This window comes from Coenobita brevimanus, chromosome 27 (assembly GCF_032717465.1).
Source record: "Coenobita brevimanus isolate Jiangsu-jjx chromosome 27, ASM3271746v2, whole genome shotgun sequence".
NCBI classification, from domain to species: Eukaryota; Metazoa; Arthropoda; class Malacostraca; order Decapoda; family Coenobitidae; genus Coenobita; species Coenobita brevimanus.
The window spans coordinates 4,340,952-4,485,130 of NC_136980.1; the positions used below are offsets into that span (position 1 = coordinate 4,340,952).

The following is a 144,179-nucleotide window of genomic DNA, read 5'->3' on the forward strand; positions in this document are numbered from 1 at the left end:
GCCCCTACCATACCTAGCGCCCTTAACAAATATTCGAGCATAATTACCACATACCTTCATCTAATTCCTACATACCTCGACCCAGCTCCCACATTCCTCGGTGTAACTCCAGTCCATACCTCTATATTTTTATTTATTCTTTTTGTTTTTTTTTTTTTAACGAGAAATAACCAGACAAAATATGTGTATGGTGTACTGCATAATTATGTGGAATTATAAGTCTCTCTCTCTCTCTCTCTCTCTCTCTCTCTCTCTCTCTCTCTCTCTCTCTCTCTCTCTCTCTCTCTCTCTCTCTCCGTCTCACACACACACACACACACACACACCTGTCGTTTCAAGATAACTGACTTCATTAACACAGAACAGGTGCGAGCTAAAAGTAGTACCGGTAATATAAGTAATAAAGGTGGCGGCGGCGGGGGCGTTGGTGGTAGCGGTGGTTGTTATGGTTACCTCCCAGCGAAGTTGGAGGAGGTTATGTATTCCTTGTTTGTTTGTGCGCAAGATATCTGAAATAGTTATCGTCGGATTTCAATAAAATTTTGTGGATTTGTGGGTCATGGGCCATGGAAAATTAGCTTAAGTTTTGGTGGCGATCGGAGTTGTCTGGTATGGGAGTTGACAAAGGTATGCGCTCTCTGATGGCGCTTAACTTGCTCTTATTTTTATTGTTGTTCTCACTCTCTCTCTCTGTCTTCCTCTCCCTCCATCTCTCTCCCTCTTCTCTCTACCTCTGTCTTTCCCATGCACAGTAGGCTTCTTCCCTCCCTTCATCGTATAATCCTTTGCACACCTTCCTGTTTTTCTCCCTCACCCTCCCCTCTTCTCTTTTTGTGTTTCTTTTCAGACTTAATCCTCCCTTCCTGTTTCCCCATCCCTTCCTCCTTCCAACTCTCCCTCCATTCTCTCTTCCTGTTTCCAAATCCCTTCCTCCCTTCCTCGTTCTAACTCTCCCACCGAATCTCCGTCTCTCCTTCCCTCCCTTCCTTCCTCGCATGTTCTTTCACACGCCTTGCTCCCAGCTCTATTACTGTCACTCAGAAATGAAAAACTGAATTGTTCACACACACACACAAAAAAAAAAATATGCAACACATTTATTTTTTATTTCCATGGTGAAAAGAATTTACCTATCAATCTAACAAGACCTTGGATAGACTCAAGAGATGGATGGAAGTTTCGTGTGTGTGTGTGTGTGTGTGTGAGAGAGAGAGAGAGAGAGAGAGAGAGAGAGAGAGAGAGAGCAATGACTCCTCCCTATCTGCAGCTTCCTTTCTTATTCATATCCTCCCATCTTATCTAGTGGTGAGAAATATTCCAAGCCAGGATTTCACGTCGGAAGGCATATCGTCCCCTTTCCAGCCAATCCTCGTGGGTCCGGGCGTTCACTTCCCATAGACTTTTTCATATTTATTATTCATACAGTTTCCTCTCATCTTTTTATCATTCATACGTTATAAAACAACACGTATTTTCCCGTCAGATATTTTCCCCAGGGTTTTTTTATATGCATTTAGATAACATTTATTTATTTCTATGTTTATTTATAGTTTTTCACGTTTCTCTTGTCAGATATGCAGTGATTATACTTCACATTTGTCTTTAATACTATTCAGGCTCCTATGACTCACTCTAAGCAGAATCAGAGCGTCTGTAGTTGAGTTATCCCGACCTTGTGAGGGCTAATGCTTTTATTTGCATTTAAATATGATACCATTTTTTTCTCTTCTATTTTCCCTTCAAATAAATATAACCGAGCTTTTATTTCCATTTTGAAATATGTAAATCTCTCTCTCTCTCTCTCTCTCTCTCTCTCTCTCTCTCTCTCTCTCTCTCTCTCTCTCTCTCTCTCTCCAGATTCGCTGTAATTTAATTTTGCGTTCATATATCATGTACGGTCATAGAAACAACTCTCGCCCCATTTCCGTCTGAAGAAAATTGACAGTGGGCGAAACTCAGCGAGAATCCTTTTATCCCTACTAAGACCTGTTTCAAATGGTTCGATTTTTCCCATGTGTTAAGCCTTGGGAAGATTCGGGTTTCGTTTCTCATCGCTCAGTTTCACATTTTATCGCTGAAATAAAATGTGGTTTTATTGTCATTCAGATAAATCAACTTTTTTTCTTTTAAGGATTTTTCCCTCTCGAATTCACCTCGGCTTTTTGCATTTTTTTTTTTTTCCTTTCTCTTGTTAGTTTTATTTTTCGGTCTTATTTTCTGGTCATATTCTTTTCTCTATGATGTCATTTTTGTCAATGTGTGTGTGTGTGTGTGTGTGTGTGTGTGTGTGTGTGTGTGTGTGTGTGTGTGTGTGTGTGTGTGTGGTGTGTGTTTTAACAATATATCGTAAATACCTGATCCAGTCTGTGTGTAGATTTGAGGAGAAATGATTCAGGTGTGGGTCAGATCGAGGACAGGTGAAAGGTCACGGGTCAGATTTGAGAGTGCAGCGTAATTAGATGTATGCCTGACCCCAGACGAATTAAAATTGAGCCATGCGTTGTGCTTGGCCTGGGTAAATGGTGATTCGATTTTTGGTGTACAGCGGTCAAAGATCAGGCTCAGAGGTGGTGGGGTTGTGGTAGTGATGGTAGTTGTGGTGGCTGCGGCAATGGTGGTAGTAGTTTGGGGGATGGTTTTGGAAGCAGTGACAGTTGTGTTAGGGGTGACGGTGTTTGTGGTTGTGGTTGTGGTGGTCATTTGTGGTAGTAGTAGTAGTATGGTGGCTGTGGTAGTGGGAGCGGCTGTGGTGGTGTAATGGTTCTGGTATCATGGTGTTTGTGGTAGTGTAATGGTCTAGTATTGTGATGGTTGTGGGAGTGGTGGTCATTGGTAGTTGTGGTAGGGGAAGTCATTGTGGTACGGTAGTGATTCGAGGTCGGTGTACAGCCATCAGAGGTCAGGGTCAGGAGTCAAGGTCAATGTCGATCGCTGTGTCACTGTCTTCTCTGTGCCCCTCACGAGTTGTATTAGCACTTTTTTCCGTTTTCATTTTTCTCTTTTTATTTTCTTTGCCAGAGTTTATAGTTTTACTTGCATCTTAATATGATATACAATTTTCTCTTATTTTCGTGTTAAATTTACTGTGTTTTTATGTTGCGTTCAGATATGCTGTTGACATTTCTTCCTGGCTAATTTATGGTAGTTTGTGTGGAGATTTCTTCCCCCCCCCCCCTCTCTCTCTCTCTCTCTCTCTCTCTCTCTCTCTCTCTCTCTCTCTCTCTCTTATATTTCTCTTCCCCTCCCCTCCCTCCCTTGGAGCATACTAGGTTATGTTAGCATATCACGCTTCCCTCCCGCTCCCCCTTCCACATCCCCCTCCCCTCTTTTTTTTCTCTCTCTCCCCCTTCCCCTCTCTTCTCTCCCCTCTTTTCTCTCTCTCCCCCTTCCCCTCTCTTCCCTCCCCTCTTTTCTCTCTCTCTCTCTCTCTCTCTCTCTCTTCCCTTCCCCTCTCTTCTCTCCCCTCTTTTCTCTCTCTCCCCCTTCCCTCCCCTCCCCTCCCCTCCCCTTCCCTCCCCTCCCCTCCCTGCCCCTCCTCCTTCTTCCCTCCAGTTCGTTCCTCTTGCCAGCTTTTTTCTCTTCCGTTTCCTTTTATATTTTAACATCTCAATACCATTTTCCCTCCCCTCCCCTCCCCTCCCCTGCCCTCCCCTCCCCTCCCCTCCCACCTTCTAAGAACACTACCTCTTAAAGTAAGTGGAAGAGACTACCATTTTACTGGAGAACTGTGGCTGTCGTGGTAGTTGTGGTGGTATTGTGGTACTGGTGATGGCTGTGATAGCGATGGTGGTTGTGGTAGTAGTGGTGGTGGTTGTGGTAGTGGTTATGGTGTTGGCTTTGGAAGTAGTAACTGTTGTGGTAGTAATGGTAGTCGTGAGAGGTATGACAGAGGTGATTGTTGTGGTATTGGTGGGATGGCTTGGGTAGTGTGGTAGTTTCAATGGTAGTAGTGGTGGTTGTGGTAGGTGCAGAGTGCATGGTGGTAGTTGTGGTGATGATGGTGGTAGTTGTGATGGTAATGATGACAGAATGGATGGTGGTAGCTTTTGTGATGATGGTGATAGAATGGATGGTGGTAGTTGTGGTGATGATGGTGGTAGTTGTGGTGATGATGGTGGTAGTTGTGGTGATGATGGTAATAGAATGGATGGTGGTAGTTGTGGTGATGATGGTGGTAGGTGAAGGAAATGGTGTTCTTAACAATTATTTATTTGAAAATTTCTCAGTGACTTCGCTCACCATCCACTCACTCAATGTAGTGCTGCTCTTGGGTGTCTGCCCTGTCCTCTTCTCCATCCTTCTTTCCTTCCATCTTCTTCTGTCTTTCTTTCCCTCATTCTTTCCCTGTCTTTCTGCCTACGGGTAACTTTAACTCCCTCTTCTGTCTTTCATTCCTTCATTCTTTCCTCTTCCTTCTGCCCGTGGGTGACTCTACACTGAGTGACAAGCCAAATGGTTTCCTGTACACCAGGGTGGTAACCATATAACCAAATTTTGACGCCTGGTGGTTTAGTGGGTAATTGTTGTGCTCCAATCGGATTGAGCCGGTGAAGGTTTATATCCAAGGGATGGTTGGTGTTTACTGATTACGTAATGCCACTCAGGGATGAGTGAGGCTGGTCACTCTCATCTTAAATGTCAGGACCAACTGCCTAGCCCCGGGCTCCTACGCTCCTCATGGGGCAACGTAGGATTGGATGATGGATGGATGGATGGACTTCCCTTCAGATTTAATGTTCGTGAGTAGTCTGTGGCAATGTTGGTTGGTGATATTGGTTGGTTTGTGATGCTGGTAATGTTGGTTGCTAATACTGGTTGGTTGGTGATGCTGGTAATGTTGATTGGTGATGTGGGTGATGTTGGTTGGTGATGCTGCTAATGTTGGTTGGTGATATTGGTTGGTTGGTGATGCTGGTTGATTGGTGATGCTGGTGATGTTCGTTGATGATGATGCTAATGTTGAATGGTTGATAATGTGTTGATGTTGGTTGGTCATGTTGGTAATGTTGATAGGCAATGGTGGTTGTGAATGGTGGTACCTGCGGAGAGGGTGAGAAGTTATCCTCTTTAATGTGTTCCTCAAAGGTCACCTCTCTCTCTCTCTCTCTCTCTCTCTCTCTCTCTCTCTCTCTCTCTCTCTCTCTCTCTCTCTCTCTCTCTCTCTCTCTCTCTCAAATAAACCAAGTACGTCATAGAACCGTACAAGCTAATACTGCATTCCCTAACCTGGTTGCAATATTCCGCGGCAAAGCAACATTAAGTCACAGTGGTCGGTGGGTGTATTTCATTTTGTATAACGGCATATTGTAATTGGAATGTGTGTGTGTGTGTGTGTGTGTGTGTGTGTGTGTGTGTGTGTGTGTGTGTGTGTGTGTGTGTGTGTGTGTGTGTGTGTGTGTGTGTGTGAATTAATTTAGTTTTTTTGTTTTGGTCATTTGCAACTCCAGAACACCAATTCTACGTGAAAATAGATGAAGTTGTTGTCAGACATGAATTCATATGCGGGTAAAAATGTGTTTGTCTCTTTTCCTTTTCCTCGTTCTGTTATATCTCGTCCATCATCATCTTTTTCATTTTCCTCCTCTTCCTTCTCCCCTTCCTTTTTATCATTATCATCATCATCATCATCATCATCATCATCATCATAACTTCTTCTTCTTCAAATGCATACATTCTCTTTCATTAAGTCAACATCATTTCTGTATGGAGGTCGTTGTGGTGATGGTGGTAGTTGTGGTAGTGTCAGTGTTGGTAGCTAAGGTAATGATGGTAGCTGTGACGGTCGTTTCCATAGGGCTTGGTGGTGTTAGTTATGGTAGTGGTGATGGTAATGGTAGGACTTAAATGTTGGTGGTAGATGTGATGATAGTTGTTGGGGTAGCTGTGGTAGTGATGCTGGTTTTCGGGATGGTGGTCTTTGTAGTTATGGTGGGCTATTTGTGTTGATAATACGTGTTGCTGTGGTAGCTATGGTGATCGTGGTAGGTGTTACCGAAGTTTTGAAATTAAACACACATACAAATTTCTACATACATGCCTTATTTCACATACACACGCATTGCTATACAGTAAAGTACACACACACACACACACACACACACACACACACACACACACACACACACACACACACACACACACACACACACACACACATTTACCTACCTACCTATCTGTCTATCCATCTGTCTATCTAATTATCAATATATTCATCCATTTATGTAGCTATCTATCTACACACACACACACACACACACACAGATAGATAGATAGATAGATATAGATATAGATAGATAGATAGATACGAGTACACGTTTCCTCTCTCTCTCTCTCTCTCTCTCTCTCTCTCTCTCTCTCTCTCTCTCTCTCTCTCTCTCTCTCTCTCTCTCTCTCTCTCTCTCTCCATTTAAACACTGAACAGCAAGAAGAGTGTTATTGGCAGCCTTTATGTGTGTGTGTGTGTGTGTGTGTGTGTGTGTGTGTGTGTGTGTGTGTGTGTGTGTGTGTGTGTGTGTGTGTGTGTGTGTGTGTGTGTCTATGCAAATACATGAATGTATGTTTGTCAGTTGGTATGTATGTGTGTGTATAGAAGGTAAAGCCAAGTGTGCAGTGATGTGTGTGTGTGTGTGTGTGTGTGTGTGTGTGTGTGTGTGTGTGTGTGTGTGTGTGTGTGTGTGAGAGAGAGAGAGAGAGAGAGAGAGAGAGACTATCTCATAGTGAACAAAGAGCTGCCATCACATAACAGTGGCGTCCACAACTACTTATTTATTTTACGTCCTCTCCCGCTATCGGCATGTGAGGGAGTGAGTTAGTGAGTGAGAGGCAAGGTTGCAGTTCAGTCAGGGAAGGGACTGAGTGTTTGAGGTAATGTTTACGAGGGTGTTTGCTCGCCGTTGCTCAGGTCCACAGGGTTTGGTAACTGTATTAACACACTCAGGCTCCAATGCTCACTCTCAGCTCAATAGAAATGGTATATTATATGTGGTGTGGTGTTAGCTGGAATAAAATACAGCACCGGATGAGACCGTGAGAGGGTTAACTTTATCCAGGCGCTCATTCATAGCCATACATACAGTACTTCACTGTAGCTTCAACCTCTTCACGTGGCTAATATATTTCTCACGATCTTATTCAGGATGCCTTTGGACTTTTTGGAACATCTTTTCGTTTGTGATTTATTCTGCCCACTGCAACTCAGTATCCTCATTTTTATTTTTTTCTGTGTGTCCGACTTCGGGGATTGGCCTCACAGCCCGTTCCCAGAGGCCTAGCAGTCCTCCTACGTACAGTACTATATATACCCGCACAAGACACCACTTCGGCGCTGACAACCGCCGTCCATATTGAGTACATGGACTGTCGTACGGTACTGGTGCATTGGTAGTAACGAGCGTAGTTTTACATGTAGGCGGGTCTTAGGGTGTGCTTTTAACGAAATTCAAATCCTTACACTGTTCCCTGCCCTAGCCAGGATTCGAACCTGGATCTAGGCCAGGCCACCTAATACCTGGTCCTAACACTTCTTACGTAGCGATTTCATCTGCGCATTACACCCCAGTATCCACTTATATATTACTGATGCAAACTGCGTCGATAATAATACGATATACATAACGTACAAGACAATGTTAAGCTGCACTGTGAAATATAAATCGCTGAGGAACATATGTCACGAAGTCTGTAACATTTAAAATATGAGTCTTATGGTTTTGTGTGGAGCGTTGCCTGTGCCTGTAATTCTGTTACTGAAGGGAATATTGTCATCATTTTATAAATCTTCACTTCTTGACTCCGTGGATGTCCTTCTTGCTCCTTCTTGCTATTACCACGTGACATTACCTGGCTTCAGATTAAGAACTGGTGGAGATGGATAGAGCCTTCAGTAGCCCTTTCAGTGTGAAAGGCCATTTCATTTTTTTTTTTTTATGCAAGGAAAAAGGAAGGAGCCTGCTAATTGTTGCTTCCAAGAAAAAGTAAATAAATACAGAGAGCCAAATTAAAGATCCTTTCATTTCGAGACGCCTGGACACACTGCGTTTGAAAGACGGGGGATCATAGGCAGTAGGAAATACAGACATGGGGAGGCCGTTCCAGAGTTGAATATTTCGTCTGAAAGTCGGGAGAGTTGAATATTATCTCCTGAAGTAGGCAGAATAGTAGACATCAGATAGTCTGGTTCTGAAGACTTTTGAGACAAACCTGTACTTGCATAAGGAGATAGTCAGTTGTGGAGAAATGTACCAAGCGTTTTAATGGGACCATGAACTAGAATTGTTGCTTGGAAGAAAATCTGATATGATAAATTGCATCTAAATGTTTACTGTGATTTAAGGTTCTGTTGTAGGGAGGATAAACGTTGACCAAAAATCCCCCTTTCATTTTTTTTTTTTTTTTTTTACAGTTATACTTGAGGAAAAAATTTATCGTTGGGTAGTGTGTGGTAAAATGACACCATATTTTCCCTTCTATTTTTTTTTTTTCCGACAGACGTATACTTAGAAAATTGTAAGCTCTAGGGAAATTATAATGTAAAATGTGTTGTTTGTTTCATCTTGGTTTGAAATGGTAGACGGAGTGACCATCTGTCAATAAATTCGTCTGAGTTACCAATTTAATACCCCTAAAGTCACTTCCGACAAACGAAAAGCCAGTCTACTCATAAACTTGTTGTTTGTAGGGAAAGTGTCAAAAAGGTGTCCAAGACTTCGATTTGATACTTTGCTGTTGCTACTGTTGTTGTTGTAGCTCAGTCCTAGTCTGTCAGACCAAGCAGATCCGTCGACCACAGGTAAGCAGCTGCTTCTCTGGGGTAGTCCTACAGTATGTACACCATGCAGGGAACAGGCACTTCCTTGTGATGGACGGTGCCCAGCCAGGGATGGACGTGGGTCCTTCCCCACTGCGATGTGCAGGGAAATATTAGGTGGTTTGGCTCTTGGATGGACGCCGCAGGTGCTTAGCTTCACCCAGGCAGCACAGTGCCACCACGTGTAGGCTCCTCGTCAGCGCAGTTTTTGTGTTGGCGGAATAAGCGTTTACCGATATTTGCCTTGTGTGATATCTTGCCAGAAAAATATGCTTGGCTGTTAGTAGGTATACAGTAAGATAAATTTAACACAAACACTTCCCTCTCAGAACCTTTTTGAGATGGACTGGTACTGGAAAAAATACTGTAGAGAATTTATTTGGAATAATGGCGTCCAAAGCGTAGACCTGATTGCATACTGTGTTGGAGGTGGGATAATTGTTTACCGATACTTCCCTTTAGGCCTACTCAGACGGTCCTATGGACTTAGAAAATAGCTGGTTGTAAGGAAAATATACAGGAAAATTGCACCAATATATCCTTCTCAGAACTTCAGATGGACTTGTGCTGGATTAAGGATTTAGCTTATAAGAAAATTGTTTCATGTCATCGAAAATGTTGACGTGATTTGAGGTTGTAAAATAGATATGCATTTACCAAGACATCACAGTAAAACATCTCTTCAAGGAAAGGATCAAAGGAAATGATGTCAAAAGGCTGAGAAGGCTTTTATGTGAGTTTAGAAGAGAGAGAAATTTATAAGTGACAGGAGTTACCGACATACGTAAATTGGCTGGAAAAAATGGAAGAGTACAATCTGATTTCAAACACCAGGGAAGACCAACGAAGAAACAAACAAACAAAAAGAGTAAATGGAGCAGAAGAATTTTGAATATAACTTAAAAAGAGAGAGAAGGGGGGGGGAAGCGTGAAAGTAAAAGAAAATCATAGGAGACATGGAAGAGGAAACTAGAAATTTAATCTGCTATGTGAAGAGTAGAAGACGAAAAATACTTGGGAGTAAGGAAAGGAAAAACAATGAAAATAAGTTACTGATTTTTTAAAATGGAAGCTTGGGGATGGGAGAGAACAAATAGTAGAAATAAAGTGTAAAAATGGAAGAGGAGACTAAATTATTCAGTTTTCTTGAGAGACTAACCAAAAAATGGAAACCGCCCTGGAAAAGAAACAGAAAAATGGTGAAAATAATTTACGGGAAATAGTGACGCAGGTTTGATAATGGCGAGAATATAAGACAAAATGGGACCTGATTATGTAAAACACGGAAACGGTAAATGGCTTACAGGAGAACGCAGAATAGTGCTCAAAATAGCGTCGAGAGAGTGATTGGAACATTCGAAGAAAGCTAACGAAAAAATAGAACCTTGGAACAAATAGAAAAATGACCCAAAATGACTTTTATAACAGTAAAGAATCTTGAAAATAAAGTATAGAATAAAACTCGAGACAATGGGGGTGAAAGGAGTGACCAGACTTAAAATTTTGAACCCCCAATGAACACATGGAAAAAACTGGAAATTTAACCCGGAAATTGTCCAGCATAACGTGAACCAACAGTAATGGAAGTTTGGGCATGGGGTAACTTGGATGATGATAGAACATGGGGGTGGAAGGAGCGATGAGGAACAAACTGAACAGAATATGTGCACTCAGTGACGTCACAGACGGCCTGCCTCCCCACCCTCCTCCCTCCACTTCCACCGTTCTCTCCCTCACCCCTAACCCCGCCTGGCCCCCTCTCCCCCCTACACCCCACTCCAGACGTCTGCACCCACTCGGTAGGCAACCCATATTGGAACCTATTCAGTGAGTATTGGAATAATGATAAGTGTTTTGAAAAGTTTTCTTTTAAATAAACATTTGTCTTTTGAAGGGCAGTGTTTTTGAAATTATAGGTAAATTGAACATCAGTCTTTTTCAAGTTAATTTTTAAAGGTCTAGACGCTTAGTTACATTTTTTTTAAAGATGTATATATTCGTATACTTACATTCATACAGACATACATCCCCCCACGCTCGGCATCCCATACTGGAACCTATACAGTGAGTGTTGGGATACTGAGTGTCTTGAAAGTGATAAGCGTCAATTTACATACTAGTCTGTTAAAAGATGTAATGTATATAATCACATATCCATGCTGTGAAAGAAATTTAAACTTACCTACATCTTCAAAGGTATGTACGAAGTATACTTCTTTTATTTACATATATATCGTACGCACAAGTGTTGAAAGGTGGTATTCTTATGAGAAGCGCACGTACCTATATACATACGTACACCCCCACCTTGGCTATAATGTGGGTATTGGAATGATGATAAATCACTGGGAAGAAATAGATCTCATCTGTACAGGTACAGTCATGGACAGAGAAACCTGGACAGGTGAGGCGAGGCAAATGTCATATTTTCTCTTTTCCCCCGGCTTGTCCGTCACTCTTCGTTCACGACTCCTTTCCCCCATCCCCCCTTCCCTGCCCCCATACACGCCAGTTCGCTAATCCGCCTACCTTCAACTGTGTGTGTGTGTGTGTGTGTGTGTGTGTGTGTGTGTGTGTGTGTGTGTGTTTGTGTGTGCGTGCATCCTTGACACAAGCAACTCCCTACATTTTTCCGATCACAACCCATCCCTCCCTCTTCCCTACGGCTACTCTGCTAACACACACACACACACACACACACACACACACACACATGAGAGGCTCATCTTCATTCTTCGTAAACGCAGCTGCTCTCTCTCTCTCTCTCTCTCTCTCTCTCTCTCTCTCTCTCTCTCTCTCTCTCTCTCTCTCTCTCTCTCTCTCTCTGTCTTTCAAGATTTTGTAGGAGTGAATAGTAATGTCAATGCAAAGTATACCTTTATTATTGTGATATAAGTATTATAAAATAAAACTTAGGAATATATTTCAAGTAAACAACTGCAGTAGGCTGGTTGGCCCATGCGAGGCATCTCCTGATTTTGGATCTGCATACGAGAGAGAGAGAGAGAAGTGAAGAGTGACCACTTGTCCCTCCATCTCTCTCTCTCTCTTTCTCTCTCTCTCTCAATAATCTGTAGGAGTGAATAATAATGTCAGTGCAAAGTATGCCTTTACTGTGATATAAGCATTACAAATTAAAACATTGGAACATATTTAGTGGAAACAACTGCAGGAAATCCTCTCGAGACGTCAGCATATGGAACTGTCATTATCCTTCATACTTGCCTACTCCCTTCTGCCACCATTTTCGCCAGTTCTCCTCATCTTTACTTTCCAATTCAGAGCATGCCATTCGTTATGATGATAATTGCACACACACATACACACACACACACATACACACACACACACACACACACATATATATATATATATATATATATATATATATATATATATATATATATATATACATATATATATATATATATATATATATATATATATATATATATATATATATATATATATATATATATATAAGACAGACAGAGACAGAGAGATGGAAGATGGGGGAGGGAGGAGGGGAAGAAGAAAGGATGGAAGCAAGTGTTTAGTTTGAGAGAGAGAGAGAGAGAGAGGCCACCATTTTCGCCAAAGACTCCACTATATTTCTCCTCATCTTTTGTTTCCGATTCAGATCATGCCAGTAGTCATGAAAGTCATGATAATAATTGCACACACACATAGATATATCTATCTATCTATCTATCTATCTATCTATATATATATATATATATATATATATATATATATATATATATATATATATATAGGGATTGAGAGAGAGAGAGAGAGAGAGGTGAGAAGTGTCCACGTGTCCCCTGGGAATGGCCAGCCTCCCCGGGTCATATGGGTAGGACGGAGAGGAGGTGAGGGAAGGAAGGGAATGGGGGGGTACGGCTCATATGGACGAAGATTTACTGGAGAAATCGAAAAGGAAAAAGAAACTATCAGCTCAGCCCCTAAGTGTCCAGGAGATACAGTGGACATCATCATGCCCTATAGTTACCTCGCCACACCTACCTCTGAGCCCTACCTCGTGTCTTGAGTATTCTTAGTATTTTTCAGTGGTGGTGGTTCTAAGTAGGCAGGAGCATGTGTGTACTTGTTTATAAGATTATAACCTAGACTTTAAGAACATATAATTTAATGTAATTAGCTGTTATATTACCTTTTTTTTATGCATGCAATAACGGGAGTTAAGGGGACGAGTTGTGCTTTTACTTGGTATATAGGTGGCAGTCGGCAGGAAAGAAAAAAGACTCGTTGCCCCCCCCCCTTCCTGCTCGTTACACATTGCCGATAAAGATGGTAATTACAGCCCTCGACCTCTTCATATATCATCAAGTTTCTTAATAAACACCCAAAAGTCGGCACTTGTCCACGTTACTCCCTTGCCACATGTACAGTACAATAAGTGGAGAGGAAAGGGAGATGGAGAGAAATGGAAGAAAATATCTCCCTTTGGACGCGGTTTGGCTCTTTCGGTTTTGTGTGGGCCAGCTGAAGGTATTGAACACAAGTAGGGTCACGTGGGGCTGTGGGGATGTAGCAGGGTGGAGAGAGAGAGAGAGAGAGAGAGAGAGAGAGAGAGAGAGAGAGAAATATTACTCGTCCCTTGCAGCAAACACACATACATTATACACAGTCCGCTCTGTTTGTGTGTGTGTGTGTGTGTGTGTGTGTGTGTGTGTGTGTGTGTGTGTGTGTGTGTGTGTGTGTGTGTGTGTGTGGAGTCAGTAACCCCCAGAGCAAAGTGAGAGAAAATGTTATGCAAGAGTGAAGCAAAGAAAATGTATGTATGAGAGAAGAGGGAAGAGGGGGAAATGCATAATCAGACATCAAAAGAAAACCATCATCATCATCAACATCATCATCATCAAAACCGAGTACAACAGCAAGAACACCAAATCCAAGCACATCATCATCGTCATCATTATCACCATCAAAACCCAGTGAGTACAACAACAACAACAAGGACTCTCAAACTTCTCGGTGTATACTTAGAGGGAATGGAAAGTTTAACAAGACGGGAACTTTCCATAACTTGGCTCTGTAAAGGCTTTGTAATAGTAACTCATATGAATAACGATCCGACCTCCTTCTGGTTTCTGCGATACTCTTTTCATCTTAACATGGCCCAGATTTTCACCCTATGCAAGCTTATTTCATGTAGCTCAGTGGCAGAAAAGTACAAAGCTACAGCTCTACATCCTTTCCGTAGCACTTCTTTGTGACTGACAATGTATTCAAGCGTTATTCTATTGTCACAACTCAGCATTCAAGATAGACAGATGGCAGAGATAGGCCAAGGTTGAGTAAAATTAGGATGGACGTAATTGCAATCTCTCCAGCCTGACTTTTGAGCTGTAAGAATAAATGTCACAGTAATAGGTACCCTTCCAGCACTTTCCATAAGAGTAGTACTGTCGGCCCCAAAACCATTTTTCTTAATCCGGTTGTTAGGCAACAATTTCTTTTGCAGCCTCCTCCTCCTCCCTTTTCTCCTCCTCCTCCTCCTCCACCACCTTCTCCTCCTCTTCATCATCATCATTATCATCATCATCATCATCATCATCAGCGCCTTGCTTCGTGTTTGAAGAGCAAAGCCACCGCTGGATTCAATGGGTTAAGCTGACTGAACTGTATATATTTATTTTGGATATCATAATATTAGCAAGTTTTTTCCTCTTGCTTGTTTAATTTTTTCATATAAGTTGGTAGACACCGAACTGAAGGAGAGAGATCATTTTTCCTTTTCTGTTACCGTCATTTTGAATTCTAGGAAGAGAGAGCTGAAATATAAGGCACCTGAAGTTTAAGCCTTTAGTCCGAAGATGTGTGTGTGTGTGTGTGTGTGTGTGTGTGTGTGTGTGTGTGTGTGTGTGTGTGTGTTGCAGGGTTGTTGCAAGACCAGGCGGCTGGCACAGCTGGGATAACATTGCACACATCCTTGGCAACACTCTCTCTCTCTCTCTCTCTCTCTCTCTCTCTCTCTCTCTCTCTCTCACACACACACACACACACACACACACACTTTTATCCTTAGTATTGACATAATATTCATACGTGACATACAAAGGCGTATTTACAGTATGTCCGACTCTCTGTCACCTCCTTAGCAATGTATTTTTGGATATGGCTAGTTAATGTCATGTGCATGTTATTTAAGTAGAGTATGGCGACATTAGAAGGATTTATATAGCACAGAAGGGGACAGTAAGATGTTGTAAGCTAAATAAGTAACAACCGATCTTGATTAATTTAAAGAGGCATGTCTTGCTGAATGTTGCTGCCGAAGTTGTGATTCAAGCAGTATTTTAGAGAATTTATCAGTATTTTCGAAAAAATCTGGAAGTTTGGACACCATCTGGCTATTTCAGTGACATTTTTGTGTTTTCCTAGTCAAATGGTAGCTCCTCCTGATTTGACACTTCCATTAATAAAGCAAAAATAAAGTGTCCATTGACCTCGTTTAGTTATGCTCACTTTCTCTGGTATAATTTTTCCAGTCCTTCCTGTCCCGGTTTTTCTTCCAGTTCCCGCCCCTATTGCACCATCCCTTTCCAGGCTCAGGATAAAGGTCTCAACAGTAACCAGATTTTACGATAAGCGGTCCTCCGTAAGCCAGTGCCTTCACTTCGATGACATTTTAACTTGAATGACACTTTAACTCTCTCTCTCTCTCTCTCTCTCTCTCTCTCTCTCTCTCTCTCTCTCTCTCTCTCTCTCTCTCTCTCTCAGTAACTCTTAAGGCTTTAATATTCATATCTTACCTTGATATCTGACTGAGACTTATCAGAAAACAGACACCTTCTCTATAAATGATGATGAGATAACCGCTCGTATTATCAGGAGAGAGAGAGAGAGAGAGAGAGATTAATGTGATCACTGGGTGTGGGATAAGGAGAGAGAGAGAGAGAGAAATCTGTGGTCAGTGGGTGGGGGATACGGCTCTTTGGGGTGAGAGGAGGGAAGCGGGGCAAATCCAATAATGGTATATGGATTGACGCTCACATTGGTTAACTATGGCCTGATATTCCCTCGCCTATTCAGGAAGCGACAGACGTAACGGTGATGTTTTACAAGAAGGGCAAGGTGGGTGCAATATTCCCATGTCTCGTCTCTTAATAGTTTTTCCTGTATTCTTTTGAAATATAGTTACGATGGGAAAATTATCAAGAGCTGCATTTTATCTTTGCGGGGAGAAGGTATCACCATCCCATGGCTCTTTTTCCATGTGTAGCTTATCTTGCATCCTGTTAGTGCAAATAGGTCTTTTATTCGGGTTAACTCCAGCTAATTTCGCTGCAGTGAAAGCATGACACTTAAAGGCTTACTACACTGTCCTTAAAAACTCCATGCAATTCTGTGAAAGTGATACGAAGTGATGTGAGACATGAAGACGTGCGAGGTGGGGAGACTGAAAGAGAGGAGCAAACAGGACGAGAGTAACAAGAAATGGCAGAGGGAAGGTTATTATGAACAAAGGAAATGAGCCGAACTGTGTATCATGTTTAGTCCAGAGAAATCCTAGTTATGGATTGCATACTTAACAGCAGCAGCTAGATCACATCATTAAATTCAGAAGCAGAAAAGCGACCGAAGCAAGTGGTAAACATACATATTTCATGCTTCTGCTGTAGTTTTTTTTTTTTTTTTTAAGCAAGTGCGCAAGCTGTTTCATTGATTAATGTATCTATTCACTTTTGATTATCTACATTAACCTTTCATAATTAATGCAAATACAGAGAAAAAGGAAATGCAATAAGATGACGCACATTTTGAAGGTGATCACATTTCTTTTTTAAGAACCCGGTGATAACAAAGGCATGGGTGCCAAAGCGTTATGCAATGCCCGTGAACTGTAATCTACTATCGGAATATGCTGCTCATATTTTATTTACCCAATAGAGAAAACTAATTTTGTGGTGTATTATAAAAGTAATGAATTACACTAAGAAAACTTTGGTGTAATGTTATGGAGAGTGGTGGTACTGCTAACACTTGGCAACATGGCCGTATGATTTGTTGTGATCACGGTCGAGTAAATCATCAGACCCAGTTATTTGCGAATATGGCGCAGTTTCCTCTCTCCTGTTTCCGTGACTGAGCTGCTGGACGACGTAACAATACCCGAGGCTTTAGGGACATGGAGGAAGAGGACCCGGAGTGAGTAAATAAGGGAGATATGAGAAGAAATGTGACAGCTACAGGGGGGGTCCTACCTGGAAAAAGTGATGAGCTACTGACGTGATTTAAATAGAACGTGTTTATTTGTTAGAGATGTTATTTTTATTTACTTGACACCAAAAGATGGTGAATTAAATGTAACATGAGAACCTTTCATTTCTGTGAACCTGATATTAAGCACCAGTAAAGGAAAAGCCTTGAATATGATATGACTTACCAATAAATATGAGAAGTATTCCAGTGACAAAATCAGAGGCTACGGCATTCATGTTAATTAACAAATGGAATTCTATGTTAATTATTCCCCGTAGAAATGGCAGCTGTGAATTAACTGCACTGCAAGATATAACAGACTAAAGAAAAAAAGTAAAATGATCCTTTCAGCCAAAAACAGAATTATGAGATTTTGATCCTCTTTTTTTTTTTCGTTATTTTATACAGTTCCAAGACACTCAGCTAAAGACTCAAGCCATGTGCATTGTTTCCCGTTCAAATACACTGCATCTTCCATTTGAAAGGACAATTTTGCAAACCGTCCACCTCCAGTTTTTCCTTTTTGTTTAAAATAAATTCTATTTGACTTGTTTTAATAAGCCTTCATAGTTTTAGCCATATTTATTACCGTACCTTTGGTAGCTTTAAGTTTTTGGAATTTGGGTATCAAACAGGGAACATTGGTTGTGGAGCCTCATCATTATTGCAGGGAATTAAGTGACTAAGTGTATTAGAGGTTTGGTATCGGTATCAGTTTGTCGTACTGTACTGAAATTACATACTCTACGCACTCTACACAGCATACTGTATGTACCATTACCTGCTGTCCACGCTATCATTCTATGTATTTTATATTTGAATCTGTTTTATGTATGGTATTTAGGGTACATTACTTTCAAGTACTGTACTGTAACATAAATGCAGTTTGAACTAGTTTTTTTTTTCTTTCTTTCTTTCAAGTTGTACTGTAACCTGTATATAATTTAAGCAATGGTTATCAGTAGTACCGCATTATTAGTTCTCTCAAACAGGTACCGGTACCATATTAAACAAGTTTATTTTGTCCCTGCAGGAGGATAGTGGGTGGTTCTCGCACAGAGGGTCAGCGAACAGCCAGTGCCCCCGCATCCACCTTGGGTCCCTCCTTGGCCCCTGTCACCCGTCAACATGCCCAACCTCAGTCCCACCCCCACCCTGGCCATCCACAGCATCCGTACGCCCAGGCCCCCGTCCCACACAGCCAGTGTGTGGTGTCATCACCTGCCCCCGTTGTTGCCCCCACCCAGGCATCCACCACTGCCAAGCCCCGTGGCCCATCCACCACCATGACACGCAAGGAGCAGGTCAAAGCGTGAGTATACCCACACATCTCAACTTCAGTACTGTACCAAGTAGAACACTGTAGAGTGCACTCGCTAGTTTCACGCATAATGGACTTTTTTTTTTTTTTTTTTTTTTTTTTTAAGGTAAGCAATTTATTTGGGTGATAAATGTGCTGAATTATCCTATGATACAGTTAATTAGACAAATCAGAGTAAAAATTTGGAGATATAAGCCTTCAAAGTTGCACATAAAGAAGTTGATGGCAGCACAAGCCTGGAGTGACTGTGACATCATTGGCCACCAAGCCTGGGGATAAAACACAACTGTGATTGCCAGCTGTGTGCTTGTAGTTATGCTGATTAGCCAAGCTTTGCTTCGTCATGGCCAAGTTAGCAAATAACCACCATTGGTGCTTTGTTCCACTGTGCAAAAGCACAAGTAGAATCACACGAGATAAAAGATTCATCACTGTTTCAAGAGAAAAACACCAGGCAGCTGTGGTAGCAAACAGTGCTTTGAGAGTACACCATCACACCTGACAACTGCTACTGTTGCGAAGCGGTGTGAAGAAATACCAAAGTGGTGGTCATTTACCAAATCGGCACTTTTAAATGAAAAAAATAATAATTTATCTTTTCTGTCAGCAGTGGATGGGGGTGCCCATCATCCATTCACTCAGTGTAGGGATGTCTTATGGTAACCATGTAACTGGGGGTTTTGGCAGGGTTAAGTGTCCCCTAGATTCCCCTATCTAAAATCAGTCATGGGAGATATTTCGGGGTACCTCAGAGGGCCCAATACCTACCCAGGGTCCCAACGAAATGGGCAGATTCGCATGTCCATGTGGAATGTGAGAGGAGTGAATGAGGAGAGCAAGAAAATGGAAGTGGTTAATATGCTGCGAGGGCATTTGTGTGAAACAAGGATGAAAGGGTGTGAAGCGGAGGAGTGGGAGGGTGCGAAATGTGTAAGATTGGGTATGAATGGGTAAGGAAGATGCAAGGAAGGAGTTGTTTTGTTGATGAATGAGGTGTGGCAGAGTGAAATGAGAGATTACAGGTGTGCCAGCTTGAGATGTATGTATGTCAAGTTCAAGATTGAGAAGGTGAAAGTGGCTGTGATCATAGCGTATGCACTGTCTGATGGCAGGAGTGAGAGAGAGAAAGACAGGTTTTGGGATGAGCTGGATGAAGCAGTGGGAGAAATCCCCAGGAGCTATAAAGTGATCCTAATGGGCAATATGAATGGAAAAGTAGGCACGGGGGTCATGGGGATAACATAATGGGTTGTAATGGAGTACCAGGAGAGAATGATAATGGGAAGTGACTGAAGGATATGGCAGGAAAGGAAGTTGTGCATGTGTAACTCGTATTTCAAACAAAGATGCACAGAAATATACATGGTATAGAGGGAACAGGGATCATGTTGAAAGGAGCCTGATTGATTACATACTTGTAGAGAGGTCGATGCTGTGAAAGGTTGCCGATATGAGGGCAGTGTAGTATTGTGGTACAGTAGTTGGACTATCTATGCAAGTTGTGGAATGCAGTATTTTATGTTTAATGTACGTGCAGCTGTTCTGTACTGTTTGCTTTGCTATTCTCTAATATGAAGTATTTACTGTAATGTAACAGTTACTGTATAGTGTGAATTTTCTTTATCCACATTTTCCTCGTAAATACCGAATGACAAACGAACATAGAGTTATTCAAGGCCTACTTGGAGTCTTTATTTGCAGTGCAGTTTCTTCCTGAAAGGTAAGAATAAACACATTACTTAGTAAATAGTGCATTTATTGAGAAAAGGAGCCATTGAGACCTACCTGTATTGTTTGTGTATGAGCTTACAGCCAAACGATGCACTATATGTAACACTCTTCATTCAGTAAAAGCCTGGATACCTGGTAATTTACCAAACAGTGTGGTGTCCGGCTTTAACGTCAAGGGGCTGGTACCAATTAGTTCATTATGTCGAGGGTTTTCTAAAGATGTTATCATCATCATCATCCGGACCTCCTCTCCCACCCTAGGGCAGGGTGATGAGTAACAGTGTCCAGACAACCAATGTTTGCCCAGTACAATGGGCCATGCTTCCATTCACTTATCATTCAAGCCCTTGAAATCCTGGCTCCATCTGATAGGCCAAAAAAAGATTTTACCACATTGTGTAGCTTCACATATACCTATCAGAAAGAACCAATCTGAATGCTGTCACTCTAAAAAGGGGTGCCAAATCTCTGGTCATGCACTTCTCCACACACAGTTCATCAAGCCAGCTCGATCTCTTGTCAGTCCCTTAGCCTCACCAACTTCCATACCTCTCTTCTTCACACACTCATCCACCATATCCCTCCACCTTCTTCTTGGCCAACCTTGACTCCTCCCTACTTCAGATTCGCACAGATATACCTTTTTCACCACTCTATTGTCATCCGTTGTCTCCACATGACCATACCATCTCAGTACTCTTTCTTTGCTTCTGGTATCCACAGACTTCCTCACTCCACATCTTTCAGGAATCACATTGTTCCATATTCCATCCACTCTCTGCATTCCACATACATTCCTCAGCAGTCCCATCTCCATTGTTCTTACTCCTAATTTTTCATTTCTATGCCACATCATAGTCTTTCATCTATATGTTAAAGTTGGCACTAACACTCCTCCATATATATATATATATATATATATATATATATATATATATATATATATATATATATATATATATATATATATATACAGTATATATATATATATATATATATATATATATATATATATATATATATATACAGTATATATACATAATATATATATATATATATATATATATATATATATATACACACACGCACACAATCGCCCACATTTGTATTCCAGCTTTCAGTCTTACCCATACAATCCTTGACCCAACTGATCCATACTCTCTTATGTTCTCTTTCCATCTTTTACTCACAACTATACATATTCCTTCTTTTGCCCTCTCATTCTCACCTACTTCTGCACATATACCCCATCCATACTCCCATTCTCTCACACTCTCACCTCACCATTTAGTTTCAGTTACTCCACATACATCATCTTTCACATACCTGGACAATCTCTCTCTCTTTCACCTCATCATTCGCATGTCTTACATTCCATGTTGCAATTACCATGTCCTTTGTCCGGTCCTGGGTCGTCATCTTTTGGTCAGTCTTTGTCTGAGGCTTCTTGTTTGTCTTTTTAGTTAGTCGTTTTCCGGGGAGAGGCACTAACTCTCCGCCAACCCTTTTAGTCGCCTTGTACGACAAGCAGGGATATATATATATATATCTTAAATGTCAGGACCAACTGCCTAGCCCTGGACTTCTACGCTCCTCATTGGGCACTGTAGGATTGGATGATGGAGATTATATATATATATATATATATATATATATATATATGCCATCAAGGGGAGTAGGCTGGGCATCTACCCTTAATGTACTGGACTCCAGTAGCCTAGACTTAGGCCTGAACCCCTTGAAGGGGGATAAAATGGGATTCGTCTGTTACTATCACCATTGAACTCGTGCATCCTCCTCCAGTCTGAACCTTCGCAATGGATGACCATCTCTGGATGGGAAAAGAGGTTGGAATGATGATGATCACGATGAATTGATATGATGATGATGATGATGATGATACATCCCAATACAAAGGTGGATTTCGTTTCCCAGTTTTCCAAATGGAGCTTAGTTAAAGTTAGTTTAAGTTTGTTTAGTATTTGTGACCAGAGTCACATCCTTCCCAACAGGTATGTGAAGAAAGAGACGCATGAGTTCTTTGGCTTGTGCGAAATATCAGAGGAGGACCAGCGACAGCGGTGGCAAAGCAAGCGCAAGCGGCTGGCCTCTCGCAAGTATGGGCAGCTCAAGGACCTCCCCGCCGCCACCACTACCCACCACACACAGTCTTTCACCAGTGACTTCCATGCCTTATCAGAGGTTAGTGTGCAACAGTTTCATTCATTTTGTTTTTGAAGGCTCCCACTTGCTTGTAATTGTCAGCCTTGGTCACCTAATGGCAGCTCTTCATGCAGCTCGATCTCTGGCAGCCTCCCTGTTCAGTTCCTTAACCCTGAGGTCACACCTACTGACCTCGTCTCTGGTCTTTCTTGGTCTACCCCTTGCAACCCCACCCGTAATATTAATGTTTCTCACTTGCTGCACCCAGTTATCATCCACTATCCTCTCCACATGTCCAAACCATCTCAATCTACCTCTCCTCATCACAATACCAATACACTCCAGTCCCATCCTACCTCTCAACTCTTCCATTGTAAATCCAGCCCCCCCAACCCTTGCACGCAGGGACGCACTACACTTCCACCTAATCATTGTCTTTTCTGTACGTCTGAGCTGACGAATATCCTCCTCCTTTACTGTCCAGGTCTCGCTACCATACAGCATTACATTCCTAACACATGCTGCATACAAAGACCCCTTAACACATAGGGAGAGTCCTCTCAATGTCAGGAGAGGCAACAGCTCCCTGAACTTCTTCCAACCACTTCTCACCCTAGCCACAGAGCTAGCTCCAGCCCCACCTCCAGCACACAACATGTCTCCCAAATAACAAAACTCTTCCACACACTCAAGAGATTCACCAGCAAGTTCAATCCTTTCACACCTGAGAATCTCCACCTGCTCTCCCCGACACGCCGTACACATAAAATCAGCATTATCTCGCAGTCTACCTCTGATACCACTACATCTCTTGTGCACCCATTTATCACAAACACCGCACAAGATGGAATTAATCCCAAACCCTTGTGGCATTATTATCCAGACCTCTTTTTCCCACCAAAAGATGAAGTGAGGCAGCATCCAGAAAGCAAGAAAAGAGAAAAAAAGAGCAAAAACAAATTAACATGTCCAGTGAAGTTTGCTACCTCCTCATTCACTTACCATTCAAGCTCCCAGAATCCTGACTGCACCTCATAGGTATAAGAATCAGCTTCACGTAATTGTCCTACATGCTCAGTCTTTAACCCGCCACAACCTACTGACACACATCACTCTCCTACAGCTTCAGGATGTGTCGGGGTGGGTGTCAAGTGATGGTGTGGATGGGGACACATGGCCACAGCCACCCCACCGAGGCAAGGACTCTGTTGCAAAGATGACCTGGGATGGACTCTCCTTCGTCGTTGCGGTCAGTACACAAGTGAATGATTTGGCATTTGTGCTTGATTGGTAGTTTTGTTTTGGTACAGCCATGAGTAAAAGTCTTGACACTTCTCTTCCAGCTGTTACAGTAGAAGGTGTTAAATGAACTGTTTTTACTTAATAACAATATGAAGCACACAGCAAAAAGTATGCAAAGGAAGGATACTGGCTGTCATTTAGGGAGGAATGAGAAAATCAGGAAAACAGGATGCAACAACAGCAGAGGAATGTCAATCTTTAGCTCATGACTGTAAGTGAAAATGGTTATTATTGATGTATAGCCAGGGACAGTTCACCTCCTATTCCACTGGTACTGCATCACATATTGGGTATGTCTTTCTCTTTTACTCCAAGATGCATTGTGTCAAAGAGTATTATCTATGGGCAGAGAGAAATACCAAGCCTCCATCAGCTTATAAATGGTAGCCAGCAGAGGAAAGAGAGTATGGGTAGTAGATGTGAAATATCAGATGAACTTTTGTCCCCAGTTGTATATGTAGGTGGGAGTGACTATATTATCATTTTTTTTTTAGAAGCCACCTGGATGAATTATATGTATGGATGATTTTCAACCATTAGACATGAAACCTTTACAGGATAGATAATAATGGATACTACTGTAAGGACTTCTGGAGCTGTACCATTATAACAGCTTTTAAATCTCCTCATATTTTGTTTATCAGTTTATTATTAATATTGTAATGATTATCTTTTTTTTTTTTTTTTTTTTACAGTCCCCCACTGAGTTCTGTTCAAGTCCAACCTGTTTTCTGAATTCTGTTCTTTGTTCACCATAGGTGGCAGGTACTATCATCTTTTTGAAGCCTATTTCTTGTACCTCTGTGGCAGAGTAAGATAATACTGTACTGTACATGGTTTCCCTAGCATCTGTTTGTGAATAGCAACATATTCCATTTTTAATGTCGTATAACAGTTCACCATTTAAAATGGAGAGGTGGTAGTTTTAGGTCAAGTTAAAGTGGTGGGAATGTAGTTAAGGCTGTTGGTCTCAAACCAGACCTAACATAACATTTGTTCCCCATCGTACCAAACATAACCTGTCCTATGATCTCCCTCAAACCAGTTCTGACGATGTATGTTTATAACTCTCCAGTATAAGGACAAAGCTTAAAATTGCTGCATGATTATTAACATGATTTTATCTGCATCATTGCGTGTATTCTAACTGAACCTATTTTCCTCCTAACGGCAGACTGTGGCTAAAAGACGAGCTAAGAGCCAGATCTCTGGGACAGCAGGAGGGCGGTCAAAGAGCCGCAGTTATGCCCCGGCTTCCATGTCAGCGGCAGACAATGTGTTCGATGAGCCTGATGTCTCCCCTACCACTACCACCACCACAACCACCACCACCACCACCACCACTGCGCTCAGGCCCACACCTCCCGCTGACCACTACGCAATGGAGTCTCTCTCAGATGAGGTATGTGTCTTGCTGAGGGGTTGTGTTGTTTAGCCCTTCATTAGCTTTGTGTTGCATCACTCCCCCCCCCCTCCTCCACCACTCACAAAGAAACAAAACGGACAACTCGGCACTGATTAGTATGTCTCATTAATATTCCCCTGCCTCCCTAAATACTGCACTTCACAAACATATACACAAATGCATAGCCACCATAGCCATATAAAACCTACAGCCAAACAGCATCCTTTGTGATCTTCCACTAGACATTCATTCCCCATAAATTACTCCTCCCAGAAAGACATGAATTCACCTCACTAGACTGTGATTTAGCCACCACCAAAACAAAACACTGCTTACAAAAATTTTTTTATGTCTTATTGTAAATACACCCCCTCACACCACAACAAACTTACCATATGCACCTCACTTTCATATCACAGATGATCTTTCAACCTAACCTCTTAACTTCAACAAAAGATCTCTGGTAGTGTACAGCTGAAGTTGTTGGTTTCCTGCAGTCCAATGGATTTATGTCCTTATGAGCTTGGGGTCACAATAACAGCAGCTTGATCAGTACGTATGGTACCTTTTGGGGTAGTTCCTAATTATTTCTCTCTTGAACAGAATCATATGGAGCTGGCCGAAATTAAATATTCTAGTGTATTTGCAGCAATGAAAGAGTTCATAAAGATTATAACATTGGACAGCAAGGGTATATTTTGGCTGGGGGAGTGTGGGGTGACAGAAATTAGCTGTCAAGTACAATACCTGATTGTGTCCATAGCAATTGAAGGTTGGAATCATAGTTTAGCATTAACATTCACCATTTATTGAAGGCAGTAAATGAAAATGCTTACACATGCTAGTATTATCAGTGGTTTAAGCATAAACATAAGTACACTTGTTGATGGATCATTTGTTTTGTTTTTCAAGGCTCCAACATGCTTGCATACATCAGCCATGGTAACCAAATGGCGGCTCTCCATGCTGCTCAGTCTTTGGCAGCTTCCCTACTCAGACTCTCATCCCTGAGGTCACACTCAATGACCTCGTTCCAGGTCTTTTTCGGTCTGGCTTTTGCAGTCCTACCCCCAGCGTTAATACTTTTCACATTCTGCACCCAGTTATCATCCCCCATCCTCTCCACATGCCCAAACCATGTCAAAATACCTTTCCTCACCTGGTGGTTTAGTGGGTAATAAAGGCTTGCCATTCAGATTGAGCCTGTGCAGGTTTAAATCCAAGGGATGGTTGGGGTTTATGGCTCATGTAATGCCACTCAGGGATGAGCAAGGCTGGTCACTCTCATCTTAAATGTCAGGACCAACTTGTTCTAGACCGGGGCTCCTACACTCCCTGTGGGGCAACACAGGATTAGATGATAATGATGATGATGATTATATCTTTATAGTTGAAAAGTCTATCCTAAGCTGAATAAAAGTGTCAGGAGATGACAAGAAAAAGTCATGATGTGCACAATGGTTAATTACTTTTCCCTGGTCCGTCTGGTCAAGCAGACTCATCAACCACACCCAAGCAGCCACCTTCCTGTGGCAGACAGTGCCTCACCATGGTTAGAACCAAGTCCTTCCACATGGTGAGATGCAGAGAAAAGGGAGGAGGCATAGCCCCCAAGAGGATGAGTTGTGTATAGGAGATGTGTATGAGTAGTAGTCTCTGTGTGGACTTTGACTACTTCATGATTTTTTTTTTTTTTTTTTTTCCCTCCAGTATTTTGTTGGGCAGGTAATTAGGTTGTAGGCTTAGTTGTCAGTGAATGTTGTTTAGAGGTTATATAATACTGTCAGTGATTTCTTTAGATGCCAAGTTTTTTATTTATTTTTCTGCAGGTATTCTTCGACAGCAAAGTGACATCCAGCCCAGAGACAGGGACTGGCACCACTAGTTATGACACCAGTAAAGATGTAAGTTGTCTATCTCCATGTAATAAAATCAAATAAAATCATACGTTGCTTTTATTTTTTTATTTATTTTTTATTTTTTTATGCGAGGAAGAAGGAACCAAAGGCCATGAGCCCTCAGTAACAGTTCCCTCCAAGAGAAAAACAAAATACAATAGAGAGCCAAATTCAAGATCCGATCATTTTGAGATGCCTGGACACACTGCGTTTGAAAGACTGGAGATCATAGGCAGCAGGAAATACAGATAAAGGGAGACAGTTCCAGAGCTGACCTGTTGCATAAATGAAAGACTGGGAGTAATGGTTAACTCTTGCATTAGAGAGTTGGACAGAAAAGGGATGAGAGTTTGCTGCCAGACAGGTGCTACGTGCCCGTCGTAGAGGTGGAGGAATGCAAGCAGACAGTTCAGAGGAGCAGTGACCATTAAAGTAGCGATAGAAAAGAGATAAAGATGCAACAGTGCGGTGAAGAGACAGAGGTTGAAGGGAGTCAGTAAGAGGAGGATAGTTAATGAGACGAAAAGCCTTTGACTCCACCCTATTGAGAAGAGCTGTATGTGGGGAGCCTCCCCACACATGAGAGTTGTACTCCACACAGGGGCGGATAAAACCCCTGTATAGAGTCAACAATTGTGCAGGGGTAAAGAAAGAGCGGAGTCGGCTTAGCACACCCAATCTCTTGAAAGCAGATTTTACAAGAGATGTAATATGACCTTTCCAAGATAAGTCCCGAGTAAATGAAACCCCAAGCATGTTCAAGGATGATGCAGGATTAAGCTGAATATTATAAAACATTAATGGGTATACCTGTGGAAGATTTTGTTGGGTTGATAGGTGTAAGAACTGAGTCTTAGATGCATTAAAGACAACCATATTATTTTTACCCCAGTCAGAGATACGAGCCAAGTCAGACATTAGGTGTGTCATAGCCTCATCCCTTGTTTCTTGAAGTAACTGTTGAGATGGGTGTTGTGGGAACCGAATGGAAAGGTGAAGGGTGGAGTTATCAGCGTATGAGTGGATAGGGTTAGATGCACAGCTTAGAAGATCATTGATGAATAAAAGGAAGAGAGTTGGTGATAGGACAGAGCCCTGAGCAACACCACTGTTGATAGATCTAGGAGAAGAACGATGGCCGTCTACAACAGCGGCTATAGAACGACCAGAAAGGAAGCTAGCGATGACGGCACAGATAGAAGGATAGAAACCGTAGGAGGGCAGTTTGGAAATTAAAGATTTATGCCAGACTCGATCGAAAGCCTTTGAGATGTCAAGTGCAATGGCAAAGCTTTCGCCAAAGTCCCGAAAGGAGGATGACCAGGAGTCTGAAAGGTAGGTGAGAAGATCGCCAGTGGAGCGTCCCTGACGGAACCCATACTGACGATCGGAAAGAAGGTTGTGATAGGAAAGATGCCTTAAAATTTTTCTATTAAGAATTGACTCGAAAACTTTTGAAATACAGGACGTTAAAGCAATTGGACGATAGTTGGAGGGTTGGGAGTGGTCACCCTTCTTTGGGACTGGCTGAATGAGAGCAAACTTCCAGCAAGAAGGAAAGGTACAAGTTGACAGACAAAGGCGAAAGAGTTTGCCTAGGCAGGGTGTAAGCACAGAAGCACAGTTCTTGAGAACAACAGGAGGGACCCCATCAGGCCCATATGCCTTGTTAGTACTGAGGCCAGTGATGGCAGAAAATACATCAACTGAAGAAATTTTAATGTCAGCCATGAGGAAGTCAGAGGAGAGAAGTGATGGAGGAACAGCACCGGAATTGTGTAAGGTGGAATTGGAGGAGAAAGTCTGTGCGAAGAGATCTGCTTTATCAGTAGAAGAAATAGCTACAGAACCATCAGAGTAGAAAAGAGGAGGGAAGGATGATGAGGTAAAGTTGTTAGAAAGATTTTTGGCAAGGTGCCAGAAGGAGCGGGAAGAATTCGAGTTGGAGAGTTGAGAGCATTTAGTATGGATGAAATTATTTTTAGGGATGTGCCAATAGTATCGGTATCGGTATCAGTATCAGCAATATCGGCCTTTTTTTTTGCAGTATTGGTATCAGTATTGGCAAGGTAAAAATATGCCAATACTCTGATACTTTTCTGATTTATTATGTGATTCACTACACTCATGTTTCATGACACTGATAAACAGATGGTTATGATATTACAGGATATTACATTGCATTATAATTACATGTATGATGTAACATTATCATATATTAACACTTTAAGGAATTGTTGAACATAGAGGATGGAAGTAATACGAGTATAAGTGGCTAGGGAATGGCTGGGAGGAGGAGGGAGGTGAGAAGACAGGAAGAAATCAGTTGGATAGAAGTTGTGGAAGCAATGAAGAAAGTTAAATTGGGGAAAGCCCCAGGAATTGATGGAGTGTGTGGTGAAATGCTGAAGTATGGGGAAGAGATAGTAGTAGAATGGATGTGGAAAATGTGCAGATTGGCCTGGGAGGAAGGTAGAGTCCCGGAAGATTGGAAGTCAGGTATAATTATTCCCTTGTACAAAGGAAAAGGGGAAAAAGAAGTGTGTGGTAATCATAGGGGCATCTGTCTTCTTAGCATAATAGGAAAAGTGTATGGTAGGATACTTATTGACAGAGTTAGAGAAAGAACAGAGGAATTAGTTGGAGAAGACCAGGGAGGCTTTAGGAAGGGAAGAGGTTGTGTAGATCAGATATTCATTCTTAGATCTTTAGTGGAAAAGTTTCTAGAGAAGGGAAAGAAGTTGTATACGGCTTTCATGGATTTGGAGAAAGCATATGACAGCGTGGATAGACAAGGATTGTGGAAAGTATTAAGAATATATGGAGTAGATGGGAAGTTGTTGAATGCTGTGAAGAGTATGTATGGTGGTGCTAAGGCTCTAGTGCATGTGGATGGTGAACTGAGTGAATTTTTCTCTTTGAAGGTTGGGTTGAAACAAGGATGTGTCATGTCTCCATGGTTGTTCAATCTGTACATGGATGGGGTAATAAAAGAGGTACAAGGTAGGGTAGTGGATGTTGGAGTGGCCCTAGTGAGAGAGGGTAGTGTTTGGAAACTCCCTGTACTGTTGTTTGCAGATGATACTGTGTTGTTGAGTGAAGACGAAGGAGAGCTGCAAGTCTTGTATTAGTGTCAGTATGCGAGCATGGTGATGTTACCACAACTCTGATACCCTCTCCAAAGCATTTATTTCAAGCAGGTTCCTAGACAAATATATGTTAGTTATGATACATTATCTGTATTAGTTGTATGTGGTCCTTCTGTTTATTTTTTACTATTTCCCATGTTACGGAACAGATAGACAAATACTGACAATAAAAGAACCAAGCTTTTCATCTTGTTATGGTTCTTCATAAGGATCAATACATTTTCTGTACAGTACCATTTCTAGTAGCATCTAGGATCACCACAAGAACAAGAAGTGGCAAATTCTAACAAATTACAACCAGGATGCACAGAACGAGATGTTGCACAAAGCAAAACTAGACAACTGAAGAGTGGCTAATGACCAAAACTGTATGCCCTCCATACAGGAAATGGCAATTGGGCAGTAAACAGAGTTGAATATAACATCAGGGTGATGTCTTTAACTTTGTGCTACGAGTAATTTCTTGGAGATTAATCCCATTTAAAATTTCTCGGTAATATGCCGATTATTGACTACCGGTTAATCAGTAATCAGCAAAATTGCTTATCGGCCCAACTCCATTGGTTGCCCGTCTTCACGTGGGATGGGTGGGGGTCCAAAGCAGTACTGTTGGAAGTCAGTAGGGTTTATTCATTTATTCATTCATCATCTCATCCAGTGTTGTCCCATGAGGTGCATAGGAGCCCAGGTTAGGCAAGATGGTCTTGAAATTTAAGATGAGAATGACCAGCCTCACTCCTCCCTGAGTGGCATTATGTGAGCATTAAATCCCCGCCACCCCTTGGATATAAATCCTTGAGAGGAGCATGTGGAGTGACATGGAGGGACAGGTTGACGAATGAAGAAGTGGAGGAACGTTGTGGGGTGGATGTGGATGTGGTTTGAGAAGATTAGGAGAAATACACTGAGGTGGTTTGGACATGTGGAGAGAATGGAGAATGAAAGACTGAATAAGAGGGTGTATGTGGGTGAGGTGGAGGGAGGGAGAGGGAGGGGTAGACCGAGGATGAGGTGGAGGGATGGAGTTGAGAGGTATATGAGGGAGGGGGGAGTGAGTTGGGGGGAGGGTAGTCAAAAGGTGGGTGACAGAGCTACATGGAGGCCACCCTTTGCGGGATTAAGGCGTCAGGCTATAGATAGATAGATAGGTTAAATCACAGCCTTTTTCCACTCTGCTGGCACAGTTTCACTCATCCATGCGTTCTTGCATATCTCCAACAAGCACTTCATTCCGGTCTCTCCACTACACTTAATCATCTCTGCAAACACCTCATCAACCCCAGCAGCTTTCCCATTTTTCAGTCGCTTCACAGCATTCTTCACCTGTGCGAGTGGGGATGCACTGGAGAGGAGGATCAGCTAGGATGTATAATGATTAGAAAAATAGATAACCAGCAAGTGATAATGGATAGGTAGGGCAGATGGGTTTAGGGGAGTTAGAGTCTTGTTGGCTGAAGAGTGGATTAAAATTGTGATTAATGTGACTAGGATTAATGACAGTACTGGTTCTGAACTTATAGTTGGTTGTAGAATTGAAATTTGCATATGCCCCACAGGTTAAACCAGATAATGTGATGTTAGTTATTTTTTTTATTTATTTATTTATTTTTTGTAATGACATAATGCCTGTTGGAGGAAAGTGTGTTGGAGAGATTGTGATACTGGTGGTGACTTAAATGAACATATGGGTACACATGATTTGGGGTACAAAGGGGTACATGGAGATGGAGGGGATATTGGAGATTTAAGTGTGGATGTTGAAGATGAAATAGTACTTGAGTTTGGGAGCGGTACAGAATGTGACACTGGACTCAAGTGGGTGATAACATTATCCAGATCAGTGGTAACATAATATGTGAGTAATAGTATATTCAAGTGCTTTATACAGTGCTCTTTTCACTTCAACTTTGCTTGTACAGCAATTGCCATCGCTCTGTGTTGAATGATGGGTTGCAACAGTAGATGAACACTAGAATATGTAGTAGTCAAGAAATGCTATAGAAAGGATGTAGAGCTGTAGCAGTGTCTTATTCTGTTACAAAGCTATGCAAAAAAAAAAAAAAAAAAAAAAGCCTGGGACAGTTTATGACTGGTCAGTACATGGGTGATACCTTCTTATTTGTCAGGTTGGTGGTGGTCGGTATCACCCCAGCGTGCAGGAGTGGCAGCGGCCGGCGGTGCAGGTCAGTGATGCGGTGGATGCCAGTGGACGCTCCTCTGCTCATATTGGCCGCTCACGCATTTGGAGCCGCATTCTAGACTCATGTTTTGACAACTCAGATCGGCGGCAATATGGACGTGGCTTGACTGGCAAGCTTTTCAAGCGCTCGTTCAGGGAGACTGTCAGAAGGGAGAAGGATGTAAGTACAGTATTTGATCTGGTATTAGGGGCTGTATTTTAAGTGGCAGAGGGGACTTTGTACTGCCTCATCGTCAACAGTTTATGGCATTTTTGCATAGTGCACATTTTTACCACTTTATGTTACAGGGACATACTGTGTTGATAGTGAAAATATATAAATACAATAATTCCTCTATTACCCGATGTAATAGAGCCAAAGGTATGTCTGGAAAGTGGGCCCCTGGCTCCTGGACTGGTACTTAAGGACCCTAACCCAGCCTAACTTTGAAAGCCACCTAAATAACTCGCTACCGGACATGCATAGCACCTATTTAAACCTATTTAAGACCCTAAAGACCAATAATGGACATAAAGCATGAAATAAATGAAAAGGAACCAAAGAATAAGGTATTAGAAGTGACTGTACCTAAGCCAGGGTACATACAGCACTTCTGTGGCCGCCATTTCTAAGGATTTGGTGGTGGTGAAAATTGCTCTTGAAGCACTTACAGTACTCCAGTGTTGTGCTGCACTTCATCCTTTTCACTGTGAATTATAATTGTTTAACATTGCACATTCTGTTCTTACTTGCGCCACACCAGTTGCAACATGCCAGTGTTGCACTTTGCACTTAATCCTTTGCATTCTGAATTCTAATTTCTTGACACTACACAACACTGTAAATTCTCATGTGGTCTAGTGGCAAAGTATTGCAGTTTATTCACCGTTTATTCACAAAAATGAGCACGTGGCACAGCCATGGCGACGTATGTGCACTCACGATGGTAGGTGGGCGGGACCTGGGGAGGATGAAGGGTCCCTTTAGTGGACGTCGGAGGAACTATGTGCCAAAACACAACTGTTTGTCACTGCACGGCAGATTTAAAGTAGGGATGAACACATCAGCTTTTTGGGGGGGCAGGAGGGGGGGGGGCCAAGGACCCTAGCCCAAAATGTCTGAGACTTGGGGTGTCTGGGTCTTAAAGGAATTACTGTACTCACTCATGGTTGGACGCAGCGTGCATCGATTGGTAACAAGAGGGTTAAATGAAAACAAACCCAATTTAGTTACTAGAAACTCAGCAGCTATTGTAGATTTTTTTTTTTTTTTTCCTAATATCCACAATGAAACTCTGGTAAATGGTTTACTGTATACTGACATATCTGATCATTTCCCCATATTTTGTAGAAATGTCCATAATATAGTAGAAAAGAACCAGGGTGTTAAATTAACTTGAATATTTTGTAAAAGAAATATGGAAAACGTTCTCTCACTGTTGCAAAATGTAAACTGGGCAGAGGTTTTAACTATAAATGATTGTCAGGAAGCTCTTACAAAGTTTCACAAATCATCTAAAGAGAGAAATTTTCCTCTTGTGAAGGTAAAATCTAACTACAAAAACCGAGAACCATGGCTGTTAAAGGGATTGAAGCATTCTATAAAAACTAAAATAAATCATTTGTAACTTCTATTAAAAGATCATTTGTTAACATCATTAATAGATACTCTAGTTATAAAAGGATTTTACTGAAGCTGTTAGGTCAAGCAGAGGTCAAACACTGTGAAAATATATTTAAAGTAAACACCAAAAATTTAAAGAAATGCTGGGAAACTATTAGAGAGATCATAAATAAGAAGACAGTAAGTACGAATGATGTGTTTAATATAAACCATCCATCCATCCATCATCCAATCCTGTGTTGCCCCATCAGGAGTGTAGGAGTCCAGGACTAGGCAAGTTGGTCCTGACATTTAAGATGAGAGTGACCAGCCTCACTCATCCCCAAGTGGCATTACATGGACAATAATCCGCAACCACCCCTTGGATATAAATCTGCACCGTCTCAATCCGATCGGAGTGCTTTAATTACCTAAACTACCAGGCACCATAGTTTTGTTATATGGTTCCCCCCAGCATAGTAAATGGTTCTTGGTGCACAGGAAACCGTTTGGCATGTCACTCAGTGTAGAGTCACCCATAGGCAGTAGGAAGAGGAAAGAATGAAGAAAAGACAGAAGAGTGGGTGTAAAGTTACCCTTAGGCAGAAGGAAGAGGAAAGAATGAAGGAAAGAAAGAAAGAAGAGGAAGGAAGGAAAAGAGGAAAGGGCAGACACCCAAAGCAGCACTACATCGAGTGAGTTTAATATTACTTAGAGAAGTAAGTGATAGTAATATTATAGGAGAGCACTTTATTTCTTTGTAAACAGGTGCAAAAATTTGTAGAACAATGCCCTCAAGTAAGAGAAACTTTAAAAGATATTTACCAGCTCCTAATGTCAGCTCACTGTATTTATCGCCAGTGTCACAAGATGAAATTTTTGGGGTAATCTTTCCTTCATTCTTTCCTGTTCCTTCTGTTTACGGGTGACTCAACACTGAGTGACAAGCCGAATGGTTTCCTGTACTATACACCAGGAAACCATTTATTAAGGTGGGTGGTAACCATATAACCAAATTATGGTGCCTGGTGGTTTAGTGTGCAATTGAGGCGCTCTAATCGTGTTGAGCTGATGAAGGTTTATGTCCAAGGGGTGGTTCGGGTTATTGCTCACGTAATGCCACTCAGGGATGAGTGAGGCTGGTCACTCTCATCTTAAATGTCAGGACCAACTTGCCTAGCCCTGGGCTCCTACACTCCTCATGGGGCAATGCAGGATTGGATGATGGATGGATGGATGGATTAGTAACTTAGAATATAAAAGTCCTGAGTACGATAAAATCATTGCCAAAGTTGTTAAATATTCATGTGAAATTATTTGTGAACCACATACTCATATATTAGATCTTTCATTCACCCAAGATAAATAGAAATAAAATTAGCAAAGGTCATGCCCATACAAAAGGGAGGAGATAAAACATTAATCAATAACTATATGCCGAAATCTCTCTTATAATTTTTTTCCAAAGTCTTTGAAAAAGTAATGTATAATAGAGTTACCCAGACCATGAGAGGGTTACTGGCATCAGTAACAGTATTCAGGCTCTAATGACTCACTCAGAGCTGAATAAAATTGTCTGTCATTAACTGGAATAAATACAAGAGATGCTGTGATCATTGGAGAGTTAAACTTGCTGGGTGTTCAGTGAGGAGGACTATAGTACATTTGTTCTATAGTGGTCTGGTGAAGATCTCTAACCCTTTGTAGCTCAGTTGATTGCTACATGTTGGCATACTAGATTATCAGTGACTAGTAACCAAGGAGACTCATTCATATCTTATAACCACAGTTATTAAATTTCATGTAACCATGACTTAGTAGTCATACTGTGGGAGTGAGCTAGTTCTGTTAGTTGAAAACAAGCACTCATTCTCATCTTAAATGTCAGGACTAACTTGCCTAGCTCCAGGCTCCTACACTTCCCATGGGGCAAAGTAGGATTGGATGATGGATGGATGGATGGAAAACAAGCATACAGTGTAGTCACGGGGCGCGACTCTCAGGTTGTTATTATCGTGCCCTGGCAACCCATCATTCAGAAGTGCGTCTGATTTTGTGTATAATATGAGACGCATGTGATTCATGTATTATATGGTCGTGTATAATAATATTCGTGTATAATATATTTGTGCTTAATAATATGATTCGTGTATACTGTGATATGAAATCGGACGCACTTTTGAATGGTAGGTTGCCAGGGTACGATAATGACAACTTCAGAGTCGTACTATATTGGTGCTGAGTTTTGACAGAATGACAATGAAGTTTGGGGTCTGGTGTGATCCAGTGTGTTGAAATTCATGTTCATGTCATTTTACCCATACACTACAATGATATCTTCTTTGATGTTTTTGCTACCACCAGATAGCTTTACTGTCTGTTAGCTTCGGAGAGACTTTTGAACATAGAGTGATTCACTGTAGTCGTCATTAACCTTTACTACATGGGTGATCTGCTAAAAGAGAGAGAGCATATATATTGTTACAGTATTTATTTTGCAACTCTTTATTGTCTTAAACAAAAGTGTAGGAGCCTGGGGCAAGGCAGCTCAGTCCCAATATTCAAGGTGAGGGTGAAGTTGTTTTACCCAGATGGGCTTTATGTGAGCAATAAACTCCAAGTGCCACTTGGATGTAGACCCATTTGGGCCACATTCAGGTAAAGCACCTTAACTTCCTCAGACTACCATTTCAAACTACCAGCAGATATTTCAGCACAACAATGAACATACCAGTACTTAAGTGTGACAGTTAATAAGTTGACAGATCATACTGAGTAAACTAGTCATTAAAAATGTTGTGCTTACAGGTGAGGAAACAGCTGGACGAGATGAATGACTACCGGCCGTACTTCACGTGGTGGGTGACAACAGTTCAGGTGTTCATTCTCCTCCTCTCCATCATGTGCTACGGCCTTGCTCCACGTGGCTTCACACTCAAACAGCAATCAGGCCAGGTAAATAGAATTGACCATGAACAAAATTTTGATCTGCAAGAGTGAGAATGTATTCATATTATGTTTTTCTTCATTCACCATGCAGAAAACTAGTCATAGTTTCAGCTTCCCAATCCACTCACTCGATGTAGTGCTGCTTTGGGTGTCTGCCCCTTCCTCTCTTCCTTCCTTCCTCTTCTGTCTTTCTTTCCTTCATTCTTTCCTCTTCCCTCTGCCTACAGGTGACTTTGCACACCCTCATCTGTCTTCCTTTCCTTCATTGTTTCCCTTCTTTCTGCCTATGGGTGACCTTACAGTGTGACTAGCCAAATGGTTTCCTGTACACCAGGAAACCATTTATTATGCTGGGTGGTAACCATATAACTAAATTATGGAACCTGGTTGCTTAGCGAGTAATTAAGGCACTCCAATCGAATTTAGCTGATGCAGGTTTATATCCAAGGGGTGGTTATGGTTTATTGCTCATGTTATTTCACTCAGGGATGAGTGAGGTTGGCTATTCTCATCATAAATGTCAGGACCAACTTGCCCAGCCCCGGACTCCAATGCTTCTCATGAGGCAACATAGGTTTGGATGATGGTTGGATGGATGGACACAGACAAGACATTTAGAGAGACGGTGATATATTGTGTATGTCAGTAAAAACATATGTTGAGGAGTGAAATCAGCTAAGAACTGTTCACCAGGCAGTGTAATAGTAGTAGTTGTAGTAGTAGAAGCCCTGGCCAAGAAGAATCATCAATCACAGGCATGCAACAACCCCTGCTTGGCCATCCTGTGCATTGAATCAGTCTTCCTTTGCAGTAAACAGCATCTTGCCACAGTGAGATGCAGGGAAGTGTGCTGAGGTTTAGTTCTTGGATGAACAGCACACTTGTGTATCTCCACCAAGTTAACAGGAGCACCATAGTAGGCTTCACATCACTCCTGTTATTTAGTTATATGGTTACCCCCCAGTGTTGTAAATGATTTCGTGATTTACAAGAAGCTATCAGGTCTGTCACTAAGTGTTGTCTCCTAAATGCATCACTACAAGTGAGTGAATGATGTGTGTCCCCACCTACCTTTACCAGCTGGTGTAAACATGTATGTATTTCCCTCACGAAATAATTACAGGGATGAATATGAAAGTGTTAATTGGAATGCTCACCATAAACTCGCTTGATATAGTACTACATTCAGATGACTTTCTACAAAACAATAATCCATGGGGTCCGTGTGATGCGGGAACGGAATTGGACGAGAAGGTTTCAGTAGCTCCTAAGTTGGGTAGTAATTATATAAGTTAACCATTAAATGGACATAGGGAAGTATAGTGGGTTAAGGCATTCCAATTCCAACTCTATGTGAACCATAATGGTTCATATTATAAGGGTAATTAGGATACTTGCTTAACCCTTTTGTGCCGGGGATGGCATAGGCTGCTGCAATAGAGGTGGACAGAGAGCGCTGGGCGACAGGTTGAGCCACAAATGCAGTCCCACCACAGTTTGAACTGGCTGTTATTTGATCTGGTCACCAGAGGGTAGGGAGAAGTTCCTGCTACGTGACGCAAATGTACCTCTGTCTTCTCTGTGACTTAGCCAGGTACTGAACGTCGTTTTTTGAAACCTTTTTGTCCGATTCCCTTCCACCCTCATACAAACCCCTTGTCTTATCCACCTGTCAAGCCTCTGCCCATGGGTACTGGGAAATAGCTCAGGGCTCAGTGATAGTGCCATAGGGCGTGCCTTGGACACCACTATGTGTAGTGTATCTAGTAGTGGAGAAGTTATCACATTGAGAGCGAAGCCAAAGTCTGGGCCGCACACACACACATCAAGACATCCTGCTTCATGCGCAAACAGTTACAGATTATCTTCATATCCTTACTCATTGACGGGACCACCTGCAGACCTGGGAATGCTTTCATTCACAAGAAGAATTGGTGAGTAATATGTTCTTTAATATCTTTCTCTAACTACTATACTTTTCTAGATATGAAGGTTTGAAAAAAGACTATTTTGGGAAATATTGCTGTAGGGAGAGGGCGGCCACGCCCAAAACATTCCTGGCGTCTAGGGGTTAAATAAGGCTACTCAGGGGATGTGACTGTACCCATTTTACTTTAACTTGGTTTAAAATTGTCCTATTATATTCAGTACTAAGTTGTATCAAGAGATTATCACCAAAACTTGATGCTAGTCAGGAAGCAGTGGTATAGATAGGATGTACAGCCATAGAATTGTGTTATTCTCTCACTGAGCTATGTAAAATTAGCTGCAACGGGACAAAAATCTGGGCTGAGATAAGGTAAAAAGACTATAGTCACCAAAGCCTTGTTTGAACTCTGTAGCCTAGCCCTAAACTCTTGCAGTCTAATGGAGCAAGATGGCCCCCTACATTTTCACAAATCACATTGTTTCTTATCTGAGCCACAGTAACACACACGCACAGATTCCTTACCAGTCTCATTTACACTGCTGTCTGACTTTTGCACTCGTACCATACCAGGTTCTTGACCTCCATACATTAGTTTAGGCACTAACTTACCTATGTGCAGTCCTCCTGCAGTTTCCTGACTCGTACCTCTCATTTATAACATAACTTCTTAGCACCAGCCAACAGCAACAGTGACAACAGCAACAGGAAAAATGACACTAACAATGGATGCTATATTAAGGTGCTTTGTTGAGTTTGACATTAGGCTACATATTTTTATTTTATTTATTTATTTATTTTTTTGTAAAGAAGAAGGAACCAAAGGCCTGGAACCCACAAATTGTTCTCTCCAAGAAAAAACAAAAACAAGATAACAGGGAGCCAAATTCAAGATCCGTTGCAAATGAGGAAGTGAAGGAGCATTGTGGTGTTGATGTAGATGTGATAGTGTTAGGAGAAATACATTGAGGTGGTTTGGCCTTGTGGAGAGGATGAAGAGTGAGAGACTAATGAAGAGAGTGTATGTGAATGAGGTGGAAGGGGGGAGAGGGAGGGGAAGGCCAAGAATGAGATGGAGGGATGGAGTGGAATATGAGAGAGGGGGTGTGGGCTGGGGGGAGTGCAGTGAAATAATGAAAGACAGGGTGACACGGAGGCGATTTGTTTGTAGCCACCCCTCACGGGTTTAAGGTGTCTGGCAGTAGATAGATAGATAGATGTTGGAGTCAAAGTATTAATCATATTTTTCTCGCCATTTACAGGTGTTGATGGCCAGCCTGTCTATCCAGACTGTGGACTACTGGGAGCCCTCAAACTTCTGGATAGGTCCGAGAGCGGTAAGTGGTTGAGAAGAAAAATTAATACCTGTAGACTGCACAAGGGTCATCAACACAGTCATTATTTTCCCCAAGTCCCAGTCTTCACTGAGAATAAGACCTGCTGCAATTAACCTGCTGCATTGTGGCCAATTTTTCATCAATGACCCCCCACCACCACCACCACCACCACCACCACCACCACCACCATCTCGGCTCTTTTTTTTTTTTTTTAGACCTCCGCATTTTATGAGAAACATTGGAAAATACTTTAAAAAAGTGCTCACCTGAGCTTATAAGTGTGCTATACAGGTGTCCCTTCAAACACCTGGTACCGTCTTCTCTGGGCATGTGCTGCTGCTGTCACGTTTTCTATGGTAAGGGTAACAATTGCAAACCACTCAGAATAGGTAGATATTTGTTCATTTGGTACAAAGTTATATGTAGGACAAGAATATATTGGTTTTCACACAGTATTATAGGCAATATAAACATTGTTTCACTCACTGAACACATCAACATACCGCACCTTCCTTGACGACATTACCTCCTCATCACTTTTGCTCGTTTCTTCCTCTTGCACCACATAATCATTGTCCTCCACTTCGTCATCGATTGGGGAATCACTCGCCTGTGAAGGCATCAAGGGTGACATGAATTTCATCGTCAGAGATACCATGGCGCAACATGGTGGGGTCCTGCGGGGTCGGGGAGTCTTGTCGCCTGGCGGCGGGTAGAGGAAGGTGTCCCGCATGTGCCTACCAAAAATCACCTGCGAAACTTGAAAAATGTGCAAATGACAGACCTCGCAATTGCAGAACGTACCGGTATGTCGTCGGGTCTTGTGAAAAAAAGTTGTGGCATACCCATACATCGACGGGACGCGGCGGGTTAACTAGACATGTGGTCAGGTGTAAGGTCGAGGTGATATGGTGGTATTGGTTGTGATGTGCCAAAGTGATGATGCTGTGTGATGGTATTTGTGCTGGTGTGAGGTGGTGGTGTGGTGGTGGTAGTGGTACTGGTGTGATATGGTGGTGATAATGATACTGGCATGAGGTAGTGGTGTGATGGTAGTGGTGTGAGGTGGTGGTAGTGGTGTGAGGTAGTGGTGATGTGAGATATTGGTATAGTAGTGCTGCTTGTGTGAGGTGTTGATGTGGTAGAGATGTTTGTGTGCAATGCTGAAGTGGCAGTTGTGTTGGCATCAAGTATTTGTGGAAGTAGTGCTGTTCATTTGTGGTGTCTCTTGATGTGTGGTAGTGACATTGTGGTACTAGGGTCAAGCGATGTAAGATAGAGGGTACTATTTGAGGGGGTATCTGTGGTCTGGAGGAAGAGTGTTGAACAGTACAAATGGGGAGAGGAGGAGGGGGGGTGGAGGAAGCAGTGTGCTGTAATTGAAAGTGTGAGAGAAATATGTATCCTGGAGACAGTTCTGCCATGGTTATCCTCTGCTAGGGGGTTCTCAGGAGGGAGCAGGGCATTGAAAATTATACATGGTAATGATATATTACCAAGTAGTTAGGATGCTGAGGTATGAGGTATCTCCCTACTTATTTAGTATAGTATTACATCACCCCATCATTAGGTGGAGAAAATAAAAATCATGATGATGATGATGATACCGTTAACTTATTTTCTCCTTCAGGCTGACCTCATTCACCTTGGAGCAAAGTTCGCACCGTGCATGCGAAAGGATGAGAAGATCTACCGGCACGTGGAGGAGCAGAGACGGGCAGAACGTGAAACGGGCTGCTGCATACGAAATGACGACTCTGGCTGTGTGCAGTCCTCGCGGAGGGAGTGCTCGGTAAGGGAAGAACACTCTTAACCTTGTGGATCCAATAGCTTATATTCATATTAATCTTGCCGTCCTATGACAGTTGAACTTAATATAGGAAAGACATTCCAAACTAGATGAGTTAGATATAGCCTTTGCCAACCCCTTCATTACAAGAAGTCTCCCCTAAACAGTAGCAAATTATCTGTTCTATAATGTGAAAAAAAAAAAAAAAAAAAAAAAAAGTGAAAAGGTTAACCTTATGACTCTGGGGGTATCCGTTTTATCTTATTCTTGCTGTTACCACATTATTTTAAAATACTTAGTAAATGCTTCATGTGTTGTAAGAGATTTATTAAGGCCATATCTAGTGCTTTGAGTCCAATGTGTTCCCATATTGAAGATAATTTTTCTGGTGATGGCAAGAATCCAAATGGCATCATTTCTAATGTAGGCTTTATCTAACCCTTCCAGTTTGAAGTGTATCCTAAACTGACTAAAGTACTGTCATCAGGAGATAATAATAATGAAATGAAAAATTGCCATCAGGCTGAATGGGTTAAGGAGACTTTCTCAGGAACTGTGGGCTTGTACTGTTACAATGATGTGGGAGGTTGTAGGCCACAGACACACGGAAAGTGAATGAATGTAGGCAGGAGGTCTTGTATCACTAGCCTATAATAGTGGCCACACTGGCAGGGCAGAGGCAGGTGAGAAAGGGAGCCCTTTTGGATCCGCATGAGAAGAATGGACAATTAACTTTTCTTGCTTGAGACTGCGTGGACAATGGCATAAAGTGGATATTATGTATCTCATAACTGGTGTTTCACTCACACAATTTAGGAGGCATCCCATACCAAGCATCAAGCATTTATTACACCGAGGAGGAGGAGGAGACGTGGCAGGGGGGGGAGGGGGAAATCCAGCCACATCATTTACCAGTACAGTAATTGCACACTCCTTCTGGCCCCATCTCACCTGAACCTGCTTTCTTCCGTTGTGGACACAGTCGTAGTAATTGTGGAATGGTGCTTATTAGAGTTGGGTTGGAGGATGGTATGTTTTACTGCTTTGTGTATGTGGTGTAAGGGAACATATTAACCCGTTGAATCAGTATTGATTTATTTTTGCTACCAGCATATGATTATTATAGTAATGAATGGGTTATTGGAAGCAATATTTAATTCCTATGATTTAAAAAGCCTTTCTTAAGGTTAATAAATTACTCTGCACTAACTCCATCCTGTTCAGTGTTTATGATAATTGGGTGCAAAAGAGATGGTATCAGAGGTAGACAGTGAGATAATGCTGATTTCATGTGTGCAGTGTGTGAGGGACAGCGAGTAGAGATTGTCAGGCATGAAAGGATTGATCTTGAGGGTGAGGCTCTTGGAGTGTGTAGACAAGTTTCATTATTTGAGGAACATGTTATTTGCTGGTGGTGGGGCTGGAGTTAGCACCATGGCTAGGGTAAGGAGTGGTTGGAGCAAGGGAGCTGTTACCTCTCCTGACATTGAGAGGGCTTTCCCTCTGTGTTAAAGGATCTGTGTATGTGGCATATGTTAGGAATGTAATGCTGTATGGTAGTGAGACCTGGACAGTGAAGGAAGAGGATATTCATTGTCTCAAATATACAGAAATGACAATGATTAGATGGATGTGTAGTGTCTCCTTAAATGTAAGGCCAAGGGGGGCTAGGTTTATGATTGAAGAGTTGAGAGGAAGGATGAGACTGGAGTGTACTGGTGTTGTGGTGAGGAGGGGTAGATTGAAATGGTTTGGGCATGTGGAGAGAATGGAGTATGACAGTTGGGTGTGGAAAGTGAGAAATGTTAACATTGGGAGTAGCGTTGCTAGAGGCAGACCGAAAAAGACCTGGGATGAGGTCATAGAGTGTGACTTCAGGGATAAGGGACTGAATAGGGAGGCTGCCAGAGATCAGGCAATATGGAGAACCACCATTAGGTTACCAAGGCTGACATATGCAAGCATACTGGAACCTTTATAAACTATACAATACGATATGCTGACATAAAGCATGCAGCAAAGCCCAAGGTCCTTCTTATGGCGTGAACTTTCACCTCATCCATTTGTATGTATTATTTTATTGTCATCATTCATAAAGGCTCCAGCATGCTACTGACATGCGTTGGCCTTTGTCACCTAATGGCAGCTCATCACGCATATTCATTTTTAATCTTTGGTACTACAATAATGTGTCTTATTCTTTTCATGCCATTGCTAGATAATTTAATACAGGCTAGGAGAAAATGTTCAAACTGTGAGGGTTGGATATAGCCTTAATTCCTTCAGTATAAGAGGTCTCTCCTCAGTGATATATGCTGTCTGAAGGCAGCAAGAATAAAGTAAATAAAATAAATACCATATGCCATCCAGTTAAAAGGGTTAATCTTGCATTTCATCCTTCCCAGTTTCCCATATTGCAGTTGATTCCTGAGATTTCTTCACAGTTTCGAGTTGAAGTATTTGCTTGTGTGCGGTTCATCCCATCTCCACAGTATTCTAGTTTGATGGGATATTTTTGTCTAATGCCAAACTTAGTAGCCCATCTCAAGTCATGTTTTCTTGCTTTTATCCAAACTCATTTTTATTGTTGCATTATCTTTTGTCTTCCCTACCTCACTGCTCTTCCTGCTTTCTGTTCATCCTTCCTTTCCTCCCAGCTGCTTAATAGCCTCTCTTCCCTCTTTACCCATCTTGTTTTCATTCTCTTTTGTTCTCTCTTGTTCTTTTCCCACCCTTCTATTCTCCCATGCTTTACTCTCACCACTCCTTCCTCTCACTGTTCATCTTCCCTCAGGACCACTGTCTGGTCGTACGAATATCTCTCTATTGCTTCCATGTCCTCATAAAGGAGGATGGTGGTTTGCAGGAGGAGGACTGCTTCAGCCTGCAGTTTGTCAGGTTCACATCCAGATGAGCCTGGGGTCACAGTAACAGCAACAACAACTTCTCTCTCAGCTTCTCTCCTTGTCCATATTCATCTTCAATTCAGTGATCAATGCTGCTCTGGAACATGATGCATCACACACCATCTAGTGTTCTTATATCACCCTTATCCTGTCATTCCTCTTTCCCAGCCTCCCTCCCTCCCATTAGTATGAGATTTGCAATTATTCAATAGGAAACCAAAAGCTGATTTAATTGCTGTGTTTATAATTCACATATACAGTGTCTCAGTAGCATATTTGATCTTTCCTTAGTGTGGAAGGATATTGTAACCACTCCTTTTGTCCAACTAATTTCATATCTTGCTAACTCTCCCTCAAGCCTCTTGGTCAAGGAGACATGGAATCGGTAAGAGTAGTCTCTGTCTTCCATCACTGTTTTTGGCATAAGTGTCTTGTGTCCTGCATTTGTACTGAGTTCACTTTTAAATGGATGAAGATCATAGCTTAACCTGAAAAAAGTTTATGTACAAATGTTATAAAAGATGCCTAAAACTTGGTTGTATTGTCTTGTTTGTAGCTATGGATTCTAACACTATAAACATTTTTTAATGTGCTAGCTGCATGGTTACATTCTGAAAGCTTAGGGAACTTGGCCTATTTCATGTAGGTCTGTTCGCATATTGATAAGTAGCTGTTTAACAGAATGTTGATATTATTATCTCTGAGAAACTATGTTTTGATAGTATGTCTTGAGAACCTTGTATTTTCAAATTCAAGCAGTACCATACTTCAGTAAACGAAAATGGCAGGTCTTTCCCACCAAACATTGTTAGTGGCGCCAGTGAACAATCTGTTGCACGCTGCCCCATGTGTTAAAATTTAATTGTTCACTTGCACCACCCTGTCCAAAACCTTCTTTATAGCAGGACTTTTCTGCCAAACTTTCTTAGTGGCACCAGTAAACATTCTAATGCATGTGGCCTTGAGTCATCAAACAGGCCAACCCAGCAGGCTCCCTGATCCAGAACATAAGGGAGGAATATTTGTTAATGCTTATTATAAAACATGCAAATATTTATGTAGTAAGGCTTTGTAACTTGATATTAATTTTGTCAGAAATTTTGGTAGCAGCAGCAGTATATATATCATATTTTATAAATGTTTGTAATATTGTGGAAGTTGTAACATTCCACAAACATATTAGCCTAATTAGGATTGACGTAATGGTGTAATACTGTATGTGAATGAGCATCTGCTCTAGAAAGTAACAGTGCACGATCAGTGGAACAGTCAGAAATCACAGGCGATGGTTACTGCAAATACCTGATGATTCAGTTTCACATTGACAAACTTGTTTTCATGAGAATGCAACATAGCACTTGTTTGTTCTGTTTCGTAGCCAGTATTGTTATGGTACAATATTTTGCTGATAAACAGATCAGTCCCCTAGGGATATTGTGAGAAGTATTGATCCATCCATCCAATCCTACGTTGCCACATGAGGAGCGTAGGAGCCCAGGGCTAGGCAAGTTGATCCTGACATTTAAGATGAGAGTGACAAACCTCACTCATCCCTGAGTGGCATAATGTGAGCAAATAAACCCCAACCATCCCTTGGATATAAACCTTCACCTGCCCAATCCGATTGGAGCGCCATGATTACCCACTAAACCACCAGGCACCTTAATTTGGTTATATGGTTCCCACTCAGTGTAGTAATTAGTTGCCTGGTGTACAGGAAACCATTTGGCTTATCAGTCAGTGTAGAGTCACCCACAGGCAAAATGAAGAGAAAGGAATGAACGAAAGAAAGACAGAAATGGGAGTGTAAAGTCACTCATAGGCAGAAGGATGAGGAAAGATTGAAAGAAAGAAAGAAAGAAGAGGATGGAAGGAAAGAAGGATGGAGGAGAGCAAAGGGCAGACACCTGAGAGCAGCACTACATCAGATGAGTGGATGGTGTGCACCCCCATCTACCACAAAGGAGTATTGATGATCTAGGTTATTACCTTCCAGTGCAGTACCATTTGGAACTAGTGTACCTGTATATAAAGAATACTCAGTTTAGTGCTAGATGTAATAGAAAGAAAACTGCCTTTATTAACTACTGCTGCTTTAATAAATAAATGGATGGGATCCGTAACAGCTGAAATGTTCTACAGTATTAACCTGAAAAAATTTTGGCAATTTTTTTGGTTCCATGGTTGCCAGATGCATGATGTTCTTCCCAGTGATATACAGTAAAAGTCCTCTCATTCTGCATGTGGTCTTACGGTATTTCTGGTCTTTCAGTGGTTTTCATAAATATGTAGTCCCATTATAAAATTTCTCTGGTCTTATGGAACATATGTCGAGCAGATCAGCCAATTTGGCATTGTTGGTGCTAGATCTAGCACTTTTCTTAACAATTTAGCACTTTGTAATAATTAGCACCAATAAATATTAGATTTTCCACTGTATCTGGCATGTTTTGAAGTTCAATTTAGTGCAAAAGTTTGAACAGTTATCCTATAGCTTAGCACATTTTAAAGTTGAGCTTAGTGATTTGAAGATTTCTTCTTTCCAACACTGCATGTGCCATCAGCCATCGTGCCTCGTGAGTGTCTGGCTTTGTGAGCGGGACCTTTCGAAAGTTTGGAAACTTTGTCGTGTTATTTTACAGTCATCTTCTCGTTCTCGTGTTGCACTATGGCCCCTACTAGTGGAAAGCCCTCTGTTGTTATGAAAAAATGCACCCATACGGTGCTGACTATCACCAAGAAGATTGAATTATTGAAAAAATTGCAGGCAGGTGTTCCTACCGAGAAGATAATTGAAGATTTCGAAGTGAGCTCTTCCAATATATACAACCTTAATAAACAGAAGGCCGATCTAGTCCTTAGGGTTGACCAATAATACTTGATAGAAATTGTGATTGCATTGGGGTCACCGACCATGATTTGCTAGAAACTTTTTACAGGTTTTGCCAGTCATCTGTTAGTTTCTGCTCTTTCAGCACCTTCTTGGTCCCGAAGTTGCCAAATGAAAGGACTTTTACTGTAGTATTCTTGTGCTACTGATTTTATTTAGAAGCCCTTTTGTATTTATCTGTTTTGTAAAATATTGTTCTGTAATGTTATTGCAGTAGTCTTTAACCCTTTCACATCGAGTGGCACGTCAGTGTGCTAGTAAGGAAATGTCTGTAGCCATCGGGTGGCTTGTATACATGTTCTGGACTTTCTGTTATTGCACCTCCATACTATGGACCCAATAGTAGTACAGTATCAGGAGGTGGCAAGACTGAGGAGTTGCCATCACAGGAGGACTATTTTATTGTTTCTTATTTTCATCACATTTGAGCAATATGTTTAGGCACACGATATGAGATGTTTCACTGCTGCAGCAGCTTGCTTGAATCTGATGGAAGCGATGTCTGATGACTCAGATTATGATGTCAGATGAAAGTAAGAATAAAAATGAAAGTGTCATTATAAAAGAAAAAAACAGCTTTGAGTTTATCATTATACCAAATGGCATATGTCTAGCAATGTAGGAGCTCCGACACCACAGGTTTTGACAGCTCACCATACAGGTAATTATTATTATTATTATTATTATTACTATTATTATTATTATTATTATTATTATTATTATTATTATCATCGTTATTATTATTTTATTTATTTATTTTTTTTTTTTTATTATTTTTTTCTTTTTTTTGCCATAGGTTAGACATCATTTTCCACTGCAAAATTATGGTTTGTTTTTGGTGTGGAATATTTTATCAAAACAATTATCTATTTGTATCTCAAAACTCCTGGTAAAAAAAAAAACGAAGTGAAAGGGTTAACTGTCTTAATTGTCAGAAGTTACTGTTCATCAACTAATATGATATTGTACTTTTTACTAAAATTATCACTAATATTGGTGTGGATATTTTAAAAAGAGTTTATGAAATGATCATGAGTGGCATCTTTGCATTGCAGACACGGCTTTCTGTGTGGAAGAAGTGGAGTGAGCTGGCTAAGGGTCCAGATGGCCGGCTGTCAGGCTCTGTGTGTGGCCAGGACCCCAAGTGAGTATCTTTGAGTTCATTGCAGTCACAACTTGATGGATTTGCAGGTTTTGAGTGGTTGTCTTACAATGCTACACAAAACCTGTGCATCAGGAAACTATAGTACAATCAGTCCTGTCTTAAAATCCAAATTTGTAAAAGGGAAGATGCTACACTTGAACACATTCACACTGGGGGATAACCTATCCAGTTTACTCTTCCCAACACCAGACAGTTTAACTTACCACTGGGATACTTTCAGGGTCTGAGAGTTAAGTGAGACATGCATCGTTCAGTTTCCAGAGCATTCATGCACTTCATTCCTGGTAAATTATTTTGCATACTGTAGCCTACTGTTCTTTTGTCTTGACCCTATCCCCTATTCCCCTAAAGGAAAATGATGGACTGCAGAAGTGAAGTTTTAGCTGGCAGTTCACCGGTTTCACACCCAGATGAGCTTGATGCCACAGTAGCAACACCAACAACATTCTGAAATATGTTGCAAAAATTACATACCGTACAAGATTATGTTCACTCCAGTAAGCAGGAGGTGGTAGGGAACCTCCTAAGTCAACAAGTACTGTATATGCATTACAGTCTGAGCACAATAAGTGTGTGAGTTCCATAATTGCTTATATAAACAGACCCGTGTAGAATTCAGGAGAACTCAGGATAAATATTAAGTAAAATTTATGTTGTTGTGGTGGTCTCTCGGGGTAAATATTGAGTAAACCTTTATGCTGTTGTGATGCTCACACATAAGAGCCTGTTTATACTCTTTCAGTACTTTCATTCTCCCCCTTTCACCCAGTTTCAACCTAGAAACAGTTTTTGTAACTGTAGTGTATATCTTAAGCAGGATTTAGAAACAGATCTCATAGGTTTGAAGGTACAAAATGCACTGTCTTCAGATTTCAGGCAAACTGCTCAAGTTTCACACATTAATATTATCCTTTGGGTGCTAACAAGACATACTTTGTTCTGCAAAAAACTTGCATCTTCATTTTACAAACTGGGATGCAGCCAGGATTGATCTTCCTTTGCCTCACCAGCCATTATGAAGAACCATTTAACAGCAATCTAATTTTGACACGAACAAACTCTCCTTTCCCTCGCCATCTGCTACAAAGAACACACACTCAGTACAAACCCCATTTTAATAGCCAGTTATTGGGAAGAAAATCTTCATACACACATTTCATAATTTGTGATGCAGACATAACTGACACTTCGAACATACCAGCTACTGCAAAGAACCTGCATCTGTGCCTCCTCACGAGTGGCCAGACGACATCACGCGTTGGCCCATCTGCCGAAAGCGCATTGCAGCAGTGAAGCAGGTGCATGCAGCGGAACACATGGCCTGTGAGGTGATAGGTCATCCATGTTGCATTGGCATCCATGGAGAGTGTCGCATCACCACGCGCGAATACTGCAACTTTGTGAGGGGATACTTCCATGAGGAGGCTACTCTATGCTCTCAGGTATGAACTGTTGATGTTTGTCACACCTTTCTCACATTTTCCCTCTCCTGTTTTTTCATACTTTTCCCATCTGTTTTTTTCACTCCTTTTCCTCTTGACCCATTATATATAGATAGGTACGTAGAGATAAAACCAGCAGTCCACAGTAAATTTAAGAAAAATTGCTTGTTAAGTTCCCCTGGAGTATTACTCCTAAATCTGATTTGTCAGTTTCTTCCCAGGTTATAATGCCAGATGTTTGGAAAAATTTGTGATTTTAGATCTTGCTACTGCTACAATAGCCAAGTGGTTGGCATTGCTTGCTGTGAAGCTGCTGGCATGGTAGCATCAGGATTCAGATCCTGGTGTGGACAGCTAGAGCCATTCATTTTGGGTTTTCATTCATGTTTTGTGAATTGGTAAGTAAAATGAGTACCAGGCTGTGACACCTGGGGTAGATAACTGTAGTAGCCTTGATAATGGAGTGGCCTTGTATCCCAGGATAATGAGTGAATAACTTGTGATAGGTTCAAAGGCTAAGTCATGAAGAGGAGCTCTGTTGCTTAGTGCCGTATGGCATTGGTCCCTCCCTTTGTTGCCTTTTTAAAATGGTAACCAGTAGCCACCATGTTTGTTGGTATAGATAAGTAGCTCTCTGCCTGTCTTGCAGGTGTCGTGCTTGAACAATGTGTGTGGAATGATCCCCTTCCACAACCCGGATGTTCCCGACCAGTTCTACAGACTCTGGACGTCTTTATTTATACATGCTGGGTGAGTCACAGAAGCATGTTTCACAGTTTGCTATGTTTTTTATGTATTGGATTATGTTAGCCTAACATCAGACCACACCTTTAAAGGGGTGATAGAGGATTGGCTGCATCTGCGGTCCCTGGTCTTCATCATAATCATCGTTATAATCATCAGCAGTATGGGGTCATTATTATTTATCGTCATCAGTCATAATCATCATTGTTATGTTCATCAACAGTACAGGGTCATTGTTAATTATCATCACCACCACCATCATGGTTATCAACAGCAGGAGAAACATAACATTTTTCCATTATTTGAAAGGGTTTAAATAGGTAAACACGAAGAAACACAAAAGTAAGAGCTAGGAGTAAGACATCAGCAGAATGTTCAGTGAACAGCTACATCCACATAAGCTCCTGGATACTCATCATCATCATCATCATCATCATCAATCAGTCAATCAGCAATCACCAGTCATCCATCCATCACCTATCATATCCAATTCCAGCTTCCAGTGTTCTTATGATGTGGGCAAATCAGAGTTCTTGTATCTCGCTAGGAGATGAATCAGGGGAAAAGGAAAGACTCAGACATAATATTCCATCTCAGATAAAAGGTACAGTCACACACAAAAGTTTCTTTACTCACATGGCAAGAGGGAAGTCGAAGACAAGGCTGGAGAAGAGCCAGGAAAATGGACACTAGCAGGTACAGTAGTTGGTGAGTGCTTCATGATGAAGGGGTTTACACACCTGAACCTGAACACACCTCATGTCAGTATGAACAGTTATGAGGATCTTAACTGCATTCCTATGTCCTATTCCCATTATTTTATGGAAAAGGTATATGATTTTATTGAAAGAAAATAGGGATATGGAAGAAAAGTATGGAATGATAGGAAAGCTGAATATTAATTGGGTACTCAGTATATTATTCAGGTTAGGTTGTAGTAGGTGGGTGCACTCACTACCCAGTCACTTGATATAGTGTTACCTTCTGTTGACTTAACACTGCATAAGAAATCAAAAGCTATCCTACAACCCGTGGATCCATTTACTATGCACGATGGGAACCATTTACCAAAAACTTGCCTGTTCGTCTCATGGGCTAACACCAACCTGATCTGGCCAATAAGGTTGAATCCAAAGTGTGGTTAGGGATTTTTTTACTCACAATGCCACTCAGGAGAGAGAGAGGTCAGTCCTATTAAACACTGGGACAGACAGACTCTACACTGCTGATGAGGAAGTAAATGTGTGAGTGATGGATGGATGGATGGATTGTTTTTTATATTTTTATTATTCACATCGAAACGGTGTTTTCCCGTCAGTTAAGTAGGGAAGAAACAGGGAGGTGAGCATGGAAGTAAAAAAGTTGGTGCATGACAGTATTGTGATACCAGCTCTGGCATATGGAAGTGAAGCTTGGACCTTGCTGGAGGGTCACAAGTTGAGAGTGAGAGCAGTGGAAATGAGTTATTTGAGAGGAGCATGTGGAGTCACTTGGAGAGACAGACTGATAAATGAGGAAGTGAAGTGGTGTTATGGTGTGGATGCTGATGTGATAGAAAGCGTTAGGAGAAATACGTTGAAGTGGTTTGGCCATATGGAGAGGATGGAGAGCGAGAGGCTGACAAGGAGAGTGTATGTGAGTGAGGTGGAGGGAGGGAAGAGGGAGGGAGAAGCCAAGGATGAGGTGGAGTGATGGAATGGAGAGGTGTTTGAGAGAGGGGTGTGTGAGTTGGGAGCAGGGCAACAAAATGGAGGAGGACAGGGTGACATGGAGTCGATTTGTTTGTGGCCACCCCTTACGAGATTAAGGCATCTGGCAATAGGTAGATAGTTAGACTGGGGTTCATCTCTCATGTACCGTAAAATACCATAACTTTGGACCACGCCCAAATTTCGGACATTTTGCAAAAAAATTTAATAATTCAAGTTTATCGGAAGAGAGTGCGATATTTGCAAAAAATAATGGTCTGGGTAGGTAGGGTAATCTTCAAAGATTATTCTGTATAAGTCCTATTAAACTAGCTTGACTATGTGTGGATGAAAAAAAACTATGAATCAGATGGAAAAAATGATCAGCATTTTTTAACCCTGCAAAACTTCGTTCACACAGAACAAACAGTTTCAATTGTAAGAACATGATTAGTACGATTATATGTGGAGAAGTGTGTGTAAGTACTGGGCAGTAAACTATTTTAAAATGTATACAAGCATAATCTTGCTATGACTGTTTTAATGAATATTTCTTTATTTTACAGAATAAATTCCTAACTTTGGACAGATAAATTACTGGAAAAATACAGACTATAGGTGTTTGTGTGTGTGTGTGTGTGTGTGTGTGTGTGTGTGTGTGTGTGTGTGTTGTGTGTGTGTGTGTTGTGTGTGTGTGTTACTAATGTGTGTATAAGACCAAAGTGTGTAGCTTATTAATACATTCCATGTTGTCTTCATAACATGTGCCTGTGTGTGCGTGTGTCTGTTGATTTGTGTGCGTATTAGTGGGTGTGTGGGTGTCATTAGAACCAGTAAAAAGTGTTTAACATTATATCATGTTATTTCAGTATGCATTTGTTGAGTTAGTGGGGTTGCTGCTTGATAATTAAGTAAAGTTTTGTTTAGGAATAAGAGGCCAATTCCTTTTACAGTTTGGGGTATATGCAATGCATTTTTATATATTTTTGTTCATCTGAAAAAGTTTTTGAATAGTTCTTAGGTACATTTATGGCCAGAATACCACACTGCAGTGTGATATGATGCAACTTAATGTGATCTCAATTTATGAGCTCAAAAAAGAAGAAATTTTTGGATATTTCTCTATATATATGTATAACTCGGGCTACAAGTGCCCAATATTTTTTTTTACATTTTTTGAAAACTTCTAAAGTGTCTGAGGTTTGGACAGTGTGTCGAGAGATAGGTGCTATTAACCATTCTCATGTTTAAAGAGCAAATACATGGATGTCTGAAGTTTGGAAGAGCTGTCCGAAGTTAAGAAATTTGTTCCTAACTTCGGACACTTGGGAAAAAAAAAAAAAAAAAAAAAAAAAAAAAAAAAAAGAGTTTAGCATGGCTAATTTTTTTTATTGTGTGGATTCAGTAGGTACTGTCCCTGGCTACCACGTGACACCAACGGGGATAAAATTGCACCATTTTACACAGAATTATTCATTAAAACACATAAAAAATGTCTGAAGTTAGGGTGTTTTATGGTACTGCCTCTAAGGAGTGAGCAAGTGTCACTTGTCTTATATGTCTGGACTGTAGCCAAGTCCTGGGCTCCTGATTGAGTAGTGCTGGATTGGATGATGGATGGATGGATGGATGGTGCATTATTATTGGTGGCAGTAGTAGCATGATGTACAGTATGATGTCACAAGTAACACATCCTCCTTCCTGCAGAGTGTTGCACTTGATGATAACGGTGCTACTCCAGTACTTCCTGATGAGAGACATGGAGAAGCTGGCTGGCCCGGTGCGTATTGGTGTCATCTACATCGTCTCTGGCATCGCAGGCAACCTTGCTTCAGCCATCTTTGTTCCCTACCGGGCGGAGGTGGGGCCTTCAGGCTCGCAGTTTGGGCTGCTGGCATGTGTGTTTGTGGAATTCATCAATTCATGGCAGATGATCCAGAATCCCTGGCGCGTGCTGGCCAAGCTTGTGGGATGGACGCTGGCCTTCTTCCTGGTGGGGCTGCTGCCGTGGGTCGACAACTACGCCCACATATTCGGCTTCATCTTCGGGTTCCTGCTGTCCTATGCGCTGTTGCCGTTCGTGTCGTTCGGGCCGTACGACCGGCGCAGGAAGGTGTTGCTCATCTGGGTGTGTCTGGTGGCCGTTGCGGTCATGCTCACAGCGCTCATAATACTCTTCTATGTCACCCCCATATACGAGTGTAAGATCTGCGAGTACCTTAACTGCATCCCCCTCACCCGGGACTTTTGTGCAGAGCAGAACATCAATTTCAACAAGAAGTTGGATATAATATGAGAGGCCGACACGGGCTCGGTCAGGCGGCATCCGCCGTCAGTCAACGGTCACCGACGTGCCAACCTTTCTAGTAATTTAACCAATGTAATTATAACTGTATGTTATACCAGTGATTAATGCTGTTACTGTCATTTTCTAGTTTCATACTCGGGGAACCTGGGACGCCGCCAGTGTTATACTTCCCCACCCTGACTCACTGCCCTACACCTCCTTTCTCATGCCTTCACATGTGTATATGGAGGGATACTTGCACATGTAACTCACAAGTAGGACCTATGGATGCCTTCTGTGTTCACTAAGATTGCTTAACTAATTCTGTATAACTGATCAGTAGTAACATACTGGTCCTAAATCTGTATTTCTACTGAATGAATGATGGATCATGAAATCTATCAGTTTCTAAATCTGATAAAATGTGTTATGAGAAAAGCTGACAATTCATTTGCTAAGCATCCTACTATTTCTCAAATCAGGGGCAGACCACATCCAGGTTTACCCACATTATCGGCATGTATGAGCGTAATGCAAGGTGTAGGTTGTGGGGTCAGGGTGTGGAGGCAGTGTGGTGCGGCAGACACAGTGGTGGCACTATGAGCGCAGCAGGAGCTCGGGTCCACAATTCTGAAAAGCCAGGAGAGATGAACGCGGTGGTGGCAGTGGCAGTAGCACCCTGATGGTCCTGCTGCCCGCCCCCCACCTGAGTCCCAGACACATCGCTCAAACCCGGACCACCCTCCCTGGCTTCCCGGCTTGTGGCCCCGCACATTGGAGAGTGAAAGATGCAACTGAAACATCCTCTCAAATCTTATCTCAAAGCCGTAATTATTATCATCATCATCATTATTATAATTATGATTGTATGTGAAAAGTTAAGTGTAGGTTAGGATACCCGCTGATTTTCCTCATAATTGAACCTGATATGCATAGTGTTAAGATAATTGGACACAACTTCCTTTTTTTTTTCTCTCTCTCTCGCTGCTACCTTCTTTCCACCCCCCAGTGATATTTTCCCCCAACATCACCCTGCTCCTCATCTGTTCTCTCACTCTCTGCCCTGGCAAGTGTGATTTAAGGGTAAAGAATCCTCAAGGCTGGTCAGACAAGCAGGCAGACAGTTGGCAGCTAAACTAACTGTAAAAACAAATAATTGGGCTGTAAGCACAAGAGCATTTGTATCTCTTGCATAGATAACACCAGGTTTGACAGTTAGACACACAGTAAGAATGCAGAAATGCAGATCAGATGAGTGGATGAGTATTTGTACCTCTCAAACATGGATTCTTACTGGACAGACAGGAAAATAGATACAGACAGACAAATGTATGTTGAATGAAAACATGGGAATATTCATACTTCTTATCATACACATATCTAAACGTGAGCACAGTTCTTTTGATTAAAGTATCAAAGTGAAATTAATATAGGCAACACTAAATTTGGTTCAGATAAATGCAGGTTGAATGAGAGCTTATATTCATACCTCTCATCATATCATTCATCACCAACCCTAATCTCTTGAGCTGCGTTTATGTACTGAGGTGTAACTGACGTAAGAGAACGATTCCAACTTACTCGGTCCTTGCTGGTATTTATTCCTTTTATCATTCACACATCTTAACACTAATTCTTTGCTTCAGGGATTGAGGTGTAACTGGTTACTGAATTCAGCTAAGACAGGAGCAGGTCAAATGAAAACTTTCATGCAAACCTCTCACCATAAACACATTCCAACAAAAGTCATTCGAGTTGTGCTCAGTCATCAAGGTATAATGAGCTTGGCTGTACTTTATTGTCATTGAGTTTGAAGATGGAGGTGATTTTTTTTTTTTTTTCTTCTTCTTCTGTATGATGGCTTTATTCAGGGTTAATAGTCAGGTAGGCATTATTCTGATTATGACTGTGGCACAAATACTTCTTAATTTGTAGAATATTCAGTTAATTATATTGTACTTCCATTCTTACAGTGTGTTTACATTGTGTGCAGTTGATATTGCAGTGTACATATATATTTGAAGTTTAATGTTACTCTTGGTTAGATCTCATTACTTATTGATTACTAATTGTATCCAATTACTGGTACTTAATTTGAACTATAGATACATGGTACAGTCTATTGAAATGGAGGTTAGGGTTGTCTCCTCAGTTGGGGACCTACTGTCGCACAAAACTACATACTGGTGACATTATCTTGGTGTACTGTTGCAATCATCAGTCCTCTTATACAACTGGAGTTTCAAAATAGTTAAGTGAGATTACAACCCTCCCCCCCTCTTCCAACTCACTTGAATATTAAAGGTTGGTATAGAATTACCTCATTAGGATTGAACACAAGCTTTGAGATACTGCAAAAGAACCACTGACTGCACCTTTACCTGCTGGGATTATCACTCCCAGTAAGAACACATTGACACTGATTAGATATACATGCATGAAAGCACTGAATAGAAGTACACAAATTGAAGCACAGTCATTGCATTCATAATAGCTAACTAATAAAACTGATGGAATTGTTATCATGAATATCCAGGAAATAGTACTACTGTACATTGGGAGAGGGTGGGGTTCAGTCCTAAATCTCTAATGGCAAAGACTAAAGTGCAGACTTATATCCATGATCTTACTTCAGTTTGTCACTAGGGAGATGATAGTATCATTTTAGATACAAATTTTTTTATAGCCAATTTTCATCAGTTTTGGCTACTCTTGGGTGTCTGCCCTGTCCTCTCCTCCATCCTTCTTTCCTTCCATCTTCTTCTGTCTTTCTTTGCTTCATTCTTTCCTCGTCTCTCTGCCTGCGGTTGACTTTACACTCCCTCTTCCTTCATTCTTTCCTCTTCCTTCTGCCCATGGGTGACTGTACACTGAGTGACAAGTCAGATGGTTTCCTGTACACCAGGAAACCATTTACTACACTGGGTGGTAACCACATAACCAATTTTTGGCACCTGGTGGTTCAGTGGGTAATTATTGTGCTCCAGACGGATTGAGCCGGTGAAGGTTTATATCCAAGGGGTAGTTGGGGTTTATTGCTTATGTAATGCCACTCAGGGATGAGTGAGGCTGGTCACTTTCATCTTAAATGTCAGGACCAACTGCCTAGCCCCGGGCTCCTACGCTCCTCATGGGGCAATGTAGGATTGGATGATGGATGGATGGATAAAGTCTTGGGATTATGATTTATCTGCTTTACTCCAGTTAGTCGTCAAGGAGTTTGATACACCGACTTTATAAGATACAGACTTGTTAACTGCTAGCATTATTACCTTATCATTCATGCAGCCTATCTAAACTGTTGTGTAACCTTGTCTGATCAGCCCTTTGAGTGCCCAGCAAAGTAACTGTGGAGTCGTGACCACCCTCAGACCTGAACTGTCGTGTGTGTGTGTGTGTGTGTGTGTGTGTGTGTGTGTGTGTGTGTGTGTGTGTGTGTGTGTGTTGGACAGCCCACAGCTATGTATAATGTTCTCAGATATATATAACAAAAAAATTTGATAAGTGAACGGTGTGCTGTTATATCTTGTAGGCATTAATATATTTATATATATATATATATATATATATATATATATATATATATATATATATATACTGTATATATAAAGACTTTGAAACCGCTCCAAGAATTGATCTGAGTGCAGTGACAAGTCTGCAAGGCAAAGAAGGGGGACTCACTTGCTGATTCCTCCCACACTGGACTTTCTCACCCGCCAAGGCGGATTGATCACTGTCTTCGGAGGGTTCTTGTGCCCCACCAAGTCCAAACCGCACTCTCTACTTTAACCATACATCGTCTCGTCACACCTGGCATGCTATCAGTGGCATTATTACTGGCATATTGTTGGTAAGTGATGGTCAGTAAGCCCCTTCTCTCTCTCACACAAGTAACCCAAAGAAGTTGTTTCTTAAGGCGTACATCCTCCCATCATCGTGTAATTTATTTCATCATCGCATTTCTAGGATAAATGGAAATAATTTGTACGGGACTATGTTGTTGACATACACTCTCTCTTGTGATAATTTATGACTCCCTTCACCGTGACTGTTCCGGACACTCCTGCAAGGGATGGAGAGAGTGGGATGAGAGTGCATGACATCATTTAAGAGCAGATAAAGACTGGGATATGTACTGCTGTTTTCTTTTAATGAATGGACACTTATGGGAAAAGGTAGACATTACATGTCCTCTCTTTTCCCAGTTTTGACTGTATTTTGATAGATGCTGGAAAAGTGTGGGACGAGTACAAGTTGTAGGCTTGGACGTTGATGCATTGTTTCAGTACGTTTTGACTCAGAGTGGTGAATTATTGCATTTTATGTTACTATAACCTTGATTCATGCATGTCTGAATCAGATAACCACAGTCATTGATTAAGTACAGTGACACGATCCCACAGCAGATTTTGAGTTTTGCATATACATAATCATTGTCAACAAAGTTCAGTGACTGTCAGTTGTTAAAACTGCAGCCAAGTTGAATGTCAAATCACAATTTTAAAATCTAGTCAAATGAAGGTGCCTAGAGTTTGATGGAGAGGGATCTTGAGAGTTAAAGGTCAGCCAGAATATTTACAAATGGAGCAATTTTCAAAAAGTCTACTGTTGTCTCAAGATTTCCCTTCCTCCTCCTCTGGTACAATGTTGGTGATGAAGAAGCCATAGTTAAAGATTGTTTTGGTCAGCAGTGGATGGAAACGGATCTGTCAGCAGTACAGCAGTGATTCATCAGGCTCACGGTAACATCCACCTGAGCATGCCTGTCTGCCAAGTGGCAATTTTGTCAGATATCCACATAATTTACAAAGAAATTGTGCAGTTACCATATATTAAATTGTGGCGCTAGTGGACAGGTATGCTGAGAGAGCCGAATCATTTTCAAAACACAGTTGTATGTAATTGTGTGTTCTGTGTTGTAAGGTCTATGGAGGTATGGGTAAGGCTTGTCGTGAATGGAACCGCACCTCAACTCATTATAAAAGTGTGTAATTTAGTGAAGCAGATACACTATACTCCTTGATTGTATGCTGGCCAATACTTCAGGCTCTTCCTCACATTTGGGGCAGAGAGCCTGAATTATCGTAGCATGTAAGGAAGTTGTGTTTGTGTGGATGCTTGTGTGTATGCATGTGTGTGTTTGACAGGGGAAGCATAAAAAGATAAAAAAACAAACAAACAAACCCACATTTGCTTAGTAGTTAAACTGGCAACTGCTGGACAGCTACTCTTCTGCCAAGCATTATGTTGCCAATTCCCTCCCCTTACCTGAATTACATGTTGTTTTGTTATGTTCTAGCCAACACAGTGAACAAACTTCCAAATTAACTGTGATTAGTAGGATTGAGTGTTTGGTTTTTGGCTGAAGTATCCCTTCACTGTTTGAATTATGATGCTGATGCTTGTATATTCTTTTGAGGACAAGTTCCACAATTCTGTTGCATGTACTATATATATGATGTCATGTATTGTAATCCCTATGAACGATTTTGTGGGACATTCCTTACATCATTATTTGTTTACTCAAATGCAGACCTCCTTGTAAGTGATAACCCAGTCGTCTAACACCTTGACACACACACATTGCATCTTTATTATTTCTGGGTAATAATCTTGTATACAGAAGCATGATCCTAACCCACATGCCCCTGTCACACCCCACCAACTCACTCTGCCCTCTCTGTCATAACTCCACCTTATATGCTGTGTCTATTACCCTCTTCCTAATCCATTTTAATGCCCATCCTCCCACCCTGCCATAGGTAGAAAAAGGGAAAAAAAAAAAAATCTTTCCCTTACCTGTATTTTGTTATTCAAGGTAACATCTTCTCCTCTCCATCATTGGTTTATTTGTGTGAATGTTCAGTGACCGGTTGAGTTGTATTTTGCGTGGTGGTCTGTGTGAACCTGTGGGATAAAATTCTTTGTCATACAGCCAGAGTTTAACTTCACAGTGTTTTTAGTTCCAACTTAACATCACTGCTTTGATGTGAAATGGCCATCACTATGTTAAGCATGCTTTTTAACAGTTTTTCTATACAACAGAAAGCTTAAGACAGCCTATAATCAAAACTGAAGTGATATTGGGAGCATTGCAGTATTCCCTTCACATGCAGATTTTCCCATACAGAGAGACAGTTCCATTAATATGACGTACCATTTAGCAGAAACATTGTGGAACCAAGCCCCATTTTCTTGTATAAAGTTATAACAGGCAGTACTTGTTTAACATCTTTGACCACTTTGGACAAAATATTTTCACAAATAACTGATGCTTGTGCTTATGGCTCTTGGATGAAAGATTCCAAGCACAGAAAAATAAAATAAATATTCCCAGAATGATTGATCACTGAATCATGAGTAGCTGTTAGTGAAAATAACCATGTAAAAAAATTAGCAAACTCACATCTTGTAATGCATTATGTTCAAGGAGTTGGAATTTCTTTTAGTGAGAGGTTTGCTACAGTATTTTTAACCAATTCATTACAATAATGTAATTTATTTTATAATTTTGTAATGCTGCCTCCAAATAATTTTATATGAGAAATGTCTTGCAGAGCAGGGGTTAAAAAATAATAGCACAGTAAGGCACCAGGTTTCATACCTATTAGTGACCGTGAAATGTTCCGCCAAAGTTGATTCCGCAAAAGTTGGTGCATTGACCATATGGGAAATTAGCTGATAGGAACCAGGCCCATTAGAAAACTCACCCCCCAAGGTATATCCTACTTTAAATACATCCTAGAGTTACCTGAAATGTCGTGATTAACACTTAAATCATCAAGTAACATTAAATTAACAGTAAAATGTAAATCATAAAATACTCTTAAATATAGTATCGGTATCTACAGTACTGTATGAGCAATATTACTTACACATGCAACACACGCACACTTGCCGGAAAGACCAGGGTGAAGGACTTAATGGACTCGATGCTAAAGGGTATCCAAGGCCTTCTGCCATGATTTTTTAATTCATCATGCTTGAGTTTTTTTTTTTTTTTTTTTTTTTTTTTTTTCTGTAGGCATGTTGGCTTTCCCTTTACCGCCTTCTGTTCCAGGTTCACGCTTTCTTACACCATTTCCACCATCACTAGGTCCACCTCTGGCTCCACTTGAAGCACAAGATGACATATTTCCATCAAGTACAAATCAAGGACGCAAGAGTGTAACACTGAACCTGCAGGTGCACTGAACACATGCAGGAAACATGCTGAAACTGAGTGTTGGTGTTGGCGTTGCCATGGCGAGAATCTGAAAGTTGTGTTGCCAGAGGGCACGAAAGTGCATTTTTTAGTCTTGAATGTGCAATCACAGGAATATTTGATGGCTGCTGCCAAAGCGCGATTTTGCCAATCTGGATGCCGTGAAACCTGATGCCTCACTGTACTGTAATTATTAAAATTCTCATAAGGCCAAATAAGCTAGTTCTGTGATAGGAAAAATAAAATGAAGTCCTCAGGCTAAAATGGATATTAGTGAATGGAAACTTTGGTTTTAGGCAGTCTCTTTATGGGACCTTTTGTATCCTCATTCTGAGGAATTCTTTCGATTATGCCTGCCTAGGTTTTGCCAGATGTGTATACTACTTCCATTCTGGAGCACAAAAGAATGGGTACCCTTCAGAATATGTCAGCTGAGCAAAGTGGGCTATTCTGTCATCTATTTCTCAGTTACTGGTAGGGATCTAGTAATGTGCTTCAGCTGAATGGGTGAAATAATATTAAAATATGAAATATGACAGATTATATAATTTACTGAAAGAGCTGCCCATGGTGCAGTAATGCAAGCAACATGGTGAATTATAGGAAGAGTCAGGTATAAGTGAAACTGAGAAAAGTTTCTCCCAGATATTTCAGTATATACAGTATAATGGAAACTCTGAGTGACTAAGCATTCAAGTTAATAATGTAACATTTTATTTTAATATGATCAAAATATAGACATATGATTATTGTAATGTATATGCATTACATTACCGGTACTTCAAAACTCATCATCCAGTTTCAGAATGTAATGCAGCAAGAGTTTTTTATATATTATTTACTTACTTGTCCCTGACTTCATCAGTTACATAGATATAATTTCGAGTAAGTGGTTATTGTATTATTATGATTATTATGTATTAGTATTATTTTTAAAAAAAATTTCTCTTGCTGCTGATCAGTAGTAACTGATCTTTAGCATGAAGCTCAGTTGGTGACTGGAAGAACTCGTTGAATTCATAGCTACAGGAAATGCAGGACCAGTGTCACACTGCTGTTAGGTAGCCTTTAATACTCTTCAGGATTTTTAAATCTCAAGATAGTATATATACTTTTTTAGTTCATGTAAGTTTTGTTATAACTGTTTTTACCTTCACATTTCAGTGGAGGGAATAAAACATTTGTTACTGCAGCTGTGAACAAACCATAACTTTTGTTGTTGTTGCAGTGGAATGCAGAAATGTTGTTAGTAGCAGTGGGATGCAGAAATGTTGTTAGTATCTTACAGAAATTGATATCTGCTGTTACTTCAGTCTCTCTCCTACATATATCCCACAAGGACTCACAAGCCACATGTGAATTATTATTTTGATCAGTTCTAGAGGAGCAACACCCTACTGAATAAGGAGGACTGGGAAAATAATATCGGGTACACAAGCAAACTTCAAACGTTAATGTCCCTTTATGTTGCTACAGCAGGTGATTCTGGAACTAGTGTGGTGGCGCTTGTTAGATTAATGTAAATTGAGCACTTTTATACCGATGGATGAGATGTGGAAACACGGAGAAATGGCATTCACTTTTATAATACCACTTCCTGCAGTTTCAGAGTCAGCTACTGTGGTCCTGTTAATTGTGATCCAGTTTAGTTGGAACAATCAGTTTTTTAAATATATACATATATATAAAATGTTACAGCTTACGAAACATAAGAAAATAAATCAAAGCATGCATGAATACATCCCCTCCTCCCCTGTTGTTACTGCAGCTACCCTGGTGGTGTGAGTTTGGTTGTGTACCCTGGGGTGTTTTACCACTATTAAAGGGCTGCTCATTCTACATGCTTGTTCCATTATTTCCCAGTAGTTCCAACCTTAACTGAGATGACAACCATGAGTCTTTGTGTATTTTACCAAAGATCATCTCTATAGTAATGTAAAACTTTACAGTTAAGACTTTTTCTTATTATCAAGTAGTGTACTTGTGATGGATTAACATGTAAAAAGTTACTCATTCGTGACTTATGGGTGGAGTGTCTGAGGCTTGCAAGGGCTGTAGTAAAGGAATGCAAGAGGCAGTGTGATAAAGCACTAGTTGGGTCAGCAAGCTCAAGATTCTCCGCCTATACATATTGTCTGATTGTACAGTTTCTGTGTGTATGGTATGATTGTGAGACAGTTTTTTATGTTTTTGTATAAAAATACAATACCATACGTTTTGAGCACACTCACATGCTTTTTGTATTGAACCAGTTAACATGGAAAATAAACTAAAAATGTATAGACGAAATACTGTAAAATTCCCCAACATAGATTTTTATGAAAAGGGGTGAAAAAACATTTGTGTACTAATAAAAGAAAAAAATTTGTCCAGTTTCCTTTGCCTTTTGAGGTGCAATGACTAAGGTAATGCTGTTTAGTAGTTGTAGGCAGGATCAACTTTCTTATGCAAATCTGTACTGTATACAGTATAGGGTTTGTGTGAGTTTGTTACAGGTGTTCTTGCTAACATGGGCTGGAGTCATTATTGAAATTTAAGCAATGTTGGGTCTGGTTAGTACTTCGATGGGTGACCGCCTGGGAACACCAGATGCCGTTGGCATCCCTACGTATCAAGTGGGGTTGGTGGAGGATTAGTGCCCCTTACTGTAAAACAATTAACTCTGAGCCCTTGGCCACCCCGTTTGGGATACATGGCGTCTTGCAATGAATGAATGAAATAATCAGTTCCTAGTCATAACCATATTTTTGTGTTTTCCTAGAAGAAAAAAATGACACATATCTCCATATCTTTTGTTTCTTCTACAAAAAGTAAATCCTGCTTGTGGGAGAAAAATTACCATTCAGCCTGCTATATATCGTTTTTGAAGGAAGAACAGGGAAAGGAGTGTGTGTGTGAGTATGACTATGATTGTGCATTGCTGTGTGGGAGCATGAATGTATGTAGCAAAGGGTAACAAGTATCTTGTAAAGCCTAGGGCTCCTCTCTTTCCATAAATATCTGCCACATAGTGTTTTCAATCCAAATTATCTTGGAAAAGCACAAAACTCAAAGTATCTTGAACTCAATGCACCACATAGGAAGTCTGAGCAGAGTTGACAACCCTCTCCCAATACCCAGTGCTAATTCATATCCTCTAACCATAGACCAGTTCTCACCATGAAACCAGGCTGAAGGTGGGCTCCTTCAGTTCGATATTATTATTGCTATTACTATCTATCTGTCTATCTATTGCCAGAAGCCATAATCCCGTAAAGGGTGGCCATTTGTCTTTGAGTTATTTGTTTTATGGGGTGGGGCACTAACCCTCCACCAACCTACTTGTTGACTCATAGGGAGCATGGATGGTTTGGTTATATGGTTACCACCCAGCTTTGTAAATGGTTTCTTGGCTTACTGGAAACCATTTGGCTTGTCACTCAATGTAAAGCCACCTGTAGAGGAAAGCAATAAGAAGTGACAGGAAAGATGGGAGAAATAGGAAGAGAGGAGGGCAGGCACAGAAAAAGAATGATAAAGACTAAGGAAGAAGTAGGAAGCACTACATCAAGTAAGTGGATGATGGTCGCCACCACCTGCCACTATTGCTATTACTACTGTCGGTAATACATCCTGGCATGCACTAGAGTTTATTCAGCCTGACAGAGCCCTTGTAATGAGGTTAGTGAAGACAAAGTCTAACCCTTACTGTTATAAATGTCTCTCCAGATCCAAATGAAACCTTCTGGAGCAGACAAGAACTACAAATATTACTCTATGAACGGTTTTCTTAATGTCTGTATAGTAAAAGTAAGGTAGGTTACGGATAAAGCATACATCCTCTCAAGCCCACACTCGTCAGCTTCCATCCCCCTGGGGAGGGGGGGAGAAAGAATACTTCCCCAGTATCCCTGCTTGTCGTAAAAGGCGACTAAAAGGGGTCTTTTTGTCTCCAGTCTCTACCCTCATTGTTCTCTTCTTTTCTCTTCTGTCCCACCTCTCGTTGATATATCCTTGTTTAATCCAGCCTTCATTTTCTCTCCTATCAGTTTAGACACTTGGTTTTATGACATGGATAGTATTAGGACCTCCCCTTCAACTGACTTCTGACCCTCCCTCCCTGTACTTTAACACCATTTCATCAATCTGTCTTGTCAAGACCACTTCAGCGCCAGCCTTGTAGACCACAGGCATCCATCCTCCTCGAGGGGAAAAGGTAGGAATATATGTACTGGTATATCCTTTTGTATACCCTGTTAGGCATAACCCTTTATGTACAAATTATAACTCGGTACTGTAATATCAGTATACCCCTTTGTGTATACCTTCTTATGCATACCTCATTATGTGTAAGATATAACCCATTGGTATACCTTGTGTGTACACTTTATTATGCATGCCTCATTATGCATAAGATATATATAACCCATTAATATTGGTATACCATTTGTGTATGCTTTCTTATGCATACTCTATTATGCGTAAGATATAATGGTATTATCAGTACATCTCTTTTATACCCTACTATGATTACCCCATTACGCATGTACTGTAAATATATCTAGTAATATCGGAACACCCTTTTGTGTATATCCTGTTATGCATACCCCATTATGCATGATATAACCCAGTACGATCTGTAAGATGGAGAGTGAGAGACTGTTGAGGAGAGAGTATGTGAGTGAGGTGGAGGGAGGGGGAGGCTGAGGATGAGATGGAGGGATGGAGTGGAGAGGTATATGAGAGAAGGGGGTGTGAGCTGGGAGCAGGGCAGTGAAATGGCGGGAGACAGAGCGACATGGAGGCGATTTGTTTGTGGCCACCCCTTACAGGATTAAGGCGTCTGGCAATAGATAGACAGAAGATCTGTGCCACCACCTAAAGGCATCTTCCTATAAGTACACATGTTTTGTGTTGCTTATAAAGGCCCCAACAAGCATGCGTCAGCTTTGGTCACCTAATAGTGTCTCTCCACATTGCAGCCACTGCTCAGATCTCTGGCAGCCTTCCTCTTCAGTCCCTTATCCCTTAGTTCACGTTCATAGCATGTTGTATGTAATGTGTCCAGGCATCCCTAAATGGATCTATTTATCTATTGCCAGACACCATAATCCCGCAAGGGGTGGCCGTTTGACTTTGAGTTATTTGTTTTACGGGGAGGGGCACTAACCCTCCACCAACCCACTTGTTGACACGTAGGGAGCACGTATGGTTTGGTTATATGGTTACCACCCAGCGTTGTAAATGGTTTCTTGGCTTACAGGAAACCATTTGGCTTGTCACTTAATGTAAAGCCACCTGTAAAGGAAAGAAAAGTAATAAGAAGTGACAGGAAAGATGGGAGAAATAGGAAGAGAGGAGGGCAGGCACAGAAAAAGAATGATAAAGGCTAAGGAAGAAGTAGGCAGCACTACATCGAGTGAGTGGATGATGGTCGCCACCACCTACCTAAATGGATGATTTATTTTATTTTTTATTTTTTTCTGTAAGCACTTTTTGTTAGGCATAATGAAAAAGTTATCCAAATTTCCAGCTTCTGATAGACAAATATATACATACTGTAATTGAAATGAAATATTTATTGTTGAAAAAGGTACAGATTGCTTATAACAACAAAAGGTGGTGGGTCTTGCCACACACATACAACCATTACATTTACAAAATTACTGTACATAGTGATTGGACTTAGTGGGTGTGGCCACACTGTCATTTTTGGGTGTAGCCATATGTCCTATGATAAAAGTAAGTTAAACTATATTATGATAAAAGTAAGTTAAACTATACAGTATGTCATAAAATACAGAGGCATTCGTAAGATGTATTATATACAGGTGTAAGGGGTAGTATTAGAGTATTAAAGGAACACATTGAACATAACAGTACCAGCCCTGGCCAAAGGATATCATCGCCCTATTATGGTGGCTACAACACCCTCCACCACTATCACAACCACTGCATTCTCTCTTTGTTTCAGGTCTTCACTTCCTTTTGTTGTACATATATTTTATATACAGTCAAGTTGCCAAAGGTGTGGCTAATTGATTCTGGACCACACCCGTGCCATAGAAAACCGTGCCATACAAATAATTAAACCTATGGGAAAAATGGAATTTGGTTCTGGATGTTTGCCCAAAGTCCCCCTTTTCACCCCACTTTTTCCCCATTTTTCCCCACTTTACACATGCACACAATCAAGCAGTCAGTCAAAGCATGTATTACATGTAACATTAGGCAAAACAGGAGGGTGATCAGATAACAAGCGGTCTGGTTACACACTGAGAGGGGTTTGAACGGCAGGCGAGGGCTGAGGTGCGCTCACCGGCTGCCAGGGGAATTTGCCCACACGTTTCAAACCTTGCCGTGCCCACGCTATAGGTATAGTTTATGCACGTGGTTCATTTTGGGGGGTCTGGCACCTTGCTGTGTCACAGAAAACCGTGGCATAGAAGCACACGCCATAGGCAACTTGACTGTATATTCTTCACTGGTACACAGTAGCACTTTGCTTACATTGGCATGAAGCGGTACATTTGTCAGCAACTATGGCTGGGTAACATAAGGCACACACACCCTCTAGGATTACAATAAATCCAAAATTGGAAAAAATAAAATTAAAAAAAAAATGGTGGCAGCATTAATTTGAAACAGTTTTGAAATAAGTGATGAAACAAAGTTTTTAATAACATACTTTTACCTTCAGTGCAGTGACGTTTTCTGAGCTTTTTTCTTACAAATTACATTTTATTCTGCTTAGAAAGTTCATAGTTTCACTACATTGTCTCATTCCATTTTTTTCTATGAAGATGTATTTTACTGCTTTTTTCTCCTCAGTCTGCATGTCCAACAGTGAAGGAATGGACTGCCGAGTCTACAACCTTGCTTATAGCTCCTGGCAGTGCATATAAGGTAAAAATTTTATGCGTTCTTGTTATAACAGTTTGAAAATTAGTGCCTTCTAAAAGCATCCTTTGAGTTTCACAAGTACAAGCACATGGGCTTCCATGTTAAGTTCATGCATGCACGCACGTGCACACACACACACACATGGCAGCGTTTGGAAACTCCCTGTACTGTTATTTGCAGATGATACTGTGTTAAGTGGAGACGAAGGGGAGCTGCAAGGCTTGGCGGATGAGTTTGGGACAGTGTGTAAGAAATGGACTCTAAACGTGAATGTAGGGAAGAATCAAGTTATGGTCTTTGAGAGAAGTGAAGTCAGTGAATTTACAGTGAGGTTGGATGAGGAGGAAATGGAAAATGTGAGTGCGTTTAAGTACTTGGGTAGTGTGATGAGTAAGGATGGAAGTTTAGAGGGTGAAGTGCTTGAAAGGGTACAACAAGGAAGAAAGGTTGCTGGTTCCTCGAAAGCAGTGATAAGAAACAGGGAAGTGAGCATGGAAGTGAAAAAGTTACTACATGACAGCATTGTGATACCAACTTTTAACATATGAAAGTGAAGCTTGGACCTGCAGTGGAAAGGAGTTATTGTATTTGAGAGGAGCATGAGGAGTCACATGGAAAGACAGGCTAACAAATGTGAAAGTAAAAGAGCATTGTGGTGTGGATGTGGATGTGACAGGAAGCGTCAGGAGAAACACATTGAGGTGGTTTGGCTATGTGGAGAGAATGGAGAGTGTATGTGTGGTGGAAGGGGGGAGAGGGAGGGGGAGGCCGAGGATGAGATGGAGGGATTGAGTGGAGAGGTACATGAGAGAGGGGGGTGTGAGCTGGGAGCAGGGCAATGAAATGGTGGGGGATGGTGACATGGAGGTGATTTGTTTGTGGCAGCCCCATGCAGGATTAAGGTATCTGGCAATAGATAGATAGATAGATGGACAAGCCTATTGGTTTCTTGTAAGCCAGGAAACCATTTACAGTGCTGGATGGTAACCATATAACCAACCAACGTATGTTCCCTATGTGTCAACAGGTGGGTCAACGGAGGGTTAATCCCCCCCCCCATAAAACAACTCAAAGTCAAACGGTCATGTGTCTGGCTGTAGATAAATATAGACCATCACCTTACTTTGCGTAATGGGTGAACAGCTGCTTGATTATATTACAGCCTGACCAGTGAGGTGTGTTGCTACACTTTTCTTCACACATTGTGCATTGCTCACTCACAGAATGCTTAGTTTATTTATAATGTACTGGTATTTTATGATAATGTACACCTTTGCAAGTTTGTATTATTATAATCTTGCAGAAATATTGAAATCTCAAATAATGATGCAATACATTTGTACATTTGTGTGTGAAAGAGTGGAAAAAGATGGAGGTTAGATTGCACAGTGGTTTAACAGTGATGCAAATAATATAAAAGAATTATATGGAGAAACTGCTACCTACCAACAATCATGCTTTTGTCAAGAGTAAAATTAGATACTGTCTGACAAGTGATCCTTGGTGTTGTGTGGTTAAGGAATATTTACCAAACTTTAGATATCTTATCACCCTACTTTGTAATGTCATATACTGTTATGTTTTACACCACCATTATCACTGAGAACACCTGCAAAGAATTATTTAATCTAGTTTCAGATGGTACAGAACTGAGTACAGTGGGCTCGCATAGCGCGCGAGAGATTGGGTGGTGCACGAGCTCGCGCACTGGGAATTCGCGTACTAGGAATACATAATCTTATGGGAATAATTACATATGGGCGGTACCCCCTCATACCTGGACATTTTTTGGCCCTTAGATAAGACATAATAAAGGTCATATGTTTCAGACATTGTACTAAAGCTATAGCTACAATAAAAAAAATATGGGTAGTCACCTTAACAACAGTAGACAACAGGCCTGATGACCTTAAATAACGGGTTCCGAGGCGAAGCAACACTTACAGCGCCGCACTCCCCACGGCACCTCCCACCGCACCAACACTTCCCTTCGCAGACTCCTCTTGATCACCTTCCCCAGGAGCATCAAAGTCACTCACTTCGGCCATAAACCCTTCAAAGTCCAATGCTGACACTTCTGACATTGCATCCTCTTCATCCTCAACAATATCAGGAGCAGACGATGTCAATGGTTCCGCTATTTCAAAAACTTGAGCCCACTGTGTGTAGCTTGTTATGAGCGTCTGTCTTCTCCTGTTTATTTCTTCCCTGTGCCTGTCTGTGTAGAAACGGAAGAGTTTGTCGATACCAACCAGAAGTTCCTCCTTTCTTAAGTTGCTCACTTCCTGTTCCTTCACCTCTTCCTTGAGCTTATCCATGGCAGCAAGGATCTTGCTAATGTTTGACATACACAGCTCAGTCCTGCCTTCCATCATGCATCAACATGACAACAGACGCACTGTGTGAGGGGTGGTCGCGCACTAGTAGAAAATGGCATTTTTGAGCCACTCCTTGCCTCTGCCTCGCGTTCTGTGCGGTAAACTCGCGCATTAAAGGGTTTTTAGTTATGATTTTTGGTCACACGTGCACAAGGCGAATCACGCACTGCGGTGACGCGCACTGTGCGAGCCCACTGTACTCTACTTTCAGTTTTTTATGTCATTCATGGTCATTTCCATCACCACACTCATTTCTTAGTACACATACACACACAGTAAGTACTTGTAGCTGCAGTCTTATGTTGCCTACCAGTGTGTGTGTGTGTGTGTGTGTGTTTGTATGTATGTATGTATGTATATTTCCAGAGCACTGCACTAATTGTTAAAGCTAGGACACCTTTTTGAAGCCACACTTAGTGAAATTTGAATATGATAAAACTGGATCAAAGAATAAAGAGCTTTACCACAAGGTTTTTATTATGGGTGACCAGATGCTTTACAGTAAGGTCATGTCATCAGCACCAGATGCATTGCTGGTAACTTTTTATGCTAAGGTCTGCATCATTTGTGAGCTAATTTGGGGAACTAAAAATTACAGATTTCATTGACTATGAATCCATGCATCAGGTAGGGAACACATGGAGCTGGGGGCTTTACTTAGGTTATTGGGAAGTAGTTTTGTTTCACTGAGAGAAATATTTCCTTTGGAAATACCTAGATGGATATACCATACAGTAAACTTTTAATATCCCCTAGTTAGCAGCCTAGACTTTTTTAAGCTCCAAGATATACTGACCCCAGTTACATTACCTATGTGTTGCTTTGTTGTTCCCTACCTCCAGCATGCTGCTGCATCAGTGCTTTTTTTTTTTTTTTTTTTTTTTTTTTAAAGAAATTTGCATTTTAATGTTTGATGAAGTCATTGCTTATGCCTCTTCATAGATGTAAAGGGTAAAGGAGGAAAGTTATCAACTGATAACCCAGCAAAGGACAACCCTCAGAGGTGCAGAGATATTGAGGATTTTACTGTACAGATTTACTGTACAGGATAACTATGAAAATGTGTATTGTGATGGAATGGGTATTCTAATTGTACATTGGTAGCTATATATGTTTAGTGCTGTGCTACCCCAATCTGTCATTGAGTAGACCCATCAACGACAGGCAGCTCCCCTTGCAAGGCCATCTCATGCAGTGAGCCGATGTTCTTGTGTGGCTGACAGGAGATTTGGTTCCTGGATGGTCATTACAATTACATCTCCACCCAGTTAATGGGTGTACCATAATAGGCTCTACATCATTCTGATTTTTTTTTATATATGGTTACTACCCAATGTTGTAAATGTTTCTCTGTGTAGCAGGAAACCATTTGGCTTGTCACTCATTGCCTCTGAAAAGTGAAGGCTTCCAAAGTTTTTACTATCCATAAGCAGTAAAATAAAGTGTCAGATTAATAGCTATAACTTTTTGCTTTAAACATAATAAAAACTAGTAGACCCATCAACGACAGGCAGCTCCCCTTGCAAGGCCATCTCATGCAGTGAGCCGATGTTCTTGTGTGGCTGACAGGAGATTTGGTTCCTGGATGGTCATTACAATTACATCTCCACCCAGTTAATGGGTGTACCATAATAGGCTCTACATCATTCTGATTTTTTTTTATATATGGTTACTACCCAATGTTGTAAATGTTTCTCTGTGTAGCAGGAAACCATTTGGCTTGTCACTCATTGCCTCTGAAAAGTGAAGGCTTCCAAAGTTTTTACTATCCATAAGCAGTAAAATAAAGTGTCAGATTAATAGCTATAACTTTTTGCTTTAAACATAATAAAAACTAGTTTCTTTTGCAAGTATCTAAATTGTACAATTCTTAATTTCTTTCCAATTTTATTTCTCAGTCAAATCATGTATGAAAATTTAAGTTTTACATGTGGTTTACTTCTGAGAAGTTGCTTGAAGGGCCTGAAGGTTGCCTTTTTGTTTGTTGTCTCAGATACTAAAATTAAACTTCTGATGAATATCTGTTGAATGAGATGTTTCCATTTTTAAGATTTGTTTCAAGCTCTACTTTTGTTTTTTAAGAAGTATATTAATATTGTCACCTTTTTTCCATCCATCCATCCATGAAATGCACGTGAAATGGAAGGAAAAGTAATAAATAGTGGTGGCAGCGATGAGAGAAGTAGGAAGAGAGGACAGACACAGAAAATGAATGATAGACAGTAAGGAAGTAGGCAGCTCTCCATCATGTGAGTGGATGATGGGCACCCCTACTACCATGTTTAGTGCAATGTAACAAAATAGCAGCACTGTTTATGTGGTGTACAAAATGAAATATATTTAACATTATGTATCAGATGAAATGTATGCAATGTTGGTTGTGCGTTTTGATTTAGATATCTTTTTATTATATATTTACCATGTAGTTGCATTTACAGACCTACTACAACATCCTGGCAGGGGCTTGTCTGGTTCAGGGCCTCAAGTTTGCTTAGTCCAGTAATAACCAGGCCTTTGATGTGCTATGGAAATACACCACTATGTTCACAAACTTCACTAAGAGGTAAATTTCAGTTGGTATTTATTCAATTTAGCTGTGAAGCTTTAGATGGTGGGGAGTTTTCTTGTGAGTAGATGTAGTTGCAGTAGTTATAGCCACAGGTTCTTCTGAAATGTGAACCCAGTGGACTGCAGACTTAAGTTCCCTTTCTCCTACAGTCTACCATCCTCATTTTGAGAGGATAGGGAAGTTTTTTTTACTCATTTGTTTTTCCTTCCTCCGTTCTTTAAAAAAAAAAAAAAAAAAAAAAGTTGAGGGATGCTTCTATAACCATGCTGTTGAGCTGCCCAGATCACATGAAGGCATCCTTTTCAAGTGCCTTCCTTGTGTATTAGCCTGAGTATTGATATATGTTAGCCGTGTGAGCCCCCTCCACAAACACTCATCGTTACACTATTTACGTCATATGTTATTATTGATGAGTGCTAAAGGGTGACACAGACAAACCAACAAATGTCTTTTTCTCAGGAGTGTTGCTGAGCTGGTAGGACAATCAACTTTGGAAACTTGTCTGAACACATCCTTACTGGCACCGTCCCTGATGATGGCCGTTGCAGGTGATCTGGATGTTCTGCATATCATTTCACATCTCCAGTCACGTGTTGTCCTGCTGATTCTACTGTTGGGTTAGTGTTACTCATATAATGAGATGTCATGACTGAATGCCTTGATCTTGAGGATATTTTGACTACTAGATTATTTTATTCATGTTAGGAGAGATTGTTAAAGAGCAGCAGTCTGATAAACAAGGCTGACCAATGCAAGAATGAAATATGTTTTGAAAATATAAGTGCATCCATCCGTCATCTAATCCAGTGTTGCCCCATGAGGAACGTAGGAGCCAGGGGCTAGGCAAGTTGGTCATGACATTTAAGATGAAAATGACCAGCCTATCTCATCCTTGAGTGGCATTACATGAACAGTAAACTCCAACCACCCCTTGGATATAAACCTGCACTGGCTCAGTCCAATTGGAGTGCCTTAATTACCCACCAAACCACCAGGCACCATAATTTGGTTATATGGTTACCACCTAGCATAGTAAATGGTTTCCTGATGTACAGGAAACCATTTGGCGTGTCACTCAACATAGAGTCACCCGTAGACAGAAGGAAGAGGAAAGAACGAAGGAAAGAAAGACAGGAGAGGAAGGATGGAAAGAAGGAAGCAAGAGGGGAAAAGATATGCATCCTAAAACAGCACTACATCGAGTGAGTGGATGTTGAGCGTTCCCACCGACCATACCATTCAAGTATGATTTGTATATATGCTTGGCATCACCAGTGGGTTGGTGCCAAAAAATTTGAAATCTTGAAAGAATCGTTCCATAATTCAGCTCAGGTGCACTCTGTTAATTGATTAGAGGATAGTGCCTTGTTTAGATGTACAGTATTTTGGCAACCACATAGAGCCTTGTTTATCTGTCTAGTGCCAGACGCCTCAGTCCTGTAAAGGGTGGCCACAAACAAATCACCTCCATGGCACCCTGTCCAATGCCACTGCACTGCCTTGCTCCCAGCTCACACACCCCCCCTCTCTCATATACCCCTCCACTTCATCTCATCCTCAGCTTTGTTTAGATATTATTACTTTGGCTGCCACTAAATTTAACCCTAACAGTCAAAGGGTTAACTTGAAAGCCTATTCTTTTCTTTTCAGGTACAGATCCCAACTGGCAATTCACCCGGCCCTGGGGTTCCTATTCCTTGGTGGTGTAAGGTTCACCCTGGCCACTACTAACATAGCTGTGGCTTCCCTTCCTAAAATCCTGCCTCCCCAAGTTCCCCACACACTCCAACGACAACCGCTACCACCTCCAGGTCACACCACTGACTTTGTTAACTGGTAATTATTCCAAAGTCTTAATTGATGCGTGAAGTAATGGGCAGTGTTCTGGATGGCATTCTTAGCACTCCATCTTTAGCAGTTTGTTGCATACTGCCTATTAACACAGGTGCTGTAGAGGGATTCCTTTGTGCGGTGGCACTGATATAACTGGACTGCTCAACTGCCTGGTTATGCAAACTTCCCTCACCTCCCTCCCTGTTTCCCAAAAGGAGGATGGTGGACTACTTAAGGGGAACTTTATCCTGCAGTCCATTGTGTTCACATTTCAGATGAGCTTGGGGCTGCCTTTACTACAGTACTACTACTACTACATTAACTTTCTCTTGTACGATATTTAAATTATATCAACATAGTAGTGTCAGTAACACGAGAGAATTTCCAGTTGCAATATGCAGAAGAAATCTCATATTTTTCTTCCAACATTATCCAGCTACTATTGTGAAGCATTTAGCTGGTTTTGGCATGTGGCTTAACTTTCAGTCCATTGAAAACATTAGCTGAATCATGGCCCACCCCATTATGTAAGTGTGAATGCCTATGAATGTTAGGTTTAGTCAGAATTCCCAGGGCTTGAATAGTGCATGAATGAATGTGTGGGATTCATTCATTTGGCCAGATTTTCTTTTTTTTTTTTTTTTTTATTATTATTATTAATCATTGGTGGTAGGTGGGGGCACTCACCATCCACTCACTCAATGTAGTGCTGTTTTGAGTGTCTGCCCTTTCCTCTCTTCCTTCCATCCTCTTCTCTTTCTTTCCATCAATCTTACCTCTTCCTTCTGCCTACAGGTGACTGTACGTTCCCTCTTCTGTCTTTCTCTCCTTCATTCTTTCCTCTTCCATCTGTCTATGGGTGACACTACAGTGCATGACAACCCAAATGGTTTCCTGTACCCCAGGAAACTATTTTTTATGTTGGGTGGTAACCATATAACCAAATTATGGCATCTGGTGGTTTAGTGCGTAATTAAGGCACTCCAATCGGAATGAGCCTGTATAGGTTTATATCCAAGGGATGGTTGGGGTTTATTATTCACATAATGCCACTCAGGTGTGAGTGAGGCTAGTCACTCTCATCTTAAATGTCAGGACCAACTTGCCTAGCCCTGGGCTCCTACGCTTCTCCTGGGGCAACACTGGATTGGATGATGGATGGATGGATGGAAAAAAGGTGACAATATTAATATACTTCTTAAAAAACAAAAGTAGAGCTTGAAACAAATCTTAAAAATGGAAACATCTCATTCAACAGATATTCATCAGAAGTTTAATTTTAGTATCTGAGACAACAAACAGAAAGGCAACCTTCAGGCCCTTCAAGCAACTTCTCAGAAGTAAACCACATGTAAAACTTAAATTTTCATACATGATTTGACTGAGAAATAAAATTGGAAAGAAATTAAGAATTGTACAATTTAGATACTTGCAAAAGAAACTAGTTTTTATTATGTTTAAAGCAAAAAGTTATAGCTATTAATCTGACACTTTATTTTACTGCTTATGGATAGTAAAAACTTTGGAAGCCTTCACTTTTCAGAGGCAATTTCTGATAGCAAAGTGTACAATTCTAAATGTTGAAAAAACTCTTTCAACTACTGCTGATGATGCAACAGCTGTTCACTGGTGACTGACTTGATACAGGATCAGTACAGGACAAGCAGACTTCATGCATCTTTACAATACACATCCATCACTTTCTCTATTCTCTTCCTTTTTTCAGTATATATAAAGAAAAATCCATTTATTTTAATCATAATTGTTTTCACTGATTTAAATCACATGCTTTAAATCAAAACAACCCTGCATGACATTTCTTTGACACTTCAGTCTACTTATTTAACTTGATGGGTTGAATAAGAGTTGGGATAAATTGATGTAGTTATTTATTTATTTGTTAACCACAATCTCTCTCCCAACACTTCTAGGGCTGTGTACTAACTAAGGTCAGTGGCTGCTCTGCTCACCTGGTACATGCACTAGTGGCGGAACATCACCTTCATCGCCAGCAGCATCAACCAATATGTCATCCTCATCATCAGCCAAACCATCTCCAGCATCATCCAGGTCACTAGGGTCATCTGAAGGCTGCAGCAGTGAGAGAAGACAATAAAATTTGGTTCACTCCAGCATTTATGACAATTGTATACAAGTATCTGTGTCTGTTGGAATGCCATAGGACGTACCCAACTGGTTGGCAGCACTACAGGTGATACATATTATAATTTGTCAATGTAATTCACAAATCCTGCACCCAGCACCACACAGCACATGTAGTAGTGTCCTATAGCACATCTGAAGTGTGATCCCAGTGAACTGTGGGCTGAAACTGCCCTCCTCTTGCAGTTTACCATCTACTTTTCTGGGGATAGGGAACTCGGGACTGTTTGTCAAACCTGGCAGTGGAGCTGACCAGTACACCACATGAAGGCATCTCCCTTTATATACTGTACTAAGCTTAAATTGTTTATAAAATGGCTTGTGCACTACATCTGTAATCACTCAGTGTTAACAAGCACTTTGTAAGGAAGTCATTTAGACTGAATATCAAAGTAATGAAAACTAAACCATTTTTGTTAATAGTAAACTTATGGAGGTTTGTTCATGCTGTTATTTGGGTAGGGATCATTATAAATACTTCCCAGTTTATTCATCCATCCATCTCTCATCCAATCCTCTGTTGCCCCATGAGGAGCATAGGAGCCCAGGGCTAGGCAGGTTGGTCCTAACATTTAAGATGACAGGGACCAGCCTCACCCATCCCTGAGTGGCATTACTTGAGCAATAAACCCCAACCACCCCATGGATATAAACCAGCGCCAGCACAATCCCACTGAAGCGCCTTAATTACCCACTAAACCACCAAGCGCCATATTTCGGTTATATGATTACCACCCAGCATAGTAAATGGTTTCCTGGTGTACAGGAAACCATCTGGCTTGTCACTTAGTGTAGTTACCCACTGGCAGAAGGAAGAGGAAAGAATGAAGGAAAGTAAGAAGAGGGAGCGTAAAGTCATCCATAGGCAGAAGGAAGGGGAAAGAAAGAAGGAAAGAAAGCTATCACCTCAGACATTACAACAATCGGGACAAAATCAAGATAACAAGTATCCTGGAGTTTTGTAACATGTTAGGAATAGGAAAAGGAAAGAATGAAGGAAAGTAAGACAGAAGAGGGAGCATAAAGCCACCTATAGCAGAAGGAAGGGGAAAGAATGAAGGAAATAAAGCTATCACCTCAGACATTACAACAATTGGGACAAAATTAAGATAACAAGTATCCTGGAGTTTCATAACGTTAGGAATAATTTTCTGCCAACTGGTGGGTTAATCAAGGGGATTAATTTACTAGCCATGTGGGGAGGATGAGGAACCAAAGACTGGATGGGAAAATGTGTGCGCATGAGGTGGAGTAGGAGACCGGGAATAAGCTGGGAGGATGAACTGGAAAGATAAATGAGAGGAGGATATGAGGTGGAAGGAGGGCAGCCAAAGGACAGGACAATGTGGAAGCAGTGTGTTTCTGGTCACCCTGTACAGGATTAAGGCTGCTGGCAATAGTAAGGTAAATTATTCGTATGTATTGCCAGCAGCCTTAATCCTTTAAGGGTAGTTGTTGTATGCAATCAGTAGCCAGAGTCTGGGGTTTGAGGATGTAGTTTCAATTCCAATAGCTTTTCCGGCAATCTTTAAGCATCCATTACAGTAGATTTGCATTATAAGTCATATGCTAATTTTGTTTGTGTTTTAGATATAGCTAACCTTTATTCTTGTTTAAAATTGCCTTACATATAGCATTATAAGTGCAAGTTGGTGGTGGTCAAACACCCAGTCTCCATTTTTGCCCATAGGTTATGTACTGTTTCATCCATCCATCATCCAATCCTATGTTGCCCTATGAGGAGCGTGGGAAACTCGGGACTAGGCAAGTTGGTCCAGATGAGAGACCAGCCTCACTCATCCATGAGTAGCATTACGTGAGCAATAAACCCCAACCACCCCTTGGATATAAATCTTCACCGGCTCAATCCGATTGGAGCGCCTTAATTACCCACTAAACCACCAGGTGCCAAAATTTGGTTATGTGGTTACCACCCAGCGTTGTAAATGGTTTCCTGGTGTACAGGAAACCATTTGGCTTGTCACTCAGTGTAGAGTCACCCATAGGCAGAAGGAAGAGGAAAGAATGAAGGAAAGAAAGAAGAGGGAGTGTAAAGTCACCCGTAGTAAATGTGGAAAAAAGTGATGGTTATTGAATGAGAACGTGACTCCCAGTGTGATGTTACAGAAAATGGAGATAAACTGGAAATGGTGAGAGTTCAAATACCTGGGTACAGTGATAGAAGAGAGAGGAAAATGTGCAAAAGAAGTGGAAAGTAGAGTGACACAAGGAAGGAAAGTACAGTAGCTGGTGCAATGAAGGCCTTGATAAGAAACAGAGGCTTGAGTATTGTAGCTGCATGAGGCTTACATGAAGAAGTGTTAGTGCCAATGTTAACATCTGGATGTGAGACTATGGTGTGGCATGCAAATGAAAAGTCAAAGTGAAAGCAGTGGAGATGGGACTGCTGAGGAATGTATGTGGAGTACAGAGAGTGGATAGGATACGAAATAATGTGATTCGTGAAAAATGTGGAATGAGGAAGTCCGTGGACACCAGAATTGAAGAGAGTGTACCGAGATGGTATGGTAATGTGGAGAGAATGGATAACATTAGAGAGGTGAAAAAGGTATATCTGAGCGATTTGAAGGAGGGAGGAGGCGAGGTAGATCAAGGAGAAGGTGGAGGGATATGGTGGATGAGTGTGTTTGGAAGTCAGTGAGGCTAGGGGACTGACAAGAGATCGAGCTGGCTGGATAAATATTGTGAGGAGAAGTGCATGATCAGGGATTTAGCACCTCTTTTTAATGTGACAGCGTCCAAACTGACTCTATCAGACGTTGTGAGAGGCTACAGAATGTGGTGAATGTTTTGGCTTGTCAGGTACAGCCAGGATTCCAGGGGCTTGAATGATGAATGAATGGAAGCGCGGCCCATTGGATTGGGCAAATTTGGGTTGTCTGGACATTGCAACTCCTCACCCTGCCCTAGGGTGGGAAAGGAGGTCCAGATGATGATGATATAATAGTAGAAGGTTGGGGAGCAGTCATCCTCTGTCCCTGTTGTGTATCCCTTCCCCCACTCAGTGTATTCCCCCCCCTCCCACCCCCACTCATAATAATAATAATAATCAACATCATCCAGACCTTTCCCACCCTGGGGCAAGGTGAGGAGTAGCAACGTTCAGACAACCAAAGTTTACCCAATTCAACAGGCCACGCTCCCATTCACTCATCATTCAAGCCTTGAACATGTTCTGTAGCTTCATATATACCTGTCTGACAGAGTCAGTCCATAGGCTGTCACGTTAAAAAGGGGTGCCAAATCACTGGTTATGTGCTTCTCCACACAAAATTCATCCAGACCCCTCGGTTTCTTGTCAGTCCCTTAGCCTCAATAAAGTCCACACACTCATCCACCATATCCCCCTACCTTATTCTTGGCCTACCTCGCCTCCTTCAAATTTGCTCAGAGATACAGTTTTCACCACTCTACTGTCATCCATTCTCTCCACATGACCAAACCATCTCTGTACACTGATGATGGCAATATTTTTTATTGTGCTGATGATCAATTATTTATGGTCATCAGCACAATAAGAAATACCATCATATTCATCAACATGATGTTTTTCCTGCTGTTGTACAAGAACATAAGGGCCCATATTGTCATCGGTTAAGGAAACTTTCTAAAATCTCTTCTTAAGAAGTTGTTCTGTTTATTACTCTAGTAACAGTTTCTCTCCCCCTACCAGGCTGCAGCAATCCACCCCCTATTGTCCAAGCTTCGCAATTCACTGCTTTCATCATCTGTCATATCATCACTTGCTCATGTTTTATTTATTGACCATAGGTAGAAGGTGGTCATGCATATACAGTACTGTACTATAGGTGTTTTGTACATATAAATGGTTGCATATTAATTGCAGTGGACTATAATACTTATGAACAGGATATTTTTACATTGAAAGTTTTGTGTTTGGGGGACTATCAACACTGCATTTTTTTTTTTTTTTTTCCAGGTTAATACATAAATAACAAACATGCTTAATGCTCGGCATGTATCTTAGACAAAGACATGAGTTGTGGATTTTTCCTAAATGCTCCATTGCCAATTTCTATTAACCTTTGCATCAGGAGGATAATTTTCTAAAGCTATTACTAGTATTTCATTCATACTAAGTCATTGATATTTCCAGGCAAAAAATTAAAGTAGCTTTTAAGCACCTCACATTAAATTTTTACCAAGGCCATTCAGTATGGGGCATAAAATGTTTGTTTTCAGAGACAACACTGCAAAAGCCAGTCAGTTTCCCGTTAGTTTCTTATGATGGCCTGAATAATGTAAAATAGATTCATAAAGGCTTCAAAGAATGTCTGAATAATAGTATGTCTGAATGCACAACTAATATTACTAAACTATTTTTACTCTAAGTTGGCCTAAAATTCGCTTCTCTTCCATTTTCATTGTACAGTATTTGTAACGGGATTACCTAGAATATTGTGCTAGTCAGAAGGAAGTGCTATGAAAATGATGGGTTTCTGGCATTGATCCATCCATCCATCATCCAGTCCTACATTTCCCCATGAGGAGCGTAGGAAAACTACAAGAAATTAAGCTACGCAATTATGAAAATTGGGCCAAGTTAAGGTGAAGTGAGTATAGCCATGTACCCTATACGGTATGTGTAGTAAATGAATGTGACTTTGTAGAAGTAAACACCCGTATGTACTTTTTTAAAATATTGTTTCAGTTGCCTGTCTATACCCATTTTACCTTAACTTGGTCCAAATTTCTTTCAGTCTTCTGTTCTTGTACTGTTTGGAGTACAGCCGTATGTGATGCTGGTATTGTCTGTTATACCATTCTTCTGTATCACTGTATAATGTACATATTAGTGTATAATGCAACACTAAAGTTGCCACTACTCAAGCTGGTGGCAAAATAATAGTAACAACAGCATATGGAAAGACGTCAAAACTTACATATTTTATCCATCCATCCATCCATCATCCAGTCCTACATTGCCCCATGAGGAGCGTAGGAGACCAGGGCTAGGCAGTTGGTCCCGACATTTAAGATGAGAGTGACCAGCCTCACTCATCCCTGAGTGGCATTACATGAGCAATCAACCCCAACTGAACAATTCTGAGACCAAATAATTACCAGTATATTGTAGTGGCATCTTTAGTATTACAAATTGTAGCCATAGTATATAGCTACCACACACTGTTTAGTTAGACCTTTACCGTATGTTAAAAGTTTACCCCCTACACTTTATGCAGGAGAGAGAGGCAGGGTAAACAGGTGTGTGTGTGTGTGTGTGTGTGTGTGTGTGTGAGAGAGAGAGAGAGAGGAGCGAAAGATAGGTACAAATAACAAGGGGAAATGTGTGTGTGTGTGTGTGTGTGTGTGTGTGTGTGTGTGTGTGTGTGTGTGTGACAGAGAGAGAGAGAGAGAGAGGGTACAAATAACAAGGGGAAATGGTGTGTGTGTGTGTGTGTGTTGTAGAGAGAGGAAGGGGCAGACGTATGAAAAAGGGATGACAGTTAAGGAGGGGACATATAATAAACGGATAGAGAGAGGGAGAAGGGAGAAATTAAATGGTACATAAAATGAGAAATGGGACGTGTGTGTGTGTGTTAAGGGAGAGATGTATGATAAAGGAATATTAGAGAGATGGGGGGGTATGTATAAGGGGAGATAGGGTGAGAGAGAGGAGGGGGACCATATAAGGGGGGATGGGGTGTGAGAGAGAGAGGGTAAATATAAGGGGAGATGGAGAGAATTAGAGTGGGGGCAGGGTACATATATATAGAGAGAGAGACAGAGAGAGTGGGGGCGGGTTACATATATATATATAGAGAGAGAGAGAGAGAGTGAGTATTAAGGGCAAGACAGGTGTGATAAGGGGAGATGGGATGTCAGAGAGAGAGAGAGCGTTACAGGTGGGGGGGGGGGATTCTTTCCTCAATTTATGGCCCAGAAAAAATACAAAATGCTTTCTGTGCACTCACCCTCGCCATATAAAGATATAATACTGGATGGTTTAGTAGTAGTAGTAGTTCATCTGAAATGTGAACCCAGTGGACTGCAGGTTGGAATTATTGTGTAATGCTGATTATTATTTTTCCACCAATTACCAGTAATTTATCACTAAATTGTCTCAGACTTCCTCCCCATATCCCATACCCTTTGTCATCCTCCTATTATCCTGCCCTCCCCCCCCCCCAGCCATTTCGTCTTCCCTTTCTCATTATCGAGATTTGCTAGAAAAATAAGTTACACAGTTTCAGCCTGCAGTCCACTGGGTTCACATTTCAGATGAACTTGTGACTAGAACTACTACCACCACTAAAACCATCCAGTCTGGAATTTTGATATGGTGTGGCTGAGTCCACAGAGAGCATCTTTACTTTTTTTCTGGGTTATGAATTGTGAAAAGAACCCCCCCCCCCCGACTCACTCTCCATTAACATTTACCCCCCTTCATTATTTACATCCTTTTTCATAGTCATGAACCTCATACACAATGTAACTTGAATCTCAAACGTGTTGAACACTGGAGTACAAAATAAAATGGTGGAAATACTACGTACCCTGTTTCCTGTATCCTCTGAAGTAGTGTAGAAGACAATATTTACCAGGCTCATGGGCGAATAGGGGGGAATAAGGCCTTGGTGTTCAGCTGTGGTAAAATTAGTTCACATATTTTCTACCAGATGGCAGCACTGGTAAAAAGTTGCACATATTTGCCAACAGATGGCAGCACCGTCGAATCCGATAGGCGACGGTGGCGCCATCTACCAGGCTAAAAATCAGGGGGGGGGGGCATCAATAGGGCATCATAAGGCCCGGGCGTTCAGCAGTGGTACAAGCTTCCAATTTTGGCCACCAGATGGCAGCACCAGTCTTCTCAGGAACAGGAAAACATAAGACCCCTTCCCTGTGCAACCAAAAATAGTTCAAAGAATGACTAATAGATGGCAGCACTAACAATGTCTGGTGCTGCCATCTATTGGTCATCCTTTGAACTATTTTTGGTTGCACAGGGAATGGGTCTTATGTTTTCCTGTTCCTGAGAAGACTGGTGCTGCCATCTGGTGGCCAAAATTGGAAGCTTGTACCACTGCTGAACACCTGAGCCTTAAGATTCCCTATTGCTATATCCTGGAACTCGCCATTTTTTTTTTTTTTCCGTTCTCCTATACATATATTGGAATTAAAACAAACAGAAGACGACTTTATTTGAATAGGCGAAAATATTATTGAATAAAGACACGAGGAGGAAGAGGAGGAGAAGCGGAAGAGGGGGGACGAACAGGAGGAGGACAAGGATTAGGAAGACGAAGATTAGGAGGGGGCGAGGATTAGGAGGGGGAAGAGGATTAGGAGGGGGCAAGGATTAGGAGGGGGCAAGAATTATGAGGGGGAAGAGGATTAGGAGAGGGACGAGGATTAGGAGGGGAAAGAGGATTAGGAGGGGGCAAGGATCAGGAGGGGGAAGAGGATTAGTAGGGGGACGAGGATAAGGAGGGGGCAAGGATTAGGAGGGGGCAAGGATTAGGAGGGGGCATGGATTAGGAGGGGGACGAGGATAAGGAGGGGGCAAGGATTAGGAGGGGGCAAGGATTAGGAGGGGGACGAGGATTAGGAGGGGGAAGATGATTAGGAGGGGGCAAGGATTAGGAGGGGGCAAGGATTACGAGGGGGAAGAGGATTACGAGGGGGAAGAGGATTACGAGGGGGACGAGGATTAAAAGGAGGACGAGGATAAGGGGGGATGAAGGGGAGGAGGATGAGGGGACAGTGAGAGGGGACGAAGGTGAGGGGCAAGAGAGGGGACGAGAATGAGGAGGGGGGATGAGGAGAAGTGAGGATGAGAGGGAGGAAAAGGGGACAGAGGAGATGAGGAGGGAGAGAAGAGGGGATGAGAAGGAGGGGACGGAGAGAGGATTAGGAGGGGAAGGAGAGGGGATGAGGAGGAGGGAGAGATGGGATGAGGAGGGGGAGGAAGGGACGAGAAGAAGGGGGAGGAGAGGGGACGAGGAGGAGGGGGAGGAGTTTTAGGGATGGAAGAGGAAGGGGGACGAGATGGAAGAGGAAAGGGGACGAGGGGGAAGAGGAAGGGGGACGAGGGGGAAGAGGAAGGGGGATGAGGGGGAAGAGGAAGGGGGACGAGGGGGAAGAGGAAGGGGGACGAAGGGCAGAAGAGGAGGATGAAGAGGTTGAGAGGGGGTGGGGGTGAGGAGGATGAGGGGATGGGGGAGAGGATGAGGAGGAGGGGAGGTGGGGGAAAGGAAAGATAAGGATGAGGGGGATGGGGCAGAGCATGAGGGGGTGGGAGAGAGGATGAGAGGGGTGGGAGAGGATGAGGGGGTGGGGGTAAGATAAGGATGAGGGGAGTGAGGGAGAGGATGAGGATGAGGGGGGTGAGGGAGAGGATGATTACGAAGGGGGAGGTGGAGGATGAGGAAGAGGGGGGTGGGGGAGAGAATGATAATGAGGGGGTGGGGGAAGAGGATGATGTGATGAGGGGGATGGAGGAAGAGGAGGAGGAGGATGAACGGGCTGGGGGAGAGGATGAGGAGGTGGAGGAAAGAGGAGGATGAGAACGAGGGGGTAGGGGAGAGGATGAGGACGAGGGGGGAAGGGGAAGATGCGGAAAGGGGGGTGGGGGAGAGAATGATGATGCGAGGGGTGGGGGAGAGAGGAGGATGAGATGAGGAGGGTGGGGGAGAGGGTGAGGGGGGTGGGGGGAGAGGGATGAGGAAGAGGGGGGTGGGAAAGAGGATGACGAAGAGGGGGGTGGGAAAGAGGATGACGATAAGAGGGGTGGGGAAGAGGATGAGGATGAGGGGGATGGGGGAGGAGGAGGACGAGGAGGGGGATGGGGGAGGAGGAGGACGAGGAGGGGGTGGGGGAAGAGAAGGAGGAGGGGGGTGAGGGAAAAGGAGGATGAGGGGGTGAGGGAAAAGGAGGATGAGGGGGGTGGGGGAAGAGGAGGATGAGGGGGGTGGGGGAGGAGAGGAGGGGGGAGTATGATGACAAGGTGGAGGAGAAGAGGGGAGAAGGGGGAAAGAAGAGACGGAGGGGATGATGATGATGATGATGATGAGGAGGAGGAGGAGGAGGAGGAGGGGGGGGACGACGAGGAGGCTGGCACTGAGGAAGAGGTGATATGAGGAGAAGGGGGAAGGAGGACGAGGAGATGGGGATGGAGGAAGAAGAGAAGGGGAAGGGGGCACGAGGAGGAGGAGATGGGGAGGGGGAAAGACGAGAAGGGAAGGTGGGGAGGAAGTTGGCACTGAGAGATGGAGGAAGAAGGTTGGCACTGAGGGAGAGGAGGAGTAGGTTGGCACTGAGAGAGAAGAGAAGGAGGAAGGTTGGCAATGAGGGAGAAAAGGAGGAGGAGGAAGGTTGGCACTGAGGGAGAGGAGGAGGAGGTTGGCACTGAAGGAGAGGAGGAGGAGGAAGGTTGGCAATGAGGGAGAGGAAGAGGAGGAGGTTGACACTGAAGGAGAGGAGGAGGAGGAAGGTTGGCACTGAGGGAGAGGAAGAGGAGGTTGGCACTGAGGGAGAGGAGGAGGAGGAAGGTTGACACTGAGGGAGAGGAGGAGGAGGTTGGCACTGAGGGAGAGGAGGAGGAGGTTGGCACTGAGGGAGAGGAGGAGGAGGAAGGTTGACACTGAGGGAGAGGAGGAGGAGGTTGGCACTGAGGGAGAGGAGGAGGAGGTTGACACTGAGGGAGAGGAGGAGGAAGGTTGGCACTGAGGGAGAGGAGGAGGAGGTTGACACTGAGGGAGAGGAGGAGGAAGGTTGGCACTGAGGGAGAGGAGGAGGAGGTTGACACTGAGGGAGAGGAGGAGGAGGTTGACACTGAAGGAGAGGAGGAGGAGGAAGGTTGGCACTGAGGGAGAGGAGGAGGAGGTTGGCACTGAGGGAGAGGAGGAGGAGGTTGGCACTGAGGGAGAGGAGGAGGAGGAAGGTTGGCACTGAGGGAGAGGAGGAGGAGGTTGGCACTGAGGGAGAGGAGGAGGTTGGCACTGAGGGAGAGGAGGAGGAGGTTGGCACTGAGGGAGAGGAGGAGGAGGTTGGCACTGAGGGAGAGGAGGAGGAGGTTGGCACTGAGGGAGAGGAGGAGGAGGTTGGCACTGAGGGAGAGGAGGAGGAGGTTGGCACTGAGGGAGAGGAGGAGGAGGTTGGCACTGAGGGAGAGGAGGAGGTTGGCACTGAGGGAGAGGAGGAGGTTGGCACTGAGGGAGAGGAGGAGGAGGTTGGCACTGAGGGAGAGGAGGAGGAGGTTGGCACTGAGGGAGAGGAGGAGGAGGTTGGCACTGAGGGAGAGGGGGAGGAGGTTGGCACTGAGGGAGAGGAGGAGGAGGTTGGCACTGAGGGAGAGGAGGAGGATGGTTGGCACTGAGGGAGAGGAGGAGTAGGTTAGCACTGAGAGAGGAGGAGGAGGTTGGCACTAAGGGAGAGGAGGAGGAGGTTGGCACTGAGGGAGAGGAGGAGGATGGCACTGAGGGAGAGGAGGAGTAGGATGGTTGGCACTGAGGGAGAGGAGGAGTAGGATGGTTGGCACTGAGGGAGAGGAGGAGTAGGATGGTTGGCACTGAGGGAGAGGAGAAGTAGGTTAGCACTGAGAGAGGAGGAGGAGGTTGGCACTGAGGGAGAAGAGGAGGAGGAGCAGGAAGGTTGGCACTGAGGGAGAGGAGGAGGAGGAGGTTGACACTGAGGGAGAGGAGGAGGAGGAGGATGGCACTGCAGGAGAGGAGGAGGAGGTTGGCAATGAGGGAGAAGAGGAGGAGGAGGAGGTTGTTGGCACTAACGGAGAGGAGGAGGAGGAAAAGGTGGAGGAGGTTGGCACTAAGGGAGAGGAGGAGGAGGAAAAAGAGGAGGAGGAGGTTGGCACTAAGGGAGAGGAGGAGGAGGAAAAAGAGGAGGAGGAGGCTGGCACTTAGGGAGAGGGGGAGGAGGAAAAAGAGGAGGAGGAGGCTGGCACTTAGGGAGAGGGGGAGGAGGAGGAGGTTGGCACTGAGGGAGAGGAGGAGGAGGAGGAGGAGGAGGAGGAGGAGGAGGAGGTTGGCACTGAGGGAAAGAAGGAGGAGGAGGAGGAGGAGGAGGAGGTTGGCACTGAGGGAAAGAAGGAGGAGGAGGAGGAGGTTGGCACTGAGGGAGAGGAGGAGGAGGAGGAGGAGGTTGGCACTGCGGGAGAGGAGGAGGAGGAGGAGGTTGGCACTGCGGGAGAGGAGAAATACGTTGGCAATGAGGGAGAGGAGGAGGAGGAGGAAGAGGTTGGCGCTGAGGGAGAGAAGGAGGAGGAAGGTTGGCACTGAGGGAAAGGAGGAGGAGGTTGGCACTAAGGGAAAGGAGGAGGAGGAAGGCTGACACCGAGGAAGAGGAGGAGGAGGAAGGTTGGCACTGAGAGAAGGGAGGAGGAGGAAGGCTGACACCGAGGAAGAGGAGGAGGAGGAAGGTTGGCACTGAGGGAGAGGAGAAGGTTGACACTGAGGAAGAGGAGGAGGAAAGTTGGCAATGAGTGAGAGGAGGAGGTTGGCACTGTGGGAAAGGAGGAGGTGGAGGCTGGCACTGAGGGAGAGGAGGAGGAGGAGGAGGAGGAGGTTGGCACTGAGAGGGGGTAGGATTAGGAGGAGGAAATTGGCACTGAGAAGGATCAGGATTAGGATTAGGTGGTTGGCACCGAGAGGGGGATAGGATTAGGAGGAGGCTGGCACTGAAGGGAGGTAGGATTAGGAGAAGGAGGAGGTTGGCACTGAGGGGGTAGGATTAGGAGGAGGAGGAGTTTGGCACTGAGGGGGGCGGAAATTAGGAGGAGGAGGAGGTTGGTACTGAGAGGGGGGTAGGATTAGGAGGCTGGCACTGAGGTCTCAGAGGGTGGGTAGGATTAGGAGGAGGAGGAGGAGGTTGGCACTGAGAGGGGGGGTAGGATTTAGGAGGTTGGCACTGAGGGGAGTAGGATAAGGAGGAGGTTGATACTAAGTGGAGGATGGATAAGGATTAGGAGGTTGGCACTGAGAAGGTAAGATTAGGATGAGGAGGAGGTTGGCATCGAGAGTGGGTAGGATTAGGTGTAGGTTGAGGAGGAAGGAGGCAACTCACCTAGAGGTGTCTTGTGTTTCAGGGCGGTTTGATCTGCTGGTGCGGACGTGGGTGTGGCAGTGCGGGTGCTGAAATGAGGCAATAGTAAATTAAATACCTATTAATTACACACACACACACACACACACACACACACACACACACACCTTAACATCCTATTGCATACTGTTTGTACCTCATCATGTATTTTATTACCTGACTCGTCCTACCAGCACACAATTTAAGGAGTCCTTGATTAGTAAAAGGGTTGAACCAAATGTCTATCCTAAACTATATAAGTCATGGAAATAGCAATACCAAAATATCTGTGGGCACCATTACGTGAGAGAGACGATTGAGAAGTGAAGGAGAGTAGGCGTTTTGATGTGGTGGTAAGCACATGAAATGACAGATTTTGAGATAGTTTGGCCATGTGGAGAGGATGGAGAAGAAAGAGACACTGAAAGTAAGATGACACGGGAGGGATAGGGAAAGGGAGACCAAGGATGAGAGGGAAGGATGGGATACAGACGAGAAGGGGATATGTGAGCTGGAGAGAGGTCAATCAGATGGCAGAGGATAATGCGTTTGTGGCCAACCCTAACAGAAATCAGGCGTGTACCAAGACAGGTAGATAATCAGACAGAAAGATAAAGATAAAGACAGAAAGACACATGCAAGGATATACACAGCAACTAATACACAGTGTCACGGGAGTCCAACACAGGATCCTCTAAGCTTATATCAGTAAGGGTAAATAATCCAAGTACCACTACAACGTGTCATTTACTTTACTCTTCCTAACTTCAGATGTTTTTACTTGTTACTGGGGCAGCTCTTTCCTTAGGTGTCGTAACATTTTTCACAGCGACTTTTTCCAGTATTACATCTTAGCCTTCTTTTTTATGTAATTTATTTCTTTTGACATCAATGTTTGTAGTAACATGACGAGATAATGAGGCAAAATAAGCAGAGTAAATCGCAACCGAAGAAACGTTATGAAATAAGAACTAAACATAATAGTACTGTACATGCTATTTGTTATTTTTGTGTAGATACAGGTCGCGGCAATAGCATAAGAGATACTACTGAGGTGTAATATGCAGACTAAATCGCTACGGAAGACATAGTACGAATCCCGATGTTCACTATGAATACGGGGGTGAGTGAGTCTACGTTGCCATGGATACCACTGGTCTTGCCCCTCACCGAAGCGACGTTGCTATCATCCTCACTCGGCGGTGACCAGCATAAAAATGGCGATATTTCTTTAACTTCACCTTCCAGCTGTGTGTTTTTGGTACAGGCGGATGTGTATATGGTTATTACAACACTGGATCACTTACGTATCGCCTGTGTACCTGAACAACATTATTTAAGCCAAAAATAATATTCTTTCAGTATTGCCAATATAAGGAGGAAACGTACTATCTCAGTTACACTCTTCAGACATATAAAACAGCTTTACTTCCTAGCTTGTAATAAAGTGATGATTTGTATGGTGTTAATATTACAAGTAACTATATTTCCTATGGTGTATCTCCTGTATTTTCCTATTATCCTCGTGGTAAAATCCAGACTTGGTCAACACATAATCCAGTCTTCAAAAAACCCTACACCTATCCACACCCACTTACAGCCACCCTCTTCCCTCGCACCGCTTCCTTAGCAATATATTTCTCGTATTTCAGCTCATTATTCTCCTCTGTGACATTAATATCCTTGTGATATTGGAATCATTTGTATCAATATCATACAAGCAGATGCTGGAGTGTGATGTACTGAACAAGTCGCTATTTAGGAGGTTGGCACTGAGGGGAGTAGGATAAGGAGGAGGTTGATACTAAGTGGAGGATGGATAAGGATTAGGAGGTTGGCACTGAGAAGGTAAGATTAGGATGAGGAGGAGGTTGGCATCGAGAGTGGGTAGGATTAGGTGTAGGTTGAGGAGGAAGGAGGCAACTCACCTAGAGGTGTCTTGTGTTTCAGGGCGGTTTGATCTGCTGGTGCGGACGTGGGTGTGGCAGTGCGGGTGCTGAAATGAGGCAATAGTAAATTAAATACCTATTAATTACACACACACACACACACACACACACACACACACACACCTTAACATCCTATTGCATACTGTTTGTACCTCATCATGTATTTTATTACCTGACTCGTCCTACCAGCACACAATTTAAGGAGTCCTTGATTAGTAAAAGGGTTGAACCAAATGTCTATCCTAAACTATATAAGTCATGGAAATAGCAATACCAAAATATCTGTGGGCACCATTACGTGAGAGAGACGATTGAGAAGTGAAGGAGAGTAGGCGTTTTGATGTGGAGGTGGTAAGCACATGAAATGACAGATTTTGAGATAGTTTGGCCATGTGGAGAGGATGGAGAAGAAAGAGACACTGAAAGTAAGATGACACGGGAGGGATAGGGAAAGGGAGACCAAGGATGAGAGGGAAGGATGGGATACAGACGAGAAGGGGATATGTGAGCTGGAGAGAGGTCAATCAGATGGCAGAGGATAATGCGTTTGTGGCCAACCCTAACAGAAATCAGGCGTGTACCAAGACAGGTAGATAATCAGACAGAAAGATAAAGATAAAGACAGAAAGACACATGCAAGGATATACACAGCAACTAATACACAGTGTCACGGGAGTCCAACACAGGATCCTCTAAGCTTATATCAGTAAGGGTAAATAATCCAAGTACCACTACAACGTGTCATTTACTTTACTCTTCCTAACTTCAGATGTTTTTACTTGTTACTGGGGCAGCTCTTTCCTTAGGTGTCGTAACATTTTTCACAGCGACTTTTTCCAGTATTACATCTTAGCCTTCTTTTTTATGTAATTTATTTCTTTTGACATCAATGTTTGTAGTAACATGACGAGATAATGAGGCAAAATAAGCAGAGTAAATCGCAACCGAAGAAACGTTATGAAATAAGAACTAAACATAATAGTACTGTACATGCTATTTGTTATTTTTGTGTAGATACAGGTCGCGGCAATAGCATAAGAGATACTACTGAGGTGTAATATGCAGACTAAATCGCTACGGAAGACATAGTACGAATCCCGATGTTCACTATGAATACGGGGGTGAGTGAGTCTACGTTGCCATGGATACCACTGGTCTTGCCCCTCACCGAAGCGACGTTGCTATCATCCTCACTCGGCGGTGACCAGCATAAAAATGGCGATATTTCTTTAACTTCACCTTCCAGCTGTGTGTTTTTGGTACAGGCGGATGTGTATATGGTTATTACAACACTGGATCACTTACGTATCGCCTGTGTACCTGAACAACATTATTTAAGCCAAAAATAATATTCTTTCAGTATTGCCAATATAAGGAGGAAACGTACTATCTCAGTTACACTCTTCAGACATATAAAACAGCTTTACTTCCTAGCTTGTAATAAAGTGATGATTTGTATGGTGTTAATATTACAAGTAACTATATTTCCTATGGTGTATCTCCTGTATTTTCCTATTATCCTCGTGGTAAAATCCAGACTTGGTCAACACATAATCCAGTCTTCAAAAAACCCTACACCTATCCACACCCACTTACAGCCACCCTCTTCCCTCGCACCGCTTCCTTAGCAATATATTTCTCGTATTTCAGCTCATTATTCTCCTCTGTGACATTAATATCCTTGTGATATTGGAATCATTTGTATCAATATCATACAAGCAGATGCTGGAGTGTGATGTACTGAACAAGTCGCTATAGAATATCTACAGCATACGAATAACACAATCCAGCGTCTGCGTTGCCATGGCGACCATATGTTTCCTTGCCCACAGGAGCGACTCCCCTGCCTACCTCTGACCGCGGTGGCCGACAAGAAAATGACGATATTTCCACTATTCCATCGTTTAGGACTGTTTCCTTGGTGCAGACGGGTGGGTGTACCGATATTACAATACCGACATAGCTTATTTCTCGCCTGTATAGTCGAATAATTGTATTTAAAGCTAAAATGATGCGCGTACCAATGTTACCAACAGTAAAGTACCTTTGTCCACTGATTTCGGTTCGAGATCAAAGGAATATTATAAAGACTGCTAGATTCTCTACCATATATCGTCCTTGCTGTCTTAGCGGTCATAATTCAAAACCATTCTGTGAAATATTCGTGTCTCTCTGTTAACTGAATTTATGACATGCAACTTCCGGAGACACCCTGTGATCTGGTAACTGTGTGGGGTGATGCGAGGGTGCGATGGCTGTAGCACCGTATTCGTAAATGATCTTAACCATTTCTTACGATAAATATTCCTTTACGGAAGCAAATCGATATCAGAAATCGGTGTGTATGGAGGTATTTCCAGCTAAATATTCAGCCTGGTTTGGTGGTGAAGTGTTTGGGCGATATACGAGTGAAAACAAAAGGCTCCTGTATACAGGTAAAGGTCGAGAAATGTTATGAATATTACGTCATATTTTGTTAGAACTTAATGTGTCACGTCAGCTAATGTGGTGCTAATGTGCACTTGATGTCTGCCTTAACTTCACTACATAACTACACCCAAATTGGCAAGTTTCTCAGTCACATAAGTTGATAATAATAATACAAAATAGATCAACGGCGCTAAGGTAAAATTATTTTCATTCTGACGTCATTTTTAGGGTGTTGTTGGTGAGAGTGTCAAGTTGTAACACTAAGAAGAGAAACCCTTGCAAGTAACTAATTGGCTGATCTAAGTTTGTCTCTAGTATCATTATTAGGTCATTCTGGAGGCTGGTAGTCCGCCTGAAGATGGTACACACTGGCCTCTTGGCCTATACAAGCAATAGCACAAAATTATCTCTTAAATGAAAGAAATCGCCAAGATATCACTCTTGTAATTTCTGTGTTGTGTTGGTCTCCCTGGCCCAACATGGATGCCAAAGACTGCAGATTCTAGCTTCATAATTTCAGCAGCAAGATCCACAACAGGGGTTGTTTTTTAACGCTGCTTGAGGTGTTTGTCGCTGATAATATATGGTAATTAACCGTACTGATGTGCTGTTGTGGCTGTGTTAGTGAAAATAAAGTCACAGGAGAGCGTAGTTCAAACACGCAGGTTATCTAATCTCGTTGAACTGAATCAATGAATCAGCTCGACCAAAGACATTTGTGAGTTCAACCAACACCTCGAGGTCTCACAACACCACGCAGTTCCCAGATCTAGATGTGCTAGAGATTTACGAAATTTGATTTTATTATGATAGGAGTAACTATACAATTAAGGCAAAAGACATAAAAAGTCGTTATTGATAATATTAAACTTTCATGAACTCTAAATTGATTAAAAACAAGAAGACTCAGTAATTTTGCTGAGTTAAGATTGAATCGGCAGGATACTGGTCTTATTATACTTGAGAACACTGTGAAGCATATTATTTTGCTTTAAAGAATCTTTATCCTCAACGTCTGCAATAAATAACTGGTGTAACTATTGTACTATCCATATACCCACCCTCCTGCCCCAAAGAAACAATCGGAAAAGATAAAATAATGGAAATATCGTCATTTTTATGTTGGCCACCGAGGAGAGAGGATGACGGACGTCGCTCCTGTTCGAGGGAAAACGAGTAGTTTCCATGGCAACGCAGACTCAACTGGTTCATTAAAAATATTTGCTGTTCTGGGAGTGCGTGGGTAGGGGTAGGGGTAGGTGTAGATGGGACCTGATGAGTGTATGTCAGTGTAGGTGGAGTTAGATGGGTGTGAGTGGGTGTAGAAGTGCTGGGATGGGCGTTGATGGATGCAGGTGTTTGTGGGAGAGTGTGAGTGGTTGTTGGTAGGCGTGGGTGGATGCAGACTGGTGTGAATTGGTGTAGGTAGGTATGTGTGTAGCTGGGTACAGTTGCATATGGACGCGTGTTGGGAGTCTACATGGATGAAGGTAAGTGTAGGTTAGTATGTGGGATGCAGGTCGGTGCGGGAGGGCATAGGTGGATGTAGGTTGGTGTGGGTAGTTATAGGCTGTAGGTGGGTATGGGTGAGTAAAGGTGGGAATGGCTGGGTGTAGTTTGAAGTGGGTGTGTAGCCTATGCGTGTTCATAGAGTGGGGTGTTTGGGGGAAGAAGGAGAGGGAGCCAAAGAACAAGGTGTAAATGACAAACTGACTAGGAATGTGCTAAAGCGAGGTGGTTGTGGAAAAAATGAAAAGAAGAGTGAGAACGAGATGGAGAGATATGATGCGAGAGAACTGATGAGAGGGAGGTGGTGCGCTGAGGGTAGCAGGGTCGTTACTGAGTAGGGACAAGAGCTTCTGAAAGTCGTTTAGCCGAGGCCACTGCTGACAGAGTGCAGCTTCAGACCAGTGACGTAGCAAAGTCTTCACAGTTGGGGGGGCCAAGGTGTGGCCACGTCCTAATCTAAGGAGGCCACGGTGAGGCCAAGTCCTAATCTGGGGGGCAAGGTGGGACCAAGTCCTAATCTGGGGGGCAAGGTGAGGCCAAGTCCTAATCTGGGGGGCAAGGTGGGGCCAAGTCCTAATCTGGGGGGCAAGGTGGGACCAAGTCCTAATCTGGAGGGCAAGGTGGGGCCAAGTCCTAATCTGGAGGGCAAGGTGGGACCAAGTCCTAATCTGGAGGGCAAGGTGGGGCCAAGTCCTAATCTGGAGGGCAAGGTGGGGCCAAGTCCTAATCTGGGGGGCAAGGTGGGGCCAAGTCCTAATCTGGAGGGCAAGGTGGGGCCAAGTCCTAATCTGGAGGGCAAGGTGGGACCAAGTCCTAATCTGAGGGCCAAGGTGGGGCCAAGTCCTAATCTGAGGGGCAAGGTGGGGCAAGGTGTCAATCTGGGGGGCAAGGTGGAGCCAAATCCTAATCTGGGGGGCAAGGTGGGGCCAAGTCCTAATCTGGGAGGCCAAGGTGGGGCCAAGTCACAATCTGGGGGGCAAGGTGGGGCCAAGTCCTAATCTGGGAGGCCAAGGTGGGGCCAAGTCCTAATCTGGGGGCCAAGGTGGGGCCAAGTCCTAATCTGGAGGGCAAGGTGGGGCCAAGTCCTAATCTGGGGGGCAAGGTGGGGCCAAGTCCTAATCTGGGAGGCCAAGGTGGGGCCAAGTCACAATCTGGGGGGCAAGGTGGGGCCAAGTCCTAATCTGGGAGGCCAAGGTGGGGCCAAGTCACAATCTGGGGGGCAAGGTGGGGCCAAGTCACAATCTGGGGGGCAAGGTGGGGCCAAGTCACAATCTGGGGGGCAAGGTGGGGCCAAGTCACAATCTGGGGGGCAAGGTGGGGCCAAGTCACAATCTGGGGGGCAAGGTGGGGCCAAGTCACAATCTGGGGGGCAAGGTGGGGCCAAGTCACAATCTGGGGGGCAAGGTGGGGCCAAGCCACAATCTGGGGGGCAAGGTGGGGCCAAGTCCTAATCTTTGGGGGGGGGGGCAAAGTGTGGCCAATAATCACCTACACCCAACCACATCGACATTATAGCCATCCACACCCACTTACTGAAAATGCATCTCCAACCATCCATGTGCTACCTCAGTCACCCACAATTGCCCACACCCACTCAATCCCACCAAAACCATATCAGAGTTACGTACACTTAACAGATGCCACCTACACCCACCTAAACTCACCCACAATTACCTACACCCATTTACTGCATAACCACTCACACTAAACCTCACCAATCTACACCCATCCACTCTTACCTACACCATCCAACACCGACTTAAAAAACCCTACACCTATCCACTCCCACCTACACCCACTTACACCCACCCTCTTCCCTCGCACCTCTTCCTTAGCAATATATTTCTCGTATTTCAGATCATTATTCTCTTCCATGACATTAATATCATTCTGATACCGGAATCATTTGTATCAACATCATACAAACAAATACGTGCAGAAGTAATCACTAGAGAAAATGTAAACCAATAATACAGTCCAGCGTCTGCGTTGTCATGGTGATCATTTGTTTCCTTGCCCACGGGAGCGACTTTTCGAGCCACCCTCTGGCCTCGGTGGCCGACATAAAAATGACGATATTTCCACTATTCCATCGTTTAGGACTGTTTCCTTGGTGCAGACGGGTGGGTGTACCGATATTACAATACCGACATAGCTTATTTCTCGCCTGTATAGTCGAATAATTGTATTTAAAGCTAAAATGATGCGCGTACCAATGTTACCAACAGTAAAGTACCTTTGTCCACTGATTTCGGTTCGAGATCAAAGGAATATTATAAAGACTGCTAGATTCTCTACCATATATCGTCCTTGCTGTCTTAGCGGTCATAATTCAAAACCATTCTGTGAAATATTCGTGTCTCTCTGTTAACTGAATTTATGACATGCAACTTCCGGAGACACCCTGTGATCTGGTAACTGTGTGGGGTGATGCGAGGGTGCGATGGCTGTAGCACCGTATTCGTAAATGATCTTAACCATTTCTTACGATAAATATTCCTTTACGGAAGCAAATCGGTATCAGAAATCGGTGTGTATGGAGGTATTTCCAGCTAAATATTCAGCCTGGTTTGGTGGTGAAGTGTTTGGGCGATATACGAGTGAAAACAAAAGGCTCCTGTATACAGGTAAAGGTCGAGAAATGTTATGAATATTACGTCATATTTTGTTAGAACTTAATGTGTCACGTCAGCTAATGTGGTGCTAATGTGCACTTGATGTCTGCCTTAACTTCACTACATAACTACACCCAAATTGGCAAGTTTCTCAGTCACATAAGTTGATAATAATAATACAAAATAGATCAACGGCGCTAAGGTAAAATTATTTTAATTCTGACGTCATTTTTAGGGTGTTGTTGGTGAGAGTGTCAAGTTGTAACACTAAGAAGAGAAACCCTTGCAAGTAACTAATTGGCTGATCTAAGTTTGTCTCTAGTATCATTATTAGGTCATTCTGGAGGCTGGTAGTCCGCCTGAAGATGGTACACACTGGCCTCTTGGCCTATACAAGCAATAGCACAAAATTATCTCTTAAATGAAAGAAATCGCCAAGATATCACTCTTGTAATTTCTGTGTTGCGTTGGTCTCCCTGGCCCAACATGGATGCCAAAGACTGCAGATTCTAGCTTCATAATTTCAGCAGCAAGATCCACAACAGGGGTTGTTTTTTAACGCTGCTTGAGGTGTTTGTCGCTGATAATATATGGTAATTAACTGTACTGATGTGCTGTTGTGGCTGTGTTAGTGAAAATAAAGTCACAGGAGAGCGTAGTTCAAACACGCAGGTTATCTAATCTCGTTGAACTGAATCAATGAATCAGCTCGACCAAAGACATTTGTGAGCTCAACCAACACCTCGAGGTCTCACAACACCACGCAGTTCCCAGATCTAGATGTGCTAGAGATTTACGAAATTTGATTTTATTATGATAGGAGTAACTATACAATTAAGGCAAAAGACATAAAAAGTCGTTATTGATAATATTAAACTTTCATGAACTCAAAATTGATTAAAAACAAGAAGACTCAGTAATTTTGCTGAGTTAAGATTGAATCGGCAGGATACTGGTCTTATTATACTTGAGAACACTGTGAAGCATATTATTTTGCTTTAAAGAATCTTTATCCTCAACGTCTGCAATAAATAACTGGTGTAACTATTGTACTATCCATATACCCACCCTCCTGCCCCAAAGAAACAATCGGAAAAGATAAAATAATGGAAATATCGTCATTTTTATGTTGGCCACCGAGGAGAGAGGATGACGGACGTCGCTCCTGTTCGAGGGAAAACGAGTAGTTTCCATGGCAACGCAGACTCAACTGGTTCATTAAAAATATTTGCTGTTTTAGGGGTGTGTGCTTGATTTACGACATAAGCAGCTTAGTGGTAAAGACAGTAACATAATAATTCAATGTTTGACGCATTACTTTGACAATACAAGCCTTCAGTATCACCTGAACCACAAACCTGAGTAGCTTGCATTTGCTTTTAAGACCGATGTGGGATGACAGTTTTCCTGTTTAACTTGACACCACTGTTAAACCAATACTTTTGCTTTTAATATACTTATTTAGGTATAAACGCGATACATAAATGATGCCAGAGTTGTAATGACCCTGTACGCACTCCCCTGTACCAAACAGACATGGAAGTTACATTTGTGGAAATGTCAGTTTTACGTGGGCCACCGAGGAGAGAAGATAAGGGGGACGTTGCTCTCTCTCTCTCTTTCTCTCTCAGGGGTTCCTAAATGGGAGGGGGGGGGGAAACTGATACTCAATGGGGTGATTAAACAGATAAGGCCAAAATGGCCAAAGTATCCTTTCTGATGTGCTGTTCGTTATACACAATATGATATATTTACTGACCAAATGCTTTGGATTTTAATCTGGACTTATTTGGAATAATGATTTTTTTTTTTTTTTAGATATCAGATAACACATTATACATAATCATGCTACATAAAAATACAGCATGTACAATATTCCTGAACCTTTATAAAAATTTTTATAACACCGCTAGATTCCTTGACGTTACTCTTTACAAAGAACAGCTAAATGGAGCCAGAAAATTTTACAGCTGAATTACTGAAAATAACTCCCCCCTGAAGAGTTGACATGGGCGATCAACGCAGACTCACGGTCGTATTATCTCCATGGCAACGCAGACTCACGGTCGTATTATCTCCATGGCAACGCAGACTCATGGTGGTATTATCTCCATGGCAACGCAGACTCATGGTGGTATTATCTCCATGGCAACGCAGACTCACGGTCGTATTATCTCCATGGCAACGCAGACTCATGGTGGTATTATCTCCATGGCAACGCAGACTCATGGTGGTATTATCTCCATGGCAACGCAGACTCATGGTGGTATTATCTCCATAGCAACGCAGACTCATGGTGGTATTATCTCCATGGCAACGCAGACTCATGGTGGTATTATCTCCATGGCAACGCAGACTCATGGTGATATTATCTCCATGGCAACGCAGACTCATGGTGGTATTATCTCCATGGCAACGCAGACTCATGGTGGTATTATCTCCATGGCAACGCAGACTCATGGTGGTATTATCTCCATGGCAACGCAGACTCACGGTCATATCTCCATGGCAACGCAGACTCACGGTGGTATTATCTCCATGGCAACGCAGACTCACGGTGGTATTATCGCCATGGCAACGCAGACTGACGGTGGTATTATCTCCATGGCAACGCAGACTGACGGTGGTATTATCTCCATGGCAACGCAGACTCATGGTGGTATTATCTCCATGGCAACGCAGACTCACGGTGGTATTATCTCCATGGCAACGCAGACTCACGGTGGTATTATCTCCATGGCAACGCAGGCTCACGGTGGTATTATCTCCATGGCAACGCAGACTGACGGTGGTATTATCTCCATGGCAACGCAGACTGACGGTGGTATTATCTCCATGGCAACGCAGACTCATGGTGGTATTATCTCCATGGCAACGCAGACTGACGGTGGTATTATCTCCATGGCAACGCAGACTCACGGTGGTATTATCTCCATGGCAACGCAGACTCACGGTGGTATTATCTCCATGGCAACGCAGACTCACGGTGGTATTATCTCCATGGCAACGCAGACTCACGGTGGTATTATCTCCATGGCAACGCAGACTCACGGTCGTATTATCTCCATGCAAACGCAGACACACGGTCGTATTATCTCCATGCAAACGCACTCACGGTGGTACTCCAATTGGCTTTATTTCGTAACACCTTTACCTTGGTAACTTATTCTGCACTCCACACTCAGCATCTTTACGCGTTATTGATATATACTATATTTATATCAAAACCATGTAATTACTAAACAAGACAATGTTAAGGTGTTGTAGGCAGAATTAATCCCTAAAGGATAGGTGTTACGAAGCCTACTATGCCACCTTAGCTAAGTACACATCATAATACACGTGGATGATGATGATGATGATGATGATGATGAAGATGATGATGATGGTGTGTGTGTGTGTGTGTGTGTGTGTGTGTGTGTGTGTGTGTGTGTGTGTGTGTGTGTGTGTGTGTGTGTGTGTGTGTGTGTGTGTGTAAGAAACAAAATCTGAAAGTAAATGTGGGATAGAGTAAAAACTGTGGTGTTTAAGAGGAATGAAGTGATGAAGTGTTTGTGGTGCTGCAGGATTAGGAAATGCATTATGTGTGTGTGTCTTTAATACACTGTTAACTCACCTGGAGGCCCTTGTGTGTTGCAGAGACGGCTAAGGCTGCTGGTGTGGGCGTGGGGATGGCATTGAGTGTGCTGAAATGAGACAGAGGAAATAAGCATGTATATCTATTAATTAAACATGGAGTTAATCATCACATGCGTGTATACTGGCACTTATTAATTCCATACCCTCACAGCACACACACACACACACAAACTTGCATGCATACTCTTAACATCTAGAATTACTACTACTACTACAGTAGATTTTATTAATGTTTCACAGGAACGTACATAAATTCCAGTTTATCTGACTATGTACCGTACAGACTTTTATGGTCTATAATTAGATGTGTTGTATATGGTATGTACGGTATATAAGGCAGTTTTGTTACATACAGCACGAAAATAACTTTGATGGACTGACCAATATAACTGATTTTCCAACACCACCGCCAATGCCACCACCTCCTCAACCACTTATTAATTACAAATACTTCACATTTATTGTTGCTCCTGTTCCTTTATCTCGGTGTGTGGGGGTGGGGGAACAGACCCACCAAGCACATGCAAGAAGGCCCCTTGTTGTGGCAAGCAGCTCCTGGCCAGGGTGGGAACAGAGTCCTTCCACATGGCGAGGTGCAGGTAAAATGGAGAAGGCTTAGTCCCCAAGAGGATAAGCTTTATTTCGTAACACCTCTACCATGACCACTTATTCCGTACTCCACACCTCAGTACCTATATGCATGTTACTGATGTAAACTGTATTAAAATCATATAATTACTAAACAAGACGATGCTGAGGTGTTACAGCCAGAATAAATCGCTAAAGGATGGGTGTTACGAAGCCTACTTGAATGATTGAAGGCCCAGGTTGTCTGTCTTGCAAGGCTTATTTCACGAAGCTTGGTGCCAGAAAAAGACAATACTGTGGCTCTACATCCTCGCCACAGCACTTCTTCGTGACTCGCATCATATTTTAATGCTGACCTACTGATATTACTCAGCGCTCAAGGTGGACAGATGGCAATTTTAGACCAAGTTTGAATGGAAGGAGTATATTTTTTTATAATTCCTAACACCTCCAGACAATTTTACTGAGCTTGATGTGACAAGAGCGAATTCTATAGGGAACACAGGAGCCTACGCAACACCCGCTCCTTAGCGATTAATTTTTCATATTACACCCTAACATTTATCCTTCACATCACTACCATAGACAGTTTTCATCGATAACGTAAACAGGGATACCAAGGTGTAATGAAATAAAAGTTAGAATAAGTGAGTCTGCGTTACCATGGAGATCACCTCTTCTTGCTGGTATGAGAGAGAGAGAGAGAGAGAGAGAGAGAGAGAGAGAGAGAGAGAGAGAAAACGTCCCCCTCGTCCTGTCTCCTCGGTGGCCCACATAAAAATGACGATATTCCCACAAACATAACATCCATGTGTAAATTCTTTGGTACAGGCGGGTGGGTACAAGTATATTACAACACTGGCATTATTTATATATCGCGTGTATACCTGAACAAGATTATTTTTGGCAAAAATAATACTCTTACAATGGCGCCAAGTTAAAGAACAATACCATCATCCCACGTCGGTCTTAAAAGCAAACTAACACAACTCAGGTTTCAAGTCTGTAGTAAATTAAGGCATCATACTGTCTTAGTAATAAGTAAACTATGTAATTCTTATGTTACTGTCTTTACCACATGGCTACTGGTGTGGTAAATGTGGTACACTGATCCATCAATAATACACCGTGATCTGGGAACTGTGCCACCCATATTCACAAAACATCCTAGGCATTTCTTACGATATACACGTTCCTGTAGCAGTGAATAATAAACCGTACAATTGTGTGTTGTATTTCTCACTGTAATATTCACTCTTAGTTACGTTGTGAAGTGATTGGTAACGTTGTGAATAGCGATAAAAATAATAAGTCAAAGAATCCTACATGGAACTAAGGCCTGGGATCATATATAACTATGGCCCGTGGGTGTTGCGAGAGCTTCAGGCTGGGATTTATAAAGGATCCTAACTTATCAACAGGATAAACTCAACTCCATAAGTTATCTAGTGTGACAAGTGGTTTTGTTTTTCATATTCTGTCACTGTTATAGTGTTTAACTATTTTGTAAAGTGTTTGTTAGTTACATGAGTGATGATAAGCGTCTACAAAGACAGTTATATACACAGTTTATGTTTAGAACAGTTTATAAATACACCAAGAGTTTTGGCTGAACTAAATCAGCAGGTTTACCTAATGTGCTGTTAGTGTAGATAGGTTTTCTGTTTTAATCACACTACATAACTACCCAATAAAATGCCTCCTTCCTGCATACATAATTAACAGTAATAGCACAGAAATAAATCAAGGCAGCTAAAATACTATTACCATTAAAACAGTAAGTTGCATTGCTTGGTGGTGCTGTAGTAAAGACTGTCAGGTTTGGATACCAAGAACAGAAACAGCAGGTATAAGTTGACCTGAGCCTTTCCAGTCACTTTACCTGGTATATTTTGTACAGTCAAACTTAGCCTGACATCTGGCCTGTCTTATCCTACCCTAACAAATGTTCTGTTGTCACACTGCATCAGCCTTGGCCTATCCTCTCCTATTTTCCCTTTCTGCACTACACCCTCCTTTCATCCACCACACCAACCACTTCACACCAACCATGCTTCGAACCTGCCAGTGCTCCAGCATTTTCATAAATACTCGGGTTTAATTTACCCAACTGATGGTCCAATTAATGTTGTTACATGGCATGTGTTCACCTGGGTTCAGCCAGACAGCCGCATCAATGATAACTGCAGCTTAAACACATTACCTGACGTGAAGGAAGCAGTTCAACCAAAACCTTGAACCTTTTCCAACACAGACGGACACACAACAGTTCCCAGATCAGGGCTGCATTACCTGTTGACCCACTCAAGATTTTACCACGAGGATAATAAGAAAATAAAGGAGATATACCATAAGAAATGTAGTTACTTCTGATATTAACACCATACAAACCATCACTTTATTACAAACTAGAAAGTAAAGCCGTTTTTATTTGTCTTAAGAGTGTAACTGGGATGGTACGTTTCCTCCTAGTATTGGCAACACTGAAAGAATATTATTTTTGGCTTAAATAACGTTGTTCAGGTACAAAGGCGACACATAAGTGATCCAGTGTTGTAATAACCATATACACACCCGCCTATACCAAAAACACACAGCTGGGAGGTGAAATTATTGAAATATCATCATTTTTATGCTGGTCACCGTGGAGTGAGGATGAGAGCGACATCCCTCCTCTCTCTCTCTCTCTCTCTCTCTCTCTCGTTAGCCAGAAAGGAGAGATGAAGTTCACGGGAAAGCAAATATCTCCATGGCAACCCAGACTCCTGGTCTTCTTGCAACTGACACTTGAGAATTCCTAACACATCTTGCTTACCGACTTATTCTGCATATTAGACCTAGTTAAGTCGTCCGTCCCATATGCAAGCGTCACTTTTGATTTTTCTCCTGCATCTTTTATTCTCCGTACCTCAGTGTCAGAATACGATCGTAGCATGGTCCTCCACACTTTCCATTGCACTTTATCGTGACTAGCAGCCCATATGGTGTTATGTTTATAGAGATGGTCTTTAAAGATGGCGACGGTACCAGCAGCAAGCAAAGTTCGTGAAGCTAGATTGGTGGTTCTTCGTTCGTTCGTTCAAAGATTCCCTGCACCTATAGTGCAGGCCGGGCCATACATTAGCCCGGTCAGTGGTGTATGGGCTGGTTAAAAAAGTAATTGAGGAGGACAGGACCTGGGGATTGCCCAGCACTCACGTCCTGTCTCCTGACTGGCTTTGTGGTGTGTGTGCTAGTTCTTGAAATGATGCGTGTTTTCATGTAATTGATGTTTTTCCCCAAATTTTAATATTCAGGGCATAATTTGGAGTTATAGCTTTCCAAATAGCTTTCCAAAATGTATAGTGTGGTAGTAGACAGCATAAAACTGAACGGAATTTTAGGTTTGCATATATTTGGAATTTCGAGGGATAGCCTACAAATGATTGAGATAACTCATTTTTTTTTTCAGTGTCTAATTTCAACCGACGAAGTTTGAATTCGTGACCAAGATGGTGAATTCAAGCCACTAACGAAGACAGGGGTTGGAATTCAAGCGACCAAGAAGACGGGGGTTGGAATTCAAGCGATTAAGAAGACTGGTTTGAATTCAAGCGACCAAGAAGGTTTGAATTCAAGCGACCAAGAAGACGGGAGTGAGTTAATGCGACCAAGACGACGGGGGTTTGAATTCAAGCTACCAAGAAGACGGGGGTGTTTGAACTCAAGCCACCAAGAAGACGGGGGTTGGAATTCAAGCGACCAAGAAGATGGGCTTGGAATTCAAGATCAAGACGGGTGTTTGGATTCAACGGACGAAGGCGTTTCAGTTAAGTTTTTTTTTTTCTTACCTTTTCGGCTCAGGGCAGGTGGAGACGATTTTGACTAGTAACCAAGGAGACTCATTTGTATATTAAATTTGTAGTAATAGTGATGGAATAGTGTTAGTTGTACACCCTATTCCCTGAATGGAAGATAGTGGAGGAAAGCCAGCCTGCAGTCCACTGGGTTCTCTGAAATATAAAAAGGGTTCAGTGGAAAAGCTAACAGGTAATTCAGATGCTGTGCTGTAGCTAACCTTTATTGTATTTTATTTGGCTGTGTAGAGAGGATAGACAGCAAGACAGTGAGTGAGGTGGAGGGGGGAAGGGGGAGGCCGAGGATGCGTTGGAGGGATGGATTGGAGAGGTATATGGGAGGGAGGTGTGAGCTGGGAGCAGGGCAGTGAAATAGTGGGGGACAGATCGACATGGAGGCGATTTGTTTGGCCACCCCTGACGGAATTAGGTATTTTAGTCAGCTTAGGAGACAAACTAGATGGGTTAGTTTTAATCCTCCAGTACCATGTGAAATAATCTTTATAGTAGCATGGGTCAGATTGGCGATTAAGCTCCCTAACACCTTTTTATAAGTAGTTTATTCTTACTGTCCTTGCCATGTAAGTCCTGGCATTATTGCCATACACCGCATAAATATGTTGCAGAACTAGTAATCAGTTCCCTAACACCTCTCCCTAAGTAGTTTGGTTTATCCTTGCCCCATATATCCTGCCATTTTTGCCATACTCTGCATAAATGTTTTGCAAAACTATTAATCAGCTTCCTAACGCCTTTTCCTAAGTAATTTATTCTTACTGTCTTGTTATACACTAAATCCTGCCATTTTTGCCATACTCTGCATAAATATTTTGCAAAACTATTAATCGGCTCCCTTACAGTAATAAAAACCCTTTCAATATTGCCATACTCTGCATAAATAACTTCCAGAAAGATATTAACCAGAACTCCCTAACACCTTTTCTCATAAGTAACTTTTTTACCGTTCTGTTAACTACTGTATATAAATCTGTCCAATATTGCCATACTCGGCATAAATAACTTCCAAATGGATATTAACCAGAACTCCCTAACACTTTTTCTTAGGTAACTGCAAATTTCAAACTGTCCTGTTAGCTATATAAATCCTTCCAATATTACCATACTCTGCATAAACAGCTTCTAAAGGATATTAACCAGCCATAAAAAAATAAATCGCTAAGGGAAAGATGTTGGGGAGCTTCCTTAATTGAGAATACCTGTTCACATTAGTTTACAACTTTGAATAGGGAAGTTACAGTATTATAGAGGCTTAGACAATATCAGGTAGAAATCAATACATTTTTAGGGATTTTGTAAGTAACGTGATTGTAATTGCTGTACAGGTGAGGTTAAGTAATGTGATTGTAATTGCTGTACAGGTTATGTAATTGGGGTGTTACTGGAAGACAGACTAAGAGGGTGTATGTAGGTGAAGTGGAGGGAGGGGGAGACAGAGGATGAGGTGGAGGGAGGGAGTTGAGAGGTATGTGAGGGAGGGGGAGGGCAGTCAAATGGTGGGTGACAGAGCGACTTGGAGGCGTTTTGTCTGCGGCCACCTTTTACGGGATTAGGGCGTCGGGCTATAGATACGGTATAGTTAATGGAGGACTGGATGGATGGTGGATACTCTTTATAAAACTATGGTGACACTTGTATAGCAGAGTATATAGCCTGGGGCAAAATGGCGACTTGGAGGCGTTTTGTCTGCGGCCACCCTTTACGGGATTAGGGCGTCGGGCTATAGATACGGTATAGTTAATGGAGGACTGGATGGATGGTGGATACTCATATAAACAAATATATATATATATGGTGACACTTGTATAGCAGAGTATATAGCTTGGGGCAAAATAGCGACTTGGAGGTGTTTTGTCTGTGGCCACCCTTTGCAGGATTAAGGTGTAGGGCTATAGATACGGTATAGTTAATGGAGGACTGGATGGATGGTGGATACTCTTTATAAAAAACTATGGTGACACTTGTATAGATACGGTATAGTTAATGCAGGACTGGATGGATGGTGGATACTCTTTATATAAAACTATTGGACACACTTGTACAGCAGAGTATATAGCTTGGGGCAAAATAGCAACTTGGAGGCGTTTTGTCTGCGGCCACCCTTTGCAGGATTAGGGCGTCAGGCTATAGATATGGTATAGTTAATGGAGGACTGGATGGATGGTGGATACTCATATAAACAAATATATATATATATGGTGACACTTGTATAGCAGAGTATATAGCCTGGGGCAAAATAGGCTTAGCTTGACACACCTGGCTGGCAGCACTAATTTAGGTCCAGTTCTGGCCATTGTTGTATCGGTGTCTGGTGTAGTGGATGGTCGTTTAGCTCTGCCTGGCTGTATAGTTTTGGCACGTGTTTTATCTCCTGTCCATGGAATACCTAAGCCATTGTCGGGTTAGGTAATGCATAATAGCAAACACAGCATCGTTTATATATGCTTACCCATCAGTACTTACCTATGAATTTGGGAGTAGTGGAGTAAGGTTTCCCCCACTACACAGCAGGTGCCTCAGTGGTAGTGTTTGATTAGAGACTGCGAGGTTGAGAGTGCGTGCCCTGCCTGGGTAGCTGCCTTACTGGGAGGGGTAACACTCTCCTGTCACCCCAGCAGGGCTATATGATCTATCTAGGTCCAGCTCGGGGGAATAAGCCCTTTCCCCCACAACAACTCCTTGACCATCCTTACTGGTGTATCGTTCGTATCGTTTATAAAGGCTCCAACATTCTTGCATTCATTGGCTTTGGTCACCTAATGGTGGCTGTCCATGCTGCCCAGTCTGGCAGCCTCCTTATTCAGTCTTATCCTTGAGGTCACACTGACTTTGTTCCAGGTTTTTTTGTGGTCTGCCTTTCACAACCCTGCCCCTGATGTTCACACTTCATTTTCTGCAGCCAGTTGTTATCCCCCATCCTCTTAACATGTCCACATGTCAGCTACAGTACAAGGAATATGGTTACACAATACTGCCTAGTAAACTGTCTGTTAACATGGCCACATGTCAGCTACAATACAAGGAATATGGTTACACAATACTGCCTGGTACACTGTCTGTTAACATGGCCACATGTCAGCTACAGTACAAGGAATATGGTTACAATACTGCCCAGTAAACTGTCTGTTGGCAGATATACTTTATAGGTAGATCAGGTTTCCATTCAGCAACAGTTTATTAGGGATATAGAACAACGTTATTAACCAGTGTGGCCAAGCAGACCAGCAGCTGCAGGCAAGTTAACCAGCCCTGCATGGCTGTCACCTGCATTGATGTTGCTTTGTGGTGTACAGTGCTTCATGACAGACACAGGGAAATGTTTATTAGGGATATAGAACAACGTTATTAACCAGTGTGGCCAAGCAGACCAGCAGCTGCAGGCAAGTTAACCAGCCATGCATGGCTGTCACCTGCATTGATGTTGCTTTGTGGTGTACAGTGCTTCATGACAGACACAGGGAAATGTTTATTAGGGATATAGAACAACGTTATTAACCAGTGTGGCCAAGCAGACCAGCAGCTGCAGGCAAGTAAACCAGCCCTGCGTGGCTGTCACCTGCAGTGATGTTGCTTTGTGGTGTACAGTGCTTCATGACAGACACAGGGAAGTGTGGTGAGGTTCTTGGAGGGATAACACATGGGTCTCCAACGGCTGTCACCTGCAGTGATGTTGCTTTGTGGTGTACAGTGCTTCATGACAGGCACAGGGAAGTGTGGTGAGGTTCTTGGAGGCATGACACATGGGTCTCCACTTATCAGAAGCACCATACCAGGCTACACATAACCTTGTAATTTGGTTATATGGTCACCACCCAGCGTTGTTAATGGTTTCCTGGGTTACAGGAAACCGTCGGGCTTCTACACTGTGTAGAGGCACCTAATGTGGAAAGTAATGTGCCAGGAAGGATGGGGGGAGAAGTAAGAAGACAGTGATAAAGGAAGAAGTAGGCAGCACTACATTCAAGCAATATTCACTTATAATTTAGAAATAAATTAGTTGAAATTTGCTTAGCATTTAACATTTAGAATAAGGTTAGGAATGATGTGGGAGCTATATTTTGTATTTGATAGCATTATAATAGGTGGCTAAGTGATTTACACTATTTCAGCTTCTCCAGACCACAACTACCAGCCAAGACCACCACCACTACCATGGCTGGTGTCTTGGTTCCAGGCAGGTGGTCGTCCTGCTGCTAAAAAGATGACGACACTTTAAGGTTTACTCTTAAATCTTGGCACACTTAGGTCCTGCCACTTGCTGCTTAAACTTGCTTGAAAATGAAACCAGGAGATTAATTTCTTGTTTTAAAAATGTTAAATGTCTGTTAGAGGCATAAATTAAATAGGACTAAAATTAAGTAGCAAAATTGTACACTGTAACTCTTTATTAAGCAGACCACAAGATTAATTTCCTGTAAAAAAAAAAAAAATGTCTTAGAGGCATAAATGGATTTAAAATTATCAAAGTAGCAAAATTGTAAACTGTGGCTCCTTCTCATGAACTAGTCAGCCAGACACCCATGAATTAAGAGGCTGCTTTCAAGTTGCATTGGTGCTAAAAATAAAAGTGGCCTAAGTGCAGTCAAAATTACATTGAATTATTTCCCTGGACTTCTGTTCCTTGACTCCTGACTCATGTACAGTATAAGGACTCCGTTTGATACATGCAATGTGAGGGAACATGTTGGTGTTTTAAATTGTACATGTTTTAGTGATACCTTAGAGTACCAGAACATTGCCAGTGTGTGACAGTGAGAGGCTGCTTCACCAGCCATGGCTTGAGGACTGTAGAGCAGAAGCTGCAGTGGCTATGGTTATTGTACTATCTTTTCTCTAATGTGGTGGACAATTACCGTATCCATCTTTAATGCTGAGCTGTAGCAGTATTTACTAGACTATCCTTGTCATCAGTTGCTGTGAAGAGGATGTACAGCCATAGGATAGACTGATATTAGCTGCAAGAGGAAGAAAAATCAGGGCAAAGCTAGATTAAAACCAATAGCCTCACGATGCCTGAGCTAAGATTTCAGTGTTGAAGCTGACCCCATGGCAGACTTAGGGCATAAACAGTGAGCATGACTTCCAAAACCCAATATTGTATCTGAATGAAGTAATATATGCCATAGCCCCTTCTTCCTTCAGTACAAAGTGCATAAGAGTAGGCTGCTGTAGTCCACCACAGTTATTTCCCCTTCAACACTGGGGGCTGTGTTCTCATTTAGGAAGCTCCCTAACCTTTTCCCGTGAGATTTATTTTGCCTGGTCAACTTTACTGTCCATCTATTTCATAAATCCATCTAATATGGCCATACTCTGCATAAATTACGCTTATCTCAGCCTTCAATCAGTTCTTGAATAAATTTTTAATTACCACTGCCATCTTAAGGTTTATCCTGCCTTCACCTCTAGCTTCCTTTCTGGTCGTTGTACAGCTGCTGTTGTAGATGGCCACTGTTCTTCTACAGCCGTCAGTAGTGCTGTTCCTAGGGTATCCTTACCAACTCTTCCTTCTGTTCATCAGTAACCTAAGCTGTAAATCTAATCCCATTCACTTGTACACTGACGACTCCACCCATCACTTTTCTGTCCACTTATCACTGCAACCATCTCAGCATTTACATCAAACAAGGATTGAGGCTGTGGCACACTTAATGTCTGACTTGGCTTATCTCTGATTGGGGTAAATGTAATATTCTTAATGAATCTGTATGTCCTGACATCTTTAGACCTGTCAAAATCTTCCCGCAGTAGTATTCTCTAATTAAGGGTCAGCAGTTAGGTTTGACTAATACCCATGTCAAGAGCTTGGAGCATTGCAGTTACCCTGGCCAATAGGAACTAATTTTTTGGTTAGCTATATTGATAAAACTTGACAAAGATGGTTTATTTATATACATTTGTATACAAGACAAACTGATTATAACTAAAATCAACTAATCTTTGGCCTCCTGATAAGGTATGGTAAAGTGGTAGCAGGGGAAGAAAAAAAAAAAAAACAATTTTTATGCTTAGTTAATTCAAGCCAGCAGATGGGGTTAACAGAATTAATCTGATTAAAGATGGTTGGGTTGTGGCATCATCTTGAATTGCCTGGAAGGTAGTGGGTGAGGGATATGCCATCAGCCGGTCAAAATTGACTCCTCTCGTTTTCTGAACATAAGTTGCGTTTATGCTGACGCCTGAAAGGCGGATGGGTCTCGTTACCCCCAGAAAACTTGAAATTACCCTGAAGGGAGTAATTAACCCCAAATTGCCAACTCCTGCTCTAATTTTTAATATCAAAATGTGCATTAGGGGTTTTATTCTTACGGGATTTATCTTGGGATGATCATATTACCTCTCTTGTATAATCTTCTTCTGAGAGATTAGGTGTGCTAAGTCAACTATGCCATCTTTACCCCTGCCCTGCACAGGTACTGACTATACACTGGTTTTATTCGCCCATGTGTCAAGTACAATTTTTGTGGGGAGGCTCCCCACATACGGCATTTCTCAAGGTGGAGTCAAAGGCTTTTCATCTTAACTCTGCTCCTGCTGGCTTTTTCTCATTAACACTCTTGCTGACTTTTCATGTCATTAACTCTCCTCTTGCTGGTTTTCTCATTAACTCTACTCTTGCTGGTTTTGTCTCGTTAACTCTCCTCTTGCTGGCTTTCTCGTTAACTCACCTCTTGCTGGCTTTTCGTCTGTGTTCCTCTTGCAACCCTTCAGTCTGTCATTGCCACAGTTTCATCTTTCTCATATCGTTACATCAATAGTCACTGCTGTCTGAACTGTCTCCGTACACCCTTCACCATGGTGGGTGTATAGCACCCATCTGGCAGCAAACTCTCATCTCTTTTCAGGCAGACTCACTAAAGCAAGAGTTAACAGTTAATACCAGTCTTTGTATGCAACAGGTCAACTCTGCAACTGTCCTCTGTATTTCCCTTTGCCTATGATCTCCTTTTTTAAACTGTGTATCCAGGCATCTTGAAATGAATGGGTCGAATTTGTTTATCGCTTTATTTTTCTGTAGGGAACACTCTTGCTGGCTTGTGGCTTTTGATTCCTTCCTTGGTTTAAAAAGAAGATTAACCGACCACATGCAAAAGTAAATCGTACGGGAAGAGGTGTTAGGGATTTTCCTTATGTGATGAGATTGAGCCATAGTGTTAGAGGCAAGGTTACTCTAGTCCAGAATACTTAAGGATGGGACATTGCTAAAAACATTGCATGTGTTCTGTTAATTAATGTGTAGGGTTATGGTGTATAGGTGTGGTGTTGGGTAGTTCCTGGTATTTGTAGTGTAGGTGGTTTGGGGCTGTGGTATGTCCTGGTATTTGTTGGTATGGTGCAGTATTTTAAGTTTGGGGCTGTGGTATGTCCTGGTATTTTAGTGTTGGTATGGTACAGTATTTTAGGTTTGGGGCTGTGGTATGTCCTGGTATTTTAGTGTTGGTGGAGTGGTGTGGTATGTCCTGGTATTTTAGTGTTGGTATGGTACAGTATTTTAGGTTTGGGGCTGTGGTATTTCCTGGCATTTTAGTGTTGGTATGGTACAGTATTTTAGGTTTATGGCTGTGGTATGTCCTGGTATTTTAGTGTAGGTATGGTGCAGTATTTTAGGTTTGGGGCTGTGGTATGTCCTGGTATTTTAGTGTTGGTATGGTACAGTATTTTAGGTGTGGGGCTGTGGTATGTCCTGGTATTTTAATTTAGGTATTTTGGGGGGTCTGGTGTAGGGCATATCATGGCTGTAATCATTGTGTTTGGGGGATGTTTGGCTTGTCAGTGTTATGTTTGGTGTGTTTGCTGCTTTGTAATAAATTCCTGAAATAACTTTAATAGGAGATAAATCCTGCCGTGTTCATAAGTTAAATTCTGCATTGTTTATATAGGTAAATTCTGCCTTACTTGCCATGCTCATAGGTCATTGTTTAAGACCAGTGTTGCAGTTTTGAGGTTATGTCTTTGATGAGGTACCTATGGCTAAAGTATTTACATGCCTCACAAGAAGATAAATAGTAATCAAGGCCAGTTTTAAGTGAGAGACTGATGAGGAGAGTGTATGTGAGTGAGGTGGAAACGGGGAGAGGGAGGGGGAAGCCAAGGATGAGATGGAGTGGAGAGGTATATGAGAGAAGGGGGGGTTAGCTGGGAGCAGGACAGTGAAATAGCGTTGGACAGGGCGACATGGATGCGGTTTGTTTGTGGCCACCTCTTACAGGATTAAGGCGTCTGGCAATTTATAATTTTGATATCATGAAGGTTCATTTTGGTGTGGTAAATTTTTGCATGTTTGTGGATTGGATGGATGAAAGGTAAATTTGGCTGTAAAAGTTTTGCTATGGTTATATGAGGTAGTCGGAGAAATAACCATCTATTCAGTCCAGTTCTGTCTGTAAATTTAAAACTGGCAAAATACAATGACAACTGTGTCTACTACTGCTTGTTTCAGATGGTGCAGTTATTTTGCTGTGTTCATCAGACTTTGGGAAGATATTTTTAATTACATTTTCCAGTTTGTAAGGATTGACTTTGGTCTGTGGTGAAGGTGCCTATTATGCCCTGTTTCTTGTCAATGTTTTGCCCTGTTTCATGGTTTACTCTGTTTATCATAAATGGCTTTGTACAGTTTCTCATGTCTTGGCCTTGCATAGTTTCTCGTAAATGTTTGTTTGCTGTTTCTTGTAAATTTTGCTGTTTTGTGTAAATGTTTTGGTGTTGCTGTTTCTTGTAAATATCTTGGCTTTGACCCCCCCCCCCCGCCTCCCCTTTTTTTCTCCCTGTTCCTTGTGTCACTTCTGCCCTTCATCGTATCCTTCATAAAGGCTCCAATATGCTTGCATGCATCAGCCTTGGCCACCCAATGGCACTTTTGCTCAATCTCTGGCAGCCTCCCTTTTGTCCCTCATTCCTTAGCTCACTCTTATGACTGTCCTAGTATTTTTTTTTTTTTTTTTTAGTAAATAGATGGCCCTACCCAAGACATTGACACTTCTCACCTGCTGCAGTTGCAATTCTCCATCCTCTCAGTATTCCCAAACAATTTGTCTTCCACTCCTTGTCACAACACCAATACAGTACATCAAAGTTCCATCCATCCCCTCAACTCTTCATTTGCAATCCTTGGCTCCTCAGGCCTTGCATTCAAGGACGCACTACACATCCATCTAACCATTGCCATTTCTGTATGCATGAGTCTAAAAATATTCTCTTCCTTCACTGGCCAGGTCTTGCCACCCTACAGCATTACACTGCTAACATGCCACATGGAGATGCCTTAACATGTAAGGGAGTGTCCTCTGTCAGTAGAATGACATTCCCCTCAACTTCCTACAGCCACTCCTTACCCTGCCCTAGCCACAAAGCTGGCACCAGCACATAATGTGTCCCCAATATAAAAATCTTCCACATGACTCTCCAGCAAAGTCAGTCCTTTCACTTAACTATTTGGCCTCCCTGTTCTTCGTAAATGTCCATTTTGCCAAGTTCTGCGTGTCGGCTTTACCCTCTTTTGTAAGCGTCCATTTTGCCTTACTCTTTGTAAATGTCTGTTTTGCCCTGCTCTTTGTAAATGTTTTGTCCTGCTCTTTGTAAATGTCTGTTTTGCCCTGCTCTTTGTAAATGTTTTGCCCTGCTCTTTGTAAATGTTTTGCCCTGCTCTTTGTAAATGTCTGTTTTGCCCTGCTCTTTGTAAATGTTTTGCCCTGCTCTTTGTAAATGTTTTGCCCTGCTCTTTGTAAATGTTCTGCCCTGCTCTTTGTAAATGTTCTGCCCTGCTCTTTGTAAATGATTTGTCCTGCTCTTTGTAAATGTTTTGTCCTGCTCTTCATAACCGTTGGTTTTGCCCTTTGGAAATGTAGTGTTGGTCTGTTGTAAAAGGTCTTCTGCTGCTTGTTGTAAAGGGGTAATGTTAGCAATGCTGCAACAATTTTCAGCTGTTTTTAGGGTAGTCTGTAGTGATCTAACAAGGAAAGCTTCTAAACTGGGAGTGAGTGTTGGTTAAAATGGATGGTTCGTGTTCACTTCTGCAGTTTTGTGGTCACTCTTTGCAGGATGGTGTCTGGATATAGATGTATAGGCTTGTTAAGTACCTTGTTCCATAACCACATTGGAAAACGGTATAATTATTCCCATTTTGTCCCTCTTTGGAACATAGACCCCAAGGCTAGAAGAGAACATGTAAGGATAGCGATGTATGCTCCTTGTGTTGATGAAGCCTCCTGTAACCTCTTGAACTGTAGTGCATAGGCAGTGATGCTCGACCAGTTCTACCTTCAGGTTTAATTCAGACTGCATAACTGGGTTCTGGAAGTCATTGCTTGCTGTCTGTTGCAGTGAAGTTAGTCCCTTCAGATCCCTCAAGACAAGTCACTCAGGTTTCATTCTTGCTGCCTTCTGTTATATTCTACTGACAGTTTGGAATGAGTTTTAGGATACAGTAAATTTGGTTCTTTGCATCTTCTGGCTTATCAGACATAAAATGGGTGAATTATCCCAGGGAAAACCAGAAGCTTAAATCTACCATATCTCCACCCAGACAATTTCATGGCAGCTGTGCAGGAAGACATGCTTATTACAGTATTAAGTTAAACAGTAGATACTGGGTTTTATAGGGGGTTAGAGCCTCTTTTGTGGGGTATTACAGCACCACCCAGCAGACACCCTCAACACTCCCTTGGCTGTTATATGCCACATACTGGTAATGAGTTTGCTGAATATATAAAACCCAACCAATACATCATTTCCAGAGCTGAATAAAATAGGTATGGAGGCAGCAAGAATAAACTAGACCATCTTAGGCAATCGAGGGGGTTTATATTGAAACAAATCCCCCTCCCAATCTAAAGGGTAAGTTTCAATTTTAACTGTAACCTGCCCCCACAATCTCAAAATTGGTAACCCTCCCACCCATAGAATGTAGTTACTGTAGGCCTACTCCCAAGAGACTAATCTTTTTTTTTTGTTATTGCAGGTATGATGTATGAAGTTTGGTTCAAGACTGCCATGTGTTGGCCAGAACAAGTTACATCTCAAGAATATTGGTGATGTCACACATTGTTTTGACTTTGTCAACGTAAAATATCCAAATATCAGTCTTGAATGCTCAGCTCTAATAATAGTTAATTAAAATGTAATAGTCATGAAAGATTATTATAGGATGTCTGTACGGCTGTTATAACTACTGTATTAGGATGTGCTGTATACTTATAGAACCTCTACATATACCAGGCTTAAAAATTTTTGCAATAAATTCATTGATTATATTAATGTATTTGAATAATGCATTGGTTAGGTGAGGTGCAGATCGGTACTATAGTTTTCGCCTTTACAAGACTGCAGTGTGAAAGATAGTTACCTTGATTTTTGGCAAGGCTGTTTTTATCTTTGAATTAACTTTTAGCATGTTAAAACATGTTGAGGAATCATGGCTATGGATTTTAAGATCCTGTTTTGTGAAAGAATTAGATTTTGAAATGCAGTAATGAAGAGATCCCAAGGAAAAAGAACTTTACACAGTAGTTAAATGATTGTTGATAAAACTGCTTTATGGAAGAATGATTCTGGGAAGACTCTATCTTGAGTAACCTTAATGTTTCTCTGTAAACTGAGGATTGGAAAGTGATAAGTACTAGCTGCTCTTGTAATCTTGTCAGTTATTAAAACAAATGTCATTGGCAGTTAATACATAATCAGTGCATAAATTTAATAAATGGATTTTTTAAAAGGAATCATCTTGTACAAGGGATTTCTTACTGTAAGAACTGGAGGTAACCCCAGCTCTGTTAAATGTTTCAAAGATTTGTTCACTCTCATCTTAAATGACGGGACCAACTGCCTAGCCCCGGGCTTATATGCTCCTCATGGGGCAATGTAGGATTGGATGATGGATGGATGCAATATGTTTAACGGAAAGTCTTGAAGGCGAGTAATATGTTCGTTCTGTAGCCTGTTTATGGCTGTATTAATAGAAATGATTGAGCAGAGATGGTCTTTAACTGAAGATATTTTGGTATTGCTATACAGTATGTTAGTACAATGAAGCAAAGGTTATACACCACATATGGCTTCTGCTTGTATTGCATTTGGTGCTTGTCCATCTCTGCTCTCTCAGTTTTACAAATATGGCCATTAGCTAATTTTGAGAATTTAATTGCATGAGGCAAGGTATTTTTACAAAGGCATTCACACCTATATTGGTGAACTCTTGACAATAACATACATTAGTAAATTCCTGTTAAATTACCTTCTACAGTGCAAACTCTTAAGGATTAATAGAAAATTTGGGTTGTCAGTAAATGCATACATACATTAGTAAACTGATAAATTAAATCCTACAATGCAAACTCTGAAATCTGAAATGCTTGGATGTAGAGGATTAACGGAAAATTAAGTTTTGACTGAGCTAAGGGAATGTGAGTGTATAGTAAGCACTGTTAACCTGGGAACATTGAAAATCAGTCTTCATTTCTTTGCTTTTGAGTGACTGAAGTATTCATTGGTGGAAATGGTGGTTGTTGATCACTGCCTCGTACTTGAGATCTTCCCCCTCCCCACCTGATGTAATCATGGGTACAGTCCCCTTTGAAAATCATTTGACTCCCATTCATTATTGCAGACACTGTATACCTAAAAATTGGCACATATGCCGTAATGTCTTGGTAAACACTTTAATGTTGCAGGTTAAAGGTTAACAGTAATTAATAACAAGTTTGAGGACAATGGATATAAGATTAACATTGCAAGAAAAGATTCTGGTAAACAGGAGGTACTTGAAACTAATACATCGGATTTTAGAGTTTGTATTGTTTTTTGGGTTTGATGATAGTTATATTTTAATACAAGAGAACTTTACCTAGCTGAGGTTTTCTGGTGATAGTATGGGTGAGATAAGGGACTGATTGAATTAAGAGAATATAGTTTTATAAGATGAAAATCTTTGAATCTTAACTCCGAGAAGACTGATGTCTGCATATGTGATCATGCACCCCCAGCCTACCCCACCCCTACCCTGCTACCCATCGCCCCTCTCTGCCACCTATTGCCTCTCCCTCACCCTTCCACCCGTGGCCCCCTTCCCCCACACGCCAGTATGCCCGTCCTGAGCGTGTCAAAACGTTTGGATGCCAGTCTTTCAGGGGTTAATCAGTCTGCTGAAGGAATGCCTTGCCACATGGTAATATTAAAATTGATACAACCGTCAGTACAGACATAAACTTGCTATAATGAATTAACATAGGTAGTCTTAGCTAGGTGTTAAAATTTCTAAGCAAAAATGACTGCATGAAGACCAGTTAATTGGGAAATTATAAAAATTAATAGAAATGAGTTTCTCCCAATGATGGTTTGATGTATGGCAGTCATTTTTGGTTGAGTTGTATTGATGTATATTTATGCATTGGTGATGTTTGTATCAGCAATGCATAATTGATATGGAGCCCTGTTCATCCTGTATTTCCTGCCTATGTCTTGGTACTCCTTTACTGCTGGAGTGTCATGTGGTCTCAGCAGTGTGGGGTATTGCAAGACAGACAGGGAATAATGGATGATCGGGCTCCGGGCGCAACGAGAGGTATCTGGGGCCGGAGCAGGACCTATCTCGATGGTCTGCCACTTTCACCCTTATGGCCTTCCCTGTATACCATGCTGTGAGAATAAAACTAAGTCGATTGAACACTGTATTTTATTATGTCTTTACAATGTCTTATAAGTGACTTACCTTTTATAAGTGCTTTTGTAATGTCCTTTCAGTGTGTCTCCTCTTAGTGACAGCACCAAGAGGAGACATGTCCTCTTAGTGAGACAGCACCAAGAGGACATGTCTTAGTGCTGTCACCAAGAGGAGACACTGGAAGGACATTACAAAAGAACTTATAAAAGGTAAGTGACATGAGTATGACATGTGACAGCAACTCCAATAAATTGCATCATAAACCTGATAGTTTCAATACACCTGACAATGACATGAATGGATGCTACACTTATGACAACAGCAGCAGGAGACAAACACTGAAAGAGTATCACGAGACATAAAATGGCAAGCATCATACCAAAGAGCATCATAAAAGAGATGAAAGGATGCTTCTCTAAAACTTAGTATATGCAAGCTCAGGTTAGGCAAGGCATCATAAAAAAACGGGAAGACAGCAAGGCATCATAAAAAACGGGAAGCCACAGAACATCATCAGCGAGATGAATGGATGCTTCTCTAAAACTTAGTATTTTTTTCTGAAGTATTTTTTTCTGAAGCTGACAACAGACCAAAGACAACACCACAAAGGACATCATGAGGCAAGCATGGCAATCATCAATGTGACAAGCAAGGCAAAGCATCATCAATGTGACAAGCAAGGCAAAGCATCATCAATGTGACAAGCAAGACAATCATCAATGTGACAAGCAAGACAATCATCAATGTGACAAGCAAGGCAAAGCATCATCAATGGGACAATCATGAATGAGACAAGCAAGGCAAAGCATCATGAATGAGACAAGCAAGGCAAAGCATCATGAATGAGACAAGCAAGGCAAAGCATCATGAATGAGACAAGCAAGGCAAAGCATCATCAATGGGACAATCATGAATGAGACAAGCAAGGCAAAGCATCATGAATGGGACAATCATGAATGAGACAAGCAAGGCAAAGCATCATGAATGAGACAAGCAAGAACAGAACATCATTAATGAGATGAATGAATGCTTCTCTAAAACTTAGTTTTTAGAAGCTCACAGCACAGCACAACAAAGAACATCATAAATGAGACAAGCAAGGCAAAGCATCATCGAGATGACAGGCTGCTTCTCTGAAACTCTGTTTTTGGAAGCTGACTTCAAAAGAGAATCACAAGTGAGATGACAGACTGCTTCTCTGAAACTCTGTTTTTGGAAGCTGACTTCAAAAAAGCCAAGAGAATCACAAGTGAGATGACAGGCTGCTTCTCTGAAACTTTGTTTTTGGAAGCTGACTTCAAAAAAGCCAAAGAATCACAAGTGAGATGACAGGCTGCTTCTCTAGCATCATCGATATGACAGGCTGCTTCTCTAAAACTTTGTTTTTGGAAGCTAACTTCAAACCAAAAAAGCCAAGAGAATCACAAGTGAGATGACAGGCTGCTTCTCTAAAACTCTGTTTTACTTCAAACCAAAAAAGCCAAGAGAATCACAAGTGAGATGACAGGTTGCTTCTCTGAAACTCTGTTTTACTTCAAACCAAAAAAGCCAAGAGAATCACAAGTGAGATGACAGGTTGCTTCTCTGAAACTCTGTTTTACTTCAAACCAAAAAAGCCAAGAGAATCACAGGTGAGATGACAGGCTGCTTCTCTGAAACTCTGTTTTACTTCAAACCAAAAAAGCCAAAGAATCACAGGTGAGATGACAGGCTGCTTCTGTGCAACACAGTTTGTGGCAGATCATCTCAAATCAAAGGAAGGAAAGCAGGCAGTGTGGCTGACTTGCAACCCTGACATGACAAGATGCTTCCCATTTACACAGCCTGACAGCCCAATCCTGCACCAGAAGAAAGGGAGTGAGGAAATGAACACTAAATCCACAAGTCTTGGATGAGACAGGCTTTCTGAAGGAAAACTTCTGGCTACTAAACCCTAACTCAAACTACAGAGGTAACACCAATCATGTGTAGTATAGGACAAGAGGCAGCTCTGGGTACGTGAGGCAGGGTAGGGGGGGTGGTGAGGGAGTGGCAGGTGAGGCAGGGTAGGGGGTGGTGGGGGGTGGCAGGTGAGGCAGGGTAGGGGGGGTGGCAGGTGAGGCAGGGTAGGGGGGGTGGCAGGTGAGGCAGGGTAGGGGTGGTGGCAGGTGAGGCAGGGTAGGGGTGGTGGCAGGTGAGGCAGGGTATGAGGCAGGTGGCAGGTAAGGAAGGATGGAGGTGGCAAGTGAGGCAGGGTGGGGGTGGCTGGATGGAGGTATGTGGTACGGTGATGAAGGTGGTGATATTATGGTGCTGAGAATGGCAGTATGGTGGTGGTGGTGGTAGTGATGGTGGTGGTAGTGATGGTGGTGGTATGGTGGTGGTGGTGGTATGGTAGTGGTTGTTGTGGTGGTGTTGGTATGGTAGTGGCTGTTGTGGTTGGTGGTATGGTAGTGGTGGTGGTATGGTAGTGGTGGTAGTATGGTAATGGTGGTAGTATGGTAATGGTGGTGGTATGGCAGTTGTATGGTGGTGGTGGTGGTATGGCAGTTGTATGGTGGTGGTGGTGGTATGGCAGTTGTATGGTGGTGGTATGGCAGTTGTATGGTAGTGGTGGTGGTATGGCAGTTGTATGGTGGTGGTGGTGGTATGGCAGTTGTATGGTGGTGGTGGTGGTATGGCAGTTGTATGGTGGTGGTGGTGGTATGGCAGTTGTATGGTGGTGGTGGTGGTATGGCAGTTGTATGGTGGTGGTGGTGGTGGTGGTATGGCAGTTGTATGGTGGTGGTGGTGGTATGGCAGTTGTATGGTGGTGGTGGTATGGCAGTTGTATGGTGGTGGTATGGCAGTTGTATGGTGGTGGTATGGCAGTTGTATGGTGGTGGTATGGCAGTTGTATGGTAGTGGTGGTGTATATAACTTATTTGTAGTGGGGGTCACATCAAGGGCATGGGTCAAGATGGCAATGAACAAACAACCACTGTCACTTGCCACACCTCGTTGGCAAGAGGAGGCCAATCCCAAGCACACTGCCAAGAGGCCCAAACAGCCACCCTTATCACTGGCAGGTAATAACTGAAGGGAAGAGGTGTGTGTGATGGTATGACAGTATGGTGGTGGTGTGGTGATTGTGGTATGGTAGAGGAGGAGGAGAAAGGGGAGGTGGGGGGGGTAATATAAGGAGGGGTGTAGAGGGAGAAGGAAAAGGAGGAGGAGGAGGAAAGCAAAAAGGAAAGAGGAAAGCAGCAGAGGACAACAACACAACAAAAGCCAAACCTTGACACAAAACAGACCAAATAAAGAGAGAGACAAATACAGTTAATAAAGCCTATCTAAACAGCACATTAATTATCAACAATGGGGACTACCTCAATGTTGCAGTTCTGGCAGTTAATAAAGCCTATCTAAACAGCACATTAATTATCAACAATGGGCACTACCTCAATGTTGCAGTTCTGTCAGTTAATAAAGCCTATCTAAACAGGACATTAATTATCAACAATGGGCACTACCTCAATGTTGCAGTTCTGTCAGTTAATAAAGCCCATCTAAACAGCACATTATCAACAATGGGGACTACCTCAATGTTGCAGTTCTTTCAAGTCTATTCTTAACAATATTATCAATAATTTTCCCTCCACTAGTTTGAATTATTGGTGTACATTCTCAACTTTATTATTTTTACATTTCTTTAAAAAATTTACTGAAGTGTGTTACTCAGATTTTAAACATTTCAAATTTACTGAAGTTGACCTTTGTTTAGACTTTTTAGAAGGCTGTCAGGTACTTAAACTCACACTGGCACTATCTTGGAATTCCATCTAGACATTAACTAATGCTCATCTAAGTTACTTTCTTGACTCCAAGCTAAAAAATACACTGTACTGCAGCTTTATCATGTTCCTGGATTAGTGCAACGGCAAAGGATAATTTTATGGAGGTACACACAATATGAGAAAGGTGGTCCCACATCTCGATAACACACACTACCTAATTGACAAACACATGAAAATAAAACACAAATATCCAAACAGGTGTAAAATATATATATAATTCAAACAGTATCTGCCATCAAACCTCCTTGACCATGGTTATATAATTGGTCCACTAAACTACCATCCTAACCACTCTGATCATGGTTATTTAGTCCACTTCTGTAATTACACACTAACGAGCAGCTTACAATCGTGGCACTGCACACCCTTCTACTGCCCTAACCTCTTTGATCACAGTTAACTGGTGCACTAAACTACCATCCTAACCACTCTGATCATGGTTATTTAGTCCACTGCTGTAATTACACACTAACGAGCAGCTTACAATCGTGGCAATGTGCACCCTTCTACTGCCCTAACCTCTTTGACCATAGTTAACTGGTGCACTAAACTACCATCCTAACCACTCTGATCATGGTTATTTAGTCCACTTCTGTAATTACACACTAACGAGCAGCTTACAATCGTGGCACTGCACACCCTTCTACTGCCCTAACCTCTTTGACCACAGTTAACTGGTGCACTAAACTACCACAACAAGGCACGAATGAGGAGCTTACAGTCATGGTAGTGTGCACCCTACATGGACCTGCTGTCATGTCTATCTGAGAGCCACACCACCTCATCTTTCCCTGCACCTCACTGTGGGAAGGCCCCTGTCCAACCCTAGTGAGGCGCTGCCTACCTGGCGTGTGTGATACCTACATGCCGTTTGTGTTTTACTGTGCCTAGGCCCACAGATGTAGCTGCTTACTTGTGGTTCACGGGTCTGCTTGGCCACACAGACCAGGGTTAAGCAACAACAAAAGAGTGTGTTTTCAGTCACTGCAATGCTAGCTCCATTATTCTAACATATAATTTTCACTCACTTGTACGGTGAAGTTGTATCATGTTGTACACGGTAGATTATAAACGCTCCAACAAGCTTGCATGCATCAGCCTTGGTCACCTAATGGCAGCTCTCCACACTGCCCGATCTTTGGCAGCCTCCCTATTCAGTCCCTTATCCCTGAGGGCACACTCTATGACCTTGTTCCAGGTCTTTTTCAGTCTGCCTCTCATAACCCCACCCCCAAACTTCACATTCCTCACCCTCCACACCCAACTGTCATCCTCCATCCTCTCCACATGCCCAAACCATCTCAATTTATCCCTCCTCATGACAACATCAATACACTCCAGTCCCATCCTTCCTCCCAAACCATCTCAATCTACCTCTCCTCATCACAACACCAACACACTCCAGTCCCATCCTTCCTCCCAAACCATCTCAATCTACCCCTCCTCATCACAACACCAATACACTCCAGTCCCATCCTTCCTCCCAAACCATCTCAATCTACCCCTCCTCATCACAACACCAATACACTAAAGTCCCATCCTTCCTCTCAAACCATCTCAATCTACCCCTCCTCATCACAACACCAATACACTCCAGTCCCATCCTTCCACCCAAACCATCTCAATCTACCCCTCCTCATCACAACACCAATACACTCCAGTCCCATCCTTCCACCCAAACCATCTCAATGTACCCCTCCTCATCACAACACCAATACACTCCAGTCCCATCCTTCCACCCAAACCATCTCAATTTACCCCTCCTCATCACAACACCAATACACTCCAGTCCCATCCTTCCACCCAAACCATCTCAATGTACCCCTCCTCATCACAACACCAATACACTCCAGTCCCATCCTTCCACCCAAACCATCTCAATTTACCCCTCCTCATCACAACACCAATACACTCCAGTCCCATCCTTCCACCCAAACCATCTCAATGTACCCCTCCTCATCACAACACCAATACACTCCAGTCCCATCCTTCCTCCCAAACCATCTCAATGTACCCCTCCTCATCACAACACCAATACACTCCAGTCCCATCCTTCCTCCCAAACCATCTCAATTTACCCCTCCTCATCACAACACCAATACACTCCAGTCCCATCCTTCCTCCCAAACCATCTCAATCTACCCCTCCTCATCACAACACCAATACACTCCAGTCCCATCCTTCCTCCCAAACCATCTCAATCTACCCCTCCTCATCACAACACCAATACACTCCAGTCCCATCCTTCCCCTCAACTCTTCCATTGTACAATTGAGTTTAAAGTTATTTGGGGAAGTTAATGCAGTAGCTATGAGATTTTTCCTATACAGTACTTAAACATGTGGAGAGGAAGGGGGATGACAACTGGATGCAGCAAGTGAGAAGCGTGAATGTCAGGGGTAGGGTTGTGAGAGGCAGACCAAAAAAACCTGGGACAAGGTAACACAGTGTGATTCTCAGGGATATGGGACTAAATAGGGAGGCTGCCAGAGATGACGCAGCATGGAGAGTTGCCAGTAGGTGATGCACACAAGCATGTTGGAGCCTTTATAAATGATACAAGACAAAATGAAGCCCAATACAGTAGTTTAGTTGCTTTTTGTATCAAATGCAGCTTGGTATTTAAACCCATCAACTGCTGAATGCCGCTTACAATTCTGACAGTGGGGCCTATGTTTTTTTTAGGTGTTTTCTCAGCACTTTCACTACAAGGAGGAACACCATGCATGAAAATTCCTTTGATTTTCCTAAACTTTCCTCACAGACTAACAGCACTTATGATTATTTTACCACTATACCAGTACTGATGGTACTGGATTACTTATATGACTAGATCAATGTGGTATGTGGTGGCAACCATCATCCACTCACTTGCTGTAGTGCTGCCTACTACGGTACTTTCTTCACCGTTATCATTCTTTTTCTGTGTCTGCCCTCCTCTCTTCCTATTTCTCCTACCTATCCTGTCACTTTTTGTTACTCTTCTTTCCTTTCCAGGTGGCTTTACATTGAGTAACAAGCCTAATAGTTTCCTGTAAGCCAGGAAGCCATTTACAATGCTGGGTGGTAACCATATAACAACCTATACGTGTTCCCTATGTGTCAATAAGTGGGTTGGCGGAGGGTTAGTGCCCCTCCCTGTACAACAACTAGCCTAACTCAAAGAGAAGCAGCCAACCCTCACAGCATTATGGTGCCTGGCTATAAACAGACAAAGCTAAAGAAATAAAGCAATACTGACACCCCTGTGATTTCCCTCAACTTTCCTCACAGCCACACCTCACACGATGATATTACCACTACCATGATTTACAACTACTGGATATTGACGGTTCTGGATTATTTATAAGATCAGGAAATAACGCAATGACCAAACCAGCAATCAAGGAGGTTTGACTATACGAGGCTCACTTTAACTTGGCCTAAAATTACCATCCTTCCATCCTGATTACTAAGCTGCTAGTCATGAGGAAGTGCTAGGGACTGGATGTACAGCCATAGTATTAAGTGCTAGGGACAGGATGTACAGCCATAGTATTAAGTGCTAGGGACAGGATGTACAGCCATAGTATTAAGTGCTAGGGACAGGATGTACAGCCATAGTATTGTCTTTCTCTGCCAATCAGTTAAGTCAAACAGGCAAGAGAAGGATGATAATTGGCCAAGTTATAGTGGATGACTAAAAGAAGACTTGACCTCATCATGAAGGGGGTACTCACACTTTCTGTCGTAGTTGTAGTAGTGGTGGTAGTAGCCAGTAGTACCAGCCATCACATACTGGTAGTCAACATAAACTAATCCACAGCACTGGGACACTGTGATTACAATAGTACAGTAATACCCACACACTGCTTGGTAGCACAAAGCACATACACAAACACATACATGTTTTGGTGAGTTCGTGATTCCAAGGGCTTGATTGGTAGGAAGATGAGTGTGTGGCCCGTTCCACTAGGCATGTTCTTGACTCTTTCTCATTTCTCACTTCTTTTTCCTTGTTTTCTAGACCTTACGTCACTTCACTTCACTTGTGGAGGAGGAAAAAAGAATGATCAATAGGACTAATAATGAGAAAAAATAATAATTATTATAATAATGATAATAATAACAATAATAATAAACACTAACTAATAATAATAATAATAATAGTAGTAGTAGTAGTAGCAGTACTGGTGGTAGTAGTAGTAGTAGTAGTAGCAATAGCAATAATATTGATGATAATAGTAATGATAATGGTAATAATAATAATAATAATAATAATAACAACAACAACAACAACAACAATAATAATAATAATAATAATAATCCATCCATCCATCATCCAATCCTACATTGCCCCATGAGGAGCGTAGGAGCCCGGGGCTAGGCAGTTGGTCCCGACATTTAAGATGAGAGTGACCAGCCTCACTCATCCCTGAGTGGCATTACATGAGCAATAAACCCCAACCACCCCTTGGATATAAACCTTCACCGGCTCAATCCGATTGGAGCGCAAAAATTACCCATTAAACCACCAGGTGCCAAAATTTGGTTATATGGTTACCACCCAGCATAGTAAATGGTTTCCTGGTGTACAGGAAACCATTTGGCTTGTCACTCAGTGTAGAGTCACCCATAGGCAGAAGGAAGAGGAAAGAATGAAGGAAAGAAAGACAGAAGAGGGAGTGTAAAGTCACCCGTAGGCAGAAGGAAGAGGAAAGAATGAAGGAAAGAAAGACAGAAGAGGGAGTGTAAAGTTACCCGTAGGCAGAAGGAAGAGGAAAGAATGAAGGAAAGAAAGACAGAAGTGGATGGAAGGAAAGAAGGATGGAGGAGAGGAAAGGCCAGACATCCGACAGCAGCACTACATCGAGTGAGTGGATGGTGAACGCCCCCACCTACTACATATAATAATAATAATAATAATAATACGTCTTTCTTTCCTTCATTCTTTCCTTGTCCTTCTGCCTACGGGTAACTTTACACTTCCTCTTTTGTCTTTCTTTCCTTCATTCTTTCCTCTTCCTTCTGCCTACGGGTAACTTTACACTCCCTCTTCTGTCTTTCTTTCCTTCATTCTTTCCACTTCTTTCTGCCTGAGGGTGACTCTGCACTGAGTGACAAGCCAAATGGTTTCCTGTACACCAGGAAACCATTTACTACGCTGGGTGGTAACCATATAACCAAATTATGGCGCCTGGTGGTTTATTGAGCCGGTGAAGGTTTATATCCAAGGGATGGTTGGGGTCTATTGCTCACATAATGCCACTCAGGGATGAGTGAGGCTGGTCATTTTCATCTCAAATGTCAGGACCAACTTGCCTAGCCCTGGGCTCCTACGCTCCTCATGGGGCGGCATAGGACTGGATAATGGATGGATGGATAATAATCATATATTCATCACCATGCAATTCTACACTGCCCCATGAGGAGCACAGGAACCAGGGCTAAGCAACTTGGTGCTGACATTTAAGATGACAGTGACCAGCCTCACTCATCCCTGAGTGGCATTACATGAGCAATAAACCCCAACCACCCCTTGGACCTGCACTGGCTCAATCCAACTAGAGCGCCTTAATTACCCACTAAACCACCAGGTGCCATAATTTGGTTATATGGTTACCACCCAGCGTGGTTTCATGACATACAGAAAACCTTTTGGCTTGTCACTCAGTGTAGAGTCAGCCATAGGCAGAAGGAAGAGGAAAGAATGAAAGAAAGAGACAGAAGAGGAAGGAAGGAAAGAAGGAAGCAAGGAAAGGGCAGTCACCCAAAAGCAGCACTACATCGAGTGAGTGGATGGTGAGTGCTTCCACCAACCATTTTAATAATAATCATCATCATCATCCACACCTCCTTTCCCACCCTAGGGCAGGGTGAGGAGTAGCAATGTCCAGACAGCCCACATTTGCCCATCCAATGGGCCACGCTTCCATTCACTCATCATTCAAGCTCCTAGAATCCTGGCTCTTTCAAATATGTCAAAAACATTCACCACATTCTGTAGCTTCACATAAATGTATCCGATAGAGTCAATCCGGACGCTGTCACGTTAAAAATGGGTGCCAAATCCCTGATCGTGCACTTCTCCTCACAACATTCATCCAGCCAGCTCGAACTCTTGTCAGTTCCCTAGTCTCACCAACTTCCAAACCTCTCTTCCTCACACACTCATCCACCATATCCCTCCACCTTCTCCTTGACCTACCTCGCCTCCTCCCTCCTTCAAATTCGCTCAGATATACCTTTTTCACCACCCTATTGTTATCCATTCTCTCCACAAGACCATACCATCTCAGTACACTCTCTTCGATCCTGGTGTCCACAGACTTCCTCACTCCACATCCTTCACGAATCACATAATTTCGTTTCCTATAATAATCTATCCATCCATCCATCATCCAATCCAAGGTTGCCCAGTAAGGAGTGTTGGGGCCCGGGGCTAGGCAAGTTGGTCCTGGCATTTAAGATGAAAGTGACCAGCCTCACTCATCCCTGAGTGGCATTTCATGAGTAATAAACCCCAACCACCCCTTGGATATAAACCTTCACCGGCTCAATCCAGCTGCCACCAGCTGCCATAATCTGGTTATATGGTTACCACCCAGTGTAGTAAATGGTTTCCTGGTGTACAGGAAACCATTTGGCTTGTCACTCAGTGTAGAGTCACCCACTGGCAGAAGGAAGAGGAAAGAATGAAGGAAAGAAAGACAAGAGGAAGGAAGAAAAAAAGGATGAAAGAGAGGAAAGGTCAGGCACCTGAGAGCACTACATTGAGTGAGTGGATGGTGAGCACCCCCACCTACCACAATACCGTAATAATGATTCATTCATTCATTCATCTAATCCAGTGCTGTCCCATGAGGAGCGTAGGGGCCCGGGGCTAGGCAAGTTGGTCCTGACATTTAAGATGAGAGTGACCAGCCTCACTCATCCCTTAACCCGTTAACTGCTCAGGCGGTTTTTTGAAGGTGTCCGTGGTGCACAGACATAGGGATAAAATGTAATTTGCCAATGGGCAAATTTTGTCTTAGGAATTGAGAGAACCCATGCCAAAGTGTATAGTAACAAAATATTAGTTCAATATTTACTTTGGTAAAGCCAGGGATGAACATCCCAGTGTGTGACTCCCTATTGACAGAACCCATGCCAAAGTATATAGTAACAAAATATTAGTTCAATATTTACTTTGGTAAAGCCAGGGATGAACATCCCAGTGTGTGACTCCCTATTGCAATGTATGGTGTTTGTTTTATTTTTTGGTATTGGTTTTGAAGGCTCCAACATGCTTGCATGGGTCAGCCTTCGTCACCATGGCACTATATTGGAAATTACCCTGTGCAGCCAGGTCTGTATTGAGCAGTTACACTAGGAACAGCCCAGGCTGTATACAGCAGTTACATTCGGAACAGCCCAGGCTGTATACAGCAGTTTTTTTTTTTTTTTTTTTAAATGAGAGGAAGAAGGAACCAAAGGCCATGATCCCGCAGTAACAGTTCCCTCCAAGAGAAAAACAAAATACAAGAGAGAGCCAAATTCAAGATCCGATCATTTTGAGATGCCTGGACACACTGCGTTTGAAAGACTGGAGATCGTAGGCAGCAGGAAATACAGACAGAGGGAGACAGTTCCAGAGCTGACCTGTAACATAAATGAAAGACTGGGAGTAACGGTTAACTCTTGCATTAGAGAGATGGACAGAAAAGGGATGACAGTTTGCTGCTAGACGGGTGCTACGCGCCCGTCGTAGAGGTGGAGGAATGAAAGCAGACAGTTCAGAGGAGCAGTGACCATTAAAGTAGCGATAGAAAAGAGGTAAAGATGCAACAGTGCGGCGAAGGGACAGAGGTTGAAGGGAGTCAGTAAGAGGAGGAGAGATAATGAGACGAAAAGCCTTTGACTCCACCCTATTGAGAAGAGCTGTATGTGGGGAGCCTCCCCACACATAAGAGTTGTACTCCACACAGGGGCGGATAAAACCTCTGTATAGAGTCAACAATTGTGCAGGGGTAAAGAAAGAGCGGAGTCGGCTTAGCACACCCAATCTCTTGGAAGCAGATTTTACAAGAGATGTAATATGATCTTTCCAAGATAAGTCCCGAGTAAATGAAACCCCAAGCATGTTCAATGAAGATGCAGGATTAAGCTGAATATTATTAAACATTAGTGGGTATACCTGTGGAAGATTCTGTCGGGTTGACAGGTTTAAGAACTGAGTCTTAGATGCATTAGAAACAACCATATTATTTTTACCCCAGTCAGAGATACAAGCCAAGTCAGACATTAGGTGTGCCATAGCCTCATCCCTTGCCTGTTGAAGAAACTGTTGAGATGGGCGTTGCGGGAACCGAATGGAAAGGTGAAGCGTGGAGTCACAGCGTACGAGTGGATAGGGTTAGATGTACAGATTAGAAGATCAATGATGAATAAAAGGAAGAGAGTTGGTGATAGGACAGAGCCCTGAGGAACACCACTGTTGATAGATCTAGGAGAAGAACAATGGCCGTCTACAACAGCGGCTATAAAACGACCAGAAAGGAAGCTAGCAATGAAGGCACAGATAGAAGGATAGAAACCGTAGGAGGGCAGTTTGGAAATTAAAGATTTATGCCAGACTCGATCGAAAGCCTTTGAGATGTCAAGTGTAATGGCAAGGCTTTCGCCAAAGTCCCGAAAGGAGGATGACCAGGAGTCTGAAAGGTAGGTGAGAAGATCGCCAGTGGAGCGTCCCTGACGGAACCCATACTGACGATCGGAAAGAAGGTTGTGATAGGAAAGATGCCTTAAAATTTTTCTATTGAGAATTGACTCGAAAACTTTTGAAATACAGGACGTTAAAGCAATTGGACGATAGTTGGAGGGTTGGGAGTGGTCACCCTTCTTTGGGACTGGCTAAATGAGAGCAAACTTCCAGCAAGAAGGAAAGGTACAAGTTGACAGACAAAGGCGAAAGAGTTTGCCTAGGCAGGGTGTAAGCACAGAAGCACAGTTCTTGAGAACAACAGGAGGGACCCCATCAGGCCCATATGCCTTGTTAGTACTGAGGCCAGTGATGGCAGAAAATACATCAACTGAAGAAATTTTAATGTCAGCCATGAGGAAGTCAGAGGGGGGAAGTGATGGAGGAACAGCACCGGAATCGTCTAAGGTGGAATTGGAGGAGAAAGTCTGTGCGAAGAGATCTGCTTTATCAGTAGAAGAAATAGCTACAGAACCATCAGAGCAGAAAAGAGGAGGGAAGGATGATGAGGTAAAGTTGTTAGAAAGATTTTTGGCAAGGTGCCAGAAGGAGCGGGAAGAATTTGAGTTGGAGAGTTGAGAGCATTTAGTATGGATGAAATTAACGGGGTAATGGCATTACGTGAACAATATACCCCAACTTTAATATGGTAAGTCATCTTAACCCGTCACGTCCCGAGGTTTTCCGCACCTCCGACATCCCCCAGTCCCGAGGTATTTTCGATTTTTTTTTTTTTGGCTAAAACCTTCGCTTTTGGTGAGAAACATCGAAAATTCATAAAGAAATCGCTCACCTGAGGTTTAAAGTGCCCAATCCAGGTAGGAGTTCCTCCTTACCTGAGTGGGTTTTCTAACATGCTGGCACCAAAGAAAACGAGTTCTATGGGAGGGTAACTATTTTATCCACTCATAAATGGTATTTATTTATTTACTTGGTACGAATGTATATGTAGTATGACAGTATATTGGTTTTCAAGCAGTAATAAAGGCATTATAAGCATTGTTTCACTCACTAACTAATCACCATACCTGACCTATTTTTGCCACACTACCTGATCATTATTTCTGGCTGTTTCTTCTTCTAATGCTGTGTAAACATTGTCCTCCACATTGTCATCGATTGGGGAATCACTCTGGCCCTGAATAACTTTACTAGCCAGGTCACTGGTAACAGGTCCTTTGCCAAGACAATGGCGTGAGGGGGGGATGGGGGAGGTTATGCAGTGTAAGGCATTGTCCCTGCTTGGTATCTTGTACAGGAATAGAGGAAGGTGTCCCGTGGATACATACGAAAAATCACGTGCGAAAATTGAAAATTGTGCAAATTAGGTACCTTGCAATTGCACGACGTACTGGTACGTCGCCGGGACTGGCAAATGCAAATCGTGGTGACGTACCCATACGTCGTCGGGACGGGGCGGGTTAAATGTCAGGACTAACTTGCCTAGCCCCAGGCTCCTATGCTCCTCAGGGGGCAACATAGGACTGGATGACGGATGGATGGATAACAGTAATAATAATAATAATAATAATAATAATAATAATAACAGAGTAAACCCAAAATACATTACAGTACTTTACATTATCAAGTACTACAAATTTGACATAGGCCAACATATCATCATCATCATCACCATCCAATCCTACATTGCCCCATGAGGAGCGTAGGAGCCCGGGGCTAGGCAAGTTGGTCCTGACATTATAGACGTGAGTGACCAGCCTCACTCATCCCTGAGTGGCATTACATGAGCAATAAACTCCAACCACCCCTTGGATATAAACCTTCACCGGCTCAATCCGATTGGAGCGCAATAATTACTCACTAAACCACCAGGCGCCAAAATTTGGTTATATGGTTACCACCCAGCATCGTAAACGGTTTCCTGGTGTACAGGAAACTATCTGGCTTGTCACTCAGTGTAGAGTCACCCACAGGCAGAAGGAGGAGGAAAGAATGAAAGAAAGACAGAAAAGGGAGTGTAAAGTCACCTGTATGCAGAAGGACGAGGAAAGAATGAAGGAAAGAATGACAGAAGAGGGAGTGTAAAGTTAACTGTAGGCAGAAGGATGAGGAAAGAATGAAGGAAAGAATGACAGAAGAGGATGGAAGGAAAGAAGGATGGAGGAGAGGAAAGGGCAGACACCCGAGAGCAACACTACATCGAGTTAGTGGAAGGTGAGCGCCCCCATTAACATAACAATTTCTTTTTTGAACTCACTATATCTCACTGCATCTGTTTATCTTCGGCCAGATGCTTTAATCCCAAAGCAGGTGGCCATGATGACACTCCCTCTGCTATCAGGCCACCCACCCTCCATCCACTTCCTCTGCGTCAACCTTCCCTGTGCTATCAGGCCACCCACCCTCCATCCACTTACTCTGCGTCAACCTTTCCTGTGCTATCAGGCCACCCACCCTCCATCCACTTCCTCTGCGTCAACCTTTCCTGTGCTATCAGGCCACCCACCCTCCATCCACTTCCTCTGCGTCAACCTTTCCTGTGCTATCAGGCCACCCACCCTCCACCCATCTTCACTGGTATACCTCTCCACCCCATCTCTCTTCAACACCTTCTCTCTCCTACCAGTGTTCTGAAATACGGGTAATAATTAGTAGGGAAAAAAAGAAAAGAAATCTAATAACTCCTCTAATAATCTATTTTGTATATTACTGTAATGCTGTGTTTTTAAGGCGACTTCTCGTCGTAAAAACACGAGCACTGGAACGGGGTCCTTTGGCTAGACCGGATGTAATGCACTAACAAAGGAACAGGGCATAAAAAGAGACAGTACACCGAATCACATCTATTGCTTAAATTCTATCCCTTACAGCGCTACATACACAATATTTGACACACAATAAAACAAAGATACAATAATACACTTATAACTGGATCCAATATACTTTTACACTAGGCACAGCGCAGTCAGGGATATGTGTTACTGTTACTTAGAAGAGGTATCACTTCACTGCGGTTGTCAATTGAGAGTAATTATCGTGTCACTGGTGGATAATAATAAACGGGGGAGTTTCACTTGCATTCACTGTGATCGGGAGTCTGTGGAGATGTTACTATAATAGAGGTAGGGTGCGTATGGCGACATCCGACACGGTCACCTAGTCGCAGAGGAGCACTTCACTTGCCTTTCGGCTCACTCACGCACCTACCTTCAATTCCACAGAAAACTCCCCGCTTCCTTTCTGAGAGGGGGAACTGAACTGTTTAACGTTTACGTACGACTTATTATGATACCACTGTTTAATATAACTTTTATTGGACACTGCCACTGTGCACTGGATCACTGTCACTGTATTTGCTGTCACTGTCACTGTTCTACCCTAGTTTCTTGGGTAATTGAGTCACTGGTACTTACTGTCAGGGAGGCTCCCTTGTTTAGGGCCTCGACCTGAGGGGCGGCTCCTTCCTAGGGCCTCGCTGGTGGGGTGCAGGGAGGCCCTGTAGTCTGGGGGCCTCGACCTGATCGGGGGCCCTCGGGACTAGGACCGAACAGTCGGAGGATTCGGGCCTGCTTCCTCTGCTGCCGGGGCGTGAGAGAGCCTAGGTCGCCGTTGTCGGGGACCGTGGTGGAAGGCCTGGGCGTCCGGGGGCTGCAGGTGCTCAGGGGGAGAGGCGCCGTCAGGGCTGGGCTGCGGCAGCGACTCCTGTAGGGCTCCAATAGTGCTAAGGAGCGTCCGGGTGTGGGCGGTAACTCCGCAATCGGGCCTTGCCACCACTCTAACGCCTCCGCTTGGCCAAGAAGCCTGGATGGCCACGAAGGGCTCCCCGGAGGGAAAGAGGCTTGAGGGAGACTCACGCTCTTCGTGGTTCCCTGAGTGTGTTCATTGGGCTGAGGTGGGGCTCTACTTCCCCTAGTGTGGACTTTGGCTGGTGCCGTGAACTTGCCCGGCGTGCGAGGGACACCAGTAGGGTGATCGGGGTCGCCCTTTCGCCGAGGCAAGAGGCCGTCAAAGTGGTGTTCCTCCCGCAGTAGGGAACAAGCCGGAGTGAGGGGCCCAAGGGCCGCACTCTCTCCAATACGGACAGATCCTACCGTCAGGGAATTCTCCACCCTGGTATGTGCCCCAGCCGTAGCTGAGTGTCTGCCCGTACGGGAAACGACTAACGGAGAAACGGGATCACCCGTCTGCTCCGGCGAGAGGCCGGCCCCGAGTCGCCGCTTCCGTAATTGGGTAGCGCTACACGTACGGTAGCAGGGTCTCTCTACCCTGGACCGTATTCTGGCCGTAGCCAAAGTACAACTGGAGAGGGATGCACACAGGCAACTCTCTCTCCTCAGCGTGTTAAGGCCGGAGCCTGGGGTCACCTTCCCCTTTACACACTTTGTCAGGCCGTAGCCTGTGTCTATTTCTCTTTTAAGGCCGTAGCCTTGGGCCTCTTCCTGCCCTTGGGCCTCTTCCTGCCCTTGGGCCTCTTCCTGCCCTAGAGGGTGTAACAAGACCGTCAAGACGGTGTTACCTGGGACTGACCTCTTTTCAGTCCCACCCCTGGTCTGACAGTCACTACCCTGCCCGCACAGTAGTTCAGTTTGCCTGAACGCCTGGGGTTGGGGCACTTGCGGGGAATAGGGGCTCAGGGTCGGGATGCCCCGATGACCCTCTTGCCCGGGGTCACTAACCTCACTGGTGTGTCCTCCCGGGGTGGTGGTGGGGTGGCGGCTCGGTGGTGGTGTGGGGGGTGGTGAGGTGGGAGGTCCTGCGGCGGGCACGGCGGGCATTTTACCACCTTCCGCGTTGTTGAAGTCACGGCCCCGTGACTGGAGGTGGTAGGTGGTGAAGGTGGAAGTCTGGTAGGCCGGGGTGAGGTGTTGGGTGAGGCTGACCCAGTGGGTGGTGAAGGTGTTAGGCTCCTGATGGGGATTGAGAGTGAGCCGGAGGGAGGATGGATGGTTGGTCCGGCGTAGGAGTCGGAGAAGGTGGTGGGTCCCTCGGATTCTGACAGGTGGGCGGTCGTGGCGGCGCCATAGCACTCTCTCAATTTTTGTTTCTGGTTGTAAGGTGTTTGTGGCGGGCGTAGCGGGCGGTGACTGAGAGTGGCGGGTTGGAGGAGGTGGGGTGGTTGGTGAAGGATCAGAATCGGAGGAAGGTGGTGGTGGGTCAGGCAAGGGTGACATGGGGGAAGGGGTTTGTGGGTATGGTGAGGTTGAGGGTGGGGTGGGGGAAGTGAGCGAGGAAAGAGAGGGTGTGTAGGTGGGAAAAATGAGTGGCGGGGATGTGGTGGTGGTGGGTGATGTGGGGTGGTAGGTGGGAGGGAGTAGACAGGAGGAGGCAGTTTTGGGAAGTGGGTTTGGGGAAGATGGGGTAAGGGTTCTAGGAGGCCTGCGAAGGGGGAGGCAGGCTTTGTGTTGGGGAGGAATAGGAAGGGGGGAGGCGGTAGTAGTGGAGAAAGTGGTGTGAGAGGTGGGAGGGTTAGGAATAGTGGTAGGATTAGGGGAGGGCAAAATAGAAGAGATAGTGGGAGGAGAGGAAATGGGAAGATCACGTTTTCCCCTGTCATCGACTGGGGGATGTGAGGTGGCCCCCGTCATTACGGTGAGATGCGGGGGCAGTAGGGGGGCGCCTTCTGTGACTTCCTCGTATCGCTTTTCTTCTTTGAGGCTTGGGGCGATCGGCGTATGGTGGGGAGGCTTGTGGGCGCTCCTGGTTTGTTTTGCTGCCCAGGGCAGCTTTTAGCTGCTCACGAATGTCGTGGATTGGGCACTCAGGGCAGCAAGGAGTAAATTCCCAAGGATTTACAGGGATGAGATCCGTGGGGAAGTGATTGATGATGCCGACGCGTTTGGGGGAGGAGTGGACGGTTAGAAGGCGCCTTATTAAGTTGATTTGTTTATCCAGGTCTCCCGTCGGTTCATGTATTATGAAGTGGTTTTTAATGAAATCGGGGAGGATCCTGAGGAGTTTGTGGAATATGAGTTGTTCCCGGGTTTTTGCGTCTGTGCCCGGGTACGCAGCGGTGACGAGCCGCCTAGCCTGGATGAAGGTGTCATCGAGGATTCCGTCGTATGTGAGGGCGTCTAGTTCCGACAAGGCTACAACTGTGCCCAGAGATGGTGTCGCCGCCTGTTTCACAATTTGTTTGAATTGATCCCATTTTAGTCTCGGGACGATTTTGGAAGTGACACTAGTGATTATTTTACCCAGGTTAGGTAGTGTGACAGCGATCTTTTCTCTGTTTGAGTCGAACCCTATGTCCAGGAGGGGTTTGACCATGTCCAAATATGTCTATGTCGCACTGGTCTGGGTTGAACCTCGGCAATTGGATGTGTGGTTTGGCTGCCATTGTAGTTCCCTTTTGCGTTCCTCCGTGCGTTACTCGGACCTAGAACCACCGCTTGCCACCAGTGTAATGCTGTGTTTTTAAGGCGACTTCTCGTCGTAAAAACACGAGCACTGGAACGGGGTCCTTTGGCTAGACCGGATGTAATGCACTAACAAAGGAACAGGGCATAAAAAGAGACAGTACACCGAATCACATCTATTGCTTAAATTCTATCCCTTACAGCGCTACATACACAATATTTGACACACAATAAAACAGAGATACAATAATACACTTATAACTGGATCCAATATACTTTTACACTAGGCACAGGGCAGTCAGGGATATGTGTTACTGTTACTTAGAAGAGGTATCACTTCACTGCGGTTGTCAATTGAGAGTAATTATCGTGTCACTGGTGGATAATAATAAACGGGGGAGTTTCACTTGCATTCACTGTGGTCGGGAGTCTGTGGAGATGTTACTATAATAGAGGTAGGGTGCGTATGGCGACATCCGACACGGTCACCTAGTCGCAGGGGAGCACTTCACTTGCCTTTCGGCTCACTCACGCACCTACCTTCAATTCCACAGAAAACTCCCCGCTTCCTTTCTGAGAGGGGGAACTGAACTGTTTAACGTTTACGTACGACTTATTACGATACCACTGTTTAATATAACTTTTATTGGGCACTGCCACTGTGCATTGGATCACTGTCACTGTATTTGCAGTCACTGTCACTGTCACTGTTCTACCCTTGTTTCTTGGGTAATTGAGTCACTGGTACTTACTGTCAGGGAGGCTCCCTTGTTTAGGGCCTCGACCTGAGGGGCGGCTCCTTCCTAGGGCCTCGCTGGTGGGGTGCAGGGAGGCCCTGTAGTCTGGGGGCCTCGACCTGATCGGGGGCCCTCGGGACTAGGACCGAACAGTCGGAGGATTCGGGCCTGCTTCCTCTGCTGCTGGGGCATGAGAGAGCCTAGGTCGCCGTTGTCGGGGACCGTGGTGGAAGGCCTGGGCGTCCGGGGGCTGCAGGTGCTCAGGGGGAGAGGCGCCGTCAGGGCTGGGCTGCGGCAGCATCTCCTGTAGGGCTCCAACAGTACTAAGGAGCGTCCGGGTGTGGGCGGTAACTCGCAATCGGGCCTTGCCACCACTCTAACGCCTCCGCTTGGCCAAGAAGCCTGGATGGCGACGAAGGGCTCCCCGGAGGAAAAGAGGCTTGAGGGAGACTCACGCTCTTCGTGGTTCCCTGAGTGTGTTCATTGGGCTGAGGTGGGGCTCTACTTCCCCTAGTGTGGACTTTGGCTGGTGCCGTGAACTTGCCCGGCGTGCGAGGGACACCAGTAGGGTGATCGGGGTCGCCCTTTCGCCGAGGCAAGAGGCCGTCAACGTGGTGTTCCTCCCGCAGTAGGGAACAAGCCGGAGTGAGGGGCCCAAGGGCCGCACTCTCTCCAATACGGACAGATCCTACCGTCAGGGAATTCTCCACCCTGGTACGTGCCCCAGCCGTAGCTGAGTGTCTGCCCGTACGGGAAATGACTAACGGAGAAACGGGATCACCCGTCTGCTCCGGCGAGAGGCCGGCCCTGAGTCGCCGCTTCCGTAATTGGGTAGCGCTACACGTACGGTAGCAGGGTCTCTCTACCCTGGACCGTATTCTGACTGTAGCCAAAGTACAACTGGAGAGGGATGCACACAGGCAACTCTCTCTCCTCAGCGTGTTAAGGCCGGAGCCTGGGGTCACCTTCCCCTTTACACACTTTGTCAGGCCGTAGCCTGTGTCTATTTCTCTTTTAAGGCCGTAGCCTTGGGCCTCTTCCTGCCCTTGGGCCTCTTCCTGCCCTAGAAGGTGTAACAAGACCGTCAAGACGGTGTTACCTGGGACTGACCTCTTTTCAGTCCCACCCCTGGTCTGATGGTCACTACCCTGCCCGCACAGTAGTTCAGTTTGCCTGAACGCCTGGGGTTGGGGCACTTACGGGGAATAGGGGCTCAGGGTCGGGATGCCCCGATGACCCTCTTGCCCGGGGTCACTAACCTCACTGGTGTGTCCTCCCGGGGTGGTGGTGGGGTGGCGGCTCGGTGGTGGTGTGGGGGGTGGTGAGGTGGGAGGTCCTGCGGCGGGCATTTTAATTACACCTAAAATTTTCTTTATTACTCATATATATTTAACAACTGGATGCAGCAAGTGACAAGTGTTAATGTTAGGGGTACGGCTGCATGAGGCAGACTGAAAAAGACTTGGGACGAGGTCACAGTGACCTCAGGAATAAGGGACTGAATAGGGAAGCTGCCAGAGATTAAGCAGCATGGACAGCCACCATGAGGTGACCAAGGCTGATGCATGCAAGCATACTGGAGCCTTTATAAACGAAACAAAATGATGTGGGATCACGGTGACATCCCAAAACATTTACTTTATGGTTGCTGCAGCAGACAACTGATTCAACTCATTAGGGGTACAGTGTATTATGTAATCTATGAGGTTCAAAATACAGTGCAATTCTGAAAATTAAACATGGCTGGCATCAAGCAGTCCAAGTCCAGACAGAGACTACTCCATATCTCCCATACACACATCATGCTCTTGGGCACTAGGCCTCTTCCATTGTCCCTCCACCCTGCCATGTTCCAACCCCAGCAAAGCACATCTGACACACAAATGCAGCTGCTTCCTGGTGGTTGATGGGTCTGCTCAGCCACACAGACCAGGGTAGAGCCACAACAGTAAAAACGCTACGGAAGACACAGAGCCGATGGGGAAAAAAATATCATCAGCATCGTACACAGAGCCACCCTAATGACTCTCCCAAGCCTGCCCTACCCTTCCCTACACTGGCCTGACAATGACCACACACACGCCTAACAACACACTGATAAACACACACACACACACACACACACACGTGGAGCCAAGAGACAAGCTTTATAGGCAGGGGAGATACAACTTTAGGAAAGAAAATTTTACAGGATTGAGAAAATTTTTTGAAAATGTGGATTGGAGAAAATTCAGAGAAACAAGAGAGATACAGAGGAAGTGGGATATCTTTCTAGACCTCTATAATTTGGGAGTGGAAAAATTTGTATCAAGAGTAAGAGGGAAAGAAAACAGGAAAAAGGAGTGGTTTAATAGAAGGTGTATGATAGCAAAAAAAGAGAGAGATAAGGTGTGGAACAATTGGAGAAAGAGAGGTAACGACAGAACAAAGGAAGAATATAAAAGAACTAGAAATGAATACACAAGAATATGTAGAGAAGAAGAAAGGAATTTTGAAAAAGGTATAATTGACAAATGCAAGGATGAACCCAAACTGTTTTATAGATTTGTTAATGGCAAACTGAAACAAAAGGAAGGAATCACCAAGCTGAAAGTAGAAGGAGAGGTCTTTAGGGATGCAGCAATGCAAGCAGAAATAATGAACAAACGTTTCCAGTCAGTTTTCACTAAAGAAAGGGAGCTTGTGGAAGGGGAGGGAGTGATTAGAAATGTTCCGGTGATGAAAGATATAAAAGTGGAGGTACAGGAAGTGTATAAATTACTGGAAACTCAAGATGTAAGGAAAGCCCCAGGACCTGATGGAATTTCTAATTGGGTACTGAAGGAATGCAGAGAACAACTGGCGGATAAAATTCACAGCTTAATTGTATGCTCACTGGAAGAGGGGAAAGTGCCAAAAGAATGGAAGAGGGCAAATGTGGTACCAATTTACAAGGGAGGAAACAGGGAAGAACCCCTGAATTATAGACCAGTGTCTCTAACCAGCATGGTCGCAAAATTGTGTGAGAGAATCCTGAAAGACAGATGGATAAAATATCTGGAAGAGATGAATATTTTGGCTGAATGTCAGTTTGGATTTAGAAGTGGAAGGTCATGTGTTTCTAACTTGTTGAGCTTTTACTCAAGAGCGATTGATGTGGTACAGGAGAGAGATGGTTGGGTGGATTGTTATCAGGACTCCATATTATAATTACAAATCATAATAGATAGATAGACAGATAGACAGCTCTCTGCGAGCCTGGGAATGGGAAATGAGCTTGCAAATTACACTGAGGAAAGCTGACGACAGTGGCCAGTAAGGAGATGATGCAGTTAGTTGTCAGCAATCCACCCGTGAACAAAGCCCTAGTGACCATACACACACATACACACAGGCTTCTTAAACTTTCCATCCACAAGGAACACACGTGATACGTCTCCTGTTTCACCAGAATTTAGGAAAGAGAGGGCAGAAGGAGACAGGCGATAGAAGAGGCAGGTCAGAGGGAGAAGGGCTTGGCAACTTGAGAGAGAGACAGAGAGAGCGAGACAGAGAGCGAGACAGAGAGACAGCTAGCGGGACTGTACTTTATACTCCGCTCTGTGTGAGAGACTTGTTAATATTTCTAAGACAAATAAAAATAGTCCCATACTATTATTTACCTCTCCTGTCACTACATGACAAATGGGAAAGAAGATTATCCACTTACAAAGCTACTCCAGTATAATAACCGCTCGTCCACAAGTCTAATATATATATAACTCAACTACAAGTAACCACAAAGGAGTTACAAAGTCTTTTATGACATTGTGTGTACTTAGAGAAGGCCTTTGACAAGGTACCTCATAAGAGATTAATGTGGAAACTAGAATATATAGGAGGACTAAAGGGGAAACTTCTGGAATGGATGAGAGACTTTTTGAGAGACAGACAAATGAGGACAGTAATAAAGGAAAAGATGTCTGGATGGAGGGAAGTAACAAGTGGAGTCCCTCAAGGCTCAGTGTTGGCGCCAGTAATGTTCCTGATTTACGTAAATGATATGGTAGATGGAGTGAATAGTTATGCAAGTGTTTGCTGATGATGTAAAGATCTTGAGGAAGATAGAGGTTGAGGAGGATTGTAAAATACTGCAGGAGGATTTGGATAGGATACACAATTGGAGCCGGACGTGGGAAATTAAATTTAATGTAAAATGTAAAATATTGGAAATGGGTAAAAGTACCAGGAGACCATCACTGAATTATTTTTTGGGTAATGAATTAATCACAAAAAGGAGAGAAGAGAAAGATTTGGGAGTGCTGGTCCAAGATAGTTTGTCACCAGAAAAGCACATTAACAAGATAGTTGG

The 144,179-nt window shown here is 42.9% G+C and overlaps 1 protein-coding gene and 1 long non-coding RNA gene across 2 annotated transcripts; both read left to right on the top strand.

Moving 5' to 3' along the window:
- Positions 1-16,841: 16,841 nt before the first annotated feature.
- On the top strand, positions 16,842-54,987 carry rho-5 (rhomboid-5). Its single transcript, XM_080268279.1, has 15 exons — positions 16,842-16,981; positions 18,069-18,347; positions 22,100-22,289; positions 23,374-23,499; positions 24,727-24,954; positions 26,787-26,861; positions 32,131-32,364; positions 36,595-36,741; positions 39,925-39,999; positions 41,630-41,791; positions 45,053-45,079; positions 48,640-48,728; positions 49,951-50,191; positions 50,841-50,941; positions 54,331-54,987. The coding sequence occupies exons 1-15, from the start codon at positions 16,962-16,964 to the stop codon at positions 54,917-54,919; spliced, it is 2,583 nt and encodes an 860-aa protein (XP_080124405.1). The 5' UTR covers positions 16,842-16,961; the 3' UTR covers positions 54,920-54,987.
- An 11,280-nt stretch (positions 54,988-66,267) lies between these two features.
- Positions 66,268-75,726, top strand: LOC145394407 (uncharacterized). Its single transcript, XR_013896412.1, has 5 exons — positions 66,268-66,309; positions 68,925-68,999; positions 73,813-73,937; positions 74,403-74,560; positions 75,594-75,726. It is a non-coding gene; the product is annotated as an uncharacterized LOC145394407 (long non-coding RNA).
- The last annotated feature ends 68,453 nt before the right edge of the window (positions 75,727-144,179 follow it).

Excerpts from the sequence above, each read along its gene's own strand:
- rho-5 (XM_080268279.1), top strand. The coding sequence starts at position 16,962 with ATGGAGGAAGAGGACCCGGA. Across the intron at positions 24,955-26,786 it reads TGGAGTCTCTCTCAGATGAG|GTATTCTTCGACAGCAAAGT; the intron begins GTATGTGTCTTG and ends ATTTTTCTGCAG. Across the intron at positions 50,942-54,330 it reads TCTTTATTTATACATGCTGG|AGTGTTGCACTTGATGATAA; the intron begins GTGAGTCACAGA and ends TCCTTCCTGCAG.